The following is a 139,567-nucleotide window of genomic DNA, read 5'->3' as shown; positions in this document are numbered from 1 at the left end:
ATAACAAGGCAATTATGTCCTGGGGTCCCTGCGATGCTGTTAGAGCTCAGCCCGGGATGTTTTGCCGTGCACTTTATCACAACAGTCAGTCCCTTTGCTTTCTAAATGGCTGTAGAGGGGAGTATTCCCGCTAATTAATTAGGACGCCTTCACCCCTGGAGGGGTAGGGGGGGAAGAGTTTATGGTGGGGATTTGGAATCAGTTCATTCAGACAATATTGCGAACATTCACAGGAGGAGCAGTGCTGGCCCCCAGGCAGGGAGAGCCGAGGGAAGGGATGATGCTCACTCACAGCCTGGGGCTGTAAGGCTCTGCTCCGGCAGGGGAAGAGCAGCCTGGCTGCTGGGGAGGCTCGGGATGAATCCTAGATGTAGGATTTCCATGAAAAAAAAAAAAAAAGAAAGAAAAAAAAAATCCAGTGCTGAGCTGACATGATTTCGCCGCGCTTCAGCGAGAACTCCCCAGCGTAAGCCTGCACAAAGACAAACCTGCCACTCAAACTCAGCAGGGCTGAGACCTTCCCGTCTCAAACCTCATCCAAAACGCCCTGAAATCAGTGAGGAAGCTTGGAAATGAAGTTTGGATCAGGCTCATTCCCAACCTTCCGTTATCTCACTTGTAATTTATCACTGAAATGGCTGTAATTCTCCCCAGGGAGAATTTCTAGTATTTAAACAGCTACTACCCTGCATAATTTCTTCCTGTTTTCATAAGACAAAGAGGAACTGAGAACATTATGCTAAATGCCACAAGAGTCCAAAGAATAGAGATTTTCATGGAATTTTCTGAATTTATTATCATTGTGAGAGATGTGGCTGGAAACAAGCCCAAGGTTTAAAAGTTCAAATTATTGTTTGGTTTTTTTTTAATGACTCTGGAAATGATCTTGACTTCAGTTAATTCCAGTTCTATCTGCACTTTAAAGGATCTCTTTTAGGCAGATATTAAAATATATATAAATCTCATTTATTTATAGGACTCCTTCATAGTTGGGCGAATATTGACTTGACAAATCCATTTTACCTAAAATATGACTAAGAAGTGTATTTGTGGTTTGTTTATTAGTTGAGAAGTCCATCCCAGGCTAATCTGTTTTCTGGCTGTACTTGGCTGATGGAAAAATAAGACTCAAAGAAGGAAGCGGATTCTTAACAGGATCGTGAAAACTGCTTTATTCTCAGGGCATTTTTGCATGGCATTAGCAACTAAAAGGCACCACTTCAGCCTGGCACTTAAGCTATTTGCTTAATCAGGGCCTGAAAGCTGAGGAGAAGGAGGAGGAATAGCATGGGTGTTATTCCCACAGAATTTCTTGTAGCATTAAATGGCTGTTAGCTGATGGGACAAGATTTAACTGTATGAAGTTGCAGTGGGTGAAATTAGGGTTCTTTTGATGAGGTAGCCCAAAATTGACAAAGGAATTACAGCCATCAAATCCCTGCCCCGAGCAGGGAGGGTAGAGGCAAGATACAAAACTCAGTTCTGGAATGGAATAAACTCTCTTAGCAGCACCAGGTGCTTGGTAAATGCCCACCCCAGTTTAGCGAAGAAATGCTGGGGAAAAAAATCTCCCACCCTGAAAGATTTCTAAAACTACTGAAATCACCAGAAGAACATCAGGAAAGCAGAGACGGCAGCTCAGCCCCACCCCCGGATCAGCTCTGGATGTAACACTTTGCACAGAGTGTTTTTTACTCAATAATCTTGTCGATAATTCATCACATGCCCTTCAGCAGCACCTTTGTCACATCAATGACTTAGAGATCTTTCACGAGCTCAAACGATCCTTCCGTGCCTCATTCCCTGCATTACTACAAGCCATTTGCCTGTAAATGTGTTCTTTGGCAGCCATCAGTGGATCATTGACCTTGCCGGCATGGCCACACCATCAATACACATCTGAACCAGAGAGAACAACTTGGTATCGAGCATTTCGTGTCATGTACAAAATCCTGGGATTGTTCAGGTTGGAAAAGACCTCTAAGATCATTGAGTCCAACTATTACCCCACTGCTGCCATACTCACCACTAAGCTATGTCCCCAGGGCTTGTGGCAGTGGCTGTGCTAAACCAGAGACCTCCAAGGCCCTCAGAGGTTTGCAGAGAAAAGTGCCCAAGCACAGAAGCCTCTCCCAGTGAGCAGAGCCCAACACAGCAAGATAAAAACGTGGCACAACGATACAGCCACAATTGGTGTCACGGGGAAGCGATGAAAAATAGAGTGATTGATATTTTAGCAATCCAGGCACATCTTTCCTGCTGGGAGCTGCTCACGGGACAGCAGGGATCACCAGCAGCAATCCCATGGCACAAATGACACTGCCCCACAGCCTTGCCTTGGGTGGATCTCCCACGGCTGCTGCTGCAGATGTCACCCCAGAGTGCCAATCACCACAGAATCACAGAATCACAGAAAAACGAGGTTGGAAGAGACCTCTAAGATCATCAAGTCCAACCTATGCCCTAACACCACAATTAGACTGTAGCACCAAGTGCCAAGTCCAGTCTTTTTTTAAACATATCCAGAGATGGTGATTCCACCACTTCCCTAGGAAGACAATTCCAGTATTTTATTCTTCTTTCAGTGAATTTTTTTTTCCTAATATCCAACCTAAACCTTCCCTGACATAGCCTGAGATTGTGCCCTCTTGTTCTGCCAGTTGCTGCCTGGTAGAAAAGATCCACCACCACCTGTCTGCAACCTCCCTTCAGGAGCTGTAGAGAGCAATGAGGCCACCTCTGAGCCTCCTCTTCTCCAGGCTAAACAACCCCAACTCCCTCAAACATTCCTTGTGTTCCCAGCCCCTCACCAGCCTCGTTGCCTCCTCTGGGTGTGTTCAAGCATCTCAACGTCCTTCCCAAACTGAGGGGCCCAGAACTGGACACAGCACACAAGATGTGGTCTCACCAGCACAGAGTATAGGGGAAGAATGACCTCCCTGCTCCTGCTGGTCACACAATTCCTGATGCAGGCCAGGATGCCACTGGCCTTCTTGGCCACCAAGGCACACTGCTGGCTCATATCCAACCGGCTGTCGACAACCAGCACCCCCAGGTCCCTTTCTACCTGGGCCTGGAGGCTTGGCAAGGGGAGGATCCCTCCACACTCCTTGTCTTTCTCCTTTTCCTGTGGACCTGGTGTTGCCCACAGTCAGGAGGCCAGCTGGACCTCTGGGCTGTCCCACTGTGACTATTCTAAAATCTCTCCCCCAGGAATGTGTGAATGTGCCTGTGTGTTTATATCTGCCAGAGCATCTGGGCCACGGGGAAAATCAACTCTGCCCTCACTGCCAGGGCAAAGCTTCCACAGCCAGTCATTCCTTGACTCCTCCTCTTCCCTCTCTAAAAAACAAAGAGTTTTTTTTACAATTGCAACATCAGAGTGAAATAAAATAAGGGGTCCTTTTATCTTCTTTTCAAGGTTTTGGATAAAGAAATTTTCCAGCTTTTTCTCCACAGCACTGAGCACTTGAAAACATGATCCTTCAGAGAACGAAGGGCCATAATTCTATATTATCATCTGCCTGTTGGAGCCATGGCTGTCAGCCAGACAGCAAATGTCACACAACTCATTGAGAGGCTGCAAGGATTGCAACACCATGCTGGGAGCCACACTCTGGGACCGGGCATGTGGAGCAAAGGGGAAGGACAAGAAGGGATCAGGAGGAAGAATCAGAAAGAGTTTTGGCTGTCAAAAGGAATTCCTTCATGGAAAGGGTGGTCAAACACTGGAAAGGGCTGCCCAGGGAGGTGGTGAAGTCATTGTCCCTCAAGGTGTTCAAAGAATGGTTCAAAGAATGACTGGATGTGGCACTCAGTGCTCTTGTCTGGTTGTGACAGGGTGGTGACAGTCACAGGTTGGACTCAATGACCTTGGAGATCACTTCCAACCTAAATGATTCTGTGGTTGCATGACAGAGTAGTGACAAAGGTCTGGAATCCTCCAGGGAAACTGTGGTTCTCAATTTGGGGGTGAGGAGAAGGCGAGCACCTCTCTGAGAGGACAGATGATGGGGTGAGTTCCATTGCTGTCACCCACAGAGGAATTTCCTACTTCTTATTCACAAAAAGAAAAAAAAAAAAAGTGAAGAGAGCTGTTTTCTGCTGCCAGACATAATCACTAACTCCAAAAGCTGAAAACAAACTCATACAGTAACTTGACACATGATCAAGGCTTTACATACCCACCACTGTGGGAAGAAAATGTACCCAAAAAATTCACTCGTTGTCACAGAGAGCTCATGTGTTAGTACCAAAGTGACTGTCGGAGTGCCTTTAATGACTATTCACCTGCTCATAATTTCACAACAAGCAGACAGCTATGTTTCCTTTCCAGTTCAATCCAGTTTATCTCCTCTCCTCAATAGGGTGAATTTGCCATCCCCATGCACTTTGAACCAGTTTTATGATTTTATCTTCATGGCAACAAGCCTCTGCTTTGAGGAAGAGCACTTATTAACTAGAGACAGCGTCATTTTCAAAGTGATTTATTTTATGAGAGTTTTGAAATAAATGATCAGTCAGTGATTGGCCATAGGGGAAAAGCATATAAAAGCTTACCACATGCACTGAACATACCATCTGGTATGCTTTAAAATCTAGCTTCAGGGTGGCTCAGCTAATTCTTCAGAGTGCTTGATGTTCATAGAGCACACTGAGGCATGAATTGAAAAGCGAGTGACATCGCCCTGTAAGAATCAAAACTGGAACTAAAGATTAATATCTTATATCTCACTGTTCCAGCCCATCAACAAGAAACTGGCATTTTCTTAATGAAAGCTGCCATTACATTCCAGAATTTTAAACTTGATTTAAAAAAAAACACCTTTTTTTTTCTGAGTTGGATAGCAAAATGATGCCTCCACTGTGTGCTGTTCCTCCTGACTGGCTGATGTAAAAGGGAGGTACAACAAAGATATTGTTATTGTTCCTTTGAATTTACTGTTCATGGCATGAACAGCCCTCCGGGTGTGATAAAGTTCCCTTGGCTCTGATGCCTGTCACAACTCAAGATCTGTGCTATTGTCCCTGAAAAGTACTGAATCGGACAATTTAAGTATTGTCTGTTGGTCTTTTACCCCATAACAAAGGCTGAGGCAGGCAATTATGCCCAATTTTGTCACTGAAAGACAAGAGAGATGCTGAAACCGGAGGGAGTTCAGCAGGGGCCACTGGCACAGCTGGGGGCCAGAGCATGAAGAAAGGCTGTGGAAATTGTATTTTTGAGGGTAGGAAGGAGCTCACGGCAGCCTCCAGCCATCCAGGTGGGTGGTACTGAGTGGGCAGAGGTACATGGCAGGAGGACAAGCCACAATTCCAGCAAGGGAAAGTCTGAGGGATGCAGGAAATAATGGCAACACTCACAGGGGCTGTTTTTAGGGATGCAACATCCAGAGAGGTTGAGCAATCTCCGACTTTGGAGACACTCAGGACTCAGGCAGACAAGGTTCACAGCTATTCCTGTTTTGAGACAGAGGTTAGACCAGAGCTTCCTTCCAACCCAAATATTTACATGAAGCTGAGCTAAAAACAGAGAGGCCAGCACTTGTAGCACACAGGCAGGGTGCAGGCCCTGCAATGCAGGCTTGTACTGAGGAACTGCCCTCACATCATTACACCAAACAGCCTTTCTGAATAATTTAAATTCACCATTTCACCCCAGCTTTTCTTTCATTACATATTTTAGTGTGCAAAGTGCAAACATCTTCCAATAGGATGTAGGCAGGGCTCGGTGTTAGCCTTTCCCAAGACCTATTCCTGGCACTAAGATGAATCAATTGAATGTAAATTCCACACTGGCACAGGCTGCCCATAGAAGCTGTGGTTGTCTCATTCCTGGCAGTGTTCCAGGCCAGGCTGAACAGGGCTTGGAGCAACCTGGTCTAGTGGAAGGAGTCCCTTCCCATGGCATGGGCTTGGAACAAGATGAGTTTTAAGGTCCCTCCCAACCCAAACCATTTTGGGATTCATTTTACAGTCTTCAGCAGATACACACATGCAGCTGAAAAGCTGCATTTGCCCAAGGTGGGGGAGAAAAAGTTCAAAAATTCATCATCCTTTTCTACTTCTACACATTGTGTGATCCTATTGTGCAGCTCGGTGAGGTTGGTGAGATTATTGATTAAAAGTGCTTTTGCAGTCCCAGACTGATATTTAAAGTGAGACATCACCACTGTTGTCAGCTGCATGTTTGCTCATTAATTAGGGTTTCTAACTACCAGATTGCTCAGGAAAAAACGTCAAGCTCTGGGGACTCCTGCTGTCACCACTGGCAGCCCAGGACACGGCAGCAGCTGCCCACAGCGCTGCCCTTTCAAGCGTGGAAAAGCAAAGGTGCCCTGAACACAGCTGGGAGGAGGATTGGTTTCATTCCTATTTGCTCATTTCTTCCAAGGAGGCCACACCGAAAGGGCTGCTCCTACGGGAACTCCCAGAGATCGCTGGACTAGGAAAGGCAATTGTGAAAGAGCTGTGAAGTCAGCCCAAAATTCCCCTGGCTTTTGTTTCAATTCAGAGGACACGCTGTCACATCCTTATGGAATGGGGTCTATAGCAAATGCCCACTTAGTTTTGGTGGTAATTATTTATGAAAATTAGTCAGTAAAAACGTTGCAGTTTCATGCCTTTTACAGCTACCACAGAATTTCAGAATGGTTTGGGTTGGAAGGGACCTTAAAGACCATCTTGTTCCAACCCCTGACATGAACAGGGACACCTTCCACCATCCCAGGTTGGTCCAAGCCCTGTCCAGCCTGGCCTTGGACATTTCCAGGGATCCAGGGGCAGCCACATCTTCTCTGGGCACCCTGTGCCAGGACCTCACCACCCTCACAGGAGAGAATTCCTTCCCAATCTCCCACCCATCCCTGCCCTCTGGCAGTGGGAGTCATTCCCTTTGTGCTGTCCCTCCATCCCTTGTCCCCAGTCCCTCTCCAGCTCTCCTGGAGCCCCTTCAGGCCCTGCAAGGAGCTCTGAGCTCTTCCTGGAGCTTCTCCTCTCCAGGTGAGCACTCCCAGCTCTCCCAGCCTGCCTCCAGCCATTGGAGCATCTCCATGATTTCCTCTGGATTTGCTCCAGCAGCTCCACCTCCTCCTGATTTTGGGGGCCCCAGAGCTGGACACAACACTCCAGTGGGGTTTGAGGAAACTGGAGCAGAGGGGCAAATTCCCCCCCTCTCCCTGCTGCTCACTATCCTGGGAAGATTTCTGGGCTGCCAGCGCCCCGCTCCTGCTCCTGCCGCTGAATTTTCCCTGTTACTTCAGAAAGGGTCGAATAATGACCTTGAAAAGCACAAACAGATGCTCACTCCCAAGGGAAGGGTGCCAGCGGCCGGGTCGGCATGTGCTGGGCATCGCCCGTGCCCGCGTTTCTGCTGAGTTTAACGGAATTCTCCGGGCTTGGAAAGGCTCGGGATTAGTGCCATAGCTGGGAAGGGCAGGGCAGGGAACCACACCGTGTGCTTGCGCCCCGCCACAGGGGCTGCGGACACGGGGGCACACAGGGAGACGGCAAAGGGAAAAGGCAGATTTCAGGCGCAGCTTTAGGGTTGAAAGGTGAAAATTGGATGATTTGGGATACCTTAAAAGTGAAAATTCCGTGATATTTTGCGTAAGATGAGGTGAAATCCCAGCCAGTGGTCATGGCCACAACGCTGACAGATGTCTCGGGAGCGTGGTGGAAATTTTGGAGCTGTCGGGATCGCCTTCAGTCATTCCTGTTGGGCGAGAAGAAAATCAGAATTGGATTTTCAGCAATCATATAGATCCATCAGAAACTGCTGTTTGTATGATTATTAATTACACTGTTTATATGATTGTTAATTACACTGTTAAGAGTTGCGCAGCTTCTGCTGAAGTGTTTGTCCTGGCAGCTGTAGATGTAAACAAATCAATGCTTTTGGAGCTTTTTCTGGGACCACCAATGGCGATTTACCTTGCACATAGAAATAACATTTTAATTTCTGTCTAGTTAAAGTGATAATTTTTTTTACACTGAAAATATTTTTATTTTTTTCCCCGTTGAAGGGACAGATAGTAAGAACTTTGCTTTGTCTCTGCTACAGGTCTTGAACTGCACGGCGCAGATTTTGATTGACGGACGAGGGGGGGCGACAAATCAAGGCACAAGTTTATATTTTTTTTTATTAAAGTGGAGAAAATGGTTGTGTCCCTCGTTGAAGGGACAGAAAGGGCGTACTTTGCTCTGCAGGTTTATCCTGCAGGTCTTGAACTGCACGGCGCAGATTTTGATTCACCAGCGAAGGGGGGGGCGACAAATTAAGATACAAGTTTACATATTTTTTAAATTAAAGTGGTGAAAACGGTGGTGAAATGCTGTTTTAGAGCAGCTCCCGTCCTCCAAACCAGGTCCCCTCAGAAGCCGCGCCCGCCCCTCAGCGGAGGCGTCACGTGACCGCGGGGGGGCAAGGGCGGGCCGCGCTCGCTGTCACGTGACCCCGCTCAGCCCGCGCGGTTATTAAATCAACGAGGGGCGTGGCCTCACCATTGATGGGCGTGGCCTATTATGCAGATTTTGTGGGCGGTGACCCTGTGGGGGCGTGTCCACGGGTGGGTGGGCGTGGCCGCGCCGCCGGTGGGCGGTGCCGGTGACGCGGCGGCCGCGGAGGGGGCGTGGCCGAGCGCGCGCCCCTCCGGTGCGGCGGCGGCGGCGGCGGCGCGAGGGGGTGGGGGCGGCGTGGGGCGCGGCCGCCGTGACGCAGTTCCGCTTCCGGTGCGCCGTCGCTGTGGCGGTGCAGCTGCGGCCGCCGCGTCGCTCCGGGCCTGCTCCGGCTCTCCCCGCACAGGTACCAGCACCCGGCCCCGCCGCCGGCACGGGCCCCGCGCCGCCGCGGGGAGCGCGGGAGGAAGGAGGGGGGCCGCGGCCGCGGGGCCTCAGACATCCCGGAGGTGCCGCCCCGCCTGCGGGGGGGCGGGCGGTGCTGGTTCCTCCTGCCGAGCACCGGGGGTCGCTGGTGGCGGGGCCTGGCGGCTCCGTGGCGGCGCTGTCTTGGCTGGGTTAAATATTTGTTGTTTTTTTCTTTAATTTTTTTTTTTATTATTCTTTTTGCGCTGTGCGGCCGTAATTTATTAATGAGCGCATCAATGAGCGTGGATTGCATATAAGTGACTTCAACTTAAAGCCTCCCTAAAGAAGGGTTGGGGAAAGGCGCTTTTTCGGAGTTGGTGAGAAGTTGGTTTATCACATTTTAACGTGTTTTTAAGGCAGCTGACGCACAGGGGAGGGCCAGCACCTGACAGGTTCTGTTCCTGATGGAAAACTTGTTTCCAGGTGAATTTCCGTGGAGAACGGTGGCGATCTGGTACTCAGCCTTATTGCCAGTGGTGTCAGAACAAAAGTGGCTGCTTTGTGTTTTTGAAACCAAAATGACACGCCCTGAAACTGCCCTTCCCGGGAGCTGTGGGGATCAGGGGCTGAAAGAAAAATTCGTGGTGAATATCCCAGGCCAGCCCTGGGAAGCATTTGGGATATTCTCGAAGCTTAAGTTCATCCAAGTGCGTTTGAACAGTGCCAGTTGAAGAAAGGTGCCAGGTGTAAAGCCTGAAATGTGTTTTGTTTTTTTTTTCCTGGGAAAGAGCCTCTGCCGAGGAGCAGGAAGGTGTCTGGGTTTGTGTGTCAGGATGGAGTGGGACTCGTGGGTTTGGTGTTTTTTTAGGGGGTGACACCACAAACCTGCAGTGAAGCTGTTTGACAGTCACTCCTCAAGAGTCAGGGTTTTCATTTCACCCAAAACAATTACAATAATTGAGCTGATAATGCTTGAGACGAGAACAGAGGCTGCCCCTGAATCCCTGGAAGTGTTCCAGGCCAGGTTGGACAGGGCCTGGAGCAGCCTGGGATGGTGGAAGGTCTCCCTGCCATGGCACAGGTGGGATGGGATGAGCTTTCAGTCCCTTCCACCCCAAACCCCCCTGGGATTCTGTGATGTGAGGCTCTGTAGCTCTCAATATAATTTAGAGGCAACTCTGAAAGATCAGTTTTAATCATTGCAGGCTGCTGGACCAACAGATCTTTTCCAGGATTCCCAGGGCTGCGTGCTGTGGACAGGAGGGATCAGTGGCCGGGGATTCTCTTTGCTGTGCCCTGACTTGGTGTCACAGCTGGCACACAAACTGGGCACCTCCCTGTGCTCCCTGCCTGCCCAGCTGGGCATCTGCTGGGTTTGGGGACCAGCTGTGGAACTGAACGGCCTGGTGAGGGTGAAGAGCTAGCACAGCTGGCACAGATCACAGATCCTTATGGCTTTGTGTTTTACAGGTCCTGGAAACTGCCAGGTCCTCTATTTTGAAGAATTATTTTCTTTTTGGTAGTTGACAGTTTATAGCAAATGCCACCATTTGGTTGTCAGTCTTGAAGGCATCTGTCCTGAAAATCTGGAAACTGACTTTTGTCATTTTTTCATTTTTAACAAACAGGGAAAGGGGCAGAAATATCCAAACTTCTCCTAGCCACTGATGATTAGCTGTTGGTTTAGTTTGTCAATTAACTTTATTTTCCCCATGGATTAACACCCAGGGCACACCAAATTATTTTATGGTATGTGAGCACTGGGGAGGCTTTAAGGATGGGGAAAGGGCCAGAGGAGGCCACCAAGATAATTGAGGAAAGGCTGGGAGAGCTGGGATGGTTCATCCTGGAGAAGAGAAGGCTTTGGGGTGATCTAATTGTGGCCTTCCAGGACCTGAATAAAGTCTGCAAGAAAGATGGAGAGGGGCTGTTTAAGAGCACGGAGTGACAGGGCAGGGGGGAATGGCTTCCCACTGCCAGAGGGCAGGGATGGATGGGATATTAGGAAGGAATTCTGCTCTGTGGGGGTGGGGAGGCCCCTGGATCCCAGGAGATGGGAGAAATCTGCACCTCTGCTCCAATTTCCTCAGACCCCATTGGAATGTTGTGTCCAGCTCTGGGGCCCCCAAAATCAGGAGGAGGTGGAGCTGCTGGAGCAAATCCAGAGGAAATTATGGAGATGCTCCAAGGGCTGGAGCCAGGCTGGGAGAGCTGGGGGTGCTCACCTGGAGAGGAGAAGCTCCAGGGAGAGCTCAGAGCCCCTTGCAGGGCCTGAAGGGGCTCCAGGAGAGCTGGAGAGGGACTGGGGACAAGGGATGGAGGGACAGGACACAGGGAATGGCTCCCACTTGCCAGAGGGCAGGGATGGATGGGAGATTGGGAATTGGGAATTCTCTCCTGTGAGGGTGGTGAGGACCTGGCACAGGGTGCCCAGAGCAGCTGTGGCTGTCCCTGCATCCCTGGAAGTGGATTGGCCTTGGACCAACCTGGTCTTGTGGAGGAAGGTGTCCCTGTCCATGGCAGGGGGTGGAACAAGGGGAGTTTTAATGTCCCTTCCAACCCAAACGCTTCTGGGATTCTCTAAAGGCCGACTCTGAAGTGTTGATATTTAACGCCTGAAGCTGCAGGAATTTGCATATTTTAGAAAACATTTAGAAGCCGTCAAAGACTTGGTGTCTCTTCCATTTTCTCCGGGTGCTATGTTGGGTAGTTACACTTATGTGGGCAGAAATCCTGTTGTGGATGAGGTGATGCTGGTAGGAATTAGTCATGTCAGAGTGACAAAGGAACCTCTCTGCCGAGGCAGCCGTGCCACCCAGTGGAAATGCAGCACAGCCTGTTGCATATCCAGAAAAACCTTTTTCTGTGTTTGAAAGATGATCTTGGAGACAGGAACTAAATCTGGCACATCAAGTGTTGGAATCATGTCATACAACTCAAAAAAAAAAAAAAAAATAGGAGAGTAGCTGATGCTTAGTTTTGGGTTAGAAAAAGTGCTTTGGATCACTCTTCCTAATGAGGGTCTGTAAGGACTGATGGTGGATAAAAGCATGGGGAAAATTGCTGCTACACCCATAGTTTCAGTGAGATGGATGCAATCCAGGGGGGTTTAGAGCTGAAAAACCAGCGTGGAGCTGGTTTGTCATGGAAGCTGTTCAGCAGGATGGATTTAGCACGGCACACGAGGCACAGGCTGCCAGAAACAGGAGATTCACAGACGTCCCTGAGAGTCACCCCTGCCTGGGAACACTCTTGGAAGAGCTCTCCTGCCAGAGCTGGCTTGGGATTGTGCTCCCCAGCCTTTCTCTCTTCCCAGGGCAGCCTCACTCATCTCACCTACCTGTCATTTTTGGGAGCAGTCATGGATAGGATATCCAGGAGGCCTTGGCCTGTAGGTTTTACAGGATATAATTTCTGAGAGTCTTTCCTGCCTCTCATGGCTCTTGAGGATAAAGGCTGAGAGCAACCCAGCTCCTGGCAGCCTTTTTTTTTTTTTTTGCAGGCATTGATCATCTCTCCATCCCTGGCTTCACTTTGGTCTGAGAGGTGCTGCCCTGACCAGCAGAGCAGGAGCTGGCAGCCTCTGGAAAGCCAGAGATGTTTCCAGGGGCGTTGGCCTTCAGAAAACAAAGGGAATCTTATCTTACAGCACAGTGGATGCAAGCAGGACTTCACTCTGAATGCTGCCAGCTCTGTTGTCTTTCTGCTCCCTGTCAAATAACTTCAACTCCTGAACCTTCCTTCCATTTGTTCTTTCTTCATCCCAACTGCAGGGAAGATAATTTAGAGTAGAATTTAAATGTGGCAGAATTAATGTCTGTTACATGAATGGGTTTCTCTGCTGATGTCAGTGCCTGTGCACCAGGAAAGCTTCAAGAGATAATTGGTTAATTCAGGAGTCCATTGGTATAATTGGTTAATTCAGGAGTCCATTTGTTAATTCTAATGACTCTAAAAATCCCATCAACCCACCATTCATTGTGGTTTTGTTTTTTGTTTTTTTTTTTCTAAAATATCGAGTCCATGTGTGACCTGGAGGGGCTTTAAAATTTAGTTACTGGAGGTCTTCTGTCTGACACTGTCTCTGAGTCTGATTGGTGAGCATGTGAATGCCTTGGGCAATAATTGTAATAATATAATTGATATTCCTGTAAGGTTTTGACTGAAATTCTTGAAGTAGTGTTGAACAACCTGAACGGAATATAGATTCCAGATTTAAGCTCAGATGAGTTCATATGTTGTCTGAATGTTAAGGGTAATTTCAGTTTCTTTTTTATGAAATGAAGGTGGCAGTACCCAGATTAAATGTCTGTTTAAAAAACATCCCTGAAATAGGGCATCCTTTCTGCAGGAGGATCCTTGACATGCTTGGCATGGGCTCAGTTATCCCAAATGTTGCCAACAAATGTTGCTCTTGTCTGCTTGCCAAAGTAAAAAAGCCACTAAATCTCATTTAAGTTATGCTTAACTACTTTTATTTTCTTCCTTTTTTCTTTTCTTTTTTTTTTTTCATATATCATGCAGCAGAATTGTTCTCTTCATTTTCATGGCACAGAAATATTTGGGAATGATCTACTAACAAATATTGAGGATATTTGGGAAGCAGGCTTTTTTCAACCATATTCACCCACTGCTTGACTTGAATTTACTCCTCTCTGACACTTTTGTGACAGATCACAGGATTTTCTTCTGAGTCCTCCTTTAGTTTCATTTCTTCTCTTCCTTCTCTCCCTCGCAGCAAATGTTCCAACTTCTTCTGTGGACTATTTTCAGTCTGTGTAGATCTGGTTTTCAGTTGGTCTTATCCCATCTCTCCATCTGCCTAAAGAAATGAGGATTCTCTTGACCTGTTTTGGGGTTTTTTTAAATAACCTGATTATGATAATTTTTATTATTTTTGCACTTATCTAAAAGTTTTTTTTTTTTTTGTACTTGTGTGTATAGTAATTATTGTTTTCATTTATTTTTGGGGTTATGAAAAATAGCTTCTCTGTCCATGGAGGTAAATTTAGCTACAGTACCACCCAAAATCCCCTGTCAACTTACTGAGTGTGGTTAATTGCAAAAATGAATGAATTCTTAGCAGAAGATATATTTCTTGAAAAGAAATTGAGTTTGTGGTAGATGTGTCTCAGACAGCTGAGCTGTTAATAACAGGAGCAGAAACCACTTCCCTGATGTAGTTCACTTAGTTTCTCAATTTCAAACAAATAGTCCTTGATCTGAGACAGAGTCCTTACTTCAAAGAACTACTGCTTTTATAAATTAATAGAGGAGTTTTAACAAACCTTTGTATTCGTGCAATTAGGCACTGAATTCCATCAACTTTGTAAATATATATTTCTTAAAAGGTTTATTTAATTTATTAGGTGTTTCTTGACAGGTTTATTTAAATTACTAGGTATTTCTTGAAAGGTTTATTTAAATTATTAGGTATTTTTTAAAAGGGTTATTTAAATTATTAGGTGTAGCTTGAAAAGTTCACTGTGTTTCCACAGAGGTCTGGGTTGTTCCATGTGGTCATAAATAACTTGGGAAATGAGATGAGCACTGTCTTGTTGATACAAAGCCATTCAGGAAAGTAAGGATTAGGTAATAAATTGGCAGAAATAATTCAATGGCAATAAATCTGCTGTAATTCAGAGTAGATAAATGTAGAGTGGTGCATATAATTTCACATATAAAATGCTGGGCTGACCCTTGACACTGAGGAGTGAAATATTGCCACAGAAGTGTCAGTTCCAGAGGGATCTAAAAGCAGCTGAAAAATGAAGAAGTATTAGGAAGGAAATAGAAGACAAACCAGAGCATAATTACGGTACTGTATAAATCAATGGTTATCCCACATCTTCAATTCTCTGTGGTTCTTTCTTGTCATTCATCCCAAAAGATACAACAGGCTTGGAAAAGCCTCAAATTGAGGCAGGGAAAATAATCAAAGGTAGGGAAGAGCTGCTGCACAAAGGTCAGGGGGATGAGCTGGAGTCAGCCTGGAGAAAGGAGAGATGAAAAAAAAAAGGTAAAAATCTGTAGGATAATGATCAGCATGGGCAGGGTGGGTAAGAACAGACTTGCTGATTTCCTCAGCTGCAAGAACGTAGGAGCAACAAGTGAAAATAGTAAAATCCAGGTTTAGAACAAAAAAAGGAGGTAGCTTTTGTGCAACAAATAGCAGCCTGTGGAGTGCCTTGCCAGTGGGTGTTGTAGGAACAACTTTGAAGTGGGCAAATGAGACATCCCCTCATCTAAGCGAAGAAAACTGGATGTGTTTGTGGAAAAGGAATTATGTGAGGGTTATTACTTCATGGAAATTGTCTATAGCTTAGGAATTGGCTGAGATTGGAATCACTGAAGTGTTGGGGTGAATGTCATTCCTGTTCTTGTTCTTCTCTACTGCTCACTGTTAAGATATAATGAGATGCTGAGCTGAATGGCCCCTGATCCAGAACTGTCCTGAGGTCAGGAGATTGTGTAGATAGTAACAAACTTACAATACAGCTTCAGAGAAGATTGTATTAATAATATAATGCAATGTGGACATATATTAACCTAAGGGAGTAAAATGTAAATAATGTGGACATATATTAACCTAAGGGAGTAAAATGTAAATAATGTGGACATATATTAACCTAAGGGAGCTTATAAACCTGTTTGATCTGGGCTTTCTGTGCAAACCTCCATCCCTGAGACCATTCTCTGTCTGAGAAGTCAGTTCTTCACCATCCACAAGGAAAATACAAGAATTGTGTTTTGTGGGAACCAACTTGTCTTGTCTTTTACATCTTTCCTCCTCTTATGTTCCTTTCTGTCTCCTACACTCTCCCTAAAACATTTTGGCTGCTCTTGATAATCTTTTTAACAGTTCTTCACCTCTGGTTATGTGATAATATGTCTCACTGGTATTTTTTGGTGCCTGTTTATTTGGAAGTGTGCAGAGGTTGGAAGTTGGATACATATTAGTGACACCTCTGCAGTCAGTTACTGGAATTGGTGAATGTAAATAAAAGCATCCTCTGCCCTTGGTGTTACTTATTCTGAAGTAATTGGAGGGATAAACCATCAGCAAGCTATAGTTCTTTTGTTATTCCAGTTCTGAGGTCCCCAACATCAGAGGGACGTGGACCTATTGGGACAAGCCCAGAGGAGGCTCCAAGGGCTGGAGCCAGGCTGGGAGAGCTGGGAATATTCATCTCCAGGGAGAGCTCAGAGCCCCTGGCAGGGCCTGAAGGGGCTCCAGGAGAGCTGGAGAGGGACTGGGGACAAGGGATGGAGGGACAGGACACAGGGAATGGCTCCCACTGCCAGAGGGCAGGGATGGGTGGGATACTGGGAAAAATTTCTTCATTGTGAAGGTGCTGAGGCCGTGGCACAGGTTGCCAGAGAAGCTGTGGCTGCCCCTGGATCCCTGGAAGTGTCCAAGGCCAGGCTGGACAGGGTTGGAGCACCCTGGAATAGGTGAAGGTGTCCCTGCCCATGGTAGGGTGTTGTAACTAGGTGATCTTTAAGGTCCCTTCCAACCCAAACCATTCCATGATTCCCTGATTTAATCATGTTTTGGTTTAGAGGCATTGACTTCACCCACAAGAATCCTGCTCTACCTTTTCCCAATCTCAGTTTAGAAAACACCTGGAATCCTTCCCAGGCATCCCAGGTCTGGGCAGGCTCCATAGGAATGCTTAAAATGTTTTTTTCCTATTGCAACGTGACCCATTTACACCTGTGACCCATGTCACACCTGTCTGAGAGGAGGCAGGTGCAGGATAGAGCTTTCCTTTTCATGGGAACTTTATCCAGAGAAAGGTTTGGGTCGCTCTGAGAGCCCAGGGAAGCAGCTGGGACAGCAGTAAACCCAGGGCTAAAACACAAAGAGGAAATTTATTCCCGTTATCTCACTAACTGGAGATCCCCAAAGCAACACCTGGCACAGGTGTCCAGGAGCACTGATCACCCTGATCCGTGCTCCAGGAGCTGGTGTGGGCCACAGGCTCTGGAACCAAGGCACCACGAGGTGCTGCTGGTTTAGCACCTGCTGTGCTCTGAATGAGACAAATGTCCATGTCTCATTTAGTCTTGCTTAAAAATACCTTTATTATTTTCAACAAATTTCACTTTATCTTACCTTACTTTTCAGCACAATGTCTGGAACTGATGATTTTTCGGTAAGTAACAGTTTTTCTTTCCTGAAGATCAGCCAGTTGTGTTGATTGTTCCAAAAGCTGACATAGTTTTTTGAAGGAAAAGGGGAGCTGCCAGCGGAGAGATTTTCCTCTGTGTCGCAGTGTGGCGTTTTCCTTTTGGGTAGATGTAGCAACCCCTGGACTAACCATCGGAAGCTGCCGGGTGCCTCGTGGGTTCTCTCCTGTGACATTAACAAAGGAGCTGTGCTTTCCTGGCATCACGATAGTTGTAATGGAAATCTAGGGAAATGTTTCCAGGTTTGTGCCGCTGTTGTTCCGTGTGGTGGGTCGCCTTTTATCTCTGGCTTTTTAACTGCGGCCTGTCAGAATGCCTCTGCTGCCTTAGTGATAGGAGCTGCACAAAAATGAATGTAATCATCTCCGTGCAGCCCCCAGAGCTCTTCTCCTCCCTCCGGCAGAGGGAGGCGGTGGGGGGATGTCTGCAGCCGGGAATTCCGGAATTCCGGCCCGCGCATTCCATTCTCACCGCCGCTTTGTCTTTCAGTTGGCAGATGCTTTACCAGACCAGTCGCCCGCTAAAACCTCCAAAGTGAGCAGCACCAAGCCTGGCCAGCAGCCCGGGCAGCCTCCGCAGGGCTGGCCGGCTTCCAACCCTTGGAATAACCCCAGCGCCCCCCCTATGACTCCAACGGGACTGCCACCAAACACATCGGCTTCCAGCGTGCCCTTCGGACCTCCTCCCACGGGAATGTATCCTTCAATGCCCCCGGGACCGCCTGCTCCATTTCCTCCTCCTCCTACTGGACCCTCCTGCCCTCCTCCTGGTGGTCCATATCCACCCCCAACTGTGCCAGGTCCTGTCCCGCCAGGGCAGTATCCTCCACCAAATATGCCCTTTCCAGAGCTTCCACGACCTTACGGAGGTCCAACAGAGCCAGCTGCACCTCCTGCTCCTGTTGGGCCATGGGGATCCATGCCCTCTGGAGCATGGGGACCAACAATGGGAGGGCAGTATCCTGCTCCCAGCATGCCATATCCACCCCCAGGGCCATATTCCGCTCCTACCCAGACTCCAGGGGCTGCGCCGACAGTACCGTGGGGTACGGTCCCGCCCGGAACGTGGGGACCGTCACCGCCCGGGCCATTCCCCCCACCCACAGGATCATACCCAGCTCCAGGACTATATCCTACGCCCCCTAATCCTTTTCAAGTGCCATCTGGTCCTGCTGGTGCTCCATCAATGCCTGGTGGTCCCCATGTGAGTATTTCATTTTGGTCTCAAATTATTATAAAGTGTTTCACTTTTAAGTGGGGAAATTCGGTAGCGTAAAACCTGTTAGTGCACGTAGGGAGTTTCAGCACACCTCAAGTTTTATTCCTCGAGTCAGTGGGACAGCAGCAACTTGTTAATATTAAATATACCAGAATGTATAGTAAATATTAAGAATCAAATATACCAGAATGGCTAAATTATGTTATTGTCTCATGTTACAGTGGTTTTCCACTGCTTGGAAAGACTGTGAAAGCCAAAAAAGGGGGGAAAGCATTGTAATAATTCTGAAACAGAAAATATTCTCATCTCTTTCATTGAGAGAACTTGCTGATAGAGCAATAGGAAGGGAGTACCAAAATAGAAGGATGAATTTGTGATTAATTAACAATATTGGTAACTGTGAATGAACTGCTGTGTGGAAAGCCTGTATTGACCATGACTTATTGTCTCTTGCAGCCTTACCGCTGAATACGTTCTGGGCAACAAAATACTGTAGTTTTCCACCTTCATCCACTACTTACAGAGATTTTTACAGTTTTTGTTTCAGTAATGTATGGGGCTACGAAGAATATTGCCTCTTGTATGTGCATTTGAGGTATGAAGGAGCAGTTTACATCAATTTACCTTGCTCATATGCTGGCATAATTATTTGGTTTAATCAAGTGAAATACAAAGAGAAGAAATCAACTAACACACCTGTGGTTCTTATGTTGGCAAGTATTCCTTGGAAAAACAGGAGTTTCCATGTAAGGATTATAAAGAATCAGGCCCACGGAATTAAAAAATGTTAATTCTTAAATTTCCATTAATGCTTTAAGTCTCGCTGCCAGACTCCTGCTGGTCATTGAACGGATGGATAGTCATATTTTGTCTATTTTCAGGTTATTCTAAAAAGTCAATAGAGAAAGTGTTTCAACATTTTAGTCAAGAAACCTAATTTTTGGACGTGCTACAGTAATTCAAACTAACAAGACAGAGCATGTGAACTCGAAGGTTTTCTCAGCATTTTGTACATACTCAAACCAATTGCTCGGTCTGGGACTACAGAAGAGAAGAGCCACATTTGGAAGCCTCGGTGTGACTTGTCAGCACACTGTTGGTGTTCACAAACAGGCATTCCTGTGCAAATGAAATAACCTGGATGTGCAGTTAACTTTGAATCAGCAAAATGTGAGTTTTATGCATGCAAATGAGGACATCCTGTTGCCAGTTCTCATTCTGTGGTGGTTGGAAGTTTGGCTTGGTCTGTGTAAAGAGAAACTGATCCCCACGTAGGTACTTCCCTATTTCTGACCTGGGTTCTAGTCATTTCAAATTTGACTTGGCTGCTGGGTTGTGTGAACCTGGCAGGCTTTTTCAGAGTCCCTGGAAACTGAACTTGAGCTTAAAACCCGACCTGAGCATTCCCTTCCCAGCAGTTTTTGGCACAGCCGTGTCACGACAGAGATCCTCGCTGCCGCTGTTGGGCACGAGGGGCTCTCGTTTGCTGTCCCGGGGAGCAGCCCTCTGCTCCCAGCTGGGTGTCTGCATACCTCACGGAGTAGGAGGAATTTGGGAGAAATTGAATGTCAGGAAGCCTGTGCACTGCCGTGCAGCTGCCTCTCCCCAGGGGCACTGCCCTAAGTTTTCGTGTTCTTGCCATATCTGTGCCAAGCACATCCGAGGGGTTTGCCGAGACACAGCCACGTCTCTCGGTGGTACTTCATGGCCTACACTTGGACCACGGACAGTTTGTTTCCTCCCCAGCTGGGGATCTCCTGACTTAGCCTCTGTGGGTAGAATTAGGAACAGATTTTGCTTCACATGGTAGCTCATTAGGGAATCTTTGTATCATGGAACTGTGAACACGAGTTAATTCTCTTCCAGTACTTTCGTGGCTTCCTGCATGCGTGCGATGATGCTCTAAAAGCACATGGGGTGACCTGGTGGTGATGCTCCTTGGTGGTCGTAGCCTTTATGGCAAAGTCCTACAGTATTTTTGCAGGAGAAAGCAGCCAGCTGATCTGTGGCTGCTTTAATCCAGCGTCATGAAAGCTGATAGCAAAGGAATGTCTATTTTTTATTTTAGGAAGATAATACTGGAGCTGAACAAAAATATTTTAACACTTCAACTTAAACCCCAGCAACTTAACCCTTGGAATAAGACCCAAAAGTGCAAGTCTTCACTAACCTTAAAAAAAAAAAACCAGTTGCCCCCCTAGCAGACTTGGCAAGACTAATTAAAAATTAACATAAGCAACATTGACTGCATTTGCTTAAGTGCTTTTTTGATACCTGCAGCCTTAGAGTGTAAATCATTGTAATGAAAAAACATTTATTCCAAATGAATGGATCATGCAGTAGCAGCCCTCCAGTTGGAATTGCACTGGCCATATGTCTCTGCAGGGAATGGGAAGAGGTAGGAAAGGATAAAGCAAAAGTAGCAAGTAATGATTTTTGGAAAGGGGTTTTGTAAAAGTAACTAGACTTCTAGGTTCTTCCTGAAATAGGCAGGATTTATTACTGGAACATTTAGGCTAAAATTCAATATATATGGGATGTTTTTCAATGTATATTCGTATTTCTTGAGGTCATGAAAACTGTTTCATAACCCCTTTGTTTTTGTGAGCAGAGTTCTTTGCATAGCAGTGAAAAGGGTATTCCTGTTAATCTATTGTGTAAAAACTCAAGGTGTCACTATATACCGTGTAGTAACTTTATCACATGTTATGTCAAGTGTGAGCAACTTCTGGCCTGAAGCTTTTGCAATGGAATTTGTACATTTCTATGCATCATTTTGAGTTCAATTGCTGAGGAGTTCGTTTTGACTTGTGCTTTGAGGTTGACATACTGCATTTGTTTACAATACGAAATATAAGCAATCACATCTTTAAAGTATAGATTATCACCTGCTGCTGTATTTTCTTTAGATGAAACAAATATTGCTGTATGATAGTGAGAAGCTATAAATACAGGATTTGATATTTTTTTGAAAATGCTGTCACTTTTGTATAAGATTAGACATTAAACGTATTTTCAAGACTGTTGTGTTCACTGTTTTTCAATTCCTGCTTTTGACATGCCTGTGTAGACTTTTGCCTTGAATGAATAGTAAAAATAGGACATCCTTGATTTGCAAAGCCTGAATATAAAATCAGAATTACTTGACTTCTGTGAGTGTTTTTCCTCTTCCTTTTGTGGTATTTGCAGCCTGTACATAAGGGATATTAAATGTGGATGCGACCATGGCTCTGGTGTAGCATGTCAGCCCCAGGTTCTGCCTGTTCACAAATTCCTTGGTAATTAGGAGAGAAAAGATCTGATCTGGCTCATTCCAGAGGAGGAATGGGACTGGTTTTTACCTGTGAAGAGTTGTGTGTGTGTTTTCCCTGCCTCTGAACAATTCCTGTGCCAGATTGGCACACGTGGATGTGGTAAGTGACCCCCAAACCCTTGTTCTTACACACTTCCCAGGAGTTTGATGGGATAAAGTGAATAACAGAAACTCCAGGGCTTGGCATCAGGGTGAACTACTAAATTTGGGCATCACTTGTGGCTGCATTTCCATGTATTGGCTTGCAGAGCAGTTCACACCGAGCTGGCCAATGCTGCTGCCTTGGTTCACACCTGCACCCTTCAGGGAAGGTAGAAATGGCAGCAGTGAACAGGAAGTAATAGAAACAATATTATTTATCCATTTAGGGTTGAGAAAAACTCATTTTGGTCCATGGTCCAAAAACAATCCTTACATCTGTTAGTAGAACAGTGCAGTGTGTGGGCAGTGCTTTATCCTGACAGTTCAGCTGTGGGCTTGTCCCTTCCTCTGGATTTCTCAAATGAATTCTGTCTGCAACCCCAGTGCATCAGTAGAGATGTGGCCATGCAGATCCAATTATGTTAATTGCTGCCCTGCAGACCCAGAAAACTTCAGTTTAATATTTTTGAGGGACCAAGTCCTGTGAGAGGGAGCTGGGAAGGGGCTCAGCCTGGAGAAAAGGAGGCTCAGGGGGAAACCTGGATCTGCACAACTCCTGGTGCAGTCTGGAATCCGCTCCTAGGGAACAAGGGACAGGATGAGAGGGAATTAAAATGCACTGGGGGAGGTTTAGATTGAATGTTAGAGAAAATTTCCTCCTGGAAAGAATGGTCCAGCCCTGGCACAGCTGTCCAGGGAAATGGTGGAGTCCCCATCCCTGCAGGGATTTAAAAGCCATGGGGATGTGGCACTTGGGGACAGGGGTCAGTGGTGGCCTTGGCAGTGCTGAGGGGAAGGTTGGACTTGAACCCTGCATCAGAGGTCTGTCTCCTCCAAGCTAAAGGATTCAGTGGTTCTAAGTGATATAAAATTCTTAGGAGAGGAGTAAAGCTGTTCAGGGGTGCTGCAGAGTGGTCAGTGCAGGGTTCATCCTGCTGTGGATGTGTCAGTTCTGCTCCACCCCTGTGAGGGAAGGAGCCCAAACTCCTGTGGGTGAGCCCAGATCCATTTCTGTGCCCAGCCATCAATGGATTCACTGCCCAGCCACTCCATGCTGTCCCAGGAGAGAGATGCAGATCACAGGGTGGTTTGGGTTGGAAGGGGCCTTAAAAACATCTCATTGCACCCCTGCTGTGGGCAGGGCCCCCTTCCACCTTGATGGGAAGGGTGGCCTGAGCCTCAGTGCAGTGAGAGCCCTTTGGCATCTGTGGAAGGATGAAAAGTTTCCTGTGTATTTTCATTAATATTGGCTGCCCTATTGCTAAAGTTAAGCTCAGAATTCCAGTTGTGAGAGGGCAATTCCATACACACCAAAGAGCCATTTATTCACCAGGCACTGGTGTCTGAGGGGAAATGAAAAAACACAAATTCCAGCTTTTACCCAAAGCTTCCAACCAACTCATCCCCACAGCAGGAATAATTCCCAGTGGTGCATCCCAGGCACAGCTGCAGGAGGATCCCAAGAGGACTTGGACCCAGATGTGTCCCTGGGTGGGTGTTGTAGGTGTTTGTGCCATGCAGGGGAGTGAGCTCTGCACCCCCAGCCACCCATCCCTGGGTGTCCCATGGGACCCAGGGCTATGCTCTGGAGAGGGGTGGTGGCTCCACTCGTGGGATACTCCCCTGTTTTTACTCCCTGCTGGCCCAGTTTCCCATTCCCAAAGTTGACGTAGTGGGATGAGCTGCTGTAACGTTTCCTCTGCTCTCACAGGTCAGTGAAATGAGTTTAAAAATGCCAGCTGATAACAGAGAGGGAACATATTTTTGGTCACTCTTGCCTGCAGAATCTCTTAGGTTTGTTGGAAGGAGGTTGCCCATGGAAGCTGTGACTGCCCCATCTCTGGAATTGTCCAAGGCCAGGTTGGATGGGGCTTGGGACAACATGGCAGGGTGTGAAATTGGATCATCTCTAAGGTCTTTTCCAACCCAAACCATTCTGGGATCCTGTGATAGTTTGTTCCAGAGATTGGCTGGTTGGTCAGGTTGTCCTGTTTGATGACAATGGGGCTTTGTGTCCCCTGAGCTGTGATGCAGTTCCAGGTTACACCCAGGTAAGTGATAAAGGGAATTAATGCAGCAGCAGGAACAGTTCTGCTCCCTGCTATCAGTTTCCAAAGGGAACCCTCCCTGTTAAATGAGAGACAGGGAGATAAAATCACCGTGCCTGTGTTCCTGTCCTCTTCCCAACTTTCTCATGACAAGACAGGGAAGGGCTGTGTTGAGCAGCCCTTGGCACACCTCGGGTTTCATTTCAGGTCCTCCTCCTGCTGCCTGTGCAAGATCTTACCTGCTCTTGCACATTCATGTTCTTGTGATTAGGGGAGGGAATTCCTATAGCAATTCACCCCTAAACTCCTGCATCAGCTCGGTTTCATTCCAAGTGAGAACTAGGAACCTCCCAGTGTCCCTTCCCATCAGAATCACACATCACTCAAAGAAAGTAGTGCTGGTTTATGCCTGGTTAAAAGCAAATATGAAATTCATCCATTCTTGAAATCAATTCAGAAGATGACAAAAGACACTGGATTGAATTTGGGAATTCTTGGCATGAGTGGGGAATGGCATGAAGTTTTGCTAGGGTGAGTTTAGGTTGGATGTCAGAAAAGGTTCTTTTCCCAGAGGTGCTGGCACTGCCCAGGCTGCCCAGGGAATGGGCACAGCCTGAGGCTGCCAGAGCTCCAGGAGTGCCAGGGATGCCCAGGGTGGGATGGTTGGGGTGTCTGTGCAGGGCCAGGAGCTGGACCCAAAGATCCTTGTGGGTCCCTTCCCACTCAGGGTACTCTGTGACACCTCTGGCTCATGAATGCAGTGCTGTCCTGGGGCAGATCCATGCTGAGAACCCCAGAAGTGTGTGCTGACAAGGGCATTTTGTCAGGATGCTCCACTTTTCTGAGCTGTTAAAGGATAAGTAACCCTGTAACCCTGTGCTGTGGTGCCTTTTCAAAGGAACGTGCTTAATTTGCACAATGTGAAATCTTCACATTCCAGTGCTTTCTTTGTGTGACAGAAATGGTTCAGAGGGATTGTTTCCAATTTGCCTGTGTTCCCTTCAGTTACAGGCAACACCCTCCAGCAAAGAGAAGGTGGCAGAATATCACAGTTTAAATTCACTTAAAGTGGGGAAAATTACTGCTTTAATACCCTGGTGCTGCTCTCACTGCTTGCCAAGCTCTGTAAAGCCAAGCTTTGCTGGCACTCCTCAAGGACACAGAGCTGTTGATCTTTTTTTTAAGGTTTTTTAATTTAGGTACTTCAAAGTCTCATCAACTTCCATGCCAGGCTTTCATTTCTGTATTTCTGCCTGGATTCTGTCCTGTTTTCCCCTCAGAAAGCAACACCACATCAACCTGGAACACTGGGCTGATCCCATTGCTGGCTCTGTGCTGCCACTGTCACCATCCTTGTCTTGATGCTCCTCTCCTGGGGCTCTGTCCTGGCTGGCAGAGTAGGGAGCTGCTAAAAGGAGAGTGGGAGTGGAGTGACATCAAGCAAAAACTCCTCTGAGTGGGTCAAAAAAAATAATATATATAAGGTGTTGGAAAAACGAGCTTTTGAGTGTTGTGTGAAAGCAAAGCTCGATGAGGTTCCTCTGGATTTGGCTCTTGGTGCTGGTAGCTGCCCCTCCACCATCCTGCTCATCACCAGAGGACTCTGCTGCTGCTCCACCTGCCCTGCAAAGCCCCTGGGAGAGGTGGCTGTGTCTGGTATTGATGATTTGTAACACTGACCTTGATTAAAAAAAAATGGCAAAATCAACATTTTAGTGACAGGTGGTGCTGCTGGGAGAGGTTGTTAGAACCTTTGCACAGCCATTGCACTGTCCAAGCTCTGGCTGCTGCAGGGAGAACACGAGCACAGGAGGTTTCCATCAGCCCTGCTCAGTGTAAGGGTTCACAGCAGGGTGGGTTTCTGTGCTCTGCAAAAATCTGCTGCAGAAAAGAAGGAAAAGGACTCCTCCAAAGCTCTTCCATTTCCCTCTCCCCTTGTTTCCTGAGATCTGCCAAAAGTCACCCCTTGAGGCTGGATTTAATCATCCTAAAAGTGTTTCCCCACCTCAAAGATTCTGGGATTGCTGTGTAATAAAGTTGCTTTCAGCTCTTCAGAGTGGTTGGTACTGAGGCTTTCTGCAGGGTGAAGCTGTCCTGGCTTTCTTTGCCCTTCTTGTTTTTCCCAACCCCATGTGCTCAGTGTGGGGTCACACAGGGATTTTGCTCTCCTTATGGAGCATCTGTCCCAGACACAAGGGGGGTTTTCCCTGTCCTCAGTGAGGATTGCATGAACTGATGAAATCCCTTCCTTCAGCACAGCACTGTTCTGTTGTAAATGTAGGTGAACTTAATGGGAAGAAATGGTGGTGTCTGACTCAATTCAGAAGGTTGAATTATTTCTTTAGTATCACTATGTTAAAATACATGAATATACTACATAAAAGGAGGATATTAAAACTATATACTACTTTTTTCTGACTCTAACACAACTCATTACACTCTCTTGAGAGTCTAGACTCAGGTGGATTGGATTGGCCATCAGGCTCAAACAATCCTCACCACAATTTAATTCATCACTCACTCTAGGTAAATAATTCTCTCAACACATTCCACATAGGAAAAAACAAGGAGCAGAAATAGAAATTGTTTTCTCTTTCATTTCTCTCTGTGCACCTCTATGAAAAATCTTGAGAGGGAGAGAAATGTGCTTGCTACACTATTTTTTAGGCTGGAGGAGTTTCTGGAGGGGTTGGCTGGGCAAGCACAGAGGGTGGGCAAGAAAAGCACCAAGGTCTTGGATTTTGATGGCAACAAGCCATGGGGGCCTTTGGCCCCACCTGCACCAGCATTTGGGGTCACTGTGGGCATTTCTCCTGCAGTTATTTAATAATATTTTGCATGAAGGATGCTCCATAAAGGCCAAGCTGCAGAGGAGGATGGAATTTCTACGAAGTTCAAAGCCAGGGGGAGTGTGAGGACTTTTGTAAAATCTCTGTTGACACAAATTGCTACAAGCCTCATTTAACTCTGGAAAAGCAACTTCTGCTCAGATCTGAGTGTCAGCCTCCAAGTGCTCCTCATTTCCTCACCTTTAATCCTATAAAAGCTTCAAGCTTTAGCAGGGTTTTGCTCATCTACAGCCTCAGCATGAGAGGCTGGGTGAAGATTTTTGGGGTGGACTTGCAGCTCTCCTAGTGCTGCCAGAGAAGGAGGGGATGGGGTGAGCTGCAGTTTGGTGTTGTCCAGCAGGAGGAGGAGGAGGAAGCTTCAAAGGCAGGAGTTCTGCCTTGGTGCTTTATAAAAAGAATAAAAGGAAGGTAAAGAGAGCAAGCCCAGTCTTGCTGGTACACATGAGACTCCGTGTGAGCAGCAGGGGTGCTCCTTAGCCACTGATTTTCCTTTCTTTGCCATCGAACTCGAGTTGCTGAAGTTCTCAACCTTCCTCTGATGGAATTTTTCCCCAGTGCAAAGAGATTTTTGGGGAGGGGGAGATGGTGATGCAGCCAAGGAAGCTCTGGGATGAACCACATCCCCAAAAAGGCTGCAGGAGGAGGAGGAGGAGGAGTGGGGTGTTGCTATAGGACACGAGAAAGCACAACAGGAGCCACTGCAATATCAAGGTAAAAAAGAAGAAGGTTTATTTTCTGACTCCAACTTTTATACTTTTCCAAAGGTGACAGTGGATTGGAGAGTGAAGGTGCCACCTCTCCAAAGACATTGGACAAACCACCAGTACATCAATTTCCTCCACCCCCACGAAGGAATGCAAAATAATATATTGTTTATAGAAAACGTGTGGGAAAGTTTTCTAACAGAATGTAAACTCAGAAGGCTTTAGAAAATCTTAAGAATCAGGGCGACAGTGGGGCTATTCAATCCCTGCTCTCAGAAGTCCTGGAATGATATTGCTCAAGTCACACAGGAGATTCCCATTGCCTGATTTTGCTGTGTTGTCCTTTTTTATTGCAAGGAGAGTCAGAGGTGACTCAGCCACAGGAATTCGGGGCTGGAGCTGCAGTGACACCTCAGGAAGTGCCATGAGGGGCTCTGTTGGAACTCAAAATGTCTCTCAGACATTTTTAGAGGTTCCAGGCCTTGGTCAGAAGTATTTTAGACCCTGGCAGGCAGCTGGAAACAGCTGTGATTTTGGGTTTGAGCCATGGAATGAGTTACCAACTTTGAAGGTGGAACAAGCAGTCACAAAGGGTTAGATAGGACAGTAAAAGTAGTTACAAAACAGAGGGGAAATATTTTTAGTATTGTACAGGGGAGTTTTAGCACCTGTACAGGGGGGTTTTTACTTTGTACATGGGGGTCAGAAGTTCTAAGATGGAGGAAGGTGGGCTGATCCTGTTCTTCCTCCTTCTTCTTCCTCACCTCCATGTTCTTGGTGATGTTGGCACTCACAGGTTGGTTTAGAGTAGAAAAGCACTTTGTAATATAGGTAGTAGGTATTGGGGAAAAACTATAAACATGTAATATGTAATATATCATATAAAAGATAGCAGCAGCCCTGGTGGGGAGAGAAGAAGAAGAGGACAGCAGACAGAGAGGAAGTCAGGGTGTGTGTGTGCCTCTACCTGAGCTGTGAGCAAACCACAGCAGCTCGAGGAGAAAATCTTTTAGATAACTCACAATAAATTGCCTTGAGACCAAACAACAAGAGCCTGAGCAGTTTTTCTTTGGAAGCACGGCTTGGAGGAGGAATTTCACCACCACACGGGACCCCTGAACCAGGCTGGGGTTCTCACAGGGCTCCATGAAGGCTCCTCGAAGCCTCATCCCCAGCCCTGAGCGAGGAGGGGATGCTGTCACAGCTCCCAGCCTGGCAGGTTGCACAGGCAGGGATGGTGGGCTGGATTTAGCACTTGAAAATCAAGCACGGCCCCCCTGGCAGATCTGCAGCCCAAACATTGCACTCTGTGGGTGCTGCCAGTCCCACTCACGTCGGGCCACGGGAATCACAAGGCAGGGAAATGTGGCTGTGGGCTGCTCTGCTCTGGGAAGGGAAGCGGATCTCTCACGCCGTGGAGCTTCCTGCCCTCTAGATTGGTTTCCTCCAATTAATTTACCATCAGGAAAAGAGGAGCAGATTTCTGGCTATTATGTCCCATTGAGCAGTGTGAAAATACCGTTTTAAAGTTATTTAACCTTTTGGAGATCAATTCTCTATTGCAGTGTGGTGTTTTTCCACAGCCCTGTTTTTTCCAGCTGCAGTGAGGAACTCCAAGCTCCCCCAAGCAGACCCAGCCACTGTCAGATATCCTTTGGCTCTTGCCTTTGGAGAAATGCTGGGAATTCTAAAATGGGGAAAGCAGCTCGTGCTCGGAGTGTTTGGCTGCAGTGAAGGGCAAGTTGAGAGCACATCCCCCAGAAATGGGGTGGTCTCGTGGCTGATCCACCTCCCTGGGTCCTCCCTGGGTTTGCAATTTGGGGCTTTAAGTCATCCATGGTACCAAGGAGGGTTTTGTTTTACTTTGAGGGCTCTCTAAAGTAAATAAGATACTTGGGAGTGTTTTAAAAAAATCAAACCCACGGAATATATTGATTTTTGAGGCATGACTAATTCTTCAGGCACTTTGGAAGAGCCAGGGTTGCATGGCCAGGCATCAGGAGGCTGTGAGGGAGATCTGGGCCTTGCATCTCCCTCCAAGCCGGGGTGGCCCAGCCCTGCTCTGCTGACTCCTGGCAATAAAACAACTTTCCACGCCCCTGGGTCACAGGGAGAAGAATTGTGAAGCTCAGTGGCCACACTTTGGTGTCCCTGTGTGTCACCATGGGATGACTCAGAAGAGAAACGTTGCTGGCTCTGTGTGCAAAGGGCTCCAGCAGCCACGCCGAGGACGCTGAATCACGGAGCCGTGGCACTGGGTTGGAAGGGACCTTAAAGGCCTTTTTGTTCCAGGGGCAGGGACACTTTCCACCAGATCACGCTGCTCCAAGCCCCATCCAACCTCACTCATCATCCTTGCTGCAGCTTGGTTTATTTAAATTAATTACATATTTAAATATTTAAATAAATAAATAAAATGTATGAACTATAGACATATTATATAATAGAAATATATTTTATTATATAGAAATAATAAATATCTATAATATTTTATATTACAAATGTATAAAATATTCACAATATGAATATATTATTGATATAGCAAATATAGTATTTAATAATAATATATATAATAAAATATTATATACTATATATTTTATAATATATAATATATAATATATAATATATAATATATCATATATCATATATCATATATCATATATCAATCATATATAAAGTAAAATATATACTATATAATGTATATTATACATTATACATTATACATTATACATTATATATTATACATTATATATTATATAATATATAATATATATTATATATTATATATTATATATTATATATTATATATTATATATTATATATTATATATTATATATTATATATTATATATTATATATTATATATTATATATTATATAATATATATTATATATTATATATTATATATTATATATTATATATTATATGTTATATGTTATATGTTATATGTTATATGTTATATGTTATATGTTATATGTTATATGTTATATATTAATATTATATGTTATATATTAATATTATATGTTATATGTTATACATTATGCATTATATATTATACATTATATATTATACTATATAAAAATTTAAATAATTCCTTATTTAAATTAAGGCATTAATTAGTCCTGGTGTTAACTTCTGTATCCACTGACTCTTGGTCAAATATTTTTCTTTATCATCATGTTTTGGGTTGGACTCGATGATCTTTGAGATCCCTTCCAGCCTAGTCATTCTGTGAATTCTGAAAATATAAACCTTAGGGCACTTGTGCAGGAAAATAAACAGGCCAATCTTTTTGGTCAATGTTTGAAGCAAAATCTTTTAAATAAGCAGAGTCGAACCAGAGGAATTTATACTAGGATTAATCAGAGCCAAAGCCAACATATTTTTGCCTTTTTTTTTTTTTTTTTTTGGATATCAGCTGCAGCTGAGCTGCTGGCTAAAAGCAGCACTTTGTACCTCTGTGATGACACCAATAATTAGAGGGTGAGTCCCTTAGTAACCCTTGGCCAGCCCTGAATTGGTCAGGGAGGTGGATTAGATGCTCATTGTGGGTGTCTTCCTACCGAAATCCTCTCTCCTGTTTGATTCTAATCCATTCCATTCTAATTCCCTTCCTTTCTTTTCCTTCCCTTTCCCTTCTCCCAGCAGCACAGTGCAGCAGGTCAGGATTTCAGCACAAAACCACTATTTTCTTTTCCATTGGAGCCCATGGAGCAAAGCAGAGATGATTCACCCTCAACCTCAAATAAAATCGGGCTTGTTGAAATTCCAGCTGCCTCCAGCAGCTTCCCAGAGCCCATCCTCTGCCTCGGGTGAAAACGAAGGACAAAATGTTCACCATTTAAAATCCAATCGGTGTTTTACCAGCTGCGCTAAAGCTGGGGGGATGGAGCCGTGAGCCGCACGGGCAAACATCTGGCGAGGAAGAACATCTGGCAGCGGCTGCAGGCGGGCGGGGCAGGGAGACGGGAACTGTGGGAACTTTGGGTTTGCTTTGGGGTCTCGTGTGGTGGTGAAGTCTCTCCTCTAAGCTGTGCTTCCAAAGAAAAACTCTGCAGCCTCTTGTTGTTCGGTCTTAAGACAATTTATTGCTAATTATTTAACAGATCGTGTTCTCGGGCTGCGGCTGTTTGATCAGCAGCCCAGGCAGGGATGCACACACTCCTGACACCCTGACTGGTGTTTTCTTCTTCTCTCTCCTCACTTAGGGCTGTTGCTATCTTTTATAAGATATATTACGTATAACATGTTTACAATTATTTCTCAATATTTACTACTTATATTATTAAGTGGTTTTTTTTTTTACTTTAAACCAATTTGTGAGTGCCAACATTACTAAGAACATGGAGGTAAGGAAGAAGAAGGAGGAAGAACAGGATTAGCTTACTTTCCTCTATCTTAGAAAGAACATGGAGGTAAGGAAGAAGAAGGAGGAAGAACAGGATCAGCCCACTTTCCTCTATCTTAGAACTTCTGACCCCCATGTACAAAGTAAAAACCCCCCTGTACATGTGCTAAAACCCCCTGTAAAATACTAAAAAATTTCCCCTCTACTTTGTAACTACTTTTGCTATACTATCTAACCCTTTGTGACTGCTTCTTCTACCTTTAAAGTTAGTCATTCATTCTATAGCTCAAACTTAAGACATTTTGAGTTCCTACAGGGAAGCGCCGTGTGAGGAAAACCGCGAGAAAAGCCCAATTGTCTCTGTTAGCATCCTCCGGGGGGGATGCAGCGCTGCCGAAGGGAGCCACGCCGCGGGTGGGCGGTCACGGGTGTCCCCAGCGCCGGGACCGCCCCGAGGCGTCCCCGCCCCCGGGCGGCTCCAGAGCAGCCGCGGAGCCGCCGCACGCCGGTGAGGGATGCGGGGGAATCCCGGGGGGAACGGGGGGATAAAGCACAGGAATGCTCGGAGGGGAAAGGTTCGGGGTGCTCCGGCGGCCTGGGAGGGCGGGGTGGGAGCTCCGCGGTTTGGGGCGCACGGGAAGCCCCGGCTGGTTCGAGGGGTGATGGAGGCACCGTCACTGCGGGGAGCTCCACGGGTGTTTGCGACTCGCGGGGGGCTGCACAGCCCTGCCCGTGCCCCCAAATCCTTGCGGGGTGAGATAGAAGCCCGTTATAATAAGTTGGCATTGGAAGACAGAAGATACTGCCTGGACTTTGTAAGAAATGCTTTTTAGTATCACCCGTCTTTATTTTTCTGTTCTGGCAGTTGCGTTTAGGAGTGAATAGGTTTGAGTTCTGCAGGAATATCACCGAAGGGGAAAGAACTGGTGTTTCTTTCCCAAATAGAAATCTTTTTCTGCTTAATGTGAACATAGGGAATGTTTGGGGTCAGCTCTGGGATGCTCCCTGCAGCTGATCCTGGGCTGAGACAGAGAGAGCTCAGGTAAACTCGAGCTCAGCTGCCCAAATGCTGCTGGAAATCAGAGCTCAAGTACTCCATGAGGAGTGGATGAAGGAGCTGGGAAAGGGGCTCAGCCTGGACAAAAGGATGTTCAGGGGGGACCTTCTCACTCTCCACAATTCCCTCACAGGAGGATGGGTCTGGGAGGGATTCAGGCTCTGCTCCCCGGGAACAAGAGACAGGATGAGAGGAAATGGTCTCATGCTGCACTAGAGGAGGTTTAAGCGGATATTAGGGGAAATTTCTTCATGGAAAAGTTTGTCCAGCCCTGACACAGCTGCTCAGGGCGGTGGTGGAGTCCCCATCCCTGGAGGGATTTAAAAGCCACGTGGATGTGGCACTTGGGGACTCAGTGCTGGGGGAATGGTTGGGCTCCATGGGCTTAGAGGGCTTTTCCAGCCCCACTGATGCTGTGATTCTCTGCAATCCAGCGCTGGGGCACTGCTGAAAAAGTGGGAGAAAAACAGATAACCCAGAGGGCATTTCCAGAGCTCCGGGAGCTCCAGCACTGCAGTGACAGAGAGGAGGTGACACCGGGCTCCATGCCTGGCTGCAGAGGATTAGTGGGGTTTGGGGACTTTAGTTACAGACTCCAAAACTGTCCAGACATGTCCCCAGATCTGTCTGGGGGACACAAGGGTCTGGCCACCTTGTCCCAAGGGTGCCTAAGGGCATAAAACTTGGGGTTTGCTGCTCCCTGAGGTGTTCCAGGGGGATCATGCAGGACGTCCCCTGGAGCAGCACAAGGAGCACACCATGGAGCACACCTGACCTGGCTGTGTGTGCACCCCAAACTCTGGCTTTAGAAAGAGCCCAGAAGGCAAATAAAAGCTTTGGGAGATATGGGCTGCTCAAACACTCTGGATTCTGCTGGGAAGGCTGCCTTAAAAACCCCATGGGCTCAGGAGAATGATTGTTTTGCAGGAAGAGAAGCGATTTGCTAGCTGTGAAACTTGGGGGTTTGTTACTCCTGAGGCAGGGCAGCCACACCTCCTGCAAGCTTTGTGCATCCGAATGTTTCTTTCAAAGAGAATTTGCCTTCTCTGTTTTAAATTTGGATTTTTTTTTTTCTTCTTTTCCCTCGTTTCTGGCTCTCCCTTTTTCCTTCTCTTATGAATGCTCCCTTTGATGGGAGGAACCCAGCTCGGGCTATTCCTGAGCACAGGCAGGTGTGTGTTTGCTGCGTGTTTTGTGGACTCACAAAACTTGCAAAGCAGCTTTTATCTGGCCCGGAGCCGCTGTGTCCCTCCCACGGTGCCCTCTGGCTGGAATGGGACAGTTGTGATGTATGGGAGAGGAAAGGGGACCTGGATGGGTGGCTGCCACCCTCCCCTGCCCATTCCAGGCCGTCCCAAGTGTCACAGGGTGGCTGCATGTCCCCGATGTGCTGCGCTGGATTTGCAGCTCCTGGCTGATGCTGTGCCTGCATCCCCCAGGGATCCCATTTGGTTTTTTTTTTTAATGGAAATGGAAATCCTGGATGGTGCCTCAAGGCTGGGGAAGTGGATAACACTGGGAGTGTTGTAAGCTCGGTGGTGGATTTCCTCCCGAGGGTGGCTGGGCTGGTGCTGGAGCTCACCCTGGGTCAGGGGTGGTTCTGTGTGGTGGAAAAGTCTCTCCTCCAACCCGAGCTTCCAAGGAAAGGCTCAGCAGTCTCTGTTGTTGGTCTCAAGGCAGTTTATTGTGAGTTATCTAAAAGATTTTCTTCTGGGGCTGCTGTGGTTTGCTCAGAGCTCAGGCAGAGGCACACACACACCCTGACATCCTCTCTGACCCCGACTGCTTCTTCTCTCCCACCCAGGGCTGCTGCTCTCTTTGATATGGAACATTATGGTTACAGTTTTTCCCCAATACCTACTACCTATACTAATGGTGATTTTCTATATTTTATATGGTACATTATGTGTTACATGTTTATAGTTTTTCCCCAATACCTACTACCTATATTACAAAGTGATTTTCTACTCTAAACCAATCTGTGAGTGCCAACATCACCAAGAACATGGAGGTGAGGAAGGAGAAAGAGGGAGGACAGGACAGGCCCAAATCCCAAATCGATCTTAAAACCTCTGACCCCCATGTACAAAACTTAAACCCCCCTGTACAGCACTCAAAAACTCTTCCCTCTACTTTGTAACTACTTCTACTATAATATCTAAACTTTTTTGACTGCTTGTTCTTCCTGCAAGGTTGGTAAATCATTCCATGTTCAAACTCAAAATCACAGCTGTTTCCAGCTGCCTGACAGGGTCTCAAATGCTTCTGACCAGGGCCTGGAACCTCCAAAAATGTCTGAGGGACACTTTGAGTTCTGACAGGCTGGATCCACCCCGAGCATTCAGGCTGCTCACAGCAGTGCCTCCTGTTTATCCCACAGGTGTTGGACAGGATTTCTTCTCTGGCACCACAGCTGTCAGCTCTGCTGAGCAGGTACGTGATGGCAACTCAGCAATTCCCATCACTTGCCACTCTGAACTGTAATTCCCTCAAAAATTCTCTGGTTTTTGGATGGGGCAGGTTAAGAATGACTGATGCTTCCTTTTTGTTTGTTTGGTTTTTTTTTTTAGGAAAAATGTCCGACGGTTTCTCTGTAAGTATGGATTTCTTTAAAGAACCGTGGGGGCTCTGGCTGTGGCCTTGAAGCAGAGACCTTGGGCTGGGATGGGAGGGAACAGGTCCTTGCTAAGCTGCTCAATCCCCAAAACCTCTGTGGTTCTGTCAGCAGTGTTCTGGACAAGCCCAGGGAGCAGCTGAGAGCTGAGCTCCTGCCCTTGGCCACGCTGCAGGCTACCAAAGGTGGACTTTGGAGACCTCAGTGTGATCCCAGCAGGAATCTCCCCCAGCTGACCTTTGTCCTCTCCTCTGTCCCCAGTTATCTGATGCCTTGGCCAACAGCAACAACCCGGCCCCCTGTGCCCCCCCAGCCCAGGGCTGGCCCTCCTGGGGGAACCAACCAGCAGCTCCTGGTGCCTTCCCAGGGTATCCTGGGGCACCTGGAGCCTATCCTGGAGCACCAGGAGCCTGTCCTGGGGCACCAGGAGCTTATCCTGGAGCACCAGGAGCTTATCCTGGAGCACCAGGAGCATACCCTGCAGTACCAGGAGCATACCCTGGAGCACCTGGAGCTTATCCTGGAGCTTATCCTGGAGGACCAGCAGGACCAGGAGCATATCCAGGAGCACCTGGAGCATTCCCTGGAGCTCCACCAGCAACGGGGCCGTTTCCTGCCCCAGGACAACCATCCAGTGGCCCTGGATCTGGGCCTTCTGCTCCTCAGGCAGGACCAACTCCTCCTCAGGGAGGACCAACTCCTCCTCAGGGAGGACCAGCTCTTCCTCAGGGAGGACCAACCCCTCCAATGGTAATGGCTCCATCATTATGAGGGTTTCTGTGTCCTCGGTGGCTGATTTTGCTTGGCCACAGGAGGGGCCTGGGGCTGGCTGTCCCCAGGGGTGGCACTAGGCCTTTGATATGATTTTTTGCTGACACCAAATTCCTGTTGTCTCCCAGAAAGTCCCCTTTGAGCTGCCCCTGCAGGCAGGACTCATCCCTCGGCTGCTCATCACCATCACTGGGACTGTGAACCCCAACCCAGACAGGTACTGGGGGGTCCAGCTCCGAGGGTGGGGGGGCTTCCATGGGGCACAGCTGGGTGGAGCAGGGGGGCTGGAATTTGCTTTCCATTCCTGAATAACCCTTGCCTGGTGTAATATCAAATATTACACCAAACAAACGTGTAAATGCTCTGTTGTTGCTCTGTGGGGTTTCCTCTCTGCTATTTTTGGGAAGTTCTGTCACAGAATTAGGGGAATTCTGAAACAGAATTTTTGTAGCAAAAGCAGCAATTCCATTATTGTTTTTGCAGGTTTTCACTGGATTTCAAGAGAGGGAATGACGTTGCCTTTCACTTCAACCCCCGCTTCAATGAAGACTTCAGGAAAGTCATTGTCTGCAATTCCATGTTTCAAAATACCTGGGGGAAGGAGGAGAGGACTTCCAAGTTTCCATTTGAAGCTGGAAAACCCTTCAAGGTACCGGAAAAACCCATCCCAGCTCAGTCTCAGTGCCCCAGAAGCAGTGAGAGGGTTTGGGCAGCAAGACCTGTGTAAGGACAGTGATGCTTTTGCACAGGAATCAGCTCCCAGGGGTGTTGCTGCTGCTTTTTCCCAGCTCTTCTGACCCCTCCTGCAGCTCCAGCTGCCCAGGGCATAACTTCTCCCCCCTTCATGGATTATGAAACCCTCCTTATTTACACTGTTGTTGTGCAGTGGTTGGACAGGTTTCTGTAAGATGTTTTCCCCGCTGGCAGCTCCTCACGAGGTGTGTTTTCCTGCAAAGGAGGGTCACAATGTGGGAGCCTTGCTTTGAGGGACTGGCACAGGGATGAGGAGGCAGAAACTGGGCTGCAACACGGAGGAGGGAGAGCACAGGAGAGTTTTGGGAAGGCAAAGGTCGCTGGTGTTGCAGCTGAGCTGCTGCACCAGCTCCTCCACATGCCCCAGGGCTGGACTCAGTGGCAGCAGCCTCCAGCCAGTGCCAGCCTGCTCGGGTGTGTGGCTTAAACCTTCTCCTGGAACAAATCCAGCAGGGTTTTGGGGCTGATTTGGGGTTTTTATTGCAGCTCCAGGTCCTCTGTGAGACAGATCACTTCAAGGTGGCCGTGAACGACGCGCACTTGCTGCAGTACAACTTCCGCGAGAAGAGGCTGAACGAGGTCACCAAGCTCTGCATCGGGGGGGACATCGCCCTCACCAGCGTCCTGCCCACCATGATATAACCAGGGGAGCTCTGGGCAAACTCTGAGTCCTGTAGGGTGTGACACAAGTGCCTTCTCACCACGTCACTGTGAGGTAATAAAACATTTGACCTGTAAAATTTGGTTTAATAGTATCTCGAAAGACACGACGCGCTCCGGGCAAGCTGAGTTTTGATGTGGAGAGCTGAATTCCTGCTGTAGAGACAGCAAGGAGGAGTTTGATTTCTGTGGAGGGGAGCTTGGGAAAGCAGCCTGTGGTATTCTGCCCCTGGCCCTGTAAACAGGGGCAGCAATCCTCTAAGGAAGCACAGAGGAAACCTGACAGCCTCCAAGCCTGATCAGGATGAGGCATTTCAGGAGAGGGCTCAGAGGTGGGGGAAGCAAAATCTCTCTGCTAGACTGTGGCTGGAGAAACCATCCCTGTCCTTTATTTCTGGGGCCCAAACCAGCAACACTTCCCAGCCCAGGGAGATCCCATCCCTACGAGTGTTAGGTACTCCCTGAACAGGTCACGAGGCTTGTCCTCTCCCCACTCATCACCACTGTGTGAGTCAAGAGGGTGGGGAGGTTTACTGGAAGCTCACCCTGTGAGTCAGGGTGGTAAAAAAAGAGAAGTATTACATTTGCTATGAGTCACTGCAATCTCGTCTGGAAAACAAGAACAGTGCAACAGCCACCACTGAAGTTTCTAAAGCTTTCCCTGATGTGGCCCATGTTGTTTTATCACAGTGACTCCTTTTATACTTCGAGTGCCAAGTTACAAGCAGAGTCCTGCAGCAGATGCAGCAGTCTAGAGCAGCACAGAGAAGCTGTGGCTGCCCCATCCCTGGCAGTGCTCCAGACCAGGCTGGATGGGGCTTGGAGCAACCTGGTCTGTGGAAGGTGTCCCTGCCCATGGCAGGGGCTGGAACTGGATGGGTTTTGAGTTCCCTCCCAGCCCAAACCATTCCCCAGCAGGAAAGTCATTAAAAGAACCCTGAAAGGATCCCTAGAACTGGAGTTTAGAAATGAAGAAAATGGATTCCAGCACACATCAGCTTCCTCTCTTTATTCAGTGTAATCAGTATACACAGCTTCCAGGTTAAAACTTAATCCCTGGCAGTGGCAGCAACACTTTCTGCTGAGGGACTGAAATCTCTGCTTGATTTGGGATCAAGGCTGGTGGAAGGATGTGTGTCTTACACTCAGGTCACCGGTACAAGAAGAAGCCCAGTGAGGTATTTGTTAAAAATACAACAACTGGTAGTACTGTAATGCTACTCCTCAAATCCACAGTCTATAGAACTGGCATGCTCCTTCTGCAGAAATATTTTACAGTCTGGATGGGGAATGCACAAGGAACAAGATGAGAGAAGAGACTGAGCATAAACATGTCAAACACAAGTAGAAAACATGGGTCCTTAAGATAATAGAAAACTGCATCCTTATAGGAAATAAGATCAATGCCTATTTCAATACAACGCCAAGAAAAGGTATTATCTGACTTAGAAATCCTTGTTCTGAGTTAGTTTCTGATATTACAAATCCAGTGGTTGTTACACAGCAGGAAAACTTCCCAGGAAAGAACTGCATGCATCCAACCCTGCCAGAGCTGGTGCTGAGGCAGGTGTTAACACACCAGGCACTGCAGCCTGGGGGTGCAGAGGTACCCCCAGAGCATGGCAGTGTTCTGGGGAGGGAACAGCCTGGGTCTCACCCCAGATAGAGGCACAGCTGGGGGGTGGGCACCCTGTAATAACAATAAGCCATGAGGTCAGTCAGGTCAGGGTAGAAAAGCTTAAAGGTGAACAGTTTTACAACCTGGAGGAGACAGGAAATACATTAAATGATACCAACATAAAAATGCTGTGGGTAGCAGTCAGAATTTACAGCCAGAGGACACAGCAGGGATCACCAGAACACAGCCCACTACTGATGTACAGCAGAGCTTGGTGCATCACAGCTGCACCATCAAATGATACAAACCCCATTATCAGATTCATTACCATGGGTACTCTTCCTCTCTCAACACAGCCCCAGGGTAGCAGATTGTGTTCCAGATACCCTCTGTGGGCTTCCTGTTCATAGCATTTACACATTTTGCATTTAAAGTCACTTTTCATTGATCCCCAGAGGGACCAACAGGAGAAAACATGATGAGGTCACAGAATACTTCAGCTGCTGCAAACTTCTGGGCTCTGGTCTTGACTGGAGTGAAGGGAAGCTCAGCATCCAGCATCGGCTGTGGGAGGAGCCAGAGTGTGGAGTCAGAGTTTGAAAACACTTAAACCACAGAGCACTGGAAGGACTCCGATTTCCCCAAAAGTAATTCTGCAAGCTTATTTCCCAGGCATAAAATAAAAAGTGATTACACATTGTCCATGTTGAAGACAGACACTCCTTACTCAAGTCAGTAATCCATATTTTAAAAAAGAATTTTTCACAAGAAAACCTACACCCAAATTCTATTAATTGTATTAAATGTGAAAGCCTTTGCACACTTGCTTTTCCCTGCTGAATGTTACTTCCAGCTCTAAATGCTGAGGTGATTAAAAAAAGATTTGGGGTAGACTTTACAAACTCCAGGAAGAAAAAAAAAGGAATTTCTACAAGGAAATTTGTAAGAAACACAATTTAAAGGCTCAATCTGAGAAGAATCAGACATTGTCCTGCTACAAATGTCTTGATTCACCCCACACTCATCATGTACAATAAGGAATACCAGTGTGAGTCCAGCAAGGAGAGTGGTTTGTATTTAAAACTACATCAATTGGCTTGATAACATCTTTAAGAGTTTAATTTTCTTTGTGCAGTAACTGAGTTTGCAGCAAAGGTGAACAGTCCTGCAACATGCAGCTTGCCTTAGTCAAATAAACTTGAAGGTCAACTTACCATATCAAAAGAATTTCTGTCAATGAGTGTCAAATCACTGCATGAAACATCTGAAAAATAAGTATGTAATTTACAAGTTAGTCTGATGCTGCCAAAGATGAAAAAACAATATTCTTTTCTGTATTTATTGAAAGAAGAAATTCAAACTCTAAACTGTATTTATTGCTTTATATTAGCTTTCTGCTTCACATATCCCTCAGAAACTGTACAGAGGAATCCAGGAGCACTGTGTGCAACCAGCTAAGGGAGGCTTATCTAACAGCACACACAAATCAATCTGATTTCAAACAGTAACATTCAGATTACCAGGGATCCCTAGGATAACCAGAAGGCCGCAGCAATGCCACCCAAGCTGCACCATGCAGCTCTAAGATAAGCACCTGTCTGATGCATTTGTGACTCTCCAGACTGAGCAGAGCTGGTCTCCTTCTCTGGGCTGCACATGATGATGTCTTGTCCTTGCTCTGCAGCTTCTGACAGATGTCTGTCCTTGTCCTGTTCAGACAGTTCCATCTCTTCCATGCCATCCACTGCTTTTGATTCACTGCTAGAATTTCCCAGGACCTGAAAAACAGGGATTTTCTCTGTTCCCAGCCACATCCTCACTATGTCAGACCAAGTCCACACATCTAACCTACAGATTTTATGGACAGCTCAGCAGAGATGGAGTTTTAACTCCAAGCACTGTACAAGGCTCAGGGTTAAGGCTGTGACTCATATCCCAAACACCCTTTAAAGTCTGAAAATCCCTCTGACAGTATAAGGGAACTTCTTCCACAGGAAAGAAGGTTTTGAACTTCAAGTGTTATCTGGTGACTTTTCCTCCAGGAAAACCCATCAGCAGCACTGAAAGGTTTCCCCAGAGAGTGAAATCACCAACTCTCATTTTAATAGAGAAAAGATGAAGTAAAAACCATAATAAAAAAATAGTAAGAAGGATTTTTAAAAGTATGTATTACATGTAGGGGAATGGGAGGGGAAATGACTGCTGCAGTCAAGCAGTAACAAAATTTAAAGACTATTTCCAATGAAAGTTACTAAAGTGTGATTGACTCCAAAGCACTGACTTCCACTGGTAGCACAGTATCATCTGAATTAGAGGCCACATTCCTGCTTTTTTAAGGCTACTCAAACACAGGCAATGTCACAATTGCCTGGACATTTCAGGACATGGATTTCTGACACTTGGATTACCTCCTGCTATACCTTTAAGGAGATTAAGAGCCCAGTGCTCTGCTGTGGAGGATGCTCTGAGGACTGAGTGCTGCTGCTTTTAGTCAGGGCCCATAAATGCACAAGCATTTAAAAAATCCACACCAGAAAACAGGAGGTGGTGGACTTCTAGGAAGATTGCTTGTCCAATTGACAAGTGTCCTCCTGGAGCAGCCAGGACCTTCAAATTCAGTTCTAAAGAGCAAGACAAGGTGCCCAAACTGCAGCAGTCCTTACTTTTGTCCTCTCAGAGGTAAAAAGCACCACCCTGAGGAAACCACAAGATTTCTAAGGGAGGATTTGATCAGAAGTCCAAGTGTCTGGGGTAATCAAAAGAATTTTTCCTTTGCTAGTAAAAACAGAGTATTTAAAGCACATCCATGAACAATGCATGACTTACCTTATTTCCCTCTGCTGTGCCAGCAACCAGACACATTTCTTCTGCAACCACAGAAATGCTGGAAGAGAAACCAAAACATTTTCATTCTTCTCAATCATCTTCATCAATCACCTTCTGACTTGTCCATAATCTTACAATTTGTTCTGCAGTTTTGCTGCCTTGGTTGGCACTGGTGAGCTACATCAAACTCAAACTTCCTGGGCAAACAAACTTCTACCCCAGCAGCAAAATTACATTTGGTCAAAGCTCTTAATATTTGCTTAAGGGAAGGAAAAGTCACAAGTACTTTGCAAACTTTATCATTGCCAAAACAAAAGGGAACATTTAATGTGTTTTAACATCATGTCTTTCAGTTCCAACCCTAAAATGATTTGTGCAAGGTTAATTAAAAGCTGCTTTAACATGCCTACCTTTGTTCAAGGCCATCAGGGAGTTTATCCAATGGGGGAGATTGTTCAGTGGGAAGTTGGTCCATTTTCAAACTTTGTGCTGGGTGGAAGCCTTTGAGGCCTGGTGGGGTTTGTTTTGCAGTTGCATCCTCAGGGCCACAGAGAGGAGAAGCAAGCAAAGATCTAGTGGATGATCTTGGATTTGCCAATTTTCCAGGGGTCCTTGGAAGCAAACCTAGAATATGTGTTTAATATTTCATTCCTACATCAGTTTCCAGAAGCTGAAATGAACTGATCATTATGATTCTAACCAGGGACACAATTGTTTTCTGCTTGCTGAATCATCTTATACAAATATTATCCAATATTTGAACCATCTTATACAAATATTCCATCTCATACAAGATGGAAATGTTACATACAATTGCAAAGAGAAATTGAAATTATTAACTTCCATCTTTCGAATTAGGCAATTTTAACAGTTTAAAAGACACAGATTTAGAACAGATTCTCTGCTGGAGTTGGCTTAAATCCAGTGTTGCTCAAAGCTTTTCAGAAGCTCCCTCCTAACAAGAGGCACATGAAAAAAACTGTTAGTTCTGTCATGAGAAGAGAGATCTGTGCCAAAAAATGGGAATTTTAAATCAAATTATGAACTAGAAATGTGAAAGAAGCAGAAGTATTGGAAATACTGGCTGCACATAGATGTCATTAAGATAAAGTGCTGAAAATGAAGTTGTATTTTGAGCACCTGTTAAAAAACCTGAACTATTAAACAGCTTTTATAGAAAACTGGATTATGTTACAATCTTATTAACCATGAGCACAGATTATGAGTGGACTTTATTTGCAGATTTGAAGACAGCACTGCAAGAAGTTTAGTTTTAAAAAAAATCCCAAATCCTGTCCTACAATTAGAGGATGTGAGCTGGCATTGACTTTGATGATGAAGCTCATCAGCTGAATCTGGGAACGCTCAGATTAGAATTTCATTATGAAATTTATGCTGGAAAAACCTGAAACAACTATTTCACCTCTGTCTAAGCAGGGATTTCATGCTGCCATAACCACTCAAATCAGCACATTCATGTACACCAGATTACTTTGGAGCCCTGATGTAATCAGTCACTGGTTGAAACAGTGTGTCCAGTCCTGGAGTTGTAGCCAGTATAAACAGCACAATTCCTCTCCCCAGTGAAATGCATTAAACTCTCCTTGGTACTTTCAGATCACAGAAATCATGATTAAGCCTCACCCACCTGAAAAGTTTTTCACAGGGCTTTCAATCCTGAAAAATCCTGCTTCAAAAACCACTTTTTCTGCCTCTGGCAGCCTCTCCTGATGTGCACTCTCAGCAGCTGGCCCCTTCTTCATTTTGTCCCTCATGGCTGCTTTCACAGAAGCCAGGCGGCTCCGGGCAGCAGCTCTGGCAGCTTCTTCCACCTTGGGCTTGGGCACTCCACTTGGAACTGCCTTTTTCTGGAATGGTAAGAAAGCTGGGTCACACCTGGAAATTCTGGAGAGGAGCAATTCCACATGAACCTCTACACAGGTGCTGCTAACACAGACACGGCAAGGAGCAAAAGGAGGCTCAGGGGGGACCTCGTGGCTCTGCAGCACTCCCTGACAGGAGGGAGCAGCCAGCTGGGATTCAGGCTCTGCTCCCAGGGAACAGGAGGAAAGGAACTGGATTCTTTTGCACCAGAAGAGGTTTGGATTGAATATCAGGAAAAATATTTTCACTGAAAGGCTTGTCCAGCGCTGGCACAGCTGCCCAGGGAAGGGCGGAGTCCCCATTCCTGGAGGGATTTGAAAGCCATGTGATGTAGCACTTGGGGACAGGGGTTGGTGGTGGCATTGCCAGTGTTGGGAGTTGAGACTTTTCCAACCTCAACAATTCTGTAATTTTATGCATCAAGGCCTCTGCCCACCCCCAGCATCTCTTGGGCTGCCATCCAGATGTTAAAGTGATGACAACATTAATATTTTTTTTTCAAATGAACATGCAGTTCAAAAATCCTCAATATAACTTTTTTCCCTAATAAATTCAGTAAGATTTTGGAAGCACTGGGATGCAGGGACTCCTAGTGGCAGGGACAGAGTGTAACCACAGGACAGACTCCAGGCATTCAGTGAAGCCTCTCCTGGCATTCAGTTTTCCAAAGGAAGTTTTATTTTGTACCATTTGAAGAGTCCTGGTATTTAGGGGCAGCTCCCACAGACAACCTTCCCTCTGTTTTCCCATGCCTGAAGTTTCTTATCCACCTTCATCTCAAGGTTATGATTAGTTAAGCAGTCTCAAGGAACTGCACAGAGTTTAGGCAATGCAAATACAACTCAACACTCAGAAGCAATTATATATTTCAAACCAAAGAGTAGATAAACCAACTCACATTACAGCTTATTTTGCAATAAGCACTAACTTATTTTGGAGAGTGTCAGATCCATTTGTGCTTAGAGAAGCAGCAGTTTAAAGCCACCCATGGTGTTGACTTAATGGGACACCATTACAATCCAGCACTCCCTGCTCAAAACTGGCAGTCACTCCCAAATTCCTGTGTGGTTTACTTTCCAGTTAAGTCAGTGGCCCAGATAAATTGTTTTATATCTGAAGAGTAAGTTTATATCCTAAATTTAAGAGATTTGTCTTACTAGCAAAGAATACAATGACTCCAAAAAAGTAATTGTTAATTCTTAGTTCTAATCTTACCAGCCAAAAGAGGCAACTAGGACAAAACCCACCAAATAATACAAGAGAAGTGAGGGAGAAGGGTGCATCCTGAGAGGAATTTCACTTAATATTCAACATATCTAAAGAAGCCACCATGAAAGATGTGCTTCAGGGGCTATTCATACCTTAGCAACTGCTTTGCTTGGGACATCAAGTGGCTGCCACTCATTGTCTTGAAGCTTCACCAGATTAACAAATTTTTTATTCACATCTTCAATCTGTCGGTCGCATTTAAGGAAAGCAAAAAAATACATTGTAAAATAAACTTTACTCAAACAAGCACAGTCTTCCATCCTGCAGGAAATATCTCTCAAATACTTCTGAAGAAGCAGATCAAACTCTTATGCTTTCTGCAGAGAAGTCAAAACCTGTGACTAGGACCATATCAAATCCACCTCTGCATTTAATTTAACTACTTACAAGCTCCTTTGTTGAGTGCTGATTTACAAATACTGTTGAGAGCTCTTTTGATAATTCAGGTTATATTTCATTCTGAAACTAAAGAAAGCATTAACAGAGGAAAAGATATGAAGGTTTTCTACCACCTAAGCTCAGCCCTAAATAGAGTTACTGTAATTTCTGCATTATTCTCATACTGCAGCATGGAACCCCTACTTTTCAGGTGAGCTTCAGGAATTTTCCAAACACTGGGAAGTAGACATTGTGACTATCCTCACTCCAAAACAGAGTAAGATTTAACCAAACATTCATTCCAGAGACAGACAAAGCACACAGGCCACAAGAAAACACATCAGAAGAACTGGTTCATGAATTACAACTCATCCCAACTGCAACTATTCACTGTCACAAGGTGTTAAAACAAGGACCTGCATTTTTTTACATTAAAGATAAAAAAATAGAACCAAAAAAGTTTCAATACTTGGTTCGTAAACAACTCCATCAGTTTTATCCTACTAAGTTAACATGCAAGTACATACCTGAAAATGAATCATATCCCAAAATCCATCCAGGTCTGTACATGTTGTTTCTTTTTCACCTCGTTTAAATTCACAATTATCAACCAGTCCTTCAAACTGTTTGAACCTTTCTCCTATAAGCAGCCTTGTCTGACCAACTGTGGAGCGAATCAGGTCTTTAGCTGGTAGAAACAAAAAAAAAATAAAAATACAGGATATCTTGGATAAATAAGTGTTTGTGGAGTCTGGAATTTGTTGTTTCACCTATTGCAAACCTGCAATCCAATTCAGATGGAGCTTTCCTGTCCACTGAAATGCTCTGAAGCTGCTTCTTTCAAAAAAAAATTACTCTCTCAAGTCTTAAGATAAGCATTGCTGGAGTCATCTCCATTTTCCCAGATAAGGGCATTTATTCCACATTAAAAAATAATCTTATTTTTAAAAATCAGCTTGGCTAAAGTTCCTACATTTAAGTACACTTCAGACCGGCAATAGAACAATTATTTTGATGTGCACTTTGTTCACTTTATCAATCACCATCACTGCAAGTGCTACACAAATTTTAGGAATAGGAGACTTTGTATCTTGGGGCAGATCCAACTCTAAACTTCCTCTAGTACAGCTTTGCAGATTTTTTTTTGCTATTTTGCAAAAAATACATACATGTCCTTCTCTGTGTCCCATTCAGTTCCCAGAACCACCCTTCTGGTGCCTATTGCAGCTCATTCTTACCATCCTCTGGAATGTCCAACTCAAGGTTCCCTTCCCACTGCAGGCACTGAGACAGCAGCCTCTCCCTCTCAGTCCGAAGAATGTTTCTGAAAATACAGGGGTAGAGAAAAAAATAAGGATCTGGAGAATTCCCTGACTTGTAGCTGTTAATATCCTTTTGCTCTCAGAGAGTCAATCCAGAGTCTTTGAGCTGAAGATTAGATTGTTTTATTTTGCTGAGTGGCTGAGGTACAATTTCTTTTCTACTACTTTCAAGCTCATGATTCTTAGGACAAGGTGCTAGTCTCCAGAAGTTTACATACCTTCCTTGAAGTTAAGGTACAAAAAGGAAAACAGGAATTTCTGCCTGCTCAGGTCACACTTGACAGACACCAATCACCATTAAATTAAGATGATCATTGGAAGAAGTTTCATTTTTCTTATTAAGAATCTTCAAATGAACATCAGGGAAGTGAAACAAATGAACCCAAACCTGAAATAGGGCACATCATGCTCTTGCTCTATTGTATCATCTGACTTCACTGCAAGTGCTGTTGAGACAGGAGTTGTTTTGCTTGATCCCTGAGTGGAAGTTCTCTCATCTGATTCACCTGCTGAAAAGTATGAAAGGAATTTGTTCAGAATCTGGTGATAATTAAAAGCATCAGCATAAACTAAATGTGAACTTCCTACCTCCTCCTTTCGAACTTGTGGTCATTTGCTGTTCTTGAATGCCTTCAACAGAAGGTGAAGTTTGACTTTTTAAATTAGGCCTTTGTGCTTTAGTTTCACTGGATTTTTCAAATATTTTGCTGAAACAAAAGTACATTTAGTTAAGACACACTGAGAAAGTGACATCAAATATGGCCAATTTCACAGAAATGCAGTTTAGAAGGCAAACCTCCACACAACACTAGAGAACTCAAATCAGTGCAGAGTCTTTGACAGCTGCTTCTCAAGCATGGACATAATAATGGATTATATCCACATCTGCTGTTAAGTCCACATTTAAGCAATGACAGAAACCATGAGGATCAGGTGTTACAACACTTTGTTACAAAGTGAATCTTTCGATAGAAAAATAGTTTTTGCATCCCCACAGAGGTTCAGTTTTATTTTAGGCCCCATTAGAAGGAAGACTCTTACACTGGAGACTTTGAAAACTTCCAGACAGCACTGGGTGTCAAAAAAGCATTTGCCCTTGAAGGAGACATGGGTGTCACAGTGTAGGTTGCCAATCCACTCAGAGGCTGAAACACAAAGTTTTGAGGTGCAAAGGAGCGTGTTCTGGGTCTCCTTGGAGAAAAATTGTTGTTTTCCACTGAGGTTTGTTCTTGCTGTAGTTCTACTGGCATTGAGTGTTTGGAATCAGCTGCAGAACTTCTCAGCCCTGGATCCACTCCAGCATTTGTCTCCACTTCATGTTCAGAAGAAATGACCTGTAACAGCATAGGCAGACAAATCAAATCATCAAACCAATATGCATGAGCTGAATTATAACATGAGTGCCTGAAAGCCATCAGGAAGGCAACAGCTTAAGGTAAATCAGCTCCTAAAACAGCACACCTGAACAGAAGTGATGAGCTACCAACAAGTTCAACCCATTTTTGACACCTGCAAATCATTCTAGAGACAAAAGTTAACACTTCACTACAAAGAATGGAACAATTCACTCCAGGGGCTAAAGCAGAACACCTTACCAACCAAAACAATAATTAAAATTGACAAATGCTCCCATTTCTAGGAAAAAAAAAAAGCTTTAAGGTGATAAAATCCTCAAGAGCAGAATTACTGGCTCTAAATCCAACTAGGACTGCTGAATAATCATAGTTTATGCACATACTCCAATCCAAAGACTGAAAAACAAGCTGGAAAAGGCAGATAGCTGAGGAATGCAATCCAAGACAAGTGCAGTTACCACCACAGAATCTAATTAAAAGAGGAGAAAAAAATTAAACAATAATTCTCATTCTTATGAGATGAGTGACCAGATAGTCACACAGAACACATTCCTGAGATACCTAATTGAGATTGTTAGCTCAAGCCAGCTAGAAAAACTCTGGGGGTTTTTCAAGAAAATATGCATCCTCAATCCACTGAAAGTCTTGTTATACTTCAGTCACCTCTGCTAGGAATGTAAACCTTGAATTTTGCTTTTAGCCAGCTTTTTCAAATGAGCTGCCTGTGGTTACAGCAAGAGTTTACCAACTGGCAGGGACTCCTGCCTGTGAAGAGGTGCTTGTCCAAGGAAGATACAAGTGCTCTCACCTCCTGCTTGGGTGTGATTGCATAATCTCAAACACCCTAAAGCAGCTCCAGTTACAGGAACAAAGAGGAGATTGGAGATGTGAGAGGGAAGAGTGGAGCAAAAGAAGGAAAAAAATCATGGATAGCTCTTGCACAGAAGTGTCTGCACATAAATGCATAAAAAATTCTGGCAGTGAAGACACCAAGAACTACAATGACTGCCTTCAGCTGTAAATCATGCAGACAATAGCGTTCTACTTTGCAGAGAACAGCATTTCCAGCTTTATTTTTTGAAGGTTCAAAACCTAAAATTGTGTTTATTTCTTAGCTTCTAGAGTCTCATATTGTTACCTGAGCAGGAAAAGGATCCATTCAGAATACACTTCAAAAAGGAATGAACTGCACAAAATTTACAGCTGCTAGATTAAACCAGCAAAGCTGCCCATTTTTTGACTAGTTAAAACACCAGATATATGTCATGCAAGAACTTCTTGTCTATTTTAAATCATTGTCCAAATCCTGATTAGTAATCCCATCATTCATCAGTCATGTCCACATCCATGGTGGGATTCTTGGGGCTGTCCTGTGAAGGGCCAGGAGTTGGACAGAGATGATCCTTGTGGGTCTCTTCCAAGTCACAGTATCCTGTAACTCTATATAAGCACTAAATTTGACCTTATTTTTTAAAATATGGCAGTATAAATATGTAACAACTCCTTCCCAAATTCTAGCTTATTACTGAAATTACTGCTTTTATGTTTGAGCACTTCAGCTACAATAACACAGTTATTGGCTCTTAAATTAGTTTTACTGCTTTTCCATTTCAACTATTACATGACCTACCTTTATGGGATCAGGTTTGACAGCTTTCTTCTGCTTTCCTACACTTGCTGCCTTTCTCTGTGACTGGTTACCTACAAAAAAAGACACTCCCAGAGGTCAAAAAGGCAGCTGATTCATGTAATCTTTCACCAAAACACTGCTATAAAAATTCAGTTGCTAAAGATACTGTTTTATTTCTTGGGTGGGAGGTGGTTAGAGGGAACAAATAGCATTGCAAAAGTTCATTCAAAAGAAAACCTTGCCTAGGATTTAACAGCCTAGTAACAGATGTATCACTAAGAAAACAGGTTTATTAAGTCATCAATCTTTAGATATTGCCATATAGTAAAAATAAAAGTCACCTTATTTCCTAAAAGGTTGAAGAGAGAGTTTCAAGCCAGTTTGAGTTTAGATTTTTCATTTCTATATGGCATATGAATTCTGTTGGTGGACTGAATTCTAGTAAACAAATTCCTCACCTGAAAAACAAAGGCTCCCATATCTTCCAGAGATATTCCTGCTTCATTATTATGAATAACATATTTAATAAACAGCCAAAGTGGCAATCTTTACCAATTCTTGCTTTGTTCTTTGAGTTTGTAATTACCATGTGGACATGGATGCTCCACACTGATGGGTTTTGTGGGAAACTGTCCAGTGTTGGTTTCAACATGTTGATGTAGATATTGCACTAGAGCTCCAGCCAAGAGGCCGAGTGATCCAGCACTTAGCCCTTTTCTTAGATGATAATTTGGCATGACTTAAATGCAGTCTAAGGTACAGCTGAGCTGCACAACTCTGCCTCACTTACCAGCAGTAGCAGAAGTTGGTTTCAGCACCTGCCTGGCTGCAGAGGCAGCTGCTCTGGTGACTCTCACACTGGGGGCTGGTTGGGCTGCAGTCTGCAACACTACAAGAGAGATTAATCCCAGAGATTCCAAGTTTAACGAGGAGCTGCACTCAAGTAATAACCAAAAGTTTCCAGTTTGTAGAAATCAGAAAAATGCACCAGCAGTTATCAGTTGCATGGGTTTGCCAGAATGAACAGGTTTGGGTGGTTTTGGTCAGTTCAGAGCACAGCTTGGCCCTGGCATCCAGGCAATCCATTGAGAGGCCCTGACTGGAGGTGGTTTTACTGCACAGCTGTACCTCAAGGTACCAGTGTGTTTGATGCCATGCACAAAGCTAAGGAAAGCTTCCCATTGCTCCCTGCAAGCAGAGTCAAGGCCCTCCCTGTTTCACAGATGAAGTTTTTTAGATTAATATCTTTGCCATGGTTATTTGCACAGCTGGAAGCTAAAGCAAACCATTGGTGTAACAAAGTGATGCCCTGGCCATTATATAACAGACTTCCAAGGTCAGAATTTAATGCTATCTAACAAAGTACTCTTAAGACTAATTTGCTCTGAAATATTTTATAATACATGACAAGTTCATGCACCATATTATCCATCTTCATAATTTTCATCTTTGTATTTTAGCACTGTTTCTAATGGGCTTTTAAAATGACAGCATTTTCCTTGCACAGACAAATTTCATAGGAGCTCTTTATTCCATCCCCTGCCTGTCTGAAATCCCCACTTGGTTACTGTTAATGCTATTCCTGTCTTTATGTCAAGCTGTGTTTCTGTAGGTAGAATGAAAAGTTGGGAAAAAATCACTGGGTAAATACTACAACATTGGATTTATCAAACATTCACTTCGTTAACATCTTTATATTGGTGTTTCAAAGAATCACAGAATTGTTTGGGCTGGAAGGGACCTAAAGGATCACCTCATTCCAACCTCCCTGCCATGGGCAGGGAAGTTTAAGTACATATAATGTATATTCTTGATTCAGTACAAAAGAAATAATCAATTTTAAACAGAAATAATAAATGGATGACCATTTTGCAAAAATTAAACATTTTAATTGCTATGTCAAACACTAATGAATACATATTTTCAGTATTCACCAAAGGCACTACTGAAATTAAATAAAAGTCTGCAGCTTGCTGATTTGATTATATTAATGATGTGAAAGTCATTTCACTCTGAATTACTGACTATCTTGCATTAATATCAACATTCCACATGACTTGGTTGTATCTACTTAAGGATATCACTGAGCTCTGAAGATGAGTTTCTGATCCAAGGTATTCTAATCCCTTAAAAGTGGCACAAGTTGTTGATTTTTAATTGCTGTTTTCTTAAGAAATATCTGTAATTGTGGCACAAAGTGACACAGAAGACACTTGCTCTTTTCTAACAGCAGTCTCTACCTGTGATATTCTTCTTGAGGCAAACAGAAACCTTTGCACAGCTCCAGGAGCTGAGGCATCTGGCAGTTGTGCAATTTGCCTACTGACCTGTTTCTTTTCCCTCTCCCAGGGGGAATAATCAGTAACCAGGACTGTCAGGATCCTGCATTCCATTTCCCCCAGCCTATGGAGGCAACAAGCTCATGTGATCCCTGGAGCCACACACTTGATAATCCGCCAGCTGCTGCCCTTGGTAGGAAAGGCCATCTTAAAACCTCCTCCTTCCTTCCTACACCCAAAAATGTCCTGTGGATCTTTCCCCCAGAAAACCCCAGCTTTCAGATTCAGCTGTATTTCCATACCTTTCTCTTTTTCAGCCACTTTGGCTGTGCTCATCTGTTTATGTCCTGCCTGTGTAGAGCGCACGCTCTGGCCTTGGGCACTGACCTATGAGAAAAGAAACAGGTTTTTTTGTGAAGCATCAGATTTCCAGAAATTCAGTAGCCCAATTTCTTTCCTCATCTATCCTAGATTACAATAAAGGAAAAAGTCAAATTATTTGGCACAAGGGGCTTTAAAAAGTAGAGAGACATTAAGAATAACTTTAAATATATTGGTTTAGGGGTATGTTATTGTGCATTATCCAACTAGTTAATAAATTGTCAGAAAAAGAATGAAGAAAAATATTTAAGCAACAGTTTAAGTTATCTTGAAAAACTTGACTGACAAACAGATCCAGAAAAACCTGTGCTCTTTTCTGCTTGTACTGATCTACTCAAACTTGTAAAGATACAACTCTGAGTCTGAAATTGCATCCCTTTCTCTAAATTTATTCACTGAAGTTATATATATACATATAAAAAAACAAACCATAGAGGACTTAGATACAGTTGGTATCAGAATTGGTATCATAGATTTTCCTTCTTGGATCTTGGCTTTTGACCGAGTAATCCTTCCAGAGAAAGCAGGAGCTGCCTGGAAACATCCCCAAGGAAATGAGAGTTAATAAACTTCTTTTTCCCTTTGTCACAGAGACTGAGCAAGAAGCACGAATGTGGAAAACAACGTGTCTGTGCAAAATGGGTCAAGTGTGCAATCTGGAAAGCTTTCAAAGGTGAGTTGACTAAATATGAAAAAGTTATTAGTTCTAAAATAACACAGCTCTTTTATTTCTGGATGAATCATTCCAGTTTTTGAACTGAATGAAGTCACAAATACAAAAATCCACATATTAATACTATTCCCAGCTTTGTTTAGAAAAGAGAATGAGCCAAATTACTCCCTTACCATAACATTAACAAAGCATTTGCAATATAAACAGCTTATTTGAAATAATCTTGTACACAAATAGAGTACACAGATACAACTAATTTAGTTATGAAATATTACCACTGTTACCTTCTCTCTTGGCTTTGCTGCTGCAGGTTCCTCAGCAGCAAGTGCAAGAAATCCAGGTGCAGCTGGTCTGTACAGCCCAACCTTGAACACCCCTTTCTTGGCTCTCTCTCTCTGCTCCTGCAGTTTGCGAAGCTCCTTTTCCTCCTTGTAGCGCTGGAGCATCTCCCTGCGCTCGTTCATCCTCTTGGTGGCTGCATTTGGGGCTGCTTCTGCAGCAGGCGTGCAAGAGAGAGGTGTTACAAAATCATGAAGGTGGTTTTTGAGCCAACAAGAAGTCAGAAATTTTCAATAAACTTTGCCCAGCTAGAAGAGGAAAGTAAGAGAAGAACTGACTGGAATCTCTAAAGTGTTTTAACCTTTCCCACTAAAAGAGAATTCAATGGTAAATTCCAACTTACAAATAGTCTTCCCCAAATATCCACCTGAGGATTACTATAAACTCACTCCCATTTCACAGACTTGCAAAGTTACTGGTATGAAAATTAACACCTCATCTTTTTATTTGGTTTATTTGTACCAGTTTCTCTATTCAAACAATTGCAATGTCATTGCAAACTCAGCTTCAGATACCAAAGTCTAACTCAGGCTGAGAATAAATGAGGCAGAAGTTATATGAAAGAATAAAACCTTAAGATGTTGCCAAACTTGAATTATGTCTACCTGAAAAATTAATATCCACTTAAAGTTGAAATTTATGAAATATAATCAAGACAAATTTATTAAATATTTTATTTGATACTATTACATACAGACTGCACTCAAATAATCTTAAAAAAATTACTATTGTCCAATAATCTTCTGCTATCAAAATACTAAAGGTGAAAGTATTTCTAAAAAAACCTGTTAATATTTTAAAGTATTAATTTCTTAGACCACAAACATCCAGGAGAGCCAGGGGGCAGAATTCAGCATATATGCAGGCTCTATTTTCTGAAAGGAAAATAAGTTGTCATAAACTAGCTATTTTCAAAATAAAATCATACTATGCATTTACCCATTAATAATTTTATATATAATATAAAATTGCCCATTGCTGAGCACATGACAGGCATCAGTTACATGCTAGATGGTATTTTAGACTGGAGTTTTCCACGTCCTAAAGGACAAAGCAAACATAAAGACACTTTCTATTGAATATTAATAAAAAAATGTATTCTTCCTTCAGCTGCTGCAGACAAATCAAAGCTAAGTTTCATTCTTACCACTGGAGCAGTGAGGAGGGTATTAAGATTTTATTGTCTTGATTTTAACACCTGGAAAGGCTGACAGGGTTTTAAATCTTGAACGTTTTGTCAAATTAAAATGTTGACTGCTAGTAGGTTTCTGTGATAATGCTACTAAACCTACTTATAATTTTTAACACTTAAAGAAAGATGTCTAGAGCAATTCTTTACTTACTCTGTTTCACACTGCTGTTCTCTTGAGAGCACAACTCCCTGGGTTCCTTGAGCTCAGGAATTCCCCTCTCCTTGGAGGGCTGAGCATTGACATCTGCCAGCCCCAGCTGCCGGCCCTTTTCGAAGAGCTTGTGCCTGTTCTCCTTCTGAAGGATGGATTTCCTGCGGGCAACCCTGGTTCTGAGGGCTTCTGTACTCAAATCCTTCTTGTATCTATTGGCAAACTGGGAAGTAGTAGCCATCCTGATAACCTTAGACAACAATCACAGCAATTAGGAAAACACTGTCATGGTTTGTTTTCCAATTTGTTAACGTTATGAGCAAAGCACTGAATTCTTAATTTTTCTATGTGACCAGAAAAAACTCAAATAACAATTTCAGCAACAACTCTTTCAGCAATTTCTCATTATTTTTATCCATTCCAGGGACCAGTTTGGGTGTTGAGTGGTCACCAAGCCTGGCACAGAATTAGGAGGGGGCACTGCACCCATGCCTGGGATTGGCTGGGCTGCTTTCTCCACAGCTGTTTTCCACATTAAGGAGATGAGCAAGTAAATGACAGGGCTGTAGGACAATACTTGGAAGCAACATTCCATTTAGATTAGGCCTATCTGATAGCAAGGAATTTTGCCATGCAGCAGAGTATTCAGAACCAGGATGTTTCCAGGATGCAACTGCAATACAATAGTGGTTATTTCAAGCAGAATTTTTCCCATCATTTTTACCCTGGGGAAGCCTTAAGCCAATTGTCAGTTGGTTTGCACTTGCTGTGCTAACAGAACCCAAAGGGGCTCCAGGAGAGGTGGAGAGAGCCTGGAATGACAGGACAAGGGGAAATGGATGTAAACAGACAAAGAGCAGGTATAGATGGGATATTGGAAAGAAATTTTTCTCTGTGAGGGTCTTGAGGCCCTGGCACAGGGTGCCCAGAGATGCTGCTTTAGCTGCCCCACCCCTGAAAGTGTTCAAAGCCAGGTTGGATGGGGTTTGGAGCACCCTGGGGTGGTGGAAGGTGTCCCTGCCCATGGCAGGGGACAGGAACAAGATGGGCTTTAAGGTCCCTTCCTACCCAAACCGTTCTGGGATTCTGTTATCTCCTGCATCCCCACTAAAACTTGCCTTGTCAAGGGTTTTTCACCTCACACATCTCATCTTCCACCACTTACAGAAAACAGCTTTACAGTAAGCAGGGTGACAGAGCTAAACTAAACACCCAGCAGTTATTAATTCATTGGTAAATCAATAATTTACTGAGGCTCTTCATTTCAGGACAGCATGCTCTGATCAAAGTGAAAGAACCATCAGATAACTGAAAAGCCTTGACAATGGGTGTGCAGGATTTGGACAATGGGTGTCCATCCCCTTCCCACCTATGTGCCAACAAAAGCCAAATACTCAACCAGCAGCCTAGCTGGAAAACCCAAATCTTAGAAGGAAGAAAAGCAGCAAAATATAAATAACGCAGAAAAATACTGAATATATTTACAGGAAAAGCAATCAAGGAGAGAACCTGAGCTGTTGGAAGAAAGAATACAGCCCAAGCCTGTCCAGATGCCATCAGTGCTGGCAGTGGCAGCTCCCTATTCCCCACTCCATGAAAATGTTCATGGAGGGGGAAATTTGCACCAACAGCATCTGCACAACCTCCTGGAATTGCTTAGAACAGAAACCAAAAATTGCTTGGACAGAAACCAAAATCACTACATTGTGCTCCTTTTTTTCAAGGGAGAAAAAATGGTCAGTGGAAGTTAAAGAGCAAAGGGGAATAAAAATCAAAACTCAAATCAGGGACTGGATCTCCTCCACACTATTCTGGAAGATCTGGTCCACACCAGCACCACCCGAATTGTGAATGTCTTGGGCTTCACCCTTCATCTTGCATTCCAGCTTTCAGAAATTGATTAAAAATGCCAGCTAATGATGAGTGCAAAAAACTCCACTGTAGTTCATAGGTCATATTTGCCCTACTTTACATTTAAGTGATTAAGGGAGGTTAATTAATGAGTGTCTCCAATAATCACATTTGAACTGATCCTGCTAGGAATTACAGAATTGGTCATTACAGAATTATTAGCAATTACATGGCATTACAGAAAGCCATAAAGAAAACAGTGGGAATACATCTCCACTATCTGTGTCCCAGAAGCAGCAGGCTTTTGAGGCCAGTGGATGATAAATACTGCTCAAAGCAGCAGTTTAGTCTCCACACTCATCCTTTTTCAGTATAAAGTTCCTAAACGTACTTTTAGCCGTGTTCTTTAAGCACAGCAAGGTTACCTTGCTCATTAAAAATGTATGTCATGCCCAATATCCCAAAGACGTCTTTAGAACAAAAATACCTGTCTCCTCTTCTTCCCAGGTTACTGTTCCCGTGGAGTATCTTGCCCAAACAGGAGCCTAGAAGATTAATTGGTATTTAAATACAGACAAGTAAAGACTACTAGCAAGAAAGGGACAGAGGGCTTACATAAAGGATTTGTGACTGGCTAACGTATAGTACCAAACATTAAAGCTGATCATTTTAATAAATAAGAGGAAATGAAAAGAGACACTTTTGACCAACAACACCCTAAGAACCAAAGAGTAAAACGAGCAGGAAAACATTTTAGGTTGAATAGTGAGAAAAAAGAGTAGGAAGAGCAAACATCGCTACTTTTAAAGAGAGACTGAGCAAAGCCTGGACTCGACGGTTTCGAGACGGGCCGCGGGGGTCGGAGCAGCCTGCGGGGCACACCCGGGCCCGGCTGTGCGGGGTCGCCTCAGGATTGTCCCCTCAGCCCCTTCCCCGCCAGCACCCCGGTGCTCCCACAACTCAGAGACAACGCACCGCTGCCAGCTCACCGCCAGCCGAGACCCCCACGCCGGGACCCCTTACAGAGCACAAAAAGGTTCTCCCGAGCGCTCACAGCCCCTCCAGGACTCCCAAATCCCGCCGCGGGACCCCCGAGCCCCCCGGGCCCGCCATTACCCGCCCCGGCCCCGGCCCCGGCCCCGCGCGCACCGCCCCGCCTCGCTTTCAAATCTCACCCGCCAACGCTCATTGGCCAGCGCGGGCCGCCCGCTTCCTTTGGCCTCACCGTGGGCGGTGATTGGCAGCGCCGGAACGCCACAGCGGGCTGCTTATTGGTCGCCCGATGACAATTCTTAATTTCCATTGGCTTTCTGGGGTTATGTCCCGCCCATACTTGCAGCTCATTGGATAGTGGAGTGAGGGAGGTGAAGCCGCTGAGGGCGCGGGGGTGCTAAGATGGCGGCGGGGGTCGCTTGTGCCTGAGGGTCGCCTGTGACCGGGGACATCTGGCACCCGTTTGGGCTTCCAAAGCCCTCAGTGCCAGCAGGACTCAGGGATAGTGATGAGCCGTCCCACCACCCACCGAATCCCAGAGCGGACAGAGCTGAAAGGGACGGCAGTGGCTCCTCTGGCCCCATCTGCCTGCTGCAGCAGGGACGTCCCAGAGCACAAGGAACGGGATTGTGTCCAGACGGCTCGGGAATATCTTTTTACATATCCATATTATATATCGGCAGTGAGGGAAACTCCACACCCTCTCTGGTGTCTCTTCATGGCTCAGTCACTGCACAGGGAAGTTCTTCCTCACGTTCAGGTGGAACCTGTGGGCATCAGCTCCTGCTCGTTCCTCTGGTGCCATTGCTGGCCCCTGGAGCAGAGCCTGGCTCTGAGCCCTTCCTGCAGACAGGGACAGACAAAGATCAGGTTCCCTCTGGAGACGGAACAGCCCCAGCTCCTTCAGCCTTTCCTGGGCAGGGAGATGCTCCATTCCCGCTGTCCTCCCTCCCCGCACCCACTCCAGGAGCTCCACGTCTCTCCTGAACCGGGGAGCCCACAAGATCTGTCTCCACACCTTAATACCCGCGTTGTGCCACCTCCTGAGGAGCCGAAGCCTGGTCTTCACAAGTCTGAAAGGGCCTCAAACGCATTATCAAAGTGGTTTTTATTAACGACCCTTCATTTCCTGCCATCGCACCAACCCCGCTGTTTGCTGGGGTGGGTTGCGTTTAACACAATGCTCAGCTACTGGAGAATTCACTGTTTGTTTAGAAGTGGTAACCTGGGAAATTCAAATGCTGACGGGGGAACCATCCGCTTGGTGGCACTGCAAAAATGGGGACGACGCTTTGAGGGAAAAAAAAAAAAAAAAAAAGTGTTTGGAAACGGGAAACTGCTGAGTAGCAGGAGCGGTGGTCAGAGCAGACAGCCGTGCCCTTCCAGCAGCCTGAAAATGCGGGATCCCCTCCGGCGTTACACAAGTATATCAGTAATTTTGTATATAAATGCGATTTTAAGACAGCAATAAATGGATTAAGCACCACAGTAAGAGAACAGAGCTGTTCCCCACGGCAGCGAGCAAAGTGAGTGGCTCTGGGCATCCCAGACTGGAGCAGTCCAGGAAGAGTCACCCCGTTTCTGCACAGACTGACAAAGGTTACAGCAAAGGTCACAAATATTGACCATCCAGCCTAATCCTGCAGTCATTTATTTGCTAGAGATAATAAAACAGCAGCATGGAGGTTACTGAGTGCTGCCAAAGTGATGGTTTGAAAAAGATCCAATTAAACAGAACCATGGGAGCTCAGATCTGTGGAGTGTACAGAGTCCAATCCGATGCAATCCTCGGGATTTGCTGATTTTCTTACTCCTCTTTTTCTTCTATGGCAGCGGAATTTGAGGACATCAGCAATTCTATCTTATATCAGGATATAATCCAATGATGTGAGTCATACTGAAACACAAGTTTTAGGGAGAAAGTGAATTTAGGAGTGTCATCATTTCAACCAAAAATTGTTTTTTTTTTCTTACTGCATACTTGAATATGCTGAAACAAGACTTGTTTGCTTCTCGGAGTGTGTGGATTGGCACCTTTGCTCATTTCCACTCTTATGGGTGTCCATACAGAATTTGGGAAGCTTTGCTATGGCCTGGGCTTAATCTCAGGAGCTGAAGTAACAGGAGGAGTGATAACACAGCTGTGGGCCCTTGAGGAACCTGAGTACCTGCCCTGAGTTTGCTGTGCACCTCTGCAGGTGTTACCTGAGCCAGGTAGGTTACAGCCAGAATGGGGTTCCTTAACATGCTGCAGAGACACCTTCCAATGACAATATTTAGGTCACCACAAGGGCCTCAGTGTGTTTGAATAATGCTAAGATTTTAAAATAATATCATTTAAAACACTCAGATCAGGTGTTTTCCAGTCAAATTCCTGATTGCTACTGATTTTATTGTGCTAAGAGAAATAAACATATTACCATTTCATAAAAATAAACAAGCGATCTGAATTTCTAAACTCATTATCCTGTGCATGTATTAGCCATGCCTGAAAGGTTGAACTCCTTGTTCTCATACAGACCTGATGATTTTATGATAATATCCCATTTTAACCATTGAGGTTTGAGAACCAATTTAAATACCTTTATTTCTTGGCAATATAACTATCATTATCCCATACATTTTGTACTGAGGAGATCATTATGTGGCAATCTGCTAACTTGCTCCTTCTGCTCTTCATTCCTTCACACAGAATATTATTCTTTGTGAAGGTGATTCTCCCCACCCTTGCACATATCAAGTGCAATATGGAGTGTGTAGGGAAATCTATCCTCAAATTTAGCCCTGAAATAATTACATTTTCTGATCATGTTTTTGGTGAAAGTACAGGTAAATGGAGTTATAAAGCTGTACCCCACAGCCACTTGCATGCAGTCAAAGAAAATCCTCTGTAGGCAAAATAAAACACTGCAGAGGGCACAGGTTGCCAAATTCAATTGATAACCTCTCAATCAAGTATTGAACAGTAAAATTCATTTTGATGCATTGGCTGCTGTTCCCACTTGTGCTCAGGCTTTTCATCTGAAGTGTTTGCTAGTTGAAAAACCAGAACAAATTCTAGGAGCAGAAAACAGAAGTGAAATTCCTGTCTTTGAGCAACTAGGGAACACAGTTAAGCCTCTTGCTCTGTTCTGTGTGGTTTATTTTGCTCTGCAGCCCATTTTTACCAGGAATGGGAAGAAGCCACCCCCCAGTGCCTCAGCTTGTCACCTGGGAGGATGCCATGGTCTCTACCAGCAGGTAGAGAGAGATGTTTGGACTCCCACCTGGATGAGCCTGGAGAGTGTCTTCCCTTTCTTGGGTATTTCTCCACCCTCAGATCAGCACATACAACAAATAGCATCAAATGCAACCTTGACACCCACGGTGTTAAACAGAATTTGTTATTGCTCCAATCCTTCAAAGAGCACTGACAGACTCCTTAACCCCAACGTGTGGGCCTGGGATCCTGAGCTGATGGAAACACCTACACTGGCTATGCAAAGTGACTTTAATACATTCCTCCTTTGATGTTTCTTTCTCGCTGGTCTCTGCTCCCAGGTGGGAGTTTCCACTTGCCCTTGGGAAGTGTCTCTGGCTATAAATAGGATAAGGTACCTGACTCTGGAGATTCTATTGCACTCTGGCAGCTGATACCCAAAAGCTGGATGTTGTAGCACATTTATAAGCTCCCAGCTTTCACAAAAATGCAAACTAGCAATGTCAGCATGAAAAGTGCACAGGGAACACAGCCTGAGTGGTTTTATCTCAGCATATCTGTGCATCCTCTGTTATTTACAGGGTGTTTACACCAAATGTTCCCTGCTGCTAGAGATTTCACTCACAAATTTGCTCCAGCACTGCAGGTGAAAGCATCCTTAGCTGGCTGCTTTCTTCAAAGCCCAAGGCCACATTCTTAAGGATATCACACTTCTTTCCAAACAAATTCAACCCTTCTTAGTTTTTTTCCATGGCAGAGGGGAGTGGGAATTTACCCCAGAAGAAATGCTGGATTCAACCATAAGCCAACCATAAGCTGAGACCAAATTTTTTTTTTGTTTCCAGTGACTTTGAGTGGGTTGCTTTGGGAAATTGTTTTTTTTATCCCCCTGAGCAAAAGCAGATGAAGAAACCACTCAGTGGGGTGGGATTAGATGAAATCTCAGCATCAGGAAGTAGGTTTGTGACTTAGGCCAAGACCATTACATTTTTCTCTGAAAAGAGCATCCTTTTCCCTTCTTGCACAATAATTCCAGGGTTTTTTTTTTTTTAGTGATTTTTTTTTTGTGAGTTTAGTTTGGTTGGTTTTTTTTTTTTAATTTTGGCAGAAAACCTGTATCTTTTTTTGGTGTGTGCCTCCATTGTGTCTCCATTGCCCAGGGGCAGAATACCTCCTGTGGAAGCTGGATGGAACTGCTAGAGTTGTATTTCATGGTTAAAATTAATACAGCCAGTAAGGGACAGTTTCTTCTCTTGATTTAGGGAGTACAACATAAGCTCTGAGGAATATGACTGCTAATTAGGATGGAAACAATAAAAGAGCTGTAAGGACTTGGTTAATTCTCTGACAGAGTTAAACTTTCTCCAGGTCTCTGATAAGATAGGACTGGTTTTCTTTATCTATTGTTTTATTTTAATGTTCAAGGCTACTGAAATGCAGAAAGGCCAGATGGCCATTTAAGCTAAACAATGTGCAAAATCTTTCTTATATTATCACTAACTGCCTCGAGGGGGTGAGAGGAGAAAGGTTGTTTAATCATTAGAAGTCACTTAGCAGCAAATGTCAGTTCACTGTCTTTATCAATTTACAACAAAAGATTGGGGCCATGTCTTTGTGAGACCTTTTTCTAATATGACAGGACAGATATTTCATTCCCCTTTAAGTCACCTGGGGGTATCTTGCATCTCACTGCATGTCACCAAACTGTGGGGCCATGCTAGTAAATAGGTTTTATTCCCATGTGCATTTGATCCTATACCAAAACACAGAATTTTCCCGTGGAACACAGGAGACTACTGTGTCAGCAGCAGCTAAATCCCATTGTTGTTCTGTGGTTTGTTACAGTTCAGAGGAGAAAGTACTGGAGGGGTGAGAACAGTAGGATCTGTTTTCTGTCCTGTCCTCGTCTAATATTTAGCCTTCAGCAACTCATCTTACCTCTGTCTTCCCTCCCACCCTGGGAGGGATTTGTATATCGTGGCTGTGGTCAATAGGGGCCCAGAGACTTTGGGAGATTCATCTCAGCCATCCGAGACACCATGTAAATGTGAGCCTGGGCTTTGGCTAATTAGCTCTGCCCCTCATCAGGACTGTCATGGCACAGCGCTGTGCTGACACACTTATGCTGCTTTTTAGCTGGAGAACAGTTTCAAGGATCTCCTCTCAGTAGTGTAACCAGAGAGTGAGTAGTGCTGCCCTCCAGCAGATCAGGGAATCATAGAGTCACAGAATATCCTGAGTGGAAAAGCACCCACAAGGTCCATCCAGTCCAACTCCTGGCCCTGCACGGACACCCCAACAATCCCACCCTGTGCCTGAGAGCGTGTTCCAAATGCTTCTTGAGCTCTGGCAGCTTTGGAGCTGTGACCATTTCCCGGGGAGCCTGGGCAGTGCCCCACCACCCTCTGGGTGAACCTTTCCTGATATCCAACCTAAATGTCCTCTGAACAACTTTCTGCTGTTCCCTGGGGTAGAAAGAAACCAGGACTTTTCTGTTAGGTGCCTGCCTCCATCATCTAACTGGAAACGATTTGCCTAAATCTTTTAAGGAGAGGGGAAGCTCCTCATAGAAACCCTTTTAGTTTCAAACTATCATCTGATGCCACCACTTAATTCCCCTTTCCCAATGCCTTCTCTTTGTGTTTCTCTCTAGTTGTCAATACCTTTGGTTTCAGAGGATTTCTCTAGTGCCCTTCTCTTTCTCTCTGCAGGCTGAGACTTCTTGAGCACTGCACAGATGGCTGGAGTGACACTTGCATGACAAACCACTGCTGTGGATACATCAACTGCAGGACCAGCAGCTCTTGTTTGCCTCTGCCAAGGACAGATGACAGCAAAGGGTATTTAGTGATTGTGCTGGGGAGGAAACGTTGGCAAAACGAGCCGGCAAGGCTGGCACCACGCTGGTGGGGCTGCAGTAGGGAGGGACACTCCCAATGACCTCCCTGCACCTCTTTTGGGATGGACTGCCCAGGGAGACGGTGGAGTCACCATCCCTGGAGGTGTTTAAGGAAAAACTAGACGTGGCACTCTGTGCCATCATCTGGTTGACAGGGTGGTGTTCCGTCATGGGTTGGACTCGGTGATCTCAGAGATCGTTTCCAGCCTAATTGATTCTGTGATATTTCTGGCCCTGCAGTCGGGAGTTCGGTAGGTTTCAAAGCCAGGAGGTTTATCGAACGAATTTTTGGCCTCCGGCACAGGACCTTACAGATTTTTAGCCCAGACTAAACTCACTGATAAGTAGCCGGCGTCCCCGCATCGGGCTGGGCACTGGCACCCCCGTGGCTTTCAGTGCCACGTTGGTCGCTAAACCTCATCGGTGAGCTGCAAGCCCGGCACACCGGGGACAGCGGAGAACCACGGCGTCGCCAGCGCCGGGAGCTGCCTTGGAACTCGCTGGCCTCGAACAGGCACTTGCAAGGAGCGAGGAGCCCGGGAAGCGCCCCGAGCCGAGCCCCCGGTGCCTGGCGCGGCGGGGCGGCCGGTGCCTGGCGCGGCGCGGGGGCGGCTCCGCGTCCCGCCCCGCTCCGCCCCGGATTGGCGCGGCCGCCCGGCTCCTCCCGCCGCCGCCGGGCGCAGGGGGGATCCGGCCGAGCCGAGCCGAGCCGAGCCTGGCGGCTCCGCCACGGCCCGTCCTCCGGCCCCGCTCCCGGTAGGCTCCCGCGGGCGCGGCAGGGGTGGGTGGGCGCCGCGTTGGGCGCGGTGCGGGCAGGTGGGCGGCGGGCGGCGAGCGGGGCCCGCCCGCAGCGCCCGCGCTCCGCCGGCCATGGCGGCTGCGGGGCCGCCGAGGGGCCGCTGCCGCCCGCAGGACGGGGCCGCGCCGAGGGCAGCGCGCTCCGCTTGGTTTTCTTTTACCCTTTCGCTTGATTCTGTCCGCGGTGCTCTCTCAGCGCCCGCGCCCCGCTCCCGGCCTCCCCGGGGGTTTTGTGGCGCTCCTTCCCCGGCGCCGCTGGCAGCGCTGCCGCGGCTCTCCCGGCCCGGCGGGAGCGGTGCCGTGTTCCCCGCAGCTCCCGGTCACCGTGCGCGGCGCGGAGCATCTCCGCTCCCCCGCGGTTGCGTAACGCGCCCGTCCCACGCGTGGCCGGTGAGACCGAGCCCCCCCTGTTTTCTGCGGGTCAGTCTTTTCGCGGATCTTCTTTTGAAAGCAACCCCCCTCCCAAACCGCGTGTTTTCCCCCCCAAATTTTGATCTCCTGAGTTGCGGTCATTTCCTGGTGGTGTTTCTTCTGCACGGCTTCCCCCGTGGTTCATACATCGATCAGTCGCCCTTCAGAAGGGAGGGGTTGTGAACTCGCTGAACATAAACAGTGATCCGAAAAGAGCTTTAATGGTTACTAGATATTGTGATAATTCTTGAATGACGCCTTCACGTGGGGATGGCGTAAGAACCTAAGGAAAGGTTAAAAGTACAATTACGGTGGAAGTGATTTCTTCTCGGAATTACTTCCTCCAAGGCCTTACTCGAAACAATAAGCGTAGCTTTTAATTTCTTCAGTAAACCCAGATTATTGACTTATGCCATGCGGCTCCCAGTTGGAAAAATCTGCTTGGCTCAGCCGGACAAGTGAGTCTAAGGCTCGTCCTGCGAGGTGCTTCGTACAACGCCCAGCAGCCGCGTGTGTCTCTGCTCTGTTTTTAAATAACCGGCTCGGATGGGGCTGCGAAGCTCATCCCCAGCAGCCCGGAGCGTGTTGCGGGCTGTAAAACCCGCCTGCGAGGCCGTGTAAGTACTCCCGGGCTGGCCCTGCCCTGCTGGGCGCTGTCCTGGCCGTGCCACAGCGCTCGGCATCCAGTTTTGGTGGCTGGAGATATCCAGGGGAGCTGTGGAACAGGCGAACGTGCGGCGCAGGCTGCAGCCGAGAGTCTTAATGAGTGTTTTGCGTAGTGCTTCGTGTTTTCTCGGATGAAAGGTTTTACATAATTGGCCATTATAATTGTCTGTCACCCCTAGAGAAGAGCCAAAAAATCCCCTGAAAAAACAAGCGTGGAGGTAGGTAGTTGTCTTAAAAGTCCAAAGTCTAAATGTCTGTAGGTTGTGAATGCTGTTATTGCTGGGTGTGGAGACAGCAAAATGACTGAGTAAAAAGAAAAAAAAGAAAAAATTAATCTAAATCTGCCCTTTTGAACCATTTGATCAGCATCATTGGGACAAACGACATCCTGCTTGTTTGAGCTGCTTGTTCTTCAATGCCCAGACGAATTCCTAATGTGACTCTGGTTCTACCGGTGTTAATGTTTTTGTTTTTTCTTTTTTTATTTTATTTTTTTTCTCTTGAAATCTTAACTGGAAGCCTTTTACAGTGTTTTGATTCCTTTTTAATAAATGGCTAATCCCTTGCTGCAGGGGATGGGAGTGTTTTGAACGCAGCATTTTTGGGTCCTGAGGGGAGGGGGAAGGGAGTGCCTTGTGTTGCTTTCCAGCAGCCACCCGCCTTCCCCTAGCCTGAGTGAAAGGGCCTTATTGACTGATTTTGAAGGTAACCTGCCCAATTCTCCTCTTACATGCTAAAACCCATAAATTTGCTGTAGCACAGAGCCTTTGAGGGGAAGAAATGGAATGTCAAGGAGCCTGGGCTTCATCACGAGCAGCCTGGTAACAAAGGCACTGTCTGTTAATTGCATAATGCTTATCAAAATCTCCCCACCTAATGACAGAGTAACAATTTAATAGGTGTGAAAAATTGTGGGATTTGATTTAATACCACTGTCTTAAAATCATCCTGCATGTTCAGTAAGACTAAGTTGTCGCTTTCATATTTAATGGGAGAGCGACTGGAGGCTGAGGAGAAAGCTGGGGATGTTTCACTTGCACTAAATGCTCTTTAAAATCTTTTCCCCATTTGGAGAAGGATTGTGAAGAATTGTGAGTGAGTGCCTTGTTAAGTGCTAAACTGCAGCTGAGTGACTTAAAGGTTATAAAACTCCTTCTGTGTCTCTTAAATTTGGAAGCTCATCTTGAACCTTGTGCTGCGGATGTTGATCACAGGCTGGTCTGCAGCTCCAGGAAGGAGTGTGGTTTTGGGGTGTGGAGGTGCCAGGTTAGGTTTGGGTGATGTGAAGGTGAGTGCTGTGTAGTGGATGCACGACACTGCCTGGGTAATAACACCCCCTGAGGTTCCAGGTGTCAACACCTTCATCACGATGTGTTATTTGCACTTCTCAGTGCTCTGTAGCATAACCCAAACAGCATTTTGGTATAATCCTCACACAGAGGTTGTTGTATTCCCAGCAGCTAGGGTATATTCCAATATTCTTGTTCCAATATTCCCACCAGGTTTCAGAAAAGAGAGCAGCTTTTCTTGGGTCTGATGGCTGAGCCTATAAAGAAAACACAGGACTGATCCTAAACCCATCATGAAAGATAATATAGCCTGGGAAGTGTCTCTCTTGCCCTTGTCTGCTGGGATTTTTTTGTCTCTTGTGGATTATTTGGTCACTGGATGTTCCAATCCATAGATTTGAGCTTTTGAAGGAAATACTGATTTAGTGAAAGTTGTGAGTTAGAGATCCTCTTCTGTAGGCTCTGCAGGAAGGAGGGCACAGGAATGCTGCTTTGGTATGTGTGGCTGCTTCATTTTTATTTGTCCCATATTTTACTGGCTTGTTTTCTAAGCTATTTTGATTCTATTAACTTATTAAACTTAGAGTCTATTAAAGTCAGTGTGACAGTCTTTCTTTAATGTAGGAGTGTTGTCCTTTTTTTAAAAAATGTCCTTTTTTCACCCCTAAAATATGAAATGGAATAATTGTCCATAGTTCAGATTCTGCCTCTAATTGTGGTATTTGTGTTTGGAATTCACATTGTAGTTGAGGATTTAGTGTTTATTCCCCAAATAACTTTATTTTTTTTTTGTCTTTGTTGTAGAAGGGGAATATCTGCTGTATCACTTGCTAATCCTACTGTTGCAGTTTTACGCCTAGAGCATAACTGGAGTTGTATTTACAGCTGTAGGCATGGTAGTTGGTTTATTTAACTATTTTGGGTATCAAACACAGAGAAATCACAACAGGATGTCTGGTGCAGGTACAGGATGAGCATCAGTAGTACTATGACCTGGCTGTCCAAATTTGGGTGTCTGCAGTGTCATTGCAATGGGTGTCAGGGAGAGATGGATTAAATATATAAATATAGCTCAGGTGTGTCCCAACATGTTCCAGCTGCTCCTGCTGTTGCAGTACAGGCCCAATACGAATGTTTACACAGATCACCTTCCTACACATCCCAGGTTCAACCACCTCTTTAGTAGCAACTTGCTGCTGGGCAGCCACATGACTGCTTAAAGCTGTTTGGAGAGTAGAAATAAACTACAGGAGGATGCATAAATGGCTGTTAATAAAGTGTCAGCTTTAGAAAAAAAAAAAATTAGAAATGGCTGGCTGGTATCTTGGGGAGCAGAAAATAGTGCTAGTTGATTTTTTTTTTTTTCCTGTGTGATTAAAAAATAATCCTGCTTTAGAAACTGCTCTGTCTGCAGTTCACAGCGAAGTGATGGCATTTGGGTAGCAGGGAGGCAGAATTCCTGCCAGTTGAAATCTTGCTGTCCTAATGTGCCATTCCGTGCAGTACTTGGAAGCTGATATACAGTGTTCTTCTGCCTTGCAGCAAAACAACTAGTGATTAAAAATTCAGCAGATGCTGTGGTTCACTTAACTACTTGTTCTTGCATCATTCAGGTCATATCACACAATTAATGTTGCTAATGTTCGATCTAGCTTTTTTTTTTTTTTTTCTAAGAATGGAAATTATCTGAACTACCATGGGATTTACAGAACTGTTTTGGCAGGAATTGGGCTATGCAAACTAAGTTATTCAGGACTGTTTTTGCCCTTCCCCTAACTTGGAGAATCTTTTGATTTCAGAAATATTATTTGTTCGTGCCAGACAGGGCTGTAATTTCTGCAACTTTTTTGACTTTAAAAATCAAAGTGTTTTCTTTTGATTGCTTTGAGATAAATGAGACTCCCTAGATGAGAAGGAAGAGGGGGAGAACACGATAGGTGTAAGTGCTTGCTTTCTTACTTAAACTCAGTGTTTCATTTGGCCACAGAAGTATTTTTGTAAGAGAATTCTCATTTTGTTGCAGGCAGGATTTCTGCTGCTTTCAGTACATCCACTTTTAACTTGCACAATTTTGGTTAATAGTATTCAATCCAGGGTGTCACTTACTTGACTTGGAAATTAACATTAAACTTTACCTTCCCCTCCCTACGTTCTTTTAATGATGAAAGTTTTGGGTTCTTTTTGTAACACACACAGATTCTAGAAATCTTTTCTGGGCTTCCTGAAAGTAATATTCATGTAGGAAGAGACTTTTAGTTTGTTTTTACTTCTTTTACCAGTTTTCTGCTTGGAAGCTGGTGTTAGGAAGAAGCTTATCCACTTTCTTTGTGGTCAGTACAGTAATTTGGTTTTGGTTGTCCTTCCTGCACCTTCTCAAGACTCTCCTGCTTCTGCTGGGTGGTGCCCCCTAAACTGGATGGATGTGTTGATATGAACTTTCATGGCTTGTGCTGTTCTAAGAAAGATAAAATGCAGCCTGACACCAGAGGAAAATTGCTGTGTCTTTCAGTGTCTTTGAGAGGAACTTGCTGTGGTGGGGCAGCCCTGGACTCCAGAGGTGGAGAAATTAAATTGAGAATATGGAGCCCAGGTGGAGTATTTTGGTCAAGGGCACACATGAGGTTCAGCCCTTGCTGGAGAGCTGCAGGGCTGAGGGGAAGGTTTTGTCTTTTGAAGAGTGAAGCAAGGGGCAAATCCATCATAAGTATAAAAAAGGTGAATTTGTATCACACAGGATATGATGCGTATGCCTGTGAACCAGGTTTTGGATAAGGAATGGGCAAACCCAGGAGCCTTTGCTGACACATGTTGTTTGGACTTGCAGTTCGGGTGACTTTTTGTGATCTGTCAATTAGCACATCAAGAGGATGTATTTTCAGTCAGGGAAGACATTTTTCTTTGGAAAAACCTGTTTGTACTATTAACTCTAAATGTACTTCGAGAGAACTTGTCTCAACCAAGTTGTCAGCAATCAGTTTGAAAAATGAAGTCTTAAATATGTAAACCTTCCCCCAGCCTCTTCAGTGTCCTGTTCAGAATGATGGAAAAGAAAGATTCAGGCTGGGCTTTTGCATATTCCTGCTCCATGAATGCATATATCCAATGTGCTATACTTTAAGAATTGATATTCAGGATAATATGTTTAATCTTCAATTGCAAAAAAATAGCTTCACACATAGCTAATTCCATCTGCTGGAGAAATAAGAGCGAGGCTAACTTCATCACTTATTTGGGACCTGCTTTTTGCTCTGCTAATTACTATGTATGAACTTTGGAAATTTGCATAATTTTTTGGCAAACCTAAGCAGCAGCCATTTAATTTAGAATTTTTATTAACTTTAAACATCCCTAGGAACTCCTAAGCTACTTCTGGTTCATTTTGTGGTTTTGGTGTTTTACAGGGCTTGGTTTTGAAAGCTTCAGTAGCTTCTTTTGTCTTTTCCTTGCAATGACTTAATATAAGCAACAGCAGCTTGCTGCCATTTCCAGTAACTTTCAACCTGCAATGTGACACAAAATTCCTTCTGTCATTCAGATAAAAAAAGTGTTGAAGTTAAGTTCTTGTAAAAAAAAATAATTCTAAAAAAGTAAAATTAAAAGGTAGGTTTTGGTTGCTCTTCTGCAGTATGAGAAGAGCACTTGAAACATTTTAAGAGTAGATACGTTTCCAAAAGTAACCTTGGGGAAACTGGGGCATGTCAAGTCTGGTCCTAATTCTGGTAAAAACTGGTCTTATGATGTAAAATTTTAAGCTCCAAAGAGTTTGGATGTAAATTCATCATTTCAGATAGCTACTAAATGTTCTTTCTTACTCAAAGGCTGTATTTTGACATATTTTCAGCTTCCCAAGTTGTCTAGCCATGCCTTTTCCACTTGGTTTGCTTTTGTTTTTGTGACCTCCACCTTTCACTGATTTTGCTGGTTGGCAGTCAGTGGAGGTGGATAATCAGTAAAATATTGAAGCAGTTGGAATTTTATAGCAAAAAATACTGCTCTGCTTTATTGGAACGCTGTCATTTGGAGTCAGCTGTTACATGCTGATTTTCTTTTGCAGGCAATAGACTGGATTAATTTAAAAATCTGAATTATTTGTGCCCACTTTCTGTCTCAGTACCATCAGAAGCTTCATATGTGCAGTTGCACTCCTGAGTTTTTGTCCCTCTTTTCTCATCCCTCTTGCTCTGCTGACCACTTAAGAATGCAGTTTCTTCCTCGGGATGAACGGGGTTATATTGCCAGACACTTTAATTCCTCTCTAATTGGCAGAAAGCCAAGCATAAAATCTTCTTCATAAGTCACCCTAGAGGTTTCTTTGTATGTGCTATTATTTTCTTTGCGTGCTATCATCACTGAAAATACTTTTTCTTTTTTTTTTTTTCCCCTCCCCCCAAGTCTAGACCAGGCATAATTATGTTCGTGTGTATGTGTAGGCTTGGGTGTTGCCATGCTGCAAGACCCAATTTGAAGTCCTTGGGCAGTTTAAGACCAAAATTTCTTGTAGCATCAAAGGCAGCACTATCCCCTCTGCATCTAGGGAGGTGAAGTAATTTTCTGGTGTATCTGAACTTCAAAGACAGGCTCATGCCTTGTGCCTGTGGTGTGGCTTTCTGAGATGTGTCATACTGCAGGCTATATTTTAAAAAAGAGTTTGGACCCTGGGTTCAAGCAGGACTTGTGCATCAGTGATAGTGGCTGGTGTTGGATTGTGATTAATTATGTTCATGTGCTTCCAGAGCAATCCAGTTCTCTTTTCATTTATGAAATTCTTCATTGAGGTCTTTGTTCTGAGCTTCACCTTCATTGCAAAGTCTAAAAATCCTTTCCATTGTGAAACCTTGGCTCTTGTGTTGGGCTTTTTAATATTTTTATGTCTTCAGAGTTTCTGTGCTCCCTTCCACCCTGACTGCTGAGCTTGAGACAAGCTCCCTGTAAATGTCCATGCAGAACTGCCCCATTTGCTCCTGCTGAAAGGCAGCTCTTGCTTTGCCATGATGTCTACTGTGATTTTTCCTATTCCTTTCTCTTCCTGACCTCCTGCACGTGTCCTGGTGCTGGGGAGAGGAGGATCCACTGCTGAACAATGAGGCCATGCAAAGCATGGTACCTTGAGACAAGTGTCAGGCACTTGGGAAGGGAATTCTAAAGGAAACCTCATCCTTAAGCAAATATTTGTGTTCAAAAATGGGTTTATACACCTCAATTTGACCATCAGTGCACCAGAGCTTGCCAGCAGCTATGGGACAGACTTGCATTTTTTCACTTTATTTCCTCTCCAAAGAAGGATAATGCTCTACCATTGGTTTGGTGTTTTTTTTGTTTGTTTGTTTGTTTTGGTTTATTTTTTTAATGAGGTAACTTTATCTTAATAAACAGATGAATGAAGTGATGCAGAGTGCTTGTTTTTGCGGCTGAAATCTCTGTGAATCTGCTGCTCCTTCTGAAACTGGGGCTGTGGGAGGATTACTGATAGCAATGAATCCATCTTCTATGGTGTTAAGGAAAAAAAAAGGTCCCTGTGTTTCTCTTAAAGTGCTTATGGATTTTTTTAGATGCAGTAAGACTGCAGATGTAGTCATATTAAAATATAAAACATCTCACTTCGAATTGGTCGCTCAGCAGAAGGAGCTGGAGACGTGACTTTGGTAGAAATTGCTGGGAATTCTTTTTAATGCAGTTTTGCAGCGTGTGCTGTGGATGGGAGCCCAGAGCAGTCTGAGTCATGCTTCCTCCATGGAGAGGACATGGGATGCCACCAGCAGTGGACTAAACCAGTTTTCCTAATGATTGCTTTGTTCAGCTTTAGCTACTTATGGGGTTGTTAAGATGGTGTCAGCTGATGTGTCAGCTGGAGGCCATGAGGTAAATTGTAGGATAAAGCGCAGTAGTTTACATACCTTTGTAGCAAATGTCTCTGCAGCATTCTGCACACTCTTCTCGCCTTAAAAAAGGGTTTTTTAGCCCTTTTTCCTCGTTTGGATCAATAGGTGTATGGAGCAAGGAAAGGGTTTTGTTTTGATTTTGTGAGGTTAATACGGCTTCATCCCTGACCTGACTGAATCCTACAAAGTGAAGGCACCTGTGCATCCTGCAGGGATGGCCCATTCTCTTTGGGGAAATGTTTTTTAAGAAATTTGGAAGAACTTAGGTAAATATTGAGGAACAAGTAAAAATTGAGTGAAATTCCGTCAACTGAGTGAATTCACTGAGTGAAAATTGCTGCATCTCTAGTGGACCTATCCAGAGCAAGTTTGTTGATGTTGGTTTAATGGTGGTTTTAAGGTTATTTTAATATTTTTATTTTATTTTAAGGATTTGGGGAATGCCCCCTATCCCCTAGCTCTCCCCTGTGCTCCTTGGGTCACAGGTAGAGAGACTTTACTGGGATATATGGGCTATATATGTGTATATCCCATATATATGGGATATATTTACTGGGATATATATAAGGCAGAGGCTGCTGAGAGAAACCTTGTCTTTAATTAGACCAATGGGTATCACTGGGGTGGAGGGGAAGAGATGAGTGAGCTTTTGAGCCTGAATAAATGTCAGCTTGTATTTTATCAGAATTGCAGTTTGGAATCAGGGATTCACCGAGTTCCCATTTGGCTGTGGGCTGTCTGGGGCCTTTTTGCATCTCCCATCTCATAGCTGCAGTTATGGGAAAGTTGCACATACCACTTTACAGACATAAAGCAGAGCTCTTTAGGGGAAGGAAGGGTAAATGACCCAGGTAAAATGAGCCAAGCTGGAGTCAGTAAAACTACCCAGAATGCCAGCAAGTGATACCTGTGTCCTGAGTTTAATATATTCACTTCCCAGTGGTCATGCCCAGGAGGATTAGTTGAGAGATGCTTTAACCTAAAGCTACTTGGAACAGCAGTGCTTTCTTTTTTCCCTTCCCTCTCAAAAGTGGTTTGCTTTTACTAAAATAGCTAAATGCAGGCATGTAAAGCTTAATATATATGTGTGTGTGGGGGTACCTGAGAAAGCATCCGATTGGGTAGCCCTGCAACTTTCTCCTAGGGAGATGCTGAGAATATCACCTTTGCTGCCACTCAGGGCCAAGCCAGGCTTGTTAGCAGCTTGTAAGTGACAGCCCTACTTTGCTTTGTGGGTATTTTAAGTGATGAGGGTAGCAGAGCTCCAGGGAGAGGTGATAACGTCTGTGCTGGTTTTCTTCTTGATAGGGAGGTGGCAGAGGAGGAGGAGATAGGACTAATTGCATACCTTCCAATTCCAGTTACTTCATTACAGAACAATCATTGGAGCAGCCCTGCAATCTGCTCTGATAGCAGATAAGTGGCGTGGCTCACAGCGCTTCAATCTAAACAAAACTTAAGTGCTTTTTCCTTTTTCCCTGGAGTGAAACTGTAATTTCGTTATGTGAATGTTAGCCAGGACAAAGTTGTTTTTGCAGCTGTCATGATGATTCTCTGGGCTTTGTGTTAGAGGTATGTCCCCAGTGTGTGTAGCAAAAATATCCTAAAATACTGCATTCCCATACCTGGAAGCTTCAGTTGAAAGCTCTCCAAATGTTTGCCAGGTGAAGATCTGTTTAGCTTTGACATTAAGATGTCTCAGAGGGTTTAGATATAAACCAGTGAAGGTTTGGATTATATTCCTTTCCATAGCAATACATGTTAATTACCTTCTCTGTCTGCCTTAGGCCCTGAAATGGTCAAGTGAAAGAGCCTGAGCACATCTCTGCTGCTTCAGAATACGAGTCCCTCTGGTGAGGGTGGTCAGGTTGAAGCATTGCCTCATTTTGGTTCCTCTGGTGTAGAAATGGTGTTAAATGCAGTCCATGTGATGCAAAAGAGAACTATCAGCAGAGCCTGGGAGAGAGATTTTGCCTCTCTTTGAAATGGGGTAAAAGTGAATTTGTACTCCAGGCTGAACCTTGGGAAATCATAAAATCCCAGAATGTTTAGGTTGGGAGGAACCTTTAAGCCCATCTCATTCCAACCCCCTCCCATGGGCTGGGACACCTTCCACTATCCCAGATTGTTCCAACCTGGCTTTGGACATTTCCAGGGATCCAGGGGCAGCCACAGCTTCTCTGGGCAACCTGTGCCAGGGCCTCATAAAATCCCTGGAACTGCTGTTGGTGACGATGACTTTTAAGGTATCTATTTAGGGCCACAAAATCACCCCAGACTAGTGCCTGGACTTTGCACAGTGCAGTACTGGCCAAACCTTAAACTCTCTTCAGGCTCACTTTTTCTGGACTGTGCCACAGAACCATTAAATCCGATCCGTTCCTAAAAAGACAGCTGACTGTGCAATCTGAGCCACATAAAATTCTTTGTCTCTGCTTTGGATTTGAATGGAAAAGTAGTTTGTTTTCCCATTAAATTGACCTCAACTGTCGCTGCCCCAAAGGGGGTCTGTTCTTGCAGGCTCTGCTTGGCCAGGAGGCAGAGCGTGCTTGGCTCTCCCTGTGTTTTGCTGCAAGCCTGCTAACTCTCTCCAGGACAACGGGAGGATGGTAATGCACTAAGGCAGGTATTTGTTAGCAGGTTAACTGTTTTGGGAAAGAAAATATAATATACTTTGTAAAAGTTAATAGTTTTGTAAGTTCAGGCTTGGTTGTGTTGCTGGCTGATAGGGTTGGTGGTGTAGCTCCAGCTGCAGCATTAAGCTGCAGTTAAGAATAAATAAGGTGAAGTGGCGGTGAATTTCAAAGGAACAAAGAGTGCAAAGTCCCCTTAATTGCATCTTACATTTTTATAGTGTGGCTTTCAGAGGGAAAGGCCCAAACATGCTTTGCAAACCAACATGTGCATTGTGTGCTGTAGTGGATCCATACTTTGATAGGAACAGTGTTATTTATTTAATGAGATGAACTGCATCACATTCTTTTTTTTAAAGAGGTATTTCTTTATTTGTACTGGGGGAAAATACATTTTTTCTGAGAGTCTGTAGCTGATCAGACTCCTGTATCTCTTTCTCACCACTGATGTTGCAGGGGCAGGAGGCTGGCAGGTTGGATTGGGTATTGCCTAAATAAAAATGAGGTTCAAGCCTGGAGTGTTACCTGGCAGGGCTGCCTGACCCCCACCTGCTGGAGATGTTGACTCACAGTGCTCTTTGCTTTTGCTCATGGTTTGTTTAGGAGAAGGTTTTAGGATGTGAGTCTCACATGGGAGCACAGGTGCCAGGCTGTCCTTTTAAGAGTTTGGGTGCCTTGACTTTGTAGGGAAAAGAAGCCAAAAAATGGGCTGTGATATCTTTTATGTTGGCCAAGCTGCTCCAAGGGAAATCCAGGTGGGAAGGGACTCACCTATGGACAGGAAGCATCAGCAAAAAGCACAGCTCCTTGCTAAGAGTGGGCAAAATTCCTCCACCTGTGAACACCATCACATACACCCAGCCTTGGCTCTTCTCTGGCTTCTGTTTGCCTTTTAATGGCTGTGGAGTGCCTTGGTGCTTCCTTCCTGTCTTCCTGGTGTTTGGCTCAGGGGTTTGATGGCCCCTCTGATGTTGGAATTGGCACATGGGAGCAGGTGAATGTCCATGGCATTACACTGGTGTGTTTATGAGCTGGGATGGCTGCACTGGGACTTCTCACACACTTCCATATCCAGTACTTAGTCACCATGCATCTTCACTGCAGAAAATGAATGGAAGGCAAATTGTTACTGGAGACTTTTCCAGGGAAAAAATTTTTAATGAGTACCTGAAGGACCACAATCTTATGGATTGTGTGTGGTGTCATGTAGCTGTGAGCAGGTTTTCCTTATTGCAGAAGCTGGATTGATTCCTCGGGGTAGGATAGCATCTGATTTTTATATGAGGGAGGGGGAAAACTTGTCTGACTTTAATCTGAATTTACTAGGTACTTAATAAGAAAGACCTCTGCCCTGAGTGACTTGCTCAGCCTATGTTGTGTTGCAGGAGCTCCATGGAGATGAAGCCTGCTGGCTTTATTTTGCTCTGAAATCCATTTGGCTCAAAATTGCTTCCAGAATCTCATCCTCCCTGGTACTCCAGACTTGTGACTGGGTAACCTGCTGAGTGTTAAGGGTTGTGGCAAAGCTTGGGCGCTGCGGTGGCTGTGAGGTGACACCGGCACATGGAACTTGTCCTTCAGGTGACAGGCAGAGGCACATTTCTGAGAGCTGTCTGCTTCTGCCTGTCTCATCCCTTTATAATCTGCAGTTTATATTTAAAAGCAGAGGGATTTAAGTTGTTTTCTGTGCAGTTGTGGCCCGTGGGAGCAGTTGGCTGTCGTGGTGTTTGGCCCTGGAGCTGCCTTGGTGGCTGATTGCGTAAGCGAGCAGGGAGTGAGCGAAGGTATTTGCAGCAGTCACTTGGAAACGGGGATAATTCAAGTCTCGATCAAGCTCAGGCTCAAACAGGTTGTGGAATTTATTTATACAACACCACTGGGGTGTGTGACACTGCAGAGCCAAACGAACAGTGGTTCCCAGCCCCAAGGCTTGTGTTGGGTATTAGATAACGAGGGATGGGGTAATTACAGCCAGGGACATGGGTGGAGGGGTTCGAAGTGGGTGAGGGCTACATCCGTGTGGAGAACATGAAATGTGCCTGGTTAATGGCAGTGTGAAGAAACTGTGGGTGCGTCTGGGGTTATGGGAAGGCTGGAGGTCAGCTCTGCAGAAGGAAATGTTGTCTGAGCTATTAGAGACACGTGGATTAATAAGGGAAAGCGGAAGGAGGCAAAATGAAACCAGCCAAGCGTACAGGGAGGGGCCAGGTTACACAGAAGCTGACGTACAACAGCAGTGGCACTCCAGGGGCTTGAGGAATTTGGGGGGTCACAGCAGCCACTGGGAATCCACACCTGGACCCCAGAACGTGTGTGCTTGAAGGGAGCAGAGGAAGAGGTAAAGGAAGGGGTCCACTGTGGCTTCTGGGGGCTTGGCGGTCCCTCCTCTCTGCTGTCTGTGCTCCCTGGGCTCTCGTGGTGTCAAATTGGCTTCTGCCCAGCCACTGGGCTGTTTTTGGGGTCTACTCGATCAGTCAGCACTGAAGACCTTGAATTGGTGGATCTCCACGTCAGCAGTGCATGGATTGTTGTTCCTATGTGCCCTTTGCTCTGGGCAAACTGGATCTTTTGGGTTTTAGGAGCTGGGTAGTGGTTGTTAATACCTTTACTGTGTCACTAATTTCCTTTTTCCTTCCCTTTTGCTCTTCAGAAATGCCATTCTCATGAGTGTAAGGAACCAACAGAACTGTAATGTCTAACCCTACATGGAATAACAACTCTTGGAAGGTACCACCCTTTTTTTAACTACACAGTTTTGTTACAGGTTGGGTTAATGATGTGCTGATCTTTGCTTCAAAGCTTGAAACTGAAGAACTGTGTCTTATGTAATGCTGTCCCTTTGAAAGGGCTGACAGTGCTGTGATCCTCCAGTCTCTGATTTCCAGAAAAGCTGGGTGCAACCTAACACTTGGTTTGGGGTGCTGAGGGACCATCCCTCTTTCTGTGTGGATGATGATGTCTTTAGGCAGCTCTGGTGTTGCCTTAGGAACAGATGGTGGTTTCTATTCAGAGAGCTGAGCTGAGCTTTCTCCATACTTGGTGGCCATGGTTGGAAACATATTGCCCTTCTTTTTAGTGATTCATGATGGTTTGCTCCTTCCTTCAATTCAGTGACCTTCTGGATTGTCTTTCTTGAGGCTTCTAGGCATATTTATAAAGGATATTTGTGATGAAGCGCAGTTACACTTTAACATTTAGATTGAAATGTCTTGGCTGTTCGTGCTGCATTAACCAGCTCTCAGGCGTTGGCTTGTTCTGCTGTCTGATCCTGCAGTGATGCCATAATACCGAATTTTGGACTGCCCTGTGCATTGCCATGGCAACAGACTGATGTCACACGCTCAAGGACATGACTTCAGTGCACGATCATGCAGAGGCACAATCAGATTTGGGGAGGAGAAAGCTGACTAATGCACATCTCAAAAGCAAACAAGGGGAATGCAGGTTGCAGCTGACCAACCAAGGTGCCTCAGTGTGAAAATTCCTCGCTTAGAGGAGGGGCTGATTCTGTCTCTAAGACAGGAACAGTTGTCTTGATGAGCTTCTCTTCACCATGGAGATGCAGAGGACTTGCAGGTCTCCTATATCTTTAAAACAGGTGGTGGAAGAGCTCATTGTTTCTGGGGTGGGGAAATGCTCTCTGGTTTCAGAGCTTTGAAAGGGCACTGCTTTAATTTTAAAGAACCTCTCAGTGGTCTTGCAAGCACCCTGAGAACACTTTGACTTGCTTAATGTTGTTCAAACAGTTTAATTGGTTTTCCAAAGCTTTTATTTTATCCATAACATTGGAAGGTGAAAGGGGAACTCCGCATCTGCATTATGGTCACATTTTCCTATATCCTATTAGCAGATTCCAAGATTGTTTAATGTGATCTCCACCCATTTCATTTGGCTGCAACCTTTGCTCCCATGAAAACAAGGCTGATTGTTCTGAATTGCTGTGTGTATGTGCTTTGGCACGGCATGAAGGTACCTATAATAACACAACCATTGTCTGGAAAAAAAGGCAGTTTGCAGTAATAACTACAAATAAAAGGGTGCAGTCCAGGGGCAAGACAGATAATGGTCCTTTTCCCACCCACTGCACAGGGCAGATTCTTAAACATGGTCACCCCTCAGCATGACAGGGCTATGGGCTTTAGCCTGGGATGTGAATAGTGGGAATAAGGGACTGAAATATTTGCATGTTGTTCCAAGTTTCTCTTTCCTGGCCCCGGTTCCATTGCTCATATCTACGGATGGGGAGACTGAATGACTTTTGCACAATGCAGTGTTTTATTTACATGCTGTGAGCAGTTTAACAAGTGTGTGTGTGCTAAATGAAGCATTCCCACTTTCAGTGAGCAGCTGATGCACCCTTAAAATAAAAAAAAAAGATTTAAAAAAAAAAGTGCCTTTAGGTTGAACAGTGGGGTTTTGAGGGGTGACATTGTGCTGTGTGCCTGAGCGGATGGCGGGTCATGCCAAGGCTGAATGTTAACTAGAAATGCTGTGAGATGCAGCAAATAACCAACTCACACTCCTTGGTGCTAAAGTAATTTCTGCTCATCTCTGCACTTTGTGGGATAAAAGCTGTTATAGTGCAAGATTTGGAAGTAACGTAATTGTTTTAAATGCTCAGTGTCACAGGAATTGAGGACATTTAACAGAAACTGGCATTTCTTGTAGCAGTTTGGTTGCCTCCCAGGACAGGAAACTGTGGAGTGGTAAAAAAAGAGTCAGGGAAGGAGTTTAACAACCCTCTCTGTAAATCACGATGCTTGAATTCAGATCCTGGCCTTGAGCTGAAAGGACTGGAAGCTCTGCAGGACCCAGTGATTCAAGCTGCTCTGCAGAGAACAAGAAGATAATGGTGATGGACTATCAGGAAGGCGGCCTTGCTGAGAAGAGAGGCTTTGTGATATAGTCAAGGGGAAGGAAGTCTGGAGAACTCAGAAAAGGAACAGATGTTTTTGGTGGTGGGGAAAAACTTAACTATCCCTGTAGTTTGCTCTTGCAGCGGAGCCAGCAGGAGGAACTTGATACCAAACAAAAGTAGGCACACCCAGGATTTAGCAGAGGGATCCTGGAAAGCTGAAAATCAGTGCTTTGGTGCTTTTCTGTTTGACAAATCTCTTATACAGTGGCATCTGGCAGATATAATAATATATGTGTGTGCAAAGGTGTGTGTAAAACAGCTTGAAGGTGTTAGATGTTTCTCTTTAACAGCAATAAAAGAAGTATTGATATATGAAGTGATACTCAATGTGGGCAGCCAAGAGAGATGCTGTTCTCTGAGAAGGAAATAATGACAGAAGATGCATTAAAACAGGGTGAGGTTTTTTCTAGGGTGTGTTTATGGATGGTGATGACTTGAAGTGTGATAAAACAGATTGCTGATCCAGTGTATCAAAGTACCAGTGGCAATGATTTTTCAAACTGTTGAAACTTGCATCCACCAAAAAAAAATATCTATTTTGTTCTTCCTAATAGGTTAATCCACTGTAATTGGTTGTGAAGTCAACCTGGGGGAATTTTCCCACCTGTAAGTGATGCACAGCCTCTTTGCTGTCTACTTGGCAACCGTAACTTCAGATAATTAAAAGCTGTTTTTGAAACCCGCTTTTCTTTCAACTCTTGTTTTTCTGCATCTTGCCGCTTTTCTGAGAGCTGTCAGTCACTCTTCTGGCCAAGGTCTAAAAAGCAAGATAATGTGCTTTCAGGAAAGGAAAACTGCAGATGATCTTTTTACTTTAATATTTCAAAAAAGCATAAAAAATACAAAACAGAATGTGAGGAGCTTTTTAACATGCATGTCACTGCTGCATTTCTAAAAGTAACTAAACTTTCCCAGTCCAGTATGGAAAACTTTGACTTTCAGAGCTCTGGTGCCACTTGCCCTGCTAAAATCAATAACCAAGCCTCCGTGGCTCACTTAGGAAGCAGTTCCAGTTACCCAGAAATTACAGGAGTTGTTCAGCACAGGGATCCTCTGGTTTCAGCACATACTTTCATTGCTCTGTAGTGTTTTGAGAGGCCGAAGGGTGGGATGCAGCTCCAGTGAATTTCCAGATTCCTAACAGTGTGAGGGACTGTTTTTAATCGTGATGATAAAAACAGCTATTCCCAGTTGGAGGTTTAGTCAGTGGTATAATTATCAGAGCTATGAAATAGTGCAGGGATGGCTTGGGATGGAAAAAAAATAAGGTTTGGAACTTATTTTCTTGAGGGAGCTGTTTGAAATTATTTCCTGCAAGCTCATAGAGAATTGGTGAGAGATGTCAAAGGGTGAGGGCTCAAGATTGGTAATTGCTTTGGTGATTCAGTAATTCAATTTGGGCTGGCAAGCTGCAGCTGGCTTTTGGGAGAGAATTGGTTGTTAAAAGCCAGGGTGGTGAGTGGGAGCTCTGGAGTGGCACATTTGGTTTGTTAGGTGCTGAGGATTTCCACAGCAGGGTCACAGTCCCCAGCTCCAAAGCTGGCTCACTTAAACCATCCCTTCTAAACCACAGCTAGCTGTGGGCTCCTTATTTTCTGCTTCACTTCTTAGTAATTTGGTGGGGTTTATTCATATTTTTTGTTTTGCCCAAGAGGGGGAAACTCTGAGAAGAAAATACTGTTTGTGCTGGAGGGAGCAGTGGGAATATTGGGTTAGAGAGCAGTGTAGGTATTTTTTCCTTTTTCTGTCTTGATTATAAAGTGATTTTTTTTTTGAGCTGTTAGAGCAGAGACCACAAAGGTGCTCTGAGGACTGAAGCACCTCTGCTCTGGAGCCAGGCTGGGAATGTTCACCTGGAGAAGAGGAAGCTCCAGGGAGAGCTCAGAACCCCTTCCAGTGCCTAAGGGGACTTGGGAAAAAGAGGGAGTTTGACTTTTTATATGAGCAGATAGGGAAAGGACAAAGGGGAACAGTTTTAAAATAAAAGAGGAGACATTTAGATTAGATATTGGGAAGAAATTCTTCTCTGTGAGGGTGGGGAGGCCCTGGCACGGGGTGCCCAGGGAAGCAGTGGCTGCCCCATCTCTGGACCAAGGCCAGGTAGGACAGGGCTTGGGCAACCTGGGGTAGTGGAAGGTGCCCCTGCCTGTGGCAGGGCATTAGAACAAGGTGATCTTGAAGATCCTTTCCAACCCAAACCATTCTAGGATTTTATATTTTCTGTGTTTTTTAATTAAAATTTCAAATCTTGTAAAACAAACCCGAATCTGATGTTTCCCGTGGACTTTAGAAAAGTTCATACTTCCAAAATGGTTATTAACATGGAAAGAATTGCACCAGAATTATTTCTGGTGTCTTCTTATAGGTCTGTGCCACTGAATTTTGAAGAGGAAATGTGAAAAGGGAAAGGCAGAAGCAGAAAGCAGAAGTTGTCACAGTTCATAAGCGTGCAGAAGTTGTCCTTTACTGAAATTTCAATGCTATTTTTGGGCCTTTTTTCCTTAAGAGTGAATTACAGTGGAATTCGTGCTATGCTTAGGATTTCTGAAAGCTTAATTTTGTCAGTTGCTAGGTGTATTGACTACAAAGCTCTGAAAATATCAAACTATTTTTTACTTCAATAATTCTTGAGTTATTAATGGGAAAAAATCTTTAAAAATAGAGCTAAAAAAAGATTAAAGATCTGTGGAATTGGTAGGTTTCCAGATTAGTTTAGATTTTTAAACAGTTCTTTGAAGTAATCTTGCAATAAGATACTGGATTTTATGTTGGCCCCTACTGCAGTTTACCAGTCAAAACCCCTGAGTTTCTGTGAAGCTGAGTTGCTTCAGCAGATGTTTTGTGTACAAGGTTCTCTTGAGAATTTCCATAAACCCAGGTGATGCTTTGTCTGGGAAGGATTTGCAGTGTGTCCTTGGCTGCCTTCTGTCTTCATCTTGAGCCCTTTGGCCATAAGGTGTCACATGTCTGTGCTTTGGCTGTTCAAAGTCCTTTCTGGTCCCTTTAAAGGGGTTCTGTGCTTCTTTACAAGCTGCAAAGCAGTTTAGGGTGGGAAATACCCTGATGCTGCTTTGGGATCATTCACCTGCTTTTGTGTCAGCCCAGCTCTGCTCACCTGTGCCCTGTTCCCTCCCTGTTCTGCTCCTGCTGCTCTGTCTGTGTTGGATGAGCTCTGCAGGTGCCTGGTTCTCACTGATGGATATCCAGGGCTCTGCTTGGGTTGCAGCATCGTGCCAAGCACTGTCGTGAGCCTCCTCTGCCTTGCTGTGCTGTTCCCCTGGCACTGGTGAGGGTTCCAGCCTTGTGTTGCTGGCTGTCACACCCTGGTGTCCTGTTTCTTTCCTTTTCCTTGCGTGACTTCACGCTGCAGGCCTGGAGCTGTAGGAGAGCCGCTCATTCCTGGCAGCCCCAAGGATGTCAGAGGGTCCCTCCCAAAAAGGTCTGGTGGCAGGAGAGCTCTGGAGGCCTCTGGTTGTAAAGAGTGGCTGCTCCCTATCCAGGAAATTGGGGCTGAGAGTCATCTCTCCAGAAGGTGTGTCCTCGCTGAGGAGCTGTGTCACCAGGAGTTGTATGAGAACATAAGAAGGTTGTGTGGCCTTCATGGGAAGGAGAAACCTCATCAAATTCAACAATCCAGGTGCAAGGTGCTGCTCCTGGGTCAGGGCAGTCCTGGGTGTGAGTACAGACTGGGAGGAGAAGCCATTGAGGACAGCCCTGCAGAGGAGGACTTGGAAATTGTGGTGGATAAAAAAAGGCTTTGAGCCAGCCATGGGTGCTCACAGTCCAGAGGGACAACTGAGTCCAGGGCTGCTTCAAAACAGGAGTGGGCAGCAGGTCAAGGGATGTGATTCTCCCCACACAGGGTGCCCAGAGCAGCTGTGGCTGCCCCATCCTTGGAAATGTCCAAGACCAAGTTGGATGGGGCTAGGAGCAGCCTGGGATAGAGGAAGGTGTCCCTGCCCTTGACCAGGCGTTGAGACTGGATGGACTTTGAGGTCCCTTCCAACCTGAGCCTCTCAAGGGTTCTGTGAAGCAGGATGTTTTCAGAGAGCCCAGAGACTCAGAATTCCCCCCTGCATCAGGGATCCCAGGGGGGGTCTGCACCACCTCTCACAAGAAGTCAGAAGTGAATAAAAGAGGGAGACTGGGAAGTGGCCACTCTCCATTCAAGGAGGAATATTCCCATCCCTCCTGAAGACTTGACATTAATAATAAGCTGTGAGTGATTGTGGTGGGTGGCTCCCTGCTGCAGGGGACAGACACATCCACCTGCCCATCTGACAGGTTGGCCAGAGGAGGTTGTTGCCTGCCAGGGACTGGAATTGCAGATGTCACAGAAGGATTGCCAAGAGAGCTTAAAGGTCAAGATAAAATTCATGACATTACTCATTACTGTTGTGGACAAAACAAAAAAAACATTTATTGATGGCTAGAATAGTAAAATAATAGTAGGGAACAAATGTAAAACTAACATCTTCTCTCTTCAATTTCACTGTGGGGCATGCCTTACTCTGCCATGGAGCACCCCACACCCCTCCCTGGTCTTGGTGGGGTTTTTCCTCATTGTCTCTCTTTCTTAAATGTTTCCTCAGTGGTACCAGTTGGTTCAGTGATGAGCTGAGCCACGTCCTGTGGTGGGACATGAGGAACAGGCTGGAAAGGGCCTGGGGCAGCTCTGACCTCTTCCAGTAGAATCTCTTTTAGAACCTGACACTAATTAGTGATTTTTTTTTTTGTTGTTTTTTTTTTGATCTTAGATTGTAACCTGTTCTTTAGGAGCGTTTATGTTTTGTTTTATAAGACACAGCTGAATCCAGTGAATCCCAAACTTATTCAGAGGGTGTGGGTGGTGGTGTGTCCTGTTTGTTTGTGGGTGGGTGGATTGTTTTAAGATGTTCCTCAGGAATCTGTTCTGGTGGAAGTTTGCAGATGTAATGAGGCATTTTGTTCCAAAATGTGCTGTGAAAAATAGTTTGAACTTCTTTCTGCATGAAATCTGTCCTGAAGTTTGGTATACTTGGATAGCTCTTTCCCTAAGTGCAGAGCAGACTTTTTTGTAAACTGCTGACCTATAAATTTGAGACTTCCGAGTTCAGCATTTTTTTGCATTGTCCTTGCAAGGTGGAAGATAGTTCTCTGTGAAGGTGTGACACTGGGGCACCAGCAGTGGCCTACTTTAGAGAAAAGTTTGAAAATATTTGAGGTTTTGTGACAAATCATGAGGCATTGATACTAAAAACAGCAGAAAACTCTCTTATGTGAGAACAGAGTGGATTCAGGAATGTGATAGGAAACATTTGGGCATTTTGAATAACAGAAATCATGGAATCATAGAATGTTAAGGGGTTGGAAGGGAATCATCTCATCCCAGCCTCCTGCCATGTGCAGGAACTTCTCCCACTAGACCAGGTTGCTTAAGGCCTTATCCAACCAATCCAAATATTTGCAAGTAATGGCACAGTTATTTCTAAAGCTCTTTTTTGGTACTATTATATTTAATCTAGTCTTTGTGCTGCTGAGTAAGGTTTGCTGAATTTGGATTTGGAGACCCTTAGGAAAAATCTGGACACTTTAGAGATGCCTAATGGATGTTGTAACCTCTCAGCCCTGAGTGGACTGGAAGAATGGATCCACGTGGATGAAACTGCGTAGTTCTGCTTTCAGTCTTTTGTGTGCCTGTGAGTTTGGTTTGCTTGGAATTTTTTGGAGAGTGTTTTTTAGGGGTCTTTTGTGACCCTGTCTCTGCTGAAAGGGCATCCACAGTGCTATAGGACAGAGAAATGCACAAAACAACCTTTTTGTTAAAGGGTAAGATTCCACACAGTAAATAAACTGTGTAGGTCTGGACCTGTGATCAGGGAATATGGGGTGGTCTCAGAAAGGAGAATTGGCAATCCAAGGGCTGGTCCAAACCAGTTAGAGCCATAGAAAACTGGTAAAGCCATATTTTATTCAGTGAGTTGAGTTTTAAAGCTGATGAAATTAGTGCTCAACTTTGAATTACCTGCTGTGGGGTTTTCCTTATGAGCAGAGTTCTAAAGAAGGAACTGTATTTATTTATTTGCTGGATATTTAGAAGTCAGCTGTAGGTTTTTTCTGCTATTTTAGAAGCCATTTCATACCCCATGGAGACATGTGCAGGAGCAATTATTCCTGTGCATTTTGTGCCATACTGCAGGGGGCCTTCTTCCCTTATGTAGTGTCCTGTATGAGATTTTTTTTTTTGCTGTCCTGGTGACATATTAATTTGTTACTATTTCCCAATCAAAAGGCCACTCCTATGCTGGAGTATACAGATGCAGAGATATACAAAGATACACTTGTAATCGGAGTTTTGCAACTGAGTTTATTTCTGTTGTGTTACAAGATCTGCCCTGAAACAGGAGAAGGAAACTTTAGGAATTAAATTGGGTCACTATCCTGGTGAACTGGTGAGGAATTTCTGTTGGGCAGGGCATGTGATGGTCACTTTATGAGCTGTCATAGCAAAAACAAATCCACCCTCTGCGTGCCAAAGTGAGTCAAGTGCACCTTCCCAGGGTCCCTGCTACCACAGGAAAAGCAAGGTGATGAAATGATCATTGGCAATCCTAATCTGCCATGTTGGGGTTGTAATAATAATAATAATCAGGATCTTTTTTTGCAGGCTTATGTTGTATCCTTGAAAAAGATGGGATTCTTGCTGGCTTTGACTGGCTGTCTCTAAAGTGGGACAGGTTGGCTCTCTCCTGGTGTTCAGGTTGATATTTCATGGAGGCAGTCTGGGTTTCTGCCTCTGGTGTTTGTCCTGAAACTCCCCTTTCACGTCAGCTCTGCATCTTGCAGTTTTTTCTACCCATCTTTGCATGTGCAGGAGCAATCCAGCGAGACCTCAGCCTCACAAAACCAGGGCACAACGTCTCCAGAGCTCTGGGAGTGCTGCTCTACTATATTTGGAACCAGCTCTATTGCTTCTATAATAGGAAGGCTTCTGGAAGCTTTCTCCTTCCTCTCGCCCCAAGAAAGTAGCCTTTCAGCTGAGCTTTCATTAATTCACAATCTGCGTGGCAAAACAGATGGAGTTTTATAGGCTAAATAATTCAGTTGTGGCTCGTGGGCCGTGTGGCCTCGAGTGTGGTGTGCTCAGGGAGGATTTTTGCCCGTGCCCCATGAGCTGAGGGTGCAGCAGCCACAGCCCCACTCCCAGGGGCTTTGCCACCCCCAGTTTGTCATTCGGGGCACGCGACGGTGCCAAGGGGGTGCCAAGGCAGCTTTCTAGAAAGCAGAGCGATGTGTGAGCCCCGTGTGTTTGTCACCAGAGCTGCAGCAGCACTGCCCAGTGAGGGATTTACTGTTTTTGTTTTCCTCTTGGATCAAGCAGAACAAATCTAATGAGCCAGTTCTTAACTTCTTCCCAGCTGAGCAGCGAGTGATGTCCTTGCCCAAATTGTGCAAGGCAGCTGAAACCTTTCAGGAATAGTTCAACAAGGGAAACACTGCTAATATTATTTTCCCCAAAACTCATACAGGGCTAAGAGGGTGCAGCAGAGCTTGTCTTTATTTTCTTTTTCCCTTCTGAGATTTTCCTTTCGAGGGGACAATTTAGTCCTTCCAACTCTTACCCCACCTAGAGAGAAAACACGTGAGCCACAAATGTGGAGCCTTTCATTCTTTCTTGACATGATCTTGGAAGGAAAACAGGTTCTCCCTGTAGTGCTTCATTGGAATAAGCATTTCACATGCTTATCAGTACAGCAAGTAGTGCTGTTTTACAGCAGTGAGGAGTCAAATATTGCCTTGGAGCCCTGCTTGCTCATTTCCCTGCTTCTGAAACACTCTGCACTTTGCCCACTGTGCATTCAGAAGCTTTCCTTTCCACTGAAAGGACCTGAAATCCACTTTGTAGCAGACACATTTTCCAGCATGATTCCAGGTGTGGATTGGAAATGGCTGAGTCCAGTCTGAGTTTTCTGCCAGGTCAGTAAGTGGGTTGAAGGAGCTGACCTCTTTGGGTTAATTCTGTCCTGGTCCAGCTCCTTGGGAGGCTTCAGGTGAGAAATCAGACAGGGAGGCAGTGCTGATAAAGGGGAAGGTGTGAAAGAATAAACAGGCCCAGCTCCTGGAGTCTTTCCTCATAAGAGAGGTGCTCCAAACCCCTCATTGTCTTTGTGGCCTCTGCTGATTCTGCTTACATGGGAATCTTCAGTTTTCATTTAAATTGCTGCTCTGTCCAGTGGGATCCAAGGATGGGAGCTTGGAGGAGCTTTGGGAAGGACAGGCTGGAGTGAATTTGTTGGGGAAATGAGCAAAAGGCAATGATAACCAGGTCCTGCTGCTTTGCCAGCTCTGGTTCCTGGTGCTTGGCAGAAGTGCCATCAGCTGGTTTTGGTGTGAGAATAGACACGGGAAGCTCCCCCACATTAATTCCAGCTGGAGCCCCTGTGGCAGTTTCATTGCCTTTAGATCTGGATCTGATGGACCATCAAACAGAGGGGCTGAGCACACAAAGTTTCACAAGGCAAATGATGCCTGTGATGGCTCCTTTGGGGTTAAAAGGCAGTTCTTTAGGTGTTTTAAATATGTAGATATTACCTGAAGAATGGTTAAAAAGAGGTGGTTGTGTTCTTGTAGGTGTCTGAGAGGCTGAGGATCTCGTGTGTGAATCACCTCATTTCAGACCTAGCCTGGGAGCTGCTGTGGATCCTTCCCAGTGGGAGTGTTGGCATGAAGAAAGACTTTGTGCCAAAGCCTCTTGCCTAGGAGAGTGTGGTGCTGTTATAGGTGTCCTGAAGGGTGTCTGGGCAGGGAGGGAGAGAGGGATGACTTGGCTGGAGGATGGCAGAAGTGCTTGTCTGCTGAATCACTCTTTTGGAGACAAGGATGATATAACAACCTAAGATTGAACTCCATGGTGGGAGAGTGGACATGGAACCTGGCTCTTGCAAGAAAACAAGCACACCTATCTTATTATCAAGCCTCAGCACTGACTTTTAACACCCTAATGACTGTTTTTGTTATTAACTCCTCTGAGTTCTGCTCTGAAACACTTGCTGCTGCTTCCTTCTGCATCCTGAGTGTGCTGATGCTCTTTGCCCAGCTGAGCCAGAGTGATTTCCCTATGGAACATCCCAAAGCTTACCCTGCATGGAGGTGGGGTGGTCAAATGTGTTTTTACACATGTTTTTTACCAGCAGGGCAATTGCTGCTCAGATCCAGTCCTGAGGCCATGGCCTCCTTTCCAGAAAGTAAATTTTCTGAGAGGATGTGCCCACCCTTTGAACTGGTTTGTTGATCAGTTACTGTTGCTACAGCTAAAACACACTTGCACTTGCAAAAAATATCAAAAGCTGTGGCGAATTGCTACAGAGATGGGGAGACCTTGACTGCAGCCTGGTTGAGTTGATACATTTGTTTTTGTAGGCTGCAGCAGTGCTCAAACCTGGTGATAAGAGGGAATTTTGTGGGACTGTTCCTGAGCTCGGTCCGCGGCTGAGAGGATGTGATGCTTTCTGCTGCCAAAACCAGAGTCCTTCCCACATCTTGTGCAGAAAGGCATATGTTTGGGGGTGGTTTCAGAGAGGGAGAAGAACACGATTAGGGTTTTAACTTCCTCTTCTGCTTTGTTTCTCTGTGCATCTGTATTTCAGTTTTTTGGGCTGTACCTGACTCTGTGCAAAACTTAACAAATCGGCTGCAGCTCCTTCTGCTAAGGATCAGCCTTGGTACAGAAACAGTGGTAGTTAAAAGGCAGTAAGTATATCTGCTAGCTTAAATGCTGTGGGTTTTTTTTTTCCCCCCTCTCTTTTCCTTTTTTTAATTCACAAGCACAGCTTTTTACTCCTCACACAGTAGGAATTTGTCAGGAGCTTGCTGGCATTAATAGTCTATTTCAGCTCTTTTCTATAGCCCAGCAGCTACAGAGGGGGGGAAAAAGCATGCTTTGTATGGAGCTGTGGTTGGGTCTGTGCTGCAGTGCCCATCTGAACTTGGCTGTGTCTATTTTGTCAGCTTTTGCTTCCCTCTAGTAGTTGCTGGTCCCTTCCTAAACTCACGAAATCCCACCATAAAATGCCTGTGCTTGGATCAGGGTTCTGGCTGCTCCTGACCTGAACCACTTCTCTTGATGGTTTTGCTTCTCAAGCTCTTTACTGCAAAACAAGATATCTTTGGGTTTCAATTCTTTGTCTGGCTTTTTATCTTTTACTTCTCAATTGATCTCCAGAGGAGTGGAACTAGGACAAAACACGTGGTATTCTTAACCAGGGATCCATGGAGAGGTTGTAAGCTATTGGAAAAGTGAGTGGCATTCTTGAAATGGTGTGGTTGCGTTTATTTGGGTGTGGATATAATCATGTTTCTGTGATACAGTTCCTGCTGAGTTTGAAATGCTAGTGTTAGTAAAGCCAGAAGTAGAGCCAGACAAAAGCTTGGAGAAAAGTCAGAATTTCAGTGCCTCTTAGTGATGGTTCATGGGAAAGTAACGATTTTGTGTTTGATTTTCCTAAAGCAGTGGGTATGTGCTTTTTTTTCCCTGTGAATTACTGTTTGTGAATATATATCTTTACAGCATGAGAACATCAGAAACACCTGGTTTTGTGCCTAGGTTTCACTCAGAGGTAGGTCCTTGTTGGAGACTCCGGGTAGTCTGATAAAAATGGTGTTTAACTACAAAGTTTTAATTTCCGCTGCTGCTGATCGTGGCAACCTAATTCCTGGTCTTCCTGAATCCCTGGAGCAGAGGACATGCCCTCCTCCTCCTGCTTTGCCACTGCCCTGCCTCTGTCCCCTCCACCCCACACATTTCTTAGCTTTGTGTAGAGCTCAGCAGAGATTTCTTCATGAAGACTGGAATGTGCTTATATAATATTTTATATATTATTTTAGGCTCCTGCTACTCAAATGTAGGCAAACACTTAACCTCTTATTCACCATCATTAGATGAACCGTGGAATTGCTGTAGCAGACATCAAGTCAGGTGGATCTAAACCAGCTTCTGTTTTTCCTGCCTGGAAGGTTCATCCTTCATCATTTTCCTGGCAAGTGTGGCTACCAAGAGCAGGTTTCCCAGGCCAGGAGTGTTTAGTGGGAGCGTTGATTGTGAACCACACCAGTGAAGAGTGCTGGGCTGGGCATAGTGAGGGCTCTTCTGCGTGGGAGGGATTGGGAAGGGGGTGATGTGAGAGGCTCCATCTCTGCAAAAGCAGGGTAGGACAACAGTAGGAACGCTGGGCAGAGCTGCTGAAAAGGAGAGAGCAACCTGCTGCACTAAATCACATCTCCCCTGGGGACACAGCTCCATAGTTAGCATCCTCAAATGGCATTCCTTTATTACGGCATCATTGTGCACAGTCCTCTAGAGAGGAAGCAAACGGTCTCTAAAACAATCTGCTGGCAGCTCAGGCTGGAGTATTTGAGGTTTTCCAGGGCTCTTTTGCTGTGTCACTCTTCCCTTTAATGTTCCAGCTTGGAGGTTGTTGTTCTTTCTCCATCAAAGTGCATTAAAGTGCCAGTAAGAGTGCTCCAAGGACAAGGTGGAGAAGGCAGCAGCCCAGGGAGAACAAGAGATACTGCAGAACAGCTTTGTTTCGGTGTAATCTGTCTTATCTGCATGTGATGCAAAGACAGGGCAGTTTCCACAAGACTTGGAGGCTGCGTGGTGACATGTTTTCTGTCCTTTTATAAAATCCACCACGTTATTTTGATTAGAGCGCTAACGTAACTCCTGGCAGCCTCAAATCTCACTGCTAGCAGCTACTTCCCTCCAAAGGCTGATGTGGTGCTAACAAGCAGGGAGATCTTGGGCGTCCTGTTTACATGGAGCTGGGAAGACAGCGTGTTCCGTGGGAGGCGCCAAGGTAGCGCTGCAGTCGGATATAAGGTGAAAAAACTCCATGTGTGCAGACAGGCTGTGGTGGGGCGTGTTCATTTGTGTTTGGTGGTGTTCAGGAACTCCAGCTGCAACACTGGCATGATGATGTTAAGTTCTTTTATATCTGAATATGTATCTTTTATATCTATGCATGCGTAGCATGTTTGTGTTCGTATATATTTATATTTATATCGATTCTATCTCATGGGAAAGTCAATGTCCTGATCATCTGCGCTTGTGGTCTTCTCATGTCGCTCTCTGTTGTTCAGTTTTTAGGTGGCACAGACACGGTGGGGCAGGCAGAGCTGATGGGGGAGCCTGGGGTGTAGCCCAGGATGGACTGGCTGTGACAACGACGTGCCTTAGCCGGAGAGGTCGTTACCATGAAGAGTTCCTGCAGAGCTGGCCTCCACAGGGAACAACTGAATTCTACATCCTCCACCTTCCATCAGGTCAAACGGTACGAACACACTGGCTGCTCTGCCTGCAGCTGAGGCTTCAGCACTGATTTTAGCCTTCTCCTTGTCCTCTCCTATTGTCTTGTGCTGTCACTCAAACACTTGCTCGAAATTCTGACTTCCAGGTGGTGTTTAAGGGAAATGTCGTAATGGCTTAAGGGCAGAAATGTTCTTTGACGTTTTTATTTGATAATGACAACTACAGATTCACTGCAGCTGGTAGTGTACTTGCAGAAATCCTTGGGTTTTCTAGCAACAGCTGTAAATTAGTTTGGGAAACATGACTTTGAAGTGAAATTTAATTGGTGAAAGGCTCATCAGAGTAGGCTTTAAAACATGCAGGCAGCTTAAAGCAAGTGGAAATGCTGGCAGTCATTGTTGTGGTTTGTCTTACTATGGACAAAGTAATTAGATTAGTTTAAGCTCAGATTTTGCATTGCTCACTCTCCTGTGTCTCTTATTAAGGAGAAATGCACGATTGATTTCAAACACTTGTGCTTATGTGACAATTAAGTGAATGCCTCTCCCTGTGTCTCCTTATAGGAACACTATGCAGAACAACTTGTCCTCATGCAAATGCAAGGACATGCCAGTTTGTTGGAGTTCAAACTACTTCAAAATAAATGTGTATTTTTTTTTAAATTCTTTTTCTGAAACCAAGGCTCTTAAACTTCCTCAGTCTGGAGGAAGAGCGCCAGCTTTTTGGTTTCCAAAGGCTGTGTGGGTTTAAAGCAAACTTTTAACCTTTGTTCTTTGTGGTTGTGTAGACAGCATATACTTGCTATGTTAATCTCATGGTAATTTAGTGCTGGAAAAGACTTCCTGGGTCACCCAGCTCCTTGCTTTCCCAAGCAGGATCTCATAATCCCTTTTGTGAACTTAGTTCAGCCTAAAAACATTTACATCTTTTCTTGCATCTTTTCTTCTCTTCTCCTGTAGATCAAGCCATTACTGAAGATGACAGATCTTGCTGTGCAATTAGGAACCGTCTTTTCATTCCCAGGCTGAACATTCATGATAGTTTATGGACTCATTTGAGTTTCTGTTCCTTTATTTTCCTTCTGCCTCAGGACCGCTGCTTATTTTCAGTGGTTTACCTCTTCTGCATTCTGTAAGAGGGGGTTATAGCCCTCACCAGTGGTTTTGCTAAGTGACCCAAGTGTTCTCTAGAAGCTTCTTGAGTAGCAATTGCTGCTGTTCTCTGTGTGATGCCCCTCAGAATATTCTCAGTCCTGGCTAAAAGTGCGTGCTCTGCTCTGGAGCTGCTCTGGCTGGAGGGCTTTTTACAGCATCACTTCCACTTCTTATTTCATGGATGTCTCTGTGGTGGCCAGTTCACCTCAGTTACTTCCAAAATTTGTTGGTGTTCCTCTTGCTGATGCATCACTGCCTGCATTTCAAAAGCCTCCTCAGTTTCTGTTACTTGGGGCTTTGTGCCTCTGCTGTTTTGGAACTGCCTCTGTTTCTCTGGGTGCAGAATTAGTGCTGAGGTCATTCCTAACAAAGTCAGATGTTCCCAGGGCTGATTCTTGAGGCATGTCTTTGGTTTCCAGGCTGGTATTTTCTTATTCAGCATCACCTGGGGCTGTCTGCTGCTAAGCCAGCTCCTTTGTCTGTTTTCCCATTCCTCTGCCAATCTGTCTTAACCAGTAAATCTCTTTGTGCTCTCTGAAGTCCATGTGAGGAAGATATAGTAGATTGGTCTAAAAAGATGGCTTTTATTTGAGAACCTTGAGGTTAGTCTGGCATATTGAACTATTCCCTCTTCCCCCTTTTTCTCTGTGTCCCATTAATCCTCTTTGCTTGCAAAGCACCTTTATATTGGAGTCAGAATATGAGCCCTGGAGAGGCTGTGATCATTCTCCTTCTCTTTCTCCCCTGCAGTGCCCCCTCCAATGTGCCACATGTTTATTATCTCCTATTGTTGCCTTTCAAGAGGTTTATAAATCCTGTTTCTTGGCCTGCAGTGCATGAGCCTATCTGGTTTGGATTCTAAAACTGGGATGAGCCAATCCTCACAATTTTTATGAACCTCTCTAATCCTCCTCCTGCCAATGCTCTTGTTCAGATTAACGCCTGGGCTTTTGCCCTCATCATCACCCCTACCTCCCCTCTTTAAAAATGGTGCAAAGTCAAATTTGGTATTTTGTGTTGTACTCTTGATCTCTGCCCTGCCCTTGCTTGCAACCCTGTTTCTCTTTTCTCTCACAAACTGAAAAAAAACCTTTCACTATTTCTATGTTGTTAAATATCTCTGCAGTGACTTAACAGTGCTCCAGTTCCCATGTTTATTCCTGGACATTTTGGTCTCTAGGATAGAGGTTTCCAAGTGATGTGGCCTGAAACTTGTGTCTGCTTCTGGTATCTTTCGCACACAAGGAACACATCCAGTTGGAGCTGCTTTGAATCTTTTGTTTGGGATGTGTTCTTAATAATGAAAACACCTTCTGACTCCTGGAGGATGCAGTGCGCAGTGAAATCCTCCCCAGCACAGCTGAATTCATGAACCAGTTTCTTTTAGTCTTGAGTTTCAAAAGGGCAACTTGATAACTTGACTTCAGCTCTACTTTTGCTTGTTTTTGTTTTGAATGCTGAGTCTGTTTCTGATCGTGTGGTCCAAGGTTAATTTCTGCAACCTTTCATGTTCTCATTACACATGCACAAAAATGAAGGCTATAAATAGCACCACTCTGTGTTGGTTCGTTAGCACAAAGAATTTGTTGCACTGTGATATGAACAAAAGGTCCTCTTCCACTTTATAAATCAGGAAACAAATTAATAAATGTAAAACACTTCCAGAAGGACACTTGTCACTTACCTGTGGTGCTCTGGGCAGCTTTCAGTAGAAGCCCAATAAAGCCAACAGGTTTTGTTGTGCTGTCCCTCTGTGATTTCCCATCGTCCTGTCCCACCACAGCCACATGTGCCATCCAATCATCTCTGAGGCACACATTTCTGGAGCAGCTGATAACCTTGAATTCCAAATCCTTCAGTTTATTTTGTTCCCTTCTGCTTTGTCATCTCTTGTCTCATGTCTGGTGTGGTTGGGAATCAGGGCTTTGAGCTTCCTGAGCCTCAGCACAGAATTGCTGCTCCATCTCTCCCTTCATGGTGAGTGCTTTTATACAAAAGCTTGGCAAAGCTGTGGCACTTCTTCCTGTACAAAATTTAGGAGGTAGCCAAGGCAACTGTGCCTCTACTGAAGGGTGGGTGTGTGTTTAGTGTAAAACATCTTCAAAACATTGGTGGGTGGGAGCCCTCAAGGTGGAGTGGTCTGTGTTGAGCTTGAGGGTGCATTCTGTCACCCAAAAGCTCTGTGCTGCAGATGCTGGGCTTTGTGGGATGGATTTTCTGGCTGTGCTGGGTGCAGCTGTATTTGGGTGTTGTCTCCCCCAAAATCAGGTTATCTGAGCCACCTGATGCAGGTGAACAAGCTGGGGAGGGACCCAGCCTTAGGAGTTTGCTTCTTACACAGTGCATTTAGCTCCTCAGCTCTGCTGGGCCAGCTCTGCCCCACAGTTTTGGCATTCTTCCACTTGCCCCAGGCTGGCCAGTGGAGCAGAGAGCTCTCCTTCAGCAGCCACATGCCTTCTGTTTGCCTTCAAATCCCTCTCTAATCCTTGCTGGCTCTTCCTTTGCTGCAAGAAGCATTTTGGAGGTGTTGGGAGGTGGGTCAGGAGCAGTTGCTGCTCCAAAGGGAGTGGGTTTTCAGGAAATCAGATGCTTCCAGAGCTGCCAGAGTCAAACCCACCCCTGCTCTGGAGCTTCCCAGCCATCCTTTCTATGAGCTTGGACCTTTGCCATGCTCCAGAACAAACTCCATGAGTGCAGAGCGCCGTCCATCCTGGGACTTTCCCCGGCAGAATCCATGGAATGCCTTTGAAGCAGCTCTCTGTCTGCTTTGCCTTGCCCTGGCAGTGCAAAGGGGATGGAAATGGTAGTGGAGATGGAGCCCAAAGGACCCACCAAGCCCTTCCAGAAATAACAAGTGGTTGACTGTGGTTAACTCCCACTCAGTGCTTAGTCCTTGCTAATTGTCAGTGTCCTTTATGGAGGAGGAAAACTCTATGGACAGAGAACTGGGATGCCAGGGAAGAGGAATGCTTTGCCAGAGGTGTGGGGTTTTTATTGTTGTTGATTATTTTTCCTCCTTTTTTTTTTTTTTTTTTTTTTTTTTTTTTTTGGCTTCTGCCTTGTGTTAGTATGTCCTGAGGGGTTTTTCAGAGTTGTAGTTGGCACTGGGTGTGCAGTCAGCAACGTGAGCAGCTTTTGTCGACTGGAATTGGTGTTTACAAGGAGAAATCCATAGGAAACTTGGGGGTTTTGATGGAAATTTTCCCCCTAATAAAACCTTCCGGTGCTTTGTCCAGAAAACTTGCAATGTGAATATGCTGTTTGTGAAGATCAGGCTTTTTTGTCCTTGTTGCTCTTGCTGGCCAGAGGAAATCTTTTGGCTTCACAGGGCATCATCAGAGTCCCTGAGCTGGGAGCTGCAAGGGGAATTAAGGCTCTCTGTGGACCTTGCAAAGGAGTTGTGAAAACTGAGTCTTTTCTAACAGTTCTGCCTCCAACTCTGGAGTTTCCACTAAAGCAAATATATTATTGTTTTAGGCTGCTGTGATTTAGAACATACATAAACAGAAAAGGATGCTGGAAGATCCTGGCCAGCTTGGCAAGTGGAATCATAGAATGATTTGGGTTGGAAAAGACCTTAAAGGCCATCTCATTCCAACCCATTGCCATAGGCAGGGACACCTCCCACTAGACCAGGTTGCTCCAAACCCCATCCAGCCTGGATTTGGACAATGGGGAGTCCACCAATGGGTTTGGGGTCTTCCCTTGGTTGGGGAGGGGGGGGGTGTGTGATTGTCTGAGCTCATATAAAGGAATATATTTCTGTATCAACAATGTGTAGTAGCCAGCTTGATAAAACTGCAGTGGAAACAAGCTGTAGTTACAACTTGCAAAAACAGCAGTCTCATTCCAGCAGTGCAAATATCCTGTTTTTCAGACACGGCTGATTAGAAATAGAAAAACTGGCCCCTTTATTTCATCAGCTTAAGGATGGAATAACAGTATAAAGGCAGCACTGCTCGTTGTTTCAATGCTGATCATTCCTGGCAGAATTCTCTCTTATCAGCAATTTAAAACCACACATTTGTGATTGAAAACCTTTTATGTTTGCTCCCGTGGACTTCTGAAGAGTCGTTGTCTCTAAAGATAAAATTAGAGAGCTTGATAACTTAAAGGGTGGAGGAAAGCAAACAGAACTATTCTGGAATGAAGTGTCATAGGGAATATGTGACTTCACCTTTTAACAACTATTTTTGGTGGTTTTAAATATTTAAAAGCTTACCTGCAGCTGCCACAGCTCTCTGCTTGCCAGTGCTGAGCAACGGGAGTCTGTGGGTGGGGACTGGGCTCTGGTTCATCTTCAAAGCAATTTCTGCTGGCAAGCCTTGTTCTAATTGTAGGGGCTAGAGATGAAATGTGCTGCTGATGTGCAGGGAAGAGGCTGTGGATGCCTAAAAGTTCATTCTCTATGTCCACAGCAAAGGGCGTGTGAGGTGGGGGCTCGTTTTTTTCCAAGTGACACTTTCAGGTAAGGCCCATTGCTAAGATGGCTTTTAAAATGAAAGTTCTCTTCCCTGCTGCTGGAAAACTCCGAGGCAGGTGGCAGCTGGTCTTGTGGAGTTTGCAGAGCTCTTTATAGCTGTCTGAAGTTATTAGATGAAGGTTTTCTATAAATCTGTATCCATTAAAACATGTGCAATGAACTGAATGCTGAATTCAAATGAGGCAATTATTCTGGCAGTAAAACTTCTGACTAAGGCATAATTTTGTTATGTAAATTATAACTTTTCAACCTTAAATGGTATTGTTGGCTTAGCCAGGGACTAACTGAAACATAGGAAATATAACCTTAAACAAGAAATCTGTAGTAGGTGAGGCAGAACTTTACCCTTTGTCTTTCTCCATAGACCAGAGATAGTTGGGAGCAGCTGAACCAACTCTGCTGGCTGAACGTGTCCTCTGAGCCTGTTGGGGTAACCAGTTTGGTTCTGGTTTTATTCATGTAATACCTGGTCTCACCTCCATTTGCAGCTTCTCTTAATGAAGGGTGTTGAGCTGATTGTCCTGCTGGATTCCTGAAAACTGCTTGAAGAAAGCCTTTTCAAAACAAGCTCAGCTCATCTTTCAAACACCTTGGCACAAAACTCATGAATGAAATTTGATCTTCTGCTCCTGGCACAGGAGATTTCAGCATGCAAAGTCGTGTTTTAATTGTATTCACCTCTTCTCCCCAGGGTACAGTGGTGAGCAGCCACTGGAGCCTTTCTCTCCCTAGTCTGGGAAATGTCCTTCTGGAAGGGATGGGAGGGGAAGGCTGCAGGCACTGTCCTCTGCAGCAGTTTCCTGCAGTGCTTCACCTGCTGCTCTTCTGGCCACCTCAGTGGCCTGACCCTGCTTCACTGTGAAGTACAACAAGAGTGAGGCAGCCCCTGTGAAAAATGAGGCCACAGCAAGCTCCAGCAGCCCTGATTTCCCATTCTTCTCTCCATGCATCTATTTCAACGCCCCAAAGTTCTATTTTTATGAGATTATTTTAGTTTTTAGCATCCGACTGAGGAGGCAAACAAAGGAGCTCAGTTGCATTTTGCAGAGGAGACTAAACTGGGAGGTGACCCAATTCCAACAAGCTGGAATTGGCACAGAGGAGGCACAGGGAGAGAATTAACCCAGGGGCTGGGTGGGTGTGTCTGCAGCACTGGGATCTCTTACCCCACTGTCTCTAGGTGAGATGCAGGTGGTTTTGGCATTATCTGCTTGCAAGAGCCCAGGTGATGGTCTCCCTAAAAAATCCAGAGGGAAGGAACATGACATCCACCTTTCCATCAGCTGCTTCCTGGCCTTCAAAGCCCTGCTTTGACCAGTGAGGTGTAGAAAGGTGAACTAAGCCTTTCCTCTTGATGTACCTCCCCAAAATCTCTGTGCCTGCCCTCCCTTGTCACTAGAGCCAAAGGAGGAACCAGAGAAAGCAGCACAGCTACTTCTAGTCCTGAAGGCTTCCTCTGCTGGGCAGCATCACTTACAAATCTGTTGGACTTTATAGACCAACAAATTGAGATTTTTAGTTCAAAGCTGTTTTTAGGCTAGAAACTTATGAAGTTGCCACACTTAAACAACTCTCTTGGTGTTGGTTCTCAAGGGGAACATGTTCAGTGTTCTGTGAGTGTGTCTGTGTCAGCTCATGATGAACGTGGCATTGAACCTGCTGCTCTTCAGCTCTCGAGCACAGACCATCCCTGAAGTGGAGGCCTTTGAATGCAACAACTCAAAGATTACCATGGAAACATAACCTGTAGTTAGTTCTGTAATGTGCTTGTGTGATACTCCTGGGAGAAGAGCCTGGAGTCTCCTGGTGGTTGCATCCTCTCTGGAGTGCCCCGGGCTCTGGCGTTCCTGAGCTTTGAATGCAAGGTGACTGTGGAGGTTCTGTGGCAGAACAGAGGAGTCTGGAGCTGCTGCTGCAGTATCAGCAGCATCCAAGGGATTCTTCCCAGCTCTGGAATTCCTGAGTGTAAAATCCCATCCTTGGGAATGGTGTCCTCAGCTGGATGTCATGCTGCTGTCACTTTGTGGGGGGCATTAATGTATAACATAAGGACCCTTATGGGAAAGTCACCAAATTTGCCATTATCAATAGGCTAAAGGAAAGGTTTGTTGCCCAGGGAAGCTGTGGCTGCTTCATCCCTGGAAGTGTCCAAGGATGAGTTGGATGGGACTTGGAGCAACCTGAGATAGTGAAAGCCCATGGAAGGAAGTGGAACAAAATGGGCTTTAAGGTCCCTTCCAGCCCAAACCACTGTGTGATTTTGGGTGATAGTAGGAGATTAGATATCCCCTGGAATCTCTGATTAATATAATTACTCTTGCTAATTTCCCTTTTGAGCTTTAACCACATTTTATCTACTGAAAAGAGTGTGTGTGGTAGCTGATGTCCAGATAAAGCCTGTGACCCATGTGTGCCTTGCAACTGGATTAAGGAATGCACGGGCAGAAGGATGGCTCTAGCTCAAGAATGAACCACTGCCTTTGTTTTCACAACTGATACAACTTAAACCGTAGAATTTCTCCTTGCAACTGCCGGAAACAGATTTCTCTACTGGGAAGTTCTCTCCTGCTGCAGGAAGTTCTTCAAGGGTGGATATTGCAGCCTTGGTGGCTCTTTTCCTTTCTCATGTGGTTCCTCTTGAGGTGTGGGCTGGTGCCTGCTCTGGGCCACCTTCTCTATTTCCAGACAGGCATATTTTGCAGCTATAACTTCTTCCCTCTCTGTTTTTCCAGGGTTTCTGGTATGCACTTAAAGCCATATCTCAAGTTACAGAAGAAAGAGCGATCCCCAGAAATAAGCCAGGATTCCCTGCGAGGCCACCAGGGACCAGCACAAGGAGAAAAATACACCAACTGCACCAAACTGAGCGTTTTCCCAAAACCCTCCCTCGTGACTCCATCTCAAAAGTTCCTGGGGATTATTTATCCAAATACTATGTGCAATATGAACGGGAAAGGCCCGGCGGACGCTCCAAGTGCAAGAGAAAAGAAGAACTCCCCGTCTGCCACGATCCACCAGGGAGAAGAAGGGGAAGGGCCGCTGGATGTCTGGGCTGTGGTGAAACCTGGCAACACCAAGGAGAAAATCGCCTTCTTCGCAGCCCAGCAGTGCAGCGGCGGCACCCGCACGGGCTCCATGAAAATCAAGAGCACGTGGGACATCGACGGGAGAACGGCCAAACGCAGGAAAAAATCGGTGGATCTTAAAAAAGCCAAAATCCAACTGGAAAGGATGAGGGAGGCCAACGCCAGGTGCTCCCAGCCGGAGCCGTTCGCCTGCGGCATCGAGCACTGCTCGGTGCACTTCGGGAGCGACGGCGGCGAGGGCGCGTTCCCGGGCCGCTCGCTGTCGGTCATCGAGATGGTGGCTTTCCTGGAGCAGCGGGCCAGCGCCCTGCTGGTGGACTGTGCCAAGACCTGCACGGCCGCCCCGGCCGCCAGGCTGAGCGCCCAGCCCAAGGCCGCCCCGCCCGGCTCCGAGCCCTTCTCGCCGGCCGGGGCGTGCGAGGCGCCGGCGGAGCCGCAGGGCGAGCCGGTGCGCGTGCTGGACATGGTGGCCAGGCTGGAGTCCGAGTGCCTGAGGCGGCAGAGCGAGCAGCGGGAGGCCGGGAGCCTCTCCCGCAACAACAGCTTCCGCAGGAACGTGGGCAGGGTGCTCCTGGCCAGCGGCACCCAGCCCGAGGGAGAGGTGGGGAAGGGGGTCCCAGCTCAGGGGCACGGCCTGGGGGAGGCAGGGGTGGCGGAGGCGGGGTACGGGGGTCGCTGCGGCCCTCTGGGTGACACCGAGCTGTGGGATGGCGGTGCCTCTGCCCAGCAGCCGTTTCCTTCGGGGCTGGATACCCGGGTGGGGAATGTGAATTCGGGACTTGCCCACGCGGTGTTGGCGATGACGGCTGGCAGGAATGACACTGAAACACGGATTGAGCCTCCCAGGGCTCTGCTGTCCCCGTGTCCCGCTGCTGCCAGGCTGCCACCGGATCCCTTGCAGGGCAAGAACGCGACTGTTGATTGTACATCAAAAGAGCCTGTAATCTTCCCAAAGCATCCTGCTAGGAAGGAGCCCTTGTGCATCAGTATATCGGTCACCAAGACAGAGGAAGGGTGCAGGAAGGAGAAGCTCTCCAGTTCTGGTGAGGAGTCACTCCCAGGGAGGCTGTTTTTCCTCCAGGGTGAGCAGCCTGCTGCTCAGGAGCAACAGCCACAGCGGGAGGGTACCCAGGAGAAGCCAGAGGAGTTAGCCCAAAACGAGGATGAGGATGCTCTGGCATCTGGTAGATTGTGTGTCAGAAGCAGTGTCCCTACAGAGCCATCAGCCCCTTCTGTCCCTCCCGCAGAAGGGGCTTTGCAAGTACTTGACGCCTCCTGCCTAAAGCGGCAGGTTTCACATGACTTTCTGGAGACCAGGTTTAAAATCCAGCAGCTTTTGGAGCCTCAGCAGTACATGGCCTTCTTGCCTCACCACATCATCGTGAAGATCTTCGGGTTGCTTCCCACCAGGAGCCTGGTTGCCCTAAAATGCACTTGCTACTACTTCAAATTCATCATTGAGTACTACAACATCAGGCCGGCGGACTCGCGCTGGGTGCGCGACCCTCGCTACCGGGAAGACCCTTGCAAGCAGTGCAAGAAGAAATACGTGAAGGGGGACGTGTCCCTGTGCCGGTGGCACCCCAAGCCCTACTGCCAGGCCCTGCCCTACGGGCCTGGCTACTGGATGTGCTGTCACCGCTCCCAGAAGGGCATCCCGGGCTGCAAGCTGGGTCTCCACGACAATCACTGGGTCCCTGCCTGCCACAGCTTTAACCGCGCCATCCACAAGAAAACCCGAGGAGCGGGAGCAGAGGTGGAAGAGGAATATTAGTGCACAAACACTTTTCCTGCAAGATTGTTTGGGAGAGGAGGAGGAGGAGGAGGAGATTCTCATGCCTTGTGCTGTTTACAGTGTATATAATTGTTGTGATTTTTTTTTTTTTTCCACAGGGCTATGAAACTGCACATATTCGAACACAAGAGCCTTTACCTTTTAGATTAAAAGAGAGCTTTTAGTCCATCTCTGTAAATAACACTATAAAAACTAATTGTACATACAGAGTCTACAGCTGGCTGAACAAGGTAACCCCTACAATGCAGCTATCCCAGTGTTGCGGCTATAGGTGTGTGTGTGTTTTTAAGTGTCTTGTTTCAAAATCTGTATATCCTGTATAATATATGAATGTTTCTGAGAAGAAACTCTAAATAGGTAAAGGTCAACTTGTTTAAAGAAGCTGCAGACAACTTAACTGGACAACCTGAAACTTAGACTATAGAACAGATCCATTATAGTAGCGTGGCAGTGGATTAAAAAAGAAAAAGAGGAATATTATTGTATAGTCAGAATATAAAAAAAGTTCTTGTCTACCTTACCCATGTTGTCTGGTTGGGTTTTTTTTTTACATCAATAAAATGTGCATTCTAGATCTGCCTTACCAGACTTTCTCTTGTAAGACTTTTGCCCCAAAATAAAAGTGCTGTAAAACACGTGGCAGAAACGTGGTGCTGTGCTGTAGTTGAGACATGCAATGTGCTTTCTCTAGGAAACCTGTCCTCCTACTAACAAAGGAACAAAAACCCCCCAAATCTCTAGTACTTGGAGAACTCCCTGCTGTAAGATTCCAGCTTTTCCTTTCCTTCCTGCCAGCCCTGTGTGCAGCACAGGCTCCTTTCATCGGGGATTCTGGTGCTAGGTGTGCAAAGCTTGCAAGAACCAGGCACTTTCTGGTCCTCCTGCTCCTTGGCTCTTGTGTGGGCACCTGCCCTATTCTCTGGCTGCTCGAGGATGGAGCGTGGATCCAGCAGGATGGGTGTGGAGTTGCCTTGGCTCTGTGATGTGCTGGAAGCTTTCCTATCTGCTCTGTGTGGAATTTTTCCCTTGCAAGAAGACTCCTTGCAGTGCTTTGCTCTGCTGCAGCCCCTGGCCTCTCCCAGGGCCGTGGGTCGGTGCTTTCCAGGGGAACTGCAGAGGTTTGTGCCGGATGAACGGAGATTCCTCACGCTCAGAACAGGATGGCAGAATTTCCCTGGATCCTTTCCTGTCCTGCAGTGCTGGGAGCCAGACCTCAGCCTCCTGTTCCAGCCCTCGCAGGGTGGATGCTTTGGAAGCCTGGGAATGGACCCTGGCCAGTGCAGCAGCCGTGTTCCAGGGAGCCCAGCAGAGCGTGGCAGCCGTGCCTCTGCCCTGCCCGTCCCTTCTCTCCCCACACCTGGTGCTGTTGCTGTTCCTCTGCTCCTTCTCAGAGCATGGATGGACTCCTGACTCTCACCATTCCAAATCTCTGAGCTGGTGCAAGAAGAGCTGGTGCCACCTTCCCATGGGGCTCACCCCAGGCCTTCCTCTGCCCTGCCAATCCCAAGGAGCTGCTGGAAAGGGCAGGGATGGGGTGTCCCTGCACCTGGCTCATCCTCTTCTGTCCTTCGGTGCTGGATCAGCAAGGTGTGGAAAACTGCTGGCTGTGGGGGCCAGGCTGAGCCACCCACCTCCACCTCCCTGGGCTCGCAGGGAGTGACGCACCTGATTTCAGAGCATGAGCAGGACAAAAGGGTTTGAAAGCTTTTGTTCTTTCCTTTAACAGTGGGAGAAGGAAAATCAAGTCCTGACAGCCTGAAATGTGGGTTTGGTGAGCTCAGGCTTTTCAGGGAAGTTTAAAGGATGTGCTGGTTTTATGTTTTGCTTTCACCTGCTCCTGCCACCCACTGGGTGTCATCCACCCCTCCTGGAGCTGCTCAGCCTCCCTGCGCTGCAGACATGATGACAACCAGGAGGAATTAAATTAGGAATCTAAAAGAAGGGTGTGGCTGCCTTGTAACCAGCTGGGAAGAGGGAGAGGAAAAGCAGGATCCCTCCTTAACCCCTGACTTCATCCCCTAACGGGGCTCAGCCTTCACCCAAACTTCCATCTGCTCCCTTGGCTGTGCCTGGACCAGCAGGAAAACAACCTCCAGGCTGTTGTTTTGCCAAAGCCATTGGCATCAAAAGCCTTCAGCTTAATTCTGATTAGGGGAAAAGGGAAAGAAGCTGCTTTCCTGCCCCCCCACCCAAGACTGGAAAACTTGAGGCTGACAGCAGCGAGGAAAGTCCCTGCGAGGCTGGAATGGAGTGGCAGAGGAAAATATTTTGTAATTAGATAAGGGGCCAGTGAGGTCATTTTATTTGGAACAGGGTATGAGATTTTGGTCACTTTTGTTGAACAAGGGGAAAAATGAGGATAAAATAATATCATGAAGCTATTTTGTTCTTGGAGCAGGTAAAGCCAGAGGACAACTTGCTGTCTCCCCTACCCCATCCCTGCCCTCCCCCCAGGCTGGCTGGGGAGCGTGGGCTGGTTTATACATCATTTAGTACATTGTCTGCTGGAACTGTCCCTCCTGCACAGCATTGTTGTTAAAAGTTGTTCCACAGAGCAAGCTTTTGCATCCAGAAGTGGGTTGGTTCTGAGTGTTGCCATGCTGAGCTGCCTGCAGGTTTTTTTTTCCTGTAACATTGTAAAATGCAGATTTCTGTTTCCTTAAGGGATGGTTCAGGGAGAGGCCAAGGTCTGATGAATGTTAGGGTTTGGGTTTCTTTTTCCTAAGAAGCAATTGTTAAAAAAAGAAAAAAAATAAAATCCAGTGTTGGATTTACAAAGTTCAGTGTTTAGAACTGAGGATGAAGGACTGCACCATGTGCTTGATTTCCCTGCCTGGGAGCATTTGGAGTGTCTGGACTGAATTTCCAGATAGGCCTGTGAAGAAGTTGTAATAACATTTCCATTGTCCATAAACTTCCAGTTTTCATCAAGCTCTGGGGCTCTCCTGGCATGGACAGCAGCACTGAGAAAGCTGCCTGTGGCTGGGCCTTGTGCTTGAGCTCGTGCTCCATCCTGGCTGTTTCTGCAGCAGATTTCCCCTTTGCTGGGCCCTGTTCCCTGTGCAGAAATCCTGGGATGCTGCAGCAGAGCCGAGTTCCTTGTGTTGGACCCAGGGCCCTCCCTGCACTGCCAGCCCCTGGAGCTGCTGGGAAGGCCATGGGAAAGCTCCCAGGGCTGGAGCCCCTCTGCTCTGGAGCCAGGCTGGGAGAGCTGGGAATATTCATCTCCAGGGAGAGCTCAGAGCCCCTGGCAGGGCCTAAAGGGGCTCCAGGAGAGCTGGAGAGGGACTGGGGACAAGGGATGGAGGGACAGGACACAGGGAATGGCTCCCACTGCCAGAGGGCAGGGATGGATGGGAGACTGGGAAAAAAATTCTTCCTTGTGAAGGTGGTGAGGCCCTGGCACAGGTGCCCAGAGAAGCTGTGGCTGCCCCTGGATCCCTGGAAGTGTCCAAGGCCAGGCTGGACAGGGCTTGGAGCACCCTGGGATAGTGGAAGGTGTCCCTGCCCATGGCAGGAGGTAGAACGAGGTGATCTTTAAGGTCTCTTCCAACCCAGACCATTCTAGGATTTCACACCTGTACAAAACTGCACTGACAGATCCAACCTGAGGCTTGACTGCCACTTCTTGTGTGGTGGAAATGGAGCTGAAGCCTCACCTGGGGCTGTTTCCCCTTCCCACCTGCCTTTGGCTGGTCCAGGCAGTCCTGCTGTGGGGACAGCATTATCAGCTGCTCTCCTGCCACAAACCAGAGTGGGCAGATGACAAAAGCTGCTGGTCCTGCTGAAGCAGAAGTGGCCTGAGCATTGTGTGCACGAGTGAGCTCGGGCCCACACTTGGCTTTGCCCCTGGCCATGAGCTGACTGTGCTGGGACCGAGGCCATGACGTGCCCAGCTCAGTGTGCAGAGCCCCAGCTGGCTGCTGCTCCCACTCCTGAGTGTCCAGCAGCCAGGAATCACAGGGCCTTCAGCCCTCCCCATCTGCTATGTCACAAAAAATGGAGTGAGAGGGGTTGTTTCTCCTCCACTGTCCAGCAGCCTGTGAGCCACAGGCTGCCAGGCCACCAGGGCAGAGCCTGCTTGGCCCTTTGCCATTCCTGTCCCTCTGACACTGCTTCACTTGAATAACTCCATCCTTCAAAAGACACCTTCCTGCATCCTGAAATGAGCTTTTAACGAAGAGCCTTTGCATGCAGGAGGAATCCACCACCTACAGAAACATCCCCAGCACGGGAGCAGCCCCGAGCCAGGCACACCCAGGAGGTTTATCAGTTTACATGTACACAGAGGGGTGTGTGTGTGTGTGTGTGTGTGTGTGTGTGGGTGTGTGCTGTGCAGGACTCCACCCCCTGCTCCCATGGAGATGCAGTTATTTTATGTAAGAGTATTTTTTTAGAATGGGTATTGCTTATTCCACCGCTGTATGACTGATTGCACTGTAACAGGTCTGGTCCCTGTGATGCTTTGAAGGCTGGAAATTCTTGTGTACTTTGCCCAGCACGGTGAAAAACAAACCACACCGAAGTAACAGTCATAAATATACAACTTTAAAAAAAAATTACTGTTAAAGATTTATTGCAATAATACAATAAAATTTAGAAGGAAAAAAAAAAAAACCAAAACAAAAACAACGAAAAAAACCAAACCATTTGTGTTTAGTTACATCTTAAGTCCGGAAGTTGCGAGAGAGGGGCCGTGAGTTTCCCCAGGTGAAAAAGCCACCCCGGGTGTCCCACCCGAGACCCTGCACAGGCACCTGATTTTCGGTACAGGGCTGGGCCCCCGAAATCAGGCTCGTCCTTGGCAGCCCAAATTGGCCACCCCAGGTCACTGCTTGCTCGTGACCACAATTCCGGCCTGAAGTGAAATTCCTGTGTTCATGCTACACAAAAAGTTTTGTAAACTCTCAGCTGGCTGCCTTGAAATATTTATAATTATGGATATTCCTGCCCTCCCTCCCTCATCCCCCTCAAATAACCTGGGAAACAAATCCTGGTGATTGCACTCAAGGTTTGGACACACACAATTTTTCCTCAGCTACACATGTGCAAAACACTTAAAAAAAACCACCACAACCTTGTGTTCTGTTACAAAAAAAGATTCCATGAAAAGCCCCACCCCAACACATTTGAACACCCTCACGGTGCCCTTGTGTACTCTCAGAGTATGACACGCTTGCAAATAAATTATTTTGGAAAACATGGATAGGAAGTATATGGCTTAGAAAAGTTATTGTGTTGGATTTTCCTTCCCTAAGTTCAGTGACAGTGCACGAAGCTGAGTCATGGCCTGACCTTCAGGGGCTCAAAGCACAAAGGCAGCAACGAAAAAGGGACTGAAATGCCTATGAAAAAACAACAAAAAAAAGGTATTTAGATGGCAGGGTCCAGTGCAAAATCCACGGGGAAGCAGAAGGGGCTGGGCTGTGAGCCCAGTTTCCAATACTGGCGTGTGCTGGTTGCTCAGAGCTGTGAGTGATAAAGTGCTGTGAGCCAACAGAGCCCAGAGCCGGGGGCTCAGGCTGGCAGCGGGGCTGGGGGCACTGGCCCCCACCAGGCTGCAGCAGCCCAGGGGCCTGGGCTGTTCTCCTGGAACAAACCCAGCTCTTGGAGCAGAGGAGCGAGGCTGGCAACGCTGGCTGACGACGTGCGCGGTGCTCGCGCGGAGTTAAGGGTCTTTGGTTTAAAAAAAAAATAAAAGAAAAAGAAAAATTAGAAGAAACTACTGGCAACAGATGCCCAGCTCAGGGCTAAAGAGAAGCAGCTGCTGTGGAAAGGTGGGTGGCACACAGGTGTCGCTGCCACACCTGGCTTCCCACCCCTCCTGGGTGGGGACAGGGGCAGCACTGGCCAGGCTGGAGAGGGAGAGAGAAATCCACCACAAAACACCCTGTGAGGTGGCTGGGAAAGCCAGCCTGGAGCTGGGATCGGGCAGGGATGTGGCCTCTGGCACCACATCCTCGTTAGGAGCTGTGGGGCAGTGGCAGAAATCCTCCCTGGTGGAGGCTCTTCCCTTGGCTGGCCCTGTGGGGGAACTGTCCCAGCTCTAAATGTAAACGTTGGAAGCTCTGCTGAGCGAACCACTCGTGGGTGTCCCACCCTGCAAGGCAGAGGACGAGGAGGAGCCCTTGCTCACCAATTCAGCACCCACCTCTCGGGGTTCCACGAGCCAGCTGTGCCAGGGGAACCAAACCAACTTCTTGGCAGTCAGTAAACAACAAACCCCACCACGAACATACAATAAAATAGGGTTAAAAACACATGTAGTGTGGAGGGTGTGTGACTTCACCAAACTGGCTTGAAATGGGGTTTTTTCTAATGCTAAAAAGTGGCAACATGGTGTGGTAACCGATGGATATTATTGCAACAATGCAATTCTGTATCAGCATCGAATGTGGGTCTAGCAAGAGAATGTCCAGTGTTTCTTTGGTGTATGGTATAAAGAGTACAGAGCCTGTGTGCCTCAGCACAACACAAAACTTCTACATCTACCAATGGAAACAGCATGAAACAAGCCAGTTTGCTATGGCAAAACTGGGTAAAGATTCACAACCAAATCTAAACCAAGAACAATTTGCTGTGTGAATTCCCTGTCCATGCTGATCATTTGTATTAAAAATATGGCAACAGAGATTAGAAAACATGTTAAAAATGCATAATTTTCATGTCCTGAATGAAAAAAATTTAGAAATACGCATTTTTGCATTATGCAAGACAGATTTAAAACACACACACACACAAAGGAAAACCCTGTAAGGAGTTAAGAAAGTGGGAACTGCATTTGCACCACTGTCCAGACCGTGTCCTGAGCAGCCTTCCCTGCGCTCGTCCCGATCCAAACACTCCAAAATCTGTTTCTGCTTCAGAAAGTAGAGCTGGAGGTTGCTGGGTCCTTGGCCAATCCTGGATGCAGCCAGAACCAAGACGTGAAGTGCCCTCGCAGAATCCGTCGGGAGCACGGAGCTAATTTACAAAAGGGGCTGTCACAGTCATCTTGGGGAAATAAAAAGGTTTTCTCCGGTTTACAAAACAGAAGTCTGACCTTTCCTTTGTTCCAGGCACTACTTAACTGAATCGGTAAAGGTTGACTACAGCACAGTCGGGGAGGGGTTCCTGTGCCCGCTAGCGGTGCCCGGTGTAGGCTTTGAACCAGGAGGTGACGGAGGCGGCGGCGGACGAGATCATCCCGCCCGCGCTGCTGCTGGCGATGGGCTGGGACACCTGGCTGCTCTGGCTCTGCAGCATCTCCACCTGCTGCGAGGGGATGTCACAGAACCTGGGGCTGGGCAGGTTCTCCCAGTCCGTGCCCAGGTCCGTCTCCTCGTCACTCACGTGCTCGTCGCCGCTCTCGTCCGTCTCGCCCGCCGCGCTGGGCTCCACGAACTCCATGGAGTCCTCCAGGTCGGCGCTGATTTCGAAGGGGCCGGACCTGCGAGTGAGGACACGGTGCCATCAGTCCCTCTGTCCTCTCACAGCGCCCTGCTCTGCCAGGGCACTGCAGAGATGAAGTGTTCCTTCATCTCTGTCAGCTCAGAGGGAACTTGGTGTCACCCCCGTGGACATAAACAACATTTGGCCCAGGAAGGGACAGGGTTCCAGACCACGGAGCAGAACGGTGGCAGAGCAATTCTGCTCTGGCAGGGATAGGGAAACACACGCAGAGCAGAGAAAGCTGCTGGTGATCACTCAGGGCTCCACTGGTGGGAATCTTGGCTTGATGTGGAGCAGCTTTAATTTCCAACACCAGTCCTGGCCAAGCCAAGAGAGCTCAGCTCTGTCAGGCTGTACCCTGCAACTCACAGGTCTGGCACAATTCACCAGTGCAGACTTCCCACTCTGCCCTGAGCAACACCTTTTCAACCTCTTCCTCACTCTGAGGTTGGCCAGAGCCTGGAGACACTCCAAACCCACCACACAGAATCACAGAGTGGCTCAGGTCACCACAGTGGCTCGTCTGGTCCAATCTCCCTGCTGCAGCAGGGTCATCCCAGAGCACAGGGCACAGGATTGGGTCCAGAATGCTCTGGAATATCCCAGTGAGGGAAACTCCACACCCTCATGGGCTCAGTCACTGCACAGGGAAGTTCTTCCTCACGTTCAGGTGGAACCTGTGGGCATCAGCTCCTGCTCGTTCCTCTGGTGCCATTGCTGGCCCCTGGAGCAGAGCCTGGCTCTGAGTCCTTCCTGCAGACAGGGACAGACGGGGCTGAGGGCCCCTCTCAGCTGGACAGCCCCAGCGGGGCCATGGGCTGCATCTCCAGGGTCCTGCGGGGTCCCACCTGTGCTGAGACTCGGAGTTCCCTGCTGCCACTGCCTGGTGGGAGAGGCGATTGCATCCTGCCCCATCCCACTGCTTTGGGCTGCCTCTATTCCAAGGGAAAAGGCAGATTCCCCACAGCAGGCAGAGTCCCTGACAGAGTTCACTCCAAGCCACAAAGCTGCCCCGTGAACATGAGCAGGAATTTGATGGAATCATGGAATCATTTAGCTTGGAAAAGACTCCCAAGATCACTAAGTCCCACCATTAAACACAGTAACCATTTAACACAGGCAAGAGTTTATCCAGCGTTAGTGGGAGAAGGAGCCTTAAGCAGTAATTTATCATGGGAAATATTAATCCAGATAATTAAAGCTTGGTAAAATTATAAGCATATGAAAACAGCAGCATATAAAGGAGATTGTCAGGCAACCACAGGCTCAAGTATCTAAAGGAAAGCAAAGAAAGGTGTTTGTTGCAGACTTTGCAGCCAGCTGAGAAATTAAAGGCAAACACTCCTCTTTCATAATGTGGAAAGCAATGGGAGCGCTGCCTCCTGGCAAAGCCTTTTGCTTAACAAGGCAACACAAGAAGGAGTCATCAGGGTTGAGGCCAGCAGGGACCATGAGATCATCTCAAGTGACCTCCTCTCCAACAAAGGCCTCTGCGTCCCACCCTTCTCCCTGTCCTGAGCCCAGCAACCCCTGCCTGATGACAGCATCCATCCCAGAAACTCATCCAGCCTTGAGAGGATGACAGAAGGAAACAGAATCCCCACCTTCATTCCTGTGGGTAATTAATGTCTCTGCTAAGTGCACGTGCCTCATTTCAACCTGCTCAGACTCTCTGCTCCCAGTGGTGTCTGTAAAGCCATTCAGCAGCCTGGTGGGTATTTTATCCAACTCTCCTGTAACCCTTTCTTTTACTCTCTGGACCCAGCTGATGCATGGGGAGCTCTGTGACACCTGCAGCCCCTGCACCCTTCAGAGCAGCTGCTTTCTTTGGGGACACAGCTCTCCATCCTCTATTTCCAGCACTCTATTTCAGGCAAACAGCAGCAAGCACTGATTTTTGTCCAAAATCTTCTACAAAGATGTGGTTCGCCATGTCTGTGGGCTGAATCAGTAGGGATATATCCAGAGAACACAAGGAAGTGGGAACAGGCAGCTCCTCTTAGTGGCACTGCAGGATTTTGAATAAAACCAGATCCGTACAAGAGAACAAAGCAGAAAAGTAGATTTCAGAACGTCACTGTGTTTAAGGGGGGAATAAAACACCAGGCACATCAAACAAATATTTGCAGACTGTCTTGGGCACAAGTGACTTCTGTCTGGGTTATCCCAATGGGGAAATCAGTGTTGTTTGCTTTCTTATATTTAACTTGTAAAAAAAGAAATAAATTATTAAACCCTGTGTGTGCATGCCAGAACTGATGTTCTTTTCATCATGTTCTAAGCTAAGAGAATAGTTGTCTTTAATCTTAATTTACATATAAATGAGTATTATTTAAAGGGTCAGCTTTGGTCTAGGCAGTTCATTGACTATAATTATTTTGGGAAAGGTTTGCCTGGGATTCTTTTCAGGGTTTGTGTTACTGGATGCTCTCAGGTATTTGCATGTTGGCAAGGCGTGGGCAGGGTCACACTTGGAGCATGGCAAAGCTGCCTGGCATTTGTGCTGCTGTTCCCTGGAGGGAAGGAGTTCCTGCTCCCGAGTGTAGGGGAAATGAGTCCATCATCAGCTGCAAAGCCTCCAGCTGAGCCTGCCAGAGGCAGAAGCACAGCAAACACACGTCTGTGAAAATTAATTCTCTACTCAGGAGCCCCTTTTTCTGTCCAGTCTTTACTCCTCCTGGAACTACCCTGACTTCTGTGCTGAGGACTGGTCTATAGGACAGCAAAAGAGAATTTCTCTCACAAGTAACAAGGCAAAGGCATCAATTCCAAAGGGATTCAGCCACAGGAGAGTTAGTATTTTGCTTTTCTTACCTGCCCAAGTTCTCGGTGTCTGGGCTGACCAGGTACATGAGGTTCCTGAGGGTATGCAGGGGGTGCAACAGATCTAGATTTACATGCTGACATGGGAAGGGAAAAAAACCAAACATGATCAGGTCCTGAAAGAAACCAGCAGGCACAGCTGATATTTAAAAAGCTATATAAAGATATGAAATGTGCATCCCCCATACCTGAGAGAAGCAGAGGTGAAGGATATTAGCATTCAGCTTCTTCACTGCTCTTGTGAACCTGTGTCTGCTGAGATTCTCTCCACAGAATTCACTGTTAAAACACCACACACAAAAATACATAGAAAGTAAAATGCTGTGAAAATACACTTCCTGGAGGCATCAGCATTCCATGCCCTGGCTTCCTAACAAATCCTGGAGTAAATATCCTCACAGTGAGCACTTGTTCAAAGTCTACAGCCAGTTCTAGAGTGCTGAGATTACTATTAGACCTAGCAGGACAATGAGCATTTTACCAACAAGCTCTGCTTGCCCTGGCCTCACCAGTTTCCACAGGACAGGTGGTGTGAACTGTAGGGAACTCAGATCCACCAGAACCAAACTGTTTCAGACCTCCTTCAAAACCTTGTATAATTTCCTGTTCTCAACCTGTTCCTTCTGTGAGGGCTGAACACCCAAACAAAATCAGAGAATCACAGAATGGTTTGGGCTGGAAGGGACTTTCAAGATCATCTGGTTCCAGCTCCCCAGCCACGGGGTGGGAAAAAAAAGCTGAAACCCTGCACAGCTTTTGTGCCCTCACTTTGACAACCATTCTTTTAAAACACTTAAAAGAATCTCAGCAGCACATCTGGGATCCCTGAGAGTCTGACCAGGTCTGCAGCTCCTTCTGTGCAGATCCCAGCTGCTCCACACAGACCAAAATTCTAACAGTGCTCTTCATCCCATATGGGGTTTACTCCTAGATGTGCTGCCCATGGGTTTTTATCCCACTGGGAATGACACTGCTGCCAATCCATGTTACAGGACTTGTCCTACAGCACAGGAGGCAGCAGAGCTCTTCAAGAGCTGCTGGATTGGGCTGGGATTTTGTGAAGCACAGTGGGGTCCAGTAAAATAAAAAGTGCCACTTGTGCACTGTCATATTTCATCTCTCATTTGAGGATACTGAATATGTCATTTAGAGCTGTTATTTTCAACTGTGATGGGTGGTCTCCCTCTCAGGAAGTAAAAAAGGAGGGAGGGACTTTTAACTGTGGTTTAAAATCCTGCTAGCCCTCCCCTCAAACAGCACAGAAATCCACAAGCCACCCATATTATCAAAAACTGTTGCAATCCATGACTTTATTCCTCAAACTAACCTGATCTAAGGTCACTGATTCCCCTGCTGTGTTTTTACTTGCCTGTTGAAGAGCTTCTTGGGAAGATTTACATCAAGTATGAGAGACAAAGTGTTAACGAGCTGAGTTGCATAGCACAATGCTGCACTGATGGTATGGGCAGGGTTATTATGTTCCATATCTGAAAGAAATAAAAACAACATGAAATCCTTGTTTTAAATGAAGTCTCAGTGGGTGTGTTAATATGTTCCTTGAGTCTACTCTGGAATATATCATTTCTAAGTACGGAGAACAGCCTGAATCTAGCAATCATTTCCAGTGAAATCTGTCAGAAGTTGGAAGAAAATAGTAATTCTTGGAATTCCTGTTAAGATGATGACATGTGAACTGTGTCAAAACTGTGAATAATTAACTTTCTCTATTTCACTGTGCTGTGCATCCCAGTGAGCATTTCGTGAAAAAGAAGATTTCAGAAAAAAAGAAAATCACAGAATGCTTTGGGTTGGAACGGACCTTAAAGACAACCTAGTTCAAACTGAGCAGGGAATCTTCTCCTGAAATCCTTATTCTGGCATTTATCTCTGGCTCAGAGAACAAATAGACCAATCTACTCCTCCTCAGTGCCTTCTGCTGGCACCCAAAGTGTCCCAGTTGCCTAAAACCATGCCTTGCCCCTTACCAGGTCCCTGTGTAGTCTTCTTCTCCTCCACCCAGTTGTAGTAAGCAGAGTAGTCCCCGTTGTTGGGGAGGATGATCCAGGGCCCCGTGATGCTGATGCTGGTGTCGCCGTTGTGGTCGTCACACACCCACCTCCCGGACAGGTAGGTGGTCCTGCGTGCCTCTGCCAGCTTGCTCACAGTGCTGGAGGTCATGGCATTGTCACTCTCCGAGGACACGTCCGCAGGGTCCCTGCAGGACCCAAAATGGGGTGGAAAGAAGTGGTTGGGAATGGAATCAAACATGCACTTGGCAGGCATTGAGCCAGATTTCACTCGGGGCAAAGTGCTTGTAGGAATGCTCCTGCAAAAGTTCTCCGTCCCCAAACTACTTTCATTTGTTCTGGGGTTTTTAGTTGGTTGTTTTTATAGAATTCAGGAATGGTTTGGGTTGGAAAGGACCTTATAGACCACCTTTGCAAAATTTCTCATTCCCAAAACTACTTTCATTTTCTCTGGGATTTTGAATTGCCTGTTTTTGCAGAATCCTAGAAAGGTTTGGGTTGGAAAGGGCCTTACAGACCATCTCATTCTACCCCTGCCACAGGGGTTTCACTAGACCAGTCTGCTCCAAGCCCTGTCCAGTCTGGCTCTAAATACTTCCAGGGATGAGGAATACATATTTTAAGGAAGTTTAACACTGGATATGCAGCTCAGATCTCTCAGTGGAGAGATGCAAGCACCTCCAGCTTCAGATTCTTCTGTCCTGAACCTCTATATATGGGTGAGAACACAAGTCCTCCTCCTCCTCCCCACAGACCCTAAGGGAACCAGACCACCTACCTTAGAGTGACACAACTTCCTCCTGAGTGCCTAAAGCCAAGCAAAAAGATCCCAAAAGGACAAGGCTGCCATACCTCATGCTTGTCTTCACCTCTTCCATGGGGAAGATGACCGAGGTCAGCTCCAGGATGTGTGCGCGCCGGAGCTTCGCCAGGTGCTCGTACTGCGTTTTCAGGTCGTAGGTTTTTTTCTCCACCAGGTCTCCCAGCTTCCTGTTGTGCCTCTGGATCTTCTCCTTCTTCTCCTGGTGCCTCTGAGCCCTGCGATAATGCTTCTGGTTCTCCTCTTTAATCCTCAGCAGCCCCTCTGTGTCTGTGAGAACAGCAGCAGATGTTATCCCTTGGAAAAGGAGCTGGGGAGTGCTTGTAGGAAAAGCTTTATTAATATTTATGGAAAACAAGATCTATGGCAGCTTAAAACAGAAAAGCCTGCTAAACTATTAACTGCTTCCAGCTGCTCAGTGGTACAACTTTTTAACCTCCTCTGAAGATCTCCAAAGAGACTGCAACTGGGATTATTCCTTCCCTAACTTTTACCCAGCTATTTCTGGATTTGGAGCACAAAAGCCAAGATTTCCCAGTTTAATTAAACTCCTGAGGTAATCATCCTGACAGAAATAGCCTGACTGCACACGTTTGCATCGTGCTGGCCAAAAAAAGCCCTGCCCTGCTTGCAGCCAAAATCAAGTGCAGATAGCATCTTCATTCACCATTCCTGGCACCTCTGCTGCTGTTAGTGTGGGTTATTTGGGATTCTCTCATGGATGTGCTCTCACGGCACTTGGATCCCAACAGTGCAGGCTCCTTGTTCCCCAGGGAACACTGACTATCTCCCTTTCCACTCACAAAATGGGAATTGTGCTCATGGGCTGAAGTGCTACAACTGCCAAGATTCATTCCATGCGTGAGGCACGCTGAGGCTTGGAAAAATATCCTGCAAGAGCATCTTGAAGCATCCAAGGTTGGGCTTGATGATCTTAGAGGTCTTTTGCAACCTTGATGATCCTATAATCTGCTAATTCAGGTATCAAATAAGTGGCTGCAGTAATGCTCCCACAAACAGTCAGCCAGCCACCTCTGTCTTTTAAAAGCACAGGGAAAGATTTTTTGTGCTCTCCCCAAATACATGTTTTAAACTCTCCCTGTGCCTTAGTTTGAAGTGTGCCTGCTCCTGCAGACACAGAGGCTGCCTCCCTCTGAACATCAGGAATTATTTCCAGTCATCTGATCTGCTACAATCCAAAGTGTGTTTGGTAGGAAGGAAGATCTGGTATGTGGGAGATGCAAAGTCCCAAATTAAAGGAGGTGAGAAAAGCTCCTCCATGCAGACAAGAACTAATAATCCTCAGGTTTATATAATATAAATAAGTGACCCGTTAGGGGAGCAGTAGAAAAATCCACTTTTCTCTGAGCAATGCCAGAATCCCTATGTGTCAGCTGTAATTCCTTTTCCTTTAAGCAGTCCTGTAACATCAACAGAAAATCAATTAACACTTGCAGTCATATTCCCAAACTCTCCCTTTGCAAAAAGAACAGGAGACAGGACGAAGAGGAAAAGGTCCAGCTGTTCAATTTGCACATTCATGTTTGACTTGAAAGGCTACTTTTTTAGAGTGAACTCCCTTCCCTGCAGGTCCAACAGCAATTATTTGGGAGCAGGGGAGACACTGCACTCATGTTTCCTCTTCATCAGTCCCAGTGCACAGACAACTGTCCTGCTCTCTGCACAGCACCTCTGCTTTATGATCCAGTTCATGAAGTGATTAAAAATCTGCCCCCAGGAGTATTTCAGGCCACCACTGTGTCCCACACACCTGCACTGCCTGATAAATGCAAGCCCAGGCACATTGATCTCTGCCCAGAGAGCTCTGCCAGGGATTTGCAAGCCTGTCTCCTTGAACTGTTCTGCATAGAAAGAAGGCAAACACACAGATTTTAAAACATTATTTTAAGCACCACCAATTACTGAGGTCTCCAGGAGAGTCACCTCCAAAAGCAGGAACCCAGTGTTCTAGAAATGTTTTTTTATTTCAGAAAATAAAACTATGCCACATCCATGAGCAGAGAAACAATCTTTTCACACTTTTTAATGTGGACCAAAAGTGACCACATTGGATCCTGATCTGTTGGCTACTCAGAGCTAGAATTCATTTTTGGTCTCTCTCCAAAAGCAACTGAGCTAATAATAGGTTAGTTGGGCAATAGTCAGCTCAGATTTGAGTTTACATCTAATCAAATTCACTGTGAATCAAGAGAAGTTGCAAAAGTTGCAGATAATCAATTCCACAGAAGAGTGGGAGAATGGAGAACTCCACTCCCTGGTTAGTCCTAACACTCTGCCACCTTCAGAGCAGAGCATTTTGAGAAGAGGTGACTAATTCCTTGAAGTCACATTGATTTCCTCTTCTCCTTTCTTCACAGGCAAAAGACAAAAAGTCATAATCTCATCTCCATAACAATAATCTTCTACCTACTGAAAAGCTTGTTTTTCTTCAACTTCCTCTTCTCTAAACCAAACATGAATTTTCTCAGCTGTTCCATTTAATTTCCAATACTCAGACTTTCCTCAGATGATTTGTATCTTTCTTAAATTGTTTAAATTGGACACCAGGCTTCCACTGAAGCAACAGCAACACCTGGCACAGCAGTATAACTGCTTCCATCTTAAATACAGCACTTATATTAGTTAACCCAGAAAGAGACCTGAACCTTTTTGGAGCAGCACAAGATTGATAATTTTTATTTAATTTGCAATTCCCCAGATCCCTTCCTGCCAAATCTCACCACTATCCCCCATTCTGGGTTTATGTTTCTCTTTACAACAATGTGTACCTTGATTTTTTTCCTTTTCAGATGATACTGTCTATTTATCTACATGATTTTCAGTTTGGTCCTGGTCTCCACAGAAGTCATATCACCCTCCAGCCTGGCTTCCTCCATTCCACCCTCTATCCTACTGAGCTATTATGGGAAATGCTGAGGAGAACTGGGTCAGGAACTGGCTCCTGCTGAGCTCCACCTGTCCCACCTCCTCAGCTTGACCAGTGCCACCACTCTTTGAATGCAGCTTTTCTAACCCTTTGTCATCACCTTGCAGGGGTTACACCCAGAGCAAATTTTGTTTGTTCACAAGACAGTTTGAGGCAGTGCCCAAATCCAAGTTACGTGCAGCTTCTGCTTCATCCTCCACTGCACCACCTGATCCCCAGGGGAGGGGTTGATTTGACACGAATATCATGACAAAATAACAAAACATGGATTTGACAAGAATGCCACAACCAAGGGGTGGCTATTTTTAACCACCTTACCTGTCAGTTACCAGCAAAGCCCCCCTAGGTCTGTGACAGGATGCCTGTGCCATCTCTTTGAGGCTCTTCCTTCCTGCACCCTTTGAAAGCAGGTACTGTTTTCAGCTTCCTCACACACCCTTGCTCCCTCACTGACCACTTCAGCTTGTTCCTTGGCTTCCATAAAGCAAACTAATGTGTAGCTGTCTGTTTCCTTTCCTTAGCCTGCAGTCCTCTCATGATGTCAAATTTAACCTGGCTAAACAGCTGATCCCATTTTCTTTGCAGGAAGATGAAGCAAAGGCAGCACTGAATGAATGTTTCAGACTTCTCTGCAGTGTTATTTGCCCTCTTTCCTGTTAACTAACACACTTTTCTGCTCCCTCACCTTTTCTTTATCATCCATTTATTATTGTTACTATCCATCCTCCTTTTTAATTGAAAATAATTTTACATCTCAGCCTTTTTGATTTTTCCCCCCAAGCCCGAGCTAATCCTTTATGACCCTTCTCAGGTTCTGCCTCTGCTTCCACTCTCTGTATGGCTCCTCTTGAATTTCAAGCCATAAAAATATCTCCGATTCAATCAATATGCTTCTGAACAGGCTTCCTCTACTTCCCTTGCATGTAGGTTGCAAGGAGAGCTGCATACTCTGTTCTGAAAAATGACCCTGCAAATTTAGTGTAAAACAATCTAATGGGTTTCAAAAACTGAAGTTTCTGAATGGAGCCTACACCTTAATTTCAGTGACTCTTGCTCAAAGAGGATTTTAGGATTTTCAGACAGGTGTGGGTTAAAATTCAGCAGTTTCAGGAAATCTGTGACAGCTGCAGAGCTGTTTGCTCCTCCTTATCAAGAGGAAGTGATCAGAAACACTACAGTGAATAAACCCATCTCTAGGGACACAGCCAGAGTCACAGGCTGCTAAGAATTTGCTCTTAAAGCTGTTGCAAAACCATCTTCAGCCAGTTGAATAATTTCTGCTGTTTGCTAATTAAAACCCAAGCATAAAAAGGCCAAAATCCACTCAGTGATTTGCCTTCAAGTAGATTTAGGAAGCGGCGGTTTGGAAATTCACCATTTTTAAAAAAACTAACGCTCAAATTCACCTCAATTGGTTTTTCACTCTAAGGCACAGGGAGTTTTTCCACAGCACAAAAGCAAAGGCATTACTCACGTCTTGTCATTTCATCATTTTCTTTGCAAATGGTCTGTTTCAGCTGCTCAATCCTCATCTTGCAAGACATTATTTTCCATCTCTGAAAAAGAACATTCAGCAACTCTAGGGCATAAACGACTTCAAACACACTGAACTAATGATTAACAGCAAAGCCAGCAGCTTTAGTGCAAAAGTAGCAGGATGCTCTTGAATGGATCAAACAACTGAATATTTCATACAGTGTTTTGTGCACAGAAGAATGGCACAAACAGAAGGAGTGCTTGGAATAAAGTCTATCAGTAAAGTAAGTTATTGAACAAATATCTAGGGAGAAATGAAAAATTCAGACAGCTTGGAACACTCTGCTGGCAGAGCCCATTTCAGTCATTTCGGTTTTGCTTACAACAGGCTCTTTGGGAAAGCAGCACAATGCCCTCAAGGTAAACTGTAACTTTAAACGATGAGATCTAGGAATTCAGAGAGTTTAAAAACCATGGGACACTTGGAGCAACTCACCAGCTGATCAGTTATTTCTTTCCCTTCCATGGCCTTCAAAACACTAGAGGAAAAAACATGATTGAAAGTTTTATGACTATCTGGACTTCATCTGTCTCCAGCAATAGTGTGTTAAAAGATACTGTTTCCTTTTATGAGATCTCTTAGCTTTTATATCAATTTAATAAATACAACTTACTGTTTTTGGAATTCTCTCTGTTTGGTTTTAAGATGCATCAGCCTTTCTTTCTTGTCTGAAAACCTGGAAGAGATTAAATTCTTTTACTGATTTTTTGCACAATTACAGCACTGTAAGTTGTCTAAAAAAGATAATAAAATTGAAGCTTGGGGATTCTCCAAACCTCAGCTATCTGTCTTGATCTGGGGAAGTTAATGGCTAAATGTGTACAACTCTTGCAGAATTCCAGAGCATGAGTCTCACTGGAATTGCAACAGAACCTCTAAGCTGGAGAAACATCAGAGTGCCAAACTATCAAACAAATAGCAAACTACTGCTATTTCTAGATTTATAGTTTGCAAGATCAGTATTTTGTGTGTTACAAAAAAACATGGAGTACTTTAAAAACCTTCAGTCACTGGAGAAATAAATAGTACTATCTCACTATAGCCCATGACCCAAATGTCTGCTTCAGCTCTCCTTCACTGGTTTCTAGGATATGGGAACTGATCAGAAAGGAATTTTTTCAGGATTCATCACCTTGTGTTTTCACACTTTGAGGATACAGAAGCCACGTTCTGCTTCCCTTGTTGTTCCATAATTCATTCTATTTTTCTCTGCAAAACGTAGAATTGACAATTTCATCCTAGCAGAGCTGTGATATTTGCAGATGCCCCAGCCCTGAAAGTGTTCAAGGCCAGGCAGGATGGTGCATGAAGGTGCCCCTGCCCATGGCAGAGGTTACAACTAGATGGTCCTTAAGGTCCCTTCCAACCCAAACCATGTGATTTTATGACTTTACCTTTATTTTATGGATATTTAAGCTTTATTTAGAAAGAACAGCACACTAAGCCTTCACAGGATGACATCTTGGATTTCCCTCTCTGTAACTCTGCGGATTTGATTTCAGGTAAAACTTCAAAATGCTTCACTTTTTTTCCTTCAAGTGCTGCAGTCTAAAAGCTTGGTGACTACCTTTGGATTCAGAGCGTGTGTAACCACCCTCCCAGATGACATTAGCATTAGAACAACAAAACCACTGGCTGCTGCTTCTGTAGTCAAGCAAAAGAATCTATTTTCCTTCCAAAACAAACCAAAACCAAATGCAGGTGCTTGGCACAAAAGCCAGAGGCCACACGTGAGCTGGAGGAATGTGGTGCAACTGGAGCCCAGCTGCTCAGCTCAGCTGAGTCCCCTCTTCCTGTGTGTCCTCACCCCAGGAGTCACCCTGGAAATGACAAAAGCCCTGCATGAGCCTCCTGTTTACCACAGAGCAGAGCACACCTACTGCACCCCGACCTTTGGCTGCCACCAAAATTCCCCTGGCCCAGAAACACAGAGCTCAGCAGGAACCCAGGGAGAGCGCTGGGGTCATTTGCCAATTCTTGGTTTCAGAGCTGGGTCCATGGGCACAGACCCTGACTGAACAGAATTACCCAATTCCTGTCCATCACACCAGCAAAAAGTTGAATGATCTGTCAAAGAATACAGGAATAAATGAAGTTCTGACTGTGGAGGGAAGACAAAAATATTTGTGGAAGCCTGTAGAAATTCCAGCTCACCACACGCTTCGGCAGCAATGTCAGCTCCTACCAAATCCTCCAGCAGGTTTCTCCTAAGCAAACATTTCCAATGCTTTATATAGCTCTGATTTCAGTTGCACTGCATCCTGCAACTCATTTTCCTTTATATATCTTTAGCCTTGCAATTTGGCAAAGAAACAAAACTTGGGATGAATTATTATAGGAACTCCCATAAAATGTAAACTGAGAGGAGAGAACAGCTTGAATTACCCATGAAATGTTTCTCTTTCCTCAAGTCTTATCACATTAAGGTCAGATTTTCTGTGGTTGCCTGGCTTATTTCCACATGTTCATGACTAGAGAGAAGCAGAGAGAGGGGCTTCCTAATCTACAGCAGTTGATTAATGCTGAAGGACCTGAGGGCACCATATTCAATGTAACTCCCCTGCTGAAAAAAAAAAATCACTATTCCCAATCATAACCCATAGCTTGGAGAAATCAGCCAGGCTCAGGACATCACAATTACATTGTCTTTTGCCATCTGCAGATACACAAAGCAAAGCAATTCAGCAGTCTGGGAAAGACACTGTGAGAATTTATGTACATGACAGGCTGGAGGACACTCCCAGGAGGAAGAAGAACCTCTGAGCTGAGACCAACTTCAAGATGCCAGCTTGGCTTTTGAATACACAACACATTACTCATGAAAAGAAGGATGTCAGTGACTGTTCTACTGGAGGACTTCTGGACTACTCATCCTTAATTGTAGCTGTCCTTAAGTAATTAATCTTAACAGCTCCTCAGTCTCTCCCCCTCACAGATATGGGGTGTGATTTTTGCCAGACAGATGAAAAACTTCCAGTTTTACTGTTCTAAAAATTAGCTCACAAAATAGTCCCATGAAATCTGAAATAATTAGAACATGAAATTGTTTGTCTTCATATAAGGAAAATTCACAAGAAAATTCTAAAAATAAACCACTCTTGGATACAAGGAGTAATGCTTGGTTTCTTTATATTTAACCAGGAAGATAATGATCCTTTTCCCCCATCTGTAACATTTCAAAAAAGACAAATGGGAGGCCCAAGTGCCTCCAAACACTTCCACATTCTGAATTTCTTACACTGAGCCACTCAGCAAAGCCCTTGTCATGACACTCTTCCAGCAGTGATGGATCTAAAATTAACCCAGGTACTACTAGAAGGCATAAAATAAACAAATAAATAACGATGGCTGTAAACACCAGCTGAGAGGCAGCCCATGAACTGTCCCTGCATGGCTCTGCCCTGGTGCTGCCTGGTCACCTTTTCAAACATCTCCCCCTCTCCCAGGGCTCACACCCCAAGAAATTCAGAGACACCCACGAAAAGCAAACAAAGAAAACTGACCTCTTCCCAACTCTTAAATCAGTAATTCCAAATATTAATTAGAGAAGACAAACACAATGTTTCAAGCATGGTTTAAACATAATCCCATTATCCTCAAAACCCAAGTTTTCATCCCTACACAGTGTTCCTGCAGCCATTGAGGATGTTTAGGTTGTTAACATTGGGTTATTCATACAGGTGTGCTGTTCCTTTAATTCATTAAAATAAATTTGCCATTTTTAATGAATTGCACTACTGCAATGAACTCGTGGAAAAGTTCTGAACAGCAAGAAAAACAAAGCCTGGGAAAATGGAGTGTGTAGGGAGGCCCCAGGTTAATACAACAGCAGTGACCACCAGGGATGGAATTGTGATGTTCAGGGGCAGAGGAGGGGTACAAAACACACACACACAAAAAAAATACTTGCAGTAAAAAATTCACAATGTAAATATACAGGAGCCTTTCCAACCACAGACAAATGGGGCAGTGAAAGCTTCTGAGGAGGATGCAGTGACAACTGTCAGACAGAAAAGCTGATCCTGTCTCATGTGAGAAGATAAAGAGGGTTTTCTCTTACACTGCTGCTTTGGCTAAAGCTGCTTCTTTATAACTTCATTTTTCTGATGGGCAGAGACTTCTTAAGCCTTGGTTAATACAAAACAACAGCGCTTCCACTCTAACAAAGGCTACAATTGAATTTCTATAATTAAACCTGATGTTTAGCCAAAAACTTAAGGCTGAAAAAGAACAGGGGGAAAAAAACAAACTTGGTTTATATTCCAGGATCCATATCCAATCTTTTAATAGAATCTGCAGAAAACCCCAAGCAGTCTCACACAACTACACATTTTCCACCTATTTTAGACAGGCTAAATCGAGTTTGTGGTTCTCCAACACAGCTTTTTTATATCAAAAAAAAGGGAAAGCCATCCAGTGACAGACTAAAGTCTGAGTTCTTCAAGCTGACTCACACTGTCTGACAGCATTTCCCCACTCCCGTGGAGGCTGGTGGGTGAAAGGCACCACTGTCCCCTTGTTCCTGGGGACACAAGGAGCCTTTGGAGCGAGGACACCGCCACCCCACCACCTTCCCAAAATAGCCCCAGGAATCACTCCCAGCAGCTGCTAACCAAGAACACGGTGCCAGCCAAGAGTCACAGCGGTCCCAGACACGGCCCTGGGGACTTTTGAAGAATCTGGGATGGATGGAGGAGCCACCTGAGTCATTCCACGAGGAAATTTGTTGATGGGCACAGCGCTCATCCTGCTGCCCCAGGGAGAGCAGTGCTCCCAAAGGAGCGGGATGCCACCCCATGAACTCGAGTGGATAATTTTTTTATCCACATTTACGAGTATAAACACAAGAAAATGTTTATTTTCCTTCTTATACACCTTCCTAACTTTGCTTGACGATTTAGAAAACCACTGTTTCAAGGAGTGCTGACGAAAATAGGTAACCTGTTTGAGATAACACCGCACTCTGTGCCCTGAACTGCCTGCAGCTTCTGTGGCTACATCGACACGGACGCATCTGCACCTGAGTGAAACTCGGGGTGATTCTTTAGTTATTATTATTAAAACGATTATTATTCCAAGGCTCGTACCGAGGGTCGTGCTGTGTCCGCCCCCAGCCCCGGGGTTGGCCCGGAGCGTTCCCCCACCCACACTCCGAGCCAGCGGGGAAAGGGCACAACCCGGCCCCTCACCCCCAGCCCCGAGGCTCAGCGACCGCTGCAGGGCAGCGAGAGGCCGCTCCGCTCCCCTCAGAGCCGCCGGTACCTCTCAGAGTCTCGCCCGTCGAAAAAGACGAAATCGCCGCTCTGCACGCACTTGGCGCAGGTGAGGCGGCGGCGCGTGGTGTTGCAGAGCGGGCACCGCTCCACCGCCACGTAGAGACCCTCGGCGTCCTCCTCGGCGCCCCGCAGAGCGCCGGGCCCGGCCGCGCTGCCCCCGCCCGGCCCCGCGGGCTGCGGCCGGCGGCCGCTGGGAGCCGCCATGTTGGGGCCGCGGTCACGTGGGCCGCCGCTGCCGGGCATTGTGGGAAGGGGCGCTGAGGGCGCGGGGCGGGCGGCGCTCCGCCGGGAGAACCCCGGTTTTTAATAAAACCCGCGCCCTTTGCTTTCTGCTGGGGGAAAGGGGATCGTCCCTGCCCTGCTCCCACAGCGATGGGGGTGTTGTATTCTGGTTGGCGGGGCTTCACAGCGGGTAGGTGTAGCATAACCAGGCGGTAACGCTGCTGTGGGGACTGCTGTGGGAAAGCGCGGCCCTGCGTTTACAATAACAGCCAAGTGGCTTTGTCCAAGCGGCAAATACCGATGCACAGGGAGGGTACCACAACCCAGGCTCCATGGTTGAGCGACAGGAGGAGCTAAAGACAGAGGATGAAGTAGGGTTCAGGAGAATGGACCTTAAAAATCATCCAATTCAAGCTCCTGACCTCAAAAGGGACACGGCCACTGTCCCAGCTGCTCCCAGCCCTGTCCAGCCTGGCCTTGGACATTTCCAGGGATCCAGGGGCAGCCACAGCTGCTCTGGGCACTCTGTGCCAGGGCCTCAGCACCCCCCTCTGAGTAAAGAAGTCTTTCCTGGTAATTAATACTTCCTAATATCAACCTACTCTCAGTTTGAAACCATTCCCTTTTCTGTCTGTAGGCAATTAGATGAGACAGAGTCCACAGAAGCCAGAATAACTTAATATCCCCACATGCCCTTTCCCAAAAGAAACACAACTGCAACAACACATTGCCCTACCGTTTTTTAGTTTTTTTTTTTTTTTCCCCTGGGATTTTATTTTTTTTTTAAAGAGCAATTCCCAGCCAACATTTTCCCCTTCCCAGTGTTATCAATCACTAAGCAGGAACAGCACCGTGTGGAGGTAGAACCAAGACTTGTTTTTAAGACAAGAGTTACCATAGCAAACATTAACCTTAATCAGTAGCACAGTAAAAAGGCACAGAGCCCATTTCTTATCTCTGAGGCTTTATCTGTACTTCTAGAGAACATTAATTTTACCACTGAAATCATGTGGGAAGTTCTTAAACAAAATGTGATTTCTCAAAGAGGGCTCATCTTAGATAAACTTCCCCCCTCCCCACCCCAACACCTCATAAAAGCAGAGTGTTTTCACTTACAAAATATTATTCTAACTGAAGTTCATCAGCTGCTACTACAGCTACAGTGCAAATAAAAGTCCAGCCCATGGCTGTGGAAAGTCTCCAATGTTAGAAAGCAAACAGAAAAGTAAGCTTGTGTTTAAAATAGATTTGAGTGTGGAAACCCACAGTTTGACAGAAACTGATAACAGCTAAGGCCAGCTTATCGTGAGGAAGTGCACAAAGTTTTTCAAACTCTTTTCCAGAGAAGCAGGGAGATAGATATAAAACCACTTGTGAGAGAGACATAACAGATACAGAAGATGAAGCCACACCCTCACTGAATCAGAAATAAACTTTTGTGGCAGCAAGACAGAGCCCAGCAAGACCCTGTTCTGAGTTAAGCCGAGTATTTTCAGCAAGGACAGAGGATGATTTTGACCCGGGCTGCACTTAAGTCATCTAAGAGCAACCTCTAGTGGTGTTTCCAGACAGGTACGGCACCTTCAGGAGGGAAGGACACAGCAGAGCTGTTCTGGCTCACTCCCAGGGGTTTTCCAGAGCAGCCATGGGATAGGCCTGCACTGCTCCTGCTCCCAGCACCACTCTGAGCAGGACACCTTCTGAAAATAAAGCCTTCGGTTCAAACCAAGTACAGGAAACCTCACTGGTTGTGCTCCAAAATTACCAAGTGTAGTGCCAGTGGCTGAACTCTAGTAAAATAACACAGATAAGTCATGAGCATCCAAGCCTTTTTGTGTTTCCTCCAAATCCATTTCTAACAAAGTTCCAAACCAACATGGTTCTGTCTGCACAAAACTCCTATGTACATGAGGGAGTAATACAAGTGGATACCATTTGGTTAAAATTAACTCATCCCATGTCAAATTGGATAATTTAATTAGTTACACCCCTCCACCCACAGATTTTCTAGTCAGGACCTGGAATGTCTTCTCTGTGGAAGAAAATCCTGCCACCATCACACACAAGATGTCCAGCCACTGGGATCAGGGTGATTTCAGCACATGTCTTCTAAACACCAAAATCAACTCATGCAGGATTCTGTAAGCCATGTTATAGACAATGACACATGTTGAGCTTAAACATGAAACTACAACACTGCATGAGCAATTCAGGACACTTACAGCTGAGGATTCTGATTAAGCCAATTTGAAGGGCAGTGTGGATTCACCTGTACAACAGGGAAAGAGACACATGGCTTCTATTACAAAATATTTTTAAGTGCCACCTTAATATACATTCTATTAAAAGTGCATTCATTTATCAAGTCTTTTAACTTGACAGAAGTTGTCAGAAGTCAGGTGGATTAGACAGATAATCTGAAAGAAAAGAACATTTCACAAGCTATAGAAAGGCATCAGCATATGTGACATTCATAAATTAATAATTTTCTTAATAATCCACAAATGGGTCCACGAATGTCCTTGTTTCTGCTCCATGCACAGCAGGACAAGCCCAGGTGTTTTTCTGGATTGGTTTGGGAGCCACATCATGATGGTTTCTTGAAACCTCTTAAAATGGGGTAGATGTTCTCAAATGCCTCACAGATTTCAGAACGATCTTTTGCTCCTAAATGGATAATTAAAGGAAAAAAAAATGAATTAACAGAGCGCTAAGAATATCTGAAGGCAGTTTAAACCCAGTAATATTAAAAACCGTGAAGAAACCCAGGAGACTGAAAGCACCTTACTATTAAAGGCAGAATTTCTATCTGCCACCTCAAAGAACAATTCCTAGCTTGCTTAGCTTTAAGACTTGTTTTTTGTTTAATCTGTGGAACCAAAACAGCAATTTTCTGCTCTTGACAGGTACAAAATATTGGCTTTGAAGAAGGAAAAAAAGTAACTGAGCACCACCATGATGTTATCTGCTTAAGAATAATAGTTCTGCCTGTTCATGAGGTGAGTAGAAAAGTAAAAACAAGAAGTGAAAGGCCTTTATTTCATACTAGGAGTTGTTGCATAGACTCTCATTGTCCAACTCTGAGAAGCAATTTTAATTTTAAGCTGTGTGTTAGGACACTTTTGATTTCAAATCCTTTTCTGTGGTATTGTAAACAAATCTTTAATACCAAGTCTTGCACACAAACTGCATTGCAGCAGGCAGGAACATTCCCTGCCAGCAACACTACTCATGCTGGTCCAACAAATGTCAGCTAGAAGAAAACTGGATTTAAATGAACTAAAAGTGGAATCAAGCCCTGCTTAGGTTGAATGTGTAAACGTTTTCTCATGTCCTCACTTGGACAGGAATAATTCATCTCCCTTACCACAACTTTTATTTACAAAAGTAAATTTACCTTCTTGATTATGGAAAAAACCTCTCCTCACATCTCGGCAAATTCAGTTTTGTCATTACAGCTGGGCCCAGGACTCACAGCAGAGGACTGAGTGTGCAGCAAGGCCACAAAAATTAGTGTACCCCAAAAAATGCAAGCAGCAGTGGAATGGAACTGACCAGTCTGATTTTACTGCACCTAAGAAAATTGTGGACATTGGAGGGGGAAGTATTTAAATTAAGCTTTGTCCTCAGTGCCCCATCCTTCAGTTGGCTGAGCTCATTCCTGATTTACGTTTGTGGGAATCTCTGCCTAAGGCAGGCACTTCTCTTGCCTTCCCCATGTCTCAAAGCTGTGTTATAAATACAAATACCACATTCAGAGCCTCTGGGAATAAGCATCATTTACCTTTCAGTACATCTGAATAGAAGCATTTTCATGAGCTTCACCAAGAAGATGTGCCAGGAGCTCAGGAATTCACCTTTTTTGAAAAAGTTACCTGGGATCTGAGGTACAGGTATCTGCTGAGTACACTGACTCAGCAAGGCTTTGGGCTCACAATTTTTTTGCCAAACAGTCTGGAACAAGCTCTTAGATCTCCACCCTTTCCTCTGATAATCCCTACTAAATGTTGTCAGTGAAGTGTTTTAAGAAGTTTGTTTCCTGTCCAAGCAATTTTAAATTGCTTATTGTGAGGTTCCTATTTAAGTGCCCGAGTAGTTGCTGGCATGTCAGCATCCTGTTGGCATCCTCTGCATTTGCACGTGGCATCAGGCGTTGAATTAAAAAAAATACTTAACATGGAAATCTGAGACTCTGTATATGAAACAATGTAAAATTCTAGTGCAACAATACTGATGTTATCTGCAGAAAACACAGATAAAGCTGCAGCAGCCATTAAAAAGATCCCCAAGTGGCATTACTGTGGCAAGACACTGATTTTTAGTTAATGTTTAATTTAAATGCTCTCTCAGAAAGTGAAGCAGCAGTGGGCTACAGATATAGAGAGGCACCACTTACCAGTCAGGACAACTTTTCCAGACACAAAGATAAGCAGCACTATCCTTGGTTTGACCATCCTATAAACCAGGCCAGGGAACAGTTCAGGTTCATAGCTGTTCAAAGCAAGCAGGTGAGATTAGTAAAATGCAAGTGCTGTTTCAGTGTTGTTTGAATGAAGTGCTCTTTAATTACAGTAGCAATAGGGTAATTAACCACACTGATTTTATCTGGCTGCCCTGAGAAAGGCAGGTCAGGTTTTGGACATCTTGAAGAGAAACCTGTTAAACCTAGCTGGAGCTGGTCAGGGAAATCTTTGTGCTGACTTTCACAGACTTGTGAGCCATTTCTTATTTGTCATAGCCTCGGAACCTTTATTGTAATTTTCAAAAAGTCCTCGGGTCATGAAATGGCCTGGCTTGGAAGGGGTCTTAAAAATCACCTCATTCCACCCCCTGCCATGGCAGGGACACCTCCCACTGTCCCAGGTTGCTCCAAGTCCTGTCCAGCCTGGCCTTGGACACTTCCAGGGATCCAGGGGCAGCCCCAGCTTCTCTGGGCACCTATGCCAGGGTCTGCCCACCCTCACAGTAAATCCCTCCTAGTCTGCAAAGAGCCCCTATGAGGAAGCATCCTGTGCAACTAAGACAAGATAACAGCCAATGTAAATATTTAATATATATCTAGTTCCTAAGTGAAATGCAAAGTATTAGATGCAGTGCTAATAAGACAATTGAAATTTGTTTTTATCCGTGCCAAAATCTTCCTTTCCTGATGGCAATATCTAGTTTTGAACAAGCTGATCTCACAGGTACAACATGCCCATCAGTCAGCTACAGCTTTACTTTCAATTCTTGGCTAAAGAACACCCAAACAGAACCAAAACAATAATCCCAGAAAAACTCAGTATACCTGCAATTTTGTATTTTGCAAATGCAGTTTGGCTTCATGCCTGACAGTTGGAAACCTTATCCCTGCAGATAGGAATCTGCTTTGCTGGGAGTTATGAGGCCACCTTGGCATTAGAATCCACAGTGGAGCCAATTCCTCAGGTTTGAGCTTTTATATTTTTTAGATTCTGTGCTGCTTTAGTCTGTGGGTTCATACTGGGGGATAACTGAGCTCTCTTCACAGAGTAGGGAGACAAAACAATTCCTTCTCTAGCTGGGGACCAAGGACAAATGGTCCAAATCTCAGCCCAGGAGCACAAACACTGTGGGCTGAAGAGAGAAAAACAAACAGGATGGGACTGATGGGCTGGAGCTGGAATGGGAATGAACTTCAGTGTGCAAATGGAGCAGAACTTATAAAAATGTGAGACCCCATAAGCGGTCGTGCATTTTGGGTTCACCTGGGGTGCAGCCCTGGCTGGGCTCTTGTGCTGCCCAAGGTGGATCCATTGAAGCCTCCTAATAAACCCCTACTTTATTCTTTAGCTCTGTCTAATCTCTGTTCTAGGTCAGCCTGCACAAGGCATCAGAGCAAAGGCTCAAGTGGCTGCAGACCCTGCTGCCAGGTGCACAGGGCTGTAGCTGATCTCCTCATACCTGCTGAACTGCTGGTGGGTGAGAACCAAGCCTTCCAGCCGGATGGGGAACCTCACATCACAGCTCCCCACCATATTCTGGATCTTGAAGTCCAAGAACTTGGCAGGGAAGCCGAGCTTCTGCACCACCCGTGCGTATTTCCTGGCTGCCAGCCTTGACTGCTCTTCACTGAAGGAAAAAACCTTTATTGTAATCTCCAAACACCCCTCAAATCATAGAATTCCAGAATGGCTAGGGCTGGAAGAGACCTTAAAACCCATCTTGTTCCACCCCCTGCCATGGGCAGGGACACCTTCCACTATTCCAGGGTGCTCCAAGCCCTGTCCAACCTGGCCTGCAACACTGCCAGGGATGGGGCTTTTCACTGAAGGAAGAGCAAAGGGGAAAAAAAAACCCATTTATTTGTGCTTTCCTCTGCTCTTGAGGTGGAATTCAGTTTATAGCCACCACTGTGCTAATCTGCACTCCAGAATAAGAGATCCTGCAGCTCAAAATAGCAAAGCTCCATTCCCAGAATTGCTGCAGGGAGCTAAAAGGAGTAAGGCATTTGTTCATTCACCTTCCTGTGGTCTGGTTGAACCCACTGGAGAGGTTTCATCACTCAGAGGTTCCCCTTTTGAGAGGCTTCTCAGTTCCTCAAAACATCTTCTCAGACTGCAGGCACCAGTACAATCACCTACCTGGGGTGGTGGTAGGGGCTGGAGAAGAGGTCTCTTAAGCATGAGTTAATTAATTCTAATTGGCTGTTTTGGGATATAAAAAACAAGGCAGTCTCTGCTGGACTTCAGGGAAAAAAGCTGCAGAGTACAGAAATAAACTTTTGCTTTCCACAATTCCCATTTTCTCTAGAGGCATGTGTGTTGACTGGTGAACACAGACACTGAAGAGAGACTTGACAGACACAAATTATGTCCTAAACACTTTAAAAAACCAGTGAGAAATGTAAATAATCCCTTAACAATTTCTAGGAATTTTAGCAGCTTTTCTACTGATGTCTGCTCAGCTCAATTTAAATTCAGGGACAAAAGTACAGAGTTCAGAAATTGCTAAGGTGTCATCACAAAGAAAGCAAGACTTTCAACATCACTGCTTCACTTTTTCTTGCAATTAGTCCTTTGCTAGATGTTTTAAGCAAGGCTTTTCAGGCATTCTCCATCAGAATTTATGCAGAGGTGAAAGACTCAGGCTTTTAAAGGGAAGGGAAAAACCAGAAAAACACCTTTTTGCTCCTGTGCAGACCATTTTTCCTGAACTGAAGATGAGGGCTGTTGTTCGTGGTTCCCTGATTCTCATGATCACAGCAGCAAACCTCTACAAATTCAAAGGAAAACCTGACAGGAATTTAGCTGTATTTCTCTTCAGTCTTGCAACACTTAACACTTTCAAAGCTTGTCACAACACATATTTGCTTTTTAAGTGTTTCTTTCCCACTCTGAAGCTATTTCCCACCCACCTAGGAGCAGGAGAATTAAGACCACAGTCACAGGGGCATTTGGATCCATCAGCACTGGGAAAGGGAAGTGAGGGTAAAGCTTTGAGTCCAAGATTTACCTTTGGGTTATACTCTGCATTTCTGGCACGCAGAGCTATGTTCTTCAGATCCAGTTTACAAGCCAGGTTTACAGTTGACACAATATTCCTGAGGAATGAGGGAGGAATTGTTTCATTGCATAATCCAGCCACTGCAGAGCCACCCCCAGCAGTACAGTCACATTCCAATTAATAATTGCCATCAACTGATTTCCTGCCTGTCTCTTCCCCCACTCAAACACCAAGCTACTTCTGGCCAAACTTAAGTAATTCAATCCCAAAACTGGACTTTGAGATAGAACAAGGTATGAAACTATTAGTCTCTGAATTATAAGTTTGTGCATCTTCCAAAAACTGCATCACTGAAGCCTTTCACAGCTTGGCATTGAACCATTACTAATTATTTAGAGCAGCTAAGGTAGGCAGGGGTGGGTTATTTTCTACAGGTATAAACTATTCCAGAGATGCTCTACCCTAGACAGGACAGCATCTTTTCATGAGGCCAGAGGTTCTCACATTCAACTCTGTTTTTCCTTTTGAAAAAGCAGAGCGACATCTTTTAACCCCTGGAGTCTGCTGTCATCCTTCACATTCTCTTTCCTGGAGGAAATCCTCCTTTTCAAGTAGCTTCATATTTTTATCCAATATTGTCAGTTCATTTTATTCACCTTTCCCCTTCAGGAGGGGAAAAAACTACTCCTGTATTTTTTTTTTGCTTACTGAATACCAAGCAGTGCTTGCTACATTCTCAGAGTGAAAAGTCAGAGCAACACTTTGCAGTTTAAGCTAAACTCTGACGATGCTGTGTGCTACATAAATAACACATAACTTACTGTAGCTGGGGGACTATTCCAGAACTTTCTGAAACAGATGTCTCTGGGGTGATGGGAGTCATCGGAGTCAGGGGAGGACACACGCCAGGTGCTTCAGGAGATGGCTGAGCTGCACCTGGATGTGACAAGCTGCTTTCATCCATGAAAACACCACTGTCCTCCTGACTTGGTAGTGACCCATCAAGCTCTTTCTGCGTTTCATGACCATCCTCAGAGGGGTTTTGTTCTTTGTTGTCTTGGGTGACATCTGGGAGAAAGCTGAGGTCCACGGAGGAAAAGTCTGTATGGAGCTCCTTGGACTGACTTAACAGGGAAGATGCTTGAATTGGAAGTTCTAAATCATAAGGGCTCATAGGAGTGAACAGATGAGGACTAGTGGAAAAGTCATCCTTGAATTAAGAAAAAATGCCATTAAGGGTCTTGTATTAACACAGTTACTGTAACTAGGAGCGCAAATTAAGATTAACGTTCAATAAGGAAATTTCAATAATTTTCTCCCAATATATATTTTAGCAAAGACTAGTTTTAAGGTTGAAAGTTTGTTCTTTGCTTGTCTGTGAGTGTATAAAAAACCAGATAGCTTGTATAATGTATTTTCACCACAGTCCATGGGCACTCTAGAGAATTCCTGGATAGCACAAGTTGAGAAATGCAGGTACAACAGTGACACTTCACCCTTCACAATCACACCTCAGCCATGCACGCAACCACATTATCACACTCATGAGTTTTTCCAAGGAAGACAGACAGCATCTTCTGGCTGTCTTTATCTCCCATTCTGTATATTATTCAATTTCCTCTCCCTGCTAGCAGGCGACAGTGTCAGCTTTGCTTTGTGCAACAGAGGGCAGCAGCTCACAGAACCAGCAGCAATTAATTCCTCAGCTTCTGGAGGCCACCAGCCTGACTGAAGCTATAGATGAGAAGATGGAACTAAAAAAAGCCTCACCACAGTCAGCAGAACCAGCATCCTGCCCTGCACCAAGCACACAACACACCTGCAAGTAAGCTCTTACAACTAATGTCCTTCTTTATCAACTATTTGTTATTAAAAGCTGTTTAAAAAGCATCATGTCAATGAGGCAAGCGTTTCAGGACAGGATTTATTCCCTCTCCATAAGCCTCTTTCTGAAGGTGGTTTCTGCCAACATCCACAGCAGGTGACAGCTTGGACTAAAGAATCCATACAAGAGCTTGTGTGTTTAATCAGGTATTTTTAGGTTCAAGAGCCAGAAGGACCTGAAAAGTCCAAGCACAAATCAGAAGAGGGAATGGTGCATGAGACTGAGGCTCTTGAGTTGGCAGCAGCTGCCTGACCTCCAGCAGGAGCAGGATTTCCAGATCAATGCTTCCCAGCCCTGAGCTAGTGCTGCTCTCCTCTAGTCAGCTCACTTGGCAACCCAGCCATGCAATGGGGAGATCTCTGCTCCCACTTTGCAGTATATTTGCCTGCAGACACTTGGAAAACTCTGACAAAGTGACAAATCCTCCCAGAGCCCCCTCACTAGCCTGAATACAGATGCAATCAGGAAGGCATTGCCAACACCCATGTTAAAAACTGCTTCTAAAACTGACTTCTAAATACAGAGCCCGACAGAAGATCTGGTGGGGCAGGATGCTGTTGAATAAATCTAGGTACTCCTTTACCCTTTAGAAAAGGGGATCAAATATGTAATTACCTGTTACAAATAAAATATTATGGATTCACAAAAATACATCTATTTAAAATACATATTTTTCAAGTCAGAAGCAAGGGAAGGAAGTCACAGTCTGCAAGAATTTGATTGAACTAAGGATTAGCTGTACAGGAGCTCATTAGGAAGGTTTTGTATGAACCACAATGTAGAGAAAATGATACAAAAACCTCCCTGTGAGACTACTCACATGATGCTAATGGGCATCAAAGGAATGAACATAACAGGAAAAAAGCCACCCACAACCAACCAACCAAAGCCAGTTTGTGACATATCTTAAAGAAGCTGATGGAGAAACGAGTGGTACATGAAGCTGGAAGTATCACACAGCTGTGAAGTTTTCAAAAAGTAGAGTAAATTGCATAAAGCAGGTAGAAACAGAAAGCAAATTTTCCTTTCTGATCAGGTCTGCACCCAAGAGGCCTGAGGAAAGCCCTGATAGGGTTAAGTGCTGGGGAATATTTCCTTCTTGTCAGACAGATGCTTAGAGGCTGCAAAAGGGGCACAAGACCATGTTTGCATTGGGCTGGCTGCCAAGGGTTATTGCTGTAGACTTTGGGTTAATTAACTTCACCAAGCCCCCACCAACTGCATAGCTTTGGGCATCTCCCAGCAGCTCCAGGGAGGAGATTTCACTCACAGATCCTGCCCGAGATCCCTCGGTTTGGGGCAGCTCAAGGGGAAACAGCCTTTTTCACTTCCACTGCAGAAATCCCTGCGACTCAGGTAGACACAAATCAAACCCAGCTGCCTTAAACAACAAACTTTGATTTTTTTTTTCCCTCCCTGCAGTGATGTCCCACATCTGATATTATCAAGGGTACCAGCAAATGTGAAATATAAATAGCTCACTAGCATTTGTAAAAGCTGTACTATACGTTTCCACATTATATACTTTGTGAGGGCACATTCAGAGGGCTTTACCGGTGGTCTCTGGATTTAAACAGCTCGTGCTAAGCTGTTTTCTGAGCTGAAAAGTAGTTTACAACAGGATGTAAAGCTTTGTTCCTCGAGAAACGATGATGCCCGGCTGTGGAGTCCAGCCCTCTCCCAGTCGTTCCTACAACCACCTGAGATCAGGACGACCATCCCAACTACCGAAATAATGAATTTTTGCAGACATTTACTAACCAGAACGAGGAGACGCGAGCCTCCTGCCTCTCAGTGCCCACCCACACCACCACCCGGGCTGACCCTCTCAAGCAGCATCCCACCGCAAGAGTTTAAACGCGGTCGCATCATCCCTTTTAACGGGGAGTGAGAGCTCCTCTGTATTCCCAGCAGCTCCGGGAGAGCAGGAATCCTCCGGGAAAGGGAGGAACCCCCCGGGAAACAGGGAATTTCACGCTCAGCCAGCAGGAATGCGGTGATGCCGCAGCTCAGGCACGGCTGCGGGATGCATCCCAGCGCAGCGTTGGTGGTATAGTGGTGAGCATAGCTGCCTTCCAAGCAGTTGACCCGGGTTCGATTCCCGGCCAACGCAGCTCCTTTTTGTTTAGCTTTATTTTCTTTTTTTCCCCTCCTTATTTGATTTTTCCTTCCTCCCTTACCTGCCCGCTGCAGCTCTCCAGGTACCGCTCCAGCAGCGATTCGCCCTCCATGGGCGCAGCCACCGGCACAAAGTCCCCAGCCCTGCTCTGGTCCTGCTTTTAACCCCCAGGGAAGCACCGGGGCCACGTGTGGCTTGTCAGGGAGCAGAGCCCATCGCAGCTGGGAGCTTTACCCTCATCAAGCAGCCTTGGAGCTTCTCTCCTGCTTGCCTGGCTGTCTGAGAGGGTTTGCCCCATCCTGGAGGATTAGAGAAATCGGGGTGCTCTTCTCATGTGCTTTCCAGGAGCCTAAAAACACAACCTGTGCCCAAGCTCCTCTGAGCCTGGTTTCCTCTGCAGGGTTGAAGAGAAATGGAGTTGGACCTTGTAGTTAGTAGTACTAGATGTAGTTTAGACCTTGCACAGATGATGCTTTTTAGCAAGCGTATGTGCCCCTTAATTTCTCCCACCTGCCTCATCGAGTGCAATGAGGCACATCTGGTCCTTCCAGAGGAGCTCCCCACCGTAGCCAAAAGTATAAACTTCAAATTGAAGGCGTTGTGATGAATTGGTTCGTTCTCAGTTGGGTTAACACTGCCTGGGGTGGGCAGGGAGAAGCCTTTACTTTTTACATCCCCTGTCCTCTCTGTGCAGGGCCTCTGGAGTGTACTTCTGTCCTCTGTAAATGATGATTTAGAGCCATTCCCTTTTTCCATGTGCCAGTGTGAGGCAGCACATTCCCAGGAAGGAGCTCATGGTTGATGGATGCTGTGGGAGTCACACTGCTGACACAGTTTGGCTTGGGTGCCATTTGAATTGTTGTCTGACTTCCTTCTCTCCTGTCCTGTGGCTGTGTGGTGATGGATGGATGGATGGATGGATGGATGGATGGATGGATGGATGGATGGATGGATGGATGGATGGATGGATTTCTGTGGAGACACAGTGGGAACACATCTCTTTGCCTGCCTGGGCTGGTGGATGTTGTGATCACTGCACCTGTTGCTCTGCCAGACAGGATTTTGCTGTGAGATTTGCTTACAAACAGCAAGCTGAGCTGAAGAAACCCTTTGGGAGATGTCAAAGCACAGACATGCAGCAGATCCTTGGGAGGTGCTGCCAGGCTTTTCTCACTGCCCCAGAGGTGCAAAGGCTTAGATTAATGCCCTTTATCCAAGGAACAGAGCATGGCTGATAAGCATCCTTTCCTCCTCACAGCCTGCTGGGCTTGTTTGTGGTATTTCTGGGACTCACAAGTGAGTAATAAAAGGTGCCAAATCCTCCCAGCCCCAGAAAAATCCAGCCTCGAGCAGGTTGGTTTACATCACACAGCCTGTCCTGGAGGCAAATCAGTCAGCAAAGCAAGGAGAGGACTCAGAGAGGTTGTACTTTGAATTAGGGAGGCTGGTAGAGCTAGCTCAGGTCAGTTCAGGATGGTTAAATCCAAAACGTCCCATTTAGGGCTGACAGGTGATTGGAATGCTTGCAGACAGCTCCATGGTCTCAGCTGCCTTTGTGGGCACAACAGGATGGGGTTCTGAGAGCTGTGCTGGGGGGCTCTGTTCCCACCAGCTGTGACAGCCCAGCCCTCACAGCTGCTCCCTGACAGCCCTGTGGGCCTGCCCTGCCCACAGAAACCATCAAACTGAGCACAGGGGTTGTTCTGAGTGTTGCCCTTGCAGTGACATCTCAGGGGGCCAGGAGGTTGGTACTCCCCCAGTGTGTGCCACTATTGCTGTGCTGGAGTTGGGAAGCTGGAGGTGCTCCAGGGTGACCCTGCCTGTAGCATTGTAGCTGTGGTGCTGTGAATTTCCTCAGCTAATTCATCCTTCATTGCAGAACCCCCTGGAGAAGAGATATGTTCAC

At 45.7% G+C, this 139,567-nt stretch overlaps 6 protein-coding genes and 1 non-coding gene across 34 annotated transcripts; 4 read left to right on the top strand and 3 right to left on the bottom strand.

Moving 5' to 3' along the window:
* Window positions 1-8,508: 8,508 nt before the first annotated feature.
* On the top strand, window positions 8,509-21,363 carry MAPK1IP1L (mitogen-activated protein kinase 1 interacting protein 1 like). 3 transcript variants are annotated; one of them, XM_021534618.3, is made up of 4 exons: window positions 8,509-8,803; window positions 16,937-16,964; window positions 17,488-18,201; window positions 18,673-21,363. In XM_021534618.3, exons 1-3 carry the CDS (start codon window positions 8,524-8,526, stop codon window positions 17,534-17,536), a joined length of 357 nt encoding a protein of 118 aa, XP_021390293.2. In that variant the 5' UTR covers window positions 8,509-8,523; the 3' UTR covers window positions 17,537-18,201; window positions 18,673-21,363. The 3 variants fall into 3 exon arrangements, with proteins under 3 accessions (XP_021390293.2, XP_085437146.1, XP_085437147.1); XM_085581020.1 differs by having other exon boundaries at window positions 8,738-9,182; XM_085581021.1 differs by having other exon boundaries at window positions 8,738-9,288.
* Window positions 21,364-27,029: 5,666 nt separating this feature from the next.
* On the top strand, window positions 27,030-37,553 carry LGALS3 (galectin 3). 6 transcript variants are annotated; one of them, XM_085581015.1, is made up of 7 exons: window positions 27,030-27,278; window positions 35,056-35,108; window positions 35,246-35,268; window positions 35,551-36,039; window positions 36,189-36,277; window positions 36,544-36,709; window positions 37,300-37,553. In XM_085581015.1, exons 3-7 carry the CDS (start codon window positions 35,251-35,253, stop codon window positions 37,453-37,455), a joined length of 918 nt encoding a protein of 305 aa, XP_085437141.1. In that variant the 5' UTR covers window positions 27,030-27,278; window positions 35,056-35,108; window positions 35,246-35,250; the 3' UTR covers window positions 37,456-37,553. The 6 variants fall into 6 exon arrangements, with proteins under 6 accessions (XP_085437141.1, XP_077639886.2, XP_085437143.1 ...); XM_077783760.2 differs by lacking the exon at window positions 27,030-27,278 and adding an exon at window positions 32,099-32,126; XM_085581017.1 differs by lacking the exon at window positions 27,030-27,278 and adding an exon at window positions 32,099-32,126 and having other exon boundaries at window positions 34,949-35,108.
* A 914-nt stretch (window positions 37,554-38,467) lies between these two features.
* DLGAP5 (DLG associated protein 5) lies at window positions 38,468-57,798 on the bottom strand. 5 transcript variants are annotated; one of them, XM_031504844.3, is made up of 20 exons: window positions 57,738-57,798; window positions 57,109-57,166; window positions 54,771-55,020; window positions 53,373-53,581; window positions 52,845-52,949; window positions 52,337-52,421; window positions 50,546-50,644; window positions 49,756-49,826; window positions 47,812-48,104; window positions 47,359-47,477; window positions 47,159-47,279; window positions 46,687-46,772; window positions 45,976-46,136; window positions 45,163-45,255; window positions 43,566-43,785; window positions 42,328-42,541; window positions 41,918-41,975; window positions 40,686-40,869; window positions 40,306-40,355; window positions 38,468-39,655 (listed from the first exon to the last, which is right to left on the bottom strand). In XM_031504844.3, the coding sequence occupies exons 3-20, from the start codon at window positions 55,009-55,011 to the stop codon at window positions 39,533-39,535; spliced, it is 2,532 nt and encodes an 843-aa protein (XP_031360704.3). In that variant the 5' UTR covers window positions 55,012-55,020; window positions 57,109-57,166; window positions 57,738-57,798; the 3' UTR covers window positions 38,468-39,532. The 5 variants fall into 5 exon arrangements, with proteins under 5 accessions (XP_031360704.3, XP_085437128.1, XP_085437125.1 ...); XM_085581002.1 differs by having other exon boundaries at window positions 47,159-47,276; window positions 57,738-57,794; XM_085580999.1 differs by having other exon boundaries at window positions 57,597-57,750.
* Window positions 57,799-64,321: 6,523 nt separating this feature from the next.
* Window positions 64,322-103,684, top strand: FBXO34 (F-box protein 34). 13 transcript variants are annotated; one of them, XM_021534623.4, is made up of 6 exons: window positions 64,322-64,468; window positions 78,039-78,115; window positions 89,933-90,035; window positions 90,853-90,901; window positions 92,424-92,614; window positions 100,962-103,684. In XM_021534623.4, exons 5-6 carry the CDS (start codon window positions 92,538-92,540, stop codon window positions 103,087-103,089), a joined length of 2,205 nt encoding a protein of 734 aa, XP_021390298.3. In that variant the 5' UTR covers window positions 64,322-64,468; window positions 78,039-78,115; window positions 89,933-90,035; window positions 90,853-90,901; window positions 92,424-92,537; the 3' UTR covers window positions 103,090-103,684. The 13 variants fall into 13 exon arrangements, with proteins under 13 accessions (XP_021390298.3, XP_085437132.1, XP_077640015.2 ...); XM_085581006.1 differs by lacking the exon at window positions 90,853-90,901 and adding an exon at window positions 80,861-80,912; XM_077783889.2 differs by adding an exon at window positions 80,861-80,912 and having other exon boundaries at window positions 90,853-92,614.
* A 5,766-nt stretch (window positions 103,685-109,450) lies between these two features.
* On the bottom strand, window positions 109,451-126,190 carry ATG14 (autophagy related 14). 2 transcript variants are annotated; one of them, XM_021534664.4, is made up of 10 exons: window positions 125,958-126,190; window positions 121,309-121,371; window positions 121,131-121,173; window positions 120,633-120,714; window positions 116,244-116,481; window positions 115,350-115,579; window positions 114,734-114,851; window positions 113,553-113,643; window positions 113,356-113,441; window positions 109,451-110,539 (listed from the first exon to the last, which is right to left on the bottom strand). In XM_021534664.4, the coding sequence occupies exons 1-10, from the start codon at window positions 126,173-126,175 to the stop codon at window positions 110,233-110,235; spliced, it is 1,476 nt and encodes a 491-aa protein (XP_021390339.2). In that variant the 5' UTR covers window positions 126,176-126,190; the 3' UTR covers window positions 109,451-110,232. The 2 variants fall into 2 exon arrangements, with proteins under 2 accessions (XP_021390339.2, XP_085437136.1); XM_085581010.1 differs by having other exon boundaries at window positions 126,009-126,190.
* Window positions 126,191-126,906: 716 nt separating this feature from the next.
* On the bottom strand, window positions 126,907-138,070 carry TBPL2 (TATA-box binding protein like 2). 4 transcript variants are annotated; one of them, XM_085581012.1, is made up of 8 exons: window positions 137,723-138,066; window positions 134,479-134,867; window positions 133,667-133,754; window positions 133,335-133,426; window positions 132,116-132,283; window positions 130,590-130,684; window positions 129,978-130,050; window positions 126,907-128,860 (listed from the first exon to the last, which is right to left on the bottom strand). In XM_085581012.1, the coding sequence occupies exons 1-8, from the start codon at window positions 137,771-137,773 to the stop codon at window positions 128,842-128,844; spliced, it is 975 nt and encodes a 324-aa protein (XP_085437138.1). In that variant the 5' UTR covers window positions 137,774-138,066; the 3' UTR covers window positions 126,907-128,841. The 4 variants fall into 4 exon arrangements, with proteins under 4 accessions (XP_085437138.1, XP_085437139.1, XP_021390340.1 ...); XM_085581013.1 differs by lacking the exon at window positions 132,116-132,283 and having other exon boundaries at window positions 137,723-138,070; XM_021534665.2 differs by lacking the exon at window positions 129,978-130,050 and having other exon boundaries at window positions 137,723-138,059.
* On the top strand, window positions 137,584-137,655 carry TRNAG-UCC (transfer RNA glycine (anticodon UCC)). The gene has a single exon. It is a non-coding gene; the product is annotated as a tRNA-Gly (tRNA).
* Window positions 138,071-139,567: the final 1,497 nt, after the last annotated feature.

This window comes from Lonchura striata, chromosome 5 (genome assembly GCF_050655825.1).
Source record: "Lonchura striata isolate lonStrDom1 chromosome 5, ASM5065582v1, whole genome shotgun sequence".
NCBI classification, from domain to species: Eukaryota; Metazoa; Chordata; class Aves; order Passeriformes; family Estrildidae; genus Lonchura; species Lonchura striata.
This window is presented reverse-complemented; position numbering and strand designations above follow the sequence as displayed.

Excerpts from the sequence above, each read along its gene's own strand:
- MAPK1IP1L (XM_085581020.1), top strand. The coding sequence starts at position 16,941 with ATGTCTGGAACTGATGATTTTTCG. Across the intron at positions 16,965-17,487 it reads CTGGAACTGATGATTTTTCG|TTGGCAGATGCTTTACCAGA; the intron begins GTAAGTAACAGT and ends TTTGTCTTTCAG.
- LGALS3 (XM_085581015.1), top strand. Across the intron at positions 36,040-36,188 it reads GAGGACCAACCCCTCCAATG|AAAGTCCCCTTTGAGCTGCC; the intron begins GTAATGGCTCCA and ends GTTGTCTCCCAG. Across the intron at positions 36,278-36,543 it reads GTGAACCCCAACCCAGACAG|GTTTTCACTGGATTTCAAGA; the intron begins GTACTGGGGGGT and ends TTGTTTTTGCAG.
- DLGAP5 (XM_031504844.3), bottom strand. The coding sequence starts at position 55,011 with ATGGCTACTACTTCCCAGTTTGCCAATAGATACAAGAAGGATTTGAGT. Across the intron at positions 47,280-47,358 it reads CACAAGTTCGAAAGGAGGAG|CAGGTGAATCAGATGAGAGA; the intron begins GTAGGAAGTTCA and ends CATACTTTTCAG. Across the intron at positions 39,656-40,305 it reads ACAGAAATTCTTTTGATATG|CCGATGCTGGATGCTGAGCT; the intron begins GTAAGTTGACCT and ends CTCCTCCCACAG.
- FBXO34 (XM_021534620.4), top strand. The coding sequence starts at position 92,538 with ATGAAGAGTTCCTGCAGAGCTGGCCTCCACAGGGAACAACTGAATTCT. Across the intron at positions 92,615-100,961 it reads ACCTTCCATCAGGTCAAACG|GGTTTCTGGTATGCACTTAA; the intron begins GTACGAACACAC and ends CTGTTTTTCCAG.
- ATG14 (XM_021534664.4), bottom strand. The coding sequence starts at position 126,175 with ATGGCGGCTCCCAGCGGCCGCCGGCCGCAGCCCGCGGGGCCGGGCGGG. Across the intron at positions 116,482-120,632 it reads AAATGATGAAATGACAAGAC|ACACAGAGGGGCTGCTGAGG; the intron begins GTGAGTAATGCC and ends CTGTTCTCACAG. Across the intron at positions 114,852-115,349 it reads GAAGACTACACAGGGACCTG|ATATGGAACATAATAACCCT; the intron begins GTAAGGGGCAAG and ends TATTTCTTTCAG.
- TBPL2 (XM_085581012.1), bottom strand. The coding sequence starts at position 137,773 with ATGGAGGGCGAATCGCTGCTGGAGCGGTACCTGGAGAGCTGCAGCGGG. Across the intron at positions 133,427-133,666 it reads ATGCAGAGTATAACCCAAAG|AGGTTTGCTGCTGTGATCAT; the intron begins GTAAATCTTGGA and ends TTGAATTTGTAG. Across the intron at positions 130,685-132,115 it reads ACCCACCAGCAGTTCAGCAG|CTATGAACCTGAACTGTTCC; the intron begins GTATGAGGAGAT and ends TGCTTTGAACAG.